The sequence below is a fragment of the Theropithecus gelada genome, chromosome 8, assembly GCF_003255815.1.
Source record: "Theropithecus gelada isolate Dixy chromosome 8, Tgel_1.0, whole genome shotgun sequence".
Taxonomy (NCBI): domain Eukaryota; kingdom Metazoa; phylum Chordata; class Mammalia; order Primates; family Cercopithecidae; genus Theropithecus; species Theropithecus gelada.
Genome location: NC_037676.1, coordinates 96106084 through 96250262, shown reverse-complemented (window position 1 = coordinate 96250262; position 144179 = coordinate 96106084). Strand labels below are relative to the sequence as shown.

Here is a 144179-nt window from a genome sequence, read left to right as displayed (position 1 = left end):
CTCTGTAGCTGCCCCTGCCAAGTGTTTTATACCATTAACTCACTTACTTCTCCCAGCACTTTGAGGAAGAGACTGTTGCACCCATCATATCATCAAACCAATCGCTATACCCATCAGACAGATAAGAAAACTGAGACTCAGGAAGTGAAGTACTGGTCCGAGTGACAGAGCTGGAATTCAGAGCAAGCCTTCGAGGCTGAGCACTGGCATCTCTGTACCCATCTTGGGGGAGAGCTGGTAGCTGGCTCCAGAGAAGCATCCAGCGGAAGACCTGGTCTTGGCTGTCCTCGTTTGACACCTACTCTGAATAACCTGGAAGAGTGCAGGCACAGTGGGTACTGCAAAGGCCGGAGGAGGAAACCAGCACAGACATCCGAAAAAGCTGGTTCAGAGCAGGAGAGAGGAAATGGGATTCAATTTGCGGAAGTACAGACCAAGCTAGCCACACAGAACTAATCCACAGCAAGGATAGAGAGGTCAGGAGAGAAAAAAAAGAGAAGAGCTGGGAGTTGGAAGCATCAAGGCGGGGTGGCGGGCTGTAACTGAGATGCTGCTCTGTGACGTGACGAGGCCGGGAGGCCACAGCTGCTCTGGGCAGCACTCACAGAGCTGTTGCAGCACAGAGACGTCTTGCTCTCCTCTTCACGTGCACAGTGGGGAGGCCGCATTCGAGGCTCAGAACATGTGCGTGCGTGCGTGCATGTGACACACACACATGCTTTCATACTGAGCCCCATGAAACCCTCCATGAATCTTTTTTTTAACTTTCCTCCTTTCTAAGTTTGACCTATATATTTCCAGATGCCTCTAAGAGAAATTGTGGGGCTGTTGCATTTATCGAATATGGAGTATAGATCAGAGCGGATGTGGAGGCAGCAAGGAAGGAACGGAAAAAAGTAGCACTCAGCCACGCTGATGAACTAGTCCCAAGTTCCAGATCTCTCTTTAGCCTGAAGCTCTGTTCCTTTCTGTCCATACAGAAGGCATGTTGCCTACAGGCAAGAGCCTGGGTTTATGTACGGCTCCTGCTTTTACTACCTATGTGAACTTAATTAATCTACCTTATCTGGTTCAACGTCCTCAACTTTGAAGTGAGAACAGTAGTAACACCTACCTCCTGGGGTTTCTGAGAAGATGAAAGACGAAAGTGCCGCTCCTGTGCAAAGTCGGTCCTTGGTAAGTGGAGATCATTATTGCCTTTAAATCTGTCCAAGGGTTTAATAGGAGTGCATTCACAATTTGTCTGTAGGCCTTTTATTCAGATGCCGTTAGATTTTGCTAAATCAGACATTGTACAGATTGACAGGTTGAAATCCATAGTGAAAAAAAGCTACTTTGAGGTCTTTCTTGTGAAACTGAAATAAAGCAATCCTAACCTTTGGGAAACTGGTTAAATGGGTTCACAGTAGAGCATTTCTATGTACTTCTGGGGCATTTCAGGCCTGGCAGCATCAGGAAGGTTCTCACACGTGGCACAGCCAGCAAAGCTATGTGGGGATTCTGTCTTTCTCAAACCTCACCGCCTGCCATGTCTCCTAAGGTTTCGTAGGATATTTAAACACGACACAGCTCTCTCTCCCAGCACACAGATTATAGTTGTAGGTCTTCCCACGACAAGGTGAGGCGGAAATCAAGTGAGGGTTTCTGGGAGTTTTATCTTTCCCTTGATTTGGGGAGCATGGTGCCTGCTGGGAGTAGAAGGACGGATTTGGACCCTCTCAGCTGGCTGATTCCTGGGAGGGGAAAAGGACATCTCTGGCGTTCTAGCCAGAAGGGCGCTCTGGATCATCCAGTTCAGCTTCCAGAAGGTTCGAGAACTAGCATTGTGTGTTTGTGGTCCCTTGTCAAAGTAAGTGATAGGAGAGCCTATTCAACACCCCCAAGACTCCTCAGTGAGTGCACTCCCACTACACCATCCTGAGTGAACAGGATGCCTCCTGGAACGTGGGGGAGAGAAGCCACAGGGGATTCTTTTTCAAACCCGAGCAAGGAAAATCAGAGAGAAGCAAGGCAAATGCCATTATCTTCTCTCTGCAGAACTGACTAAGCAAAATTATGAATAGTCCAAGAATGATTTTTGTTCCGATTGTTGAATTTGAATCTGTTGTTCTAGCATTTGATTTATTCAATTAATAAAATATTTACATGCTGTTTTTTTCTTTACAATAAACAGATATGTTTCTCCTTAAAATGTATTAAAAAACTGTGCTTTTGAATTGAGTGTTGCCCTTGATAGGTGATTTGCTAATGCATATTTGGATGTCTATAACTTAACAGCCCTTTTAAAAATGTTTATTGATAAGGATTATATGGAGCCTGTTGATACAGAATGAGGGTGACATCTCCTCTCTGCTTAGCCTTTCTGCTTATTTGACCAGTCTACTGCCCTCACAGACCCTTCTTTGAAATTTTTTCTTTGCTTAGTGTTATATGATGGAGATGCTGAGACATTTTGCCAGTTTCCAGGGAAACCAGTGGAGAAGGCTGAGTTGCTGCTATTCAGACATGGTGTTAGGAGGTGTGTAGGTGCCCCACATAGCCAGTAAGCCCAGCATCTCTGGCTTAGCATGAGCTGTGCAACCCCAGGCAAGTCACCAACCTCTCTGAAGATCCATTTCCTTATTGAAGCAATGGGGATATTCATAGCTGCCCTCTCTATCTTACACAGTTGTTGTGGGGATGGAATGACATAATGTATGACAAAGGGATTTGTAGAGGCAACAAACTATGCAGATGCAAGGGCTAATTATTATGCTGTTATGGTTGCCTGCTCTTAACTGGAGCCAGTCTGGGGAATTCTATCTCCCCAGGTGAGAACGTCGTTGTTGTCAAATTAAAATGGTTAAATTCCATCAAGGTCTATGGGACAAAACCATCGATCTTTGCTCTCACAATGGAACAGTATCTCCTGGAGACAAGTCTGAACTTTATCTGTGTACCCACTAGTACCAAAAGACACTTCTAGACATTATGTCCTTGGACTGAGAATTCATTCCCAAAAAAAGTCCTTCCTTCCGCAGTGCAGAGCTATTCTGCACCCACACAGAGCTGGCCAGTGTGCAGCTCAAGCTCTCCTCCCAGAACGCCAGAAACAAGACTTGCTTGTGGTTGAAGAATATTATTTCAGGAAAGACGCAGGGACTTGAAGGGGTGGAGCAGAGAGGACTTTACCATACTGACCACCAGTTATTCATAGAATCATTAATACTAAAGTTAGAAAGTTATCTGGGCCAAACTCCTGCTTTTAAGATGAGAAAAATTATGGCTCAAAGTAGATTCAGTAAGCAAAACGGGTTAGGCAATGGGTTAAATAATTACTTAGAGAAAACTGAACCTTTTGATTTCTAGGCCAATGTTTTTCCCATTGCATTATTAATAATACTAACTACATCAACATTCACAACAGCTACTGTTTATTAAACAATGAGTATGAGTCAGACATTGTACTAAGCTATTCACATATATTCACTTATTTAATTCCCACAACAAACAAGCCAGGCAGATATTATTCACATTTTATAAATAAGAAAATAAAACTCAGCAATAATCATTGCTTCCCAACATCAGGACACTGATCTTTACAATCAGCCAGATCTTTATAATCAGTATAGAAAGCAAGAGGGGAGTGTGTGTTGTAGTTACTGTTATTGTTTGCATACAACATTATATCTACGTTTTTGTTTGTTTGTTTTTTTTTTTTTTTGAGACAGAGTTTCGTTCTTGTCACCCAGGCTGGAGTGCATTGGCAGCAATCTTGGCTCACTGCAATCCTGCCTCCCGGGTTCAAGCGATTCTCCTGCCTCAGCCTCCTGAGTAGCTGGAACTACAGGTGTCCGCCACCACGCCCAGCTAATTTTTGTATTTTTAGTAGAGATGGGGTTTCACCACGTTGGCCAGGCTGGTCCTGAACTCCTGACCTCAGGTCATCTGCATGCCTCAGCCTCCAAAAGTGCTGGGATTACAGGCGTGAGCCACCACGCCCAGCCTATGTCTACTTTTAAAAAACATTTAGAAATGAGATATCATTCCTTACTCCAAATACCAAAGGGTCCCAGAAAATATACTCTGAGTTGAATTGTCACACAATTTCATCCTGAAGTACAGCCCGACTTTATACTGACAGGGGTTAACTGGAAATGAAGATGTGAGGCTTTCACGCCCTTCCGCATGCCAAACTTTTATAATTCAGACATGAGATGAGTCATAAAAGAAATATGTAGGCTTTTGGCCACAATAGAAACACTCATTTCCCCAATTGCTCAGCAGCAAAACATCAAAACTAACTATTTTTATGTGCTAGGAATGTTAAAAAGCTTTTTCCAGTCTTAGGGTTGCTTTTAACATAATTAAACCAACCTTTGCTGCTCCTGCTGTGGCTTCATTCTAAAGATCCTACACTCAGGCTTTTTCTCCTCTTGCTTAATGGGTTGTGATGGGAAATTCACTAAGCCTAGGATTGTCAGCTGCCAAAATAAATCTGCCTGTTCTTTAATCTTGACATCGTATTTTGCCAACTTCCGTTAAAAAGCATAACGCCTCTATAGTCTTTCCACACTCTGGTACGAGCCATAGTGCTTGAATTTTTAACATCCTGAACATGTATTTAATTATAATTCCAAAGATCCAAGAACATTATTCAGAAATTCTATCATCCCTAAAATGTTAACTTTACATTAAATGATGCTACGAACAAATGTCCTGGAAGCACCAGAATAATTTCTTGAAATTTCTCCAATACAAAATAAAAGAGAGAGGACAGCAGTCTCTGAAATCAGCCAAGGCTCTTCAAGCCCAAATAGAAATGAAACCATCCCCATGGGGTTGATAAAAATTGCATGCCTGATTCTGGATGGAAATAGTGTTATGGTTAAGCATTAGTAGGCTGCCGTCCACCCCACTTCCTTGTTGCTAAAAGTCAGGTAGCAATAGATACTGACCATTTGCCTCCCCATTCTTCCTGTAGATAGGTTTCCTGACAGCAGGGTCATAAGACTGCTTAAGAATTGGTTTGCATCCCCATTGCTCCTCTCTTTTGATACAGGACTTGCTCCAGCTTTCATTTCCCATTCTCTGCCTGCTTCAAGCTATAAGCAACCCTTTGTTTAAGGACCTTAAGATAGTTTTCAGACCCCCACATTCTAGCAACCAGTTTGAAGAGCTCCACAGAGGAATGGAATCAGCATGAGAATCCAGCTTCTTTCTCTCCCTTTCACATGACTCCACCCTGCACTCTTCAACCAGTCAACCATCTCCACACTTTGGCCCACTTCAAAACCCTTAAAAACCCTATCTCCAGACCTCTCTGGGAGATGGATTTGAGGCTCCCTCCCATATCCTCATTTGGTGGCCTTCTTTCTCTGCTGCAACCTGGTGTCTCTGCATATTGACTTGCTGTGTGCATCGGGTGATGAACCTATTTCGGTTACAGAAACTGAATGAAACTTCACAAGACTAAAAGAAAAAAAACTTTTGTAAACAATTTCATAGTTGATTATTGGCTGTTATTGGAATGCAATGTCTACCATTGCTGGGGAAGAGAATCATAATGTCCATTTAAGAGAACATTTAAAGAGGAGCATGAGCTGTGACCAGTGGGGTCTAACCACCACTCCTGCTTTCTTCATCTCTTCATCCTTCTATCCATGTTTTTGTATATCTGTTTATGCTCAGCATTTCAGTACTTAGAACTTGAGTCCCTATTATACGGTAGGCCCCTAGGATCCAAAATGGAAACAGCAAGACTCATTTTAGGCCATTCTCCTATTCTAGAAAACCTTCCCTGAAATCACTTCCTTGCCTGGTCTAGGTTAAGAAACATGCCCATGTGTTCCAAAGCATCCCCTGCACTCGCCTATTTGACTCTTATCCCCCATACATGGTGGTAACAGTGACTGCTCACCATCATTGACCATTCACAATCTGCCAGGCTCTGTGCTAAATGCATTAGAGGCCTCTCCTATAATCCTTGTAATGACCACAGGTGGTAGGTACTGTCAGGCCTCTGAGCCCAAGCCTGCATGTATACATCCAGATGGCCTGAAGCAACTGAAGAATCACAAAATAAGTGAAAATGGTCAGTTCCTGCCTTAACTGATGACATTACCTTGTGAAATTCCTTCTCCTGGCTCAGAAGCTCCCTCACTGAGCACTTTGTGACCCCTGCCCCTGCCCCCAAGAGAACAACGCCCTTTGACTGTAATTTTCCACTGCCTACCCAAATCCTATGAAACTTCCCCACCCCTAACTCCCTTTGCTGACTCTCTTTTTGGACTCAGCCCGCCTGCACCCAGGTGATTAAAAAACTTTATTGCTCACACAAAGCCTGTTTGGTGGTCTCTTCACATGGATGCCAATGACAGGTACTATGAGGAACTCCATTATACTGATGAGAAAACTGTAGCGTGAAGAGGTAATTTGCCCAAGGGCACAATTAGTAAGTAGCTGAGGGAAGATTCAAAGCCAAGCGTTTGGACTTTTAAACCTGTGCTCCTAACCACTGTCCAATACAACTTGAATTTCTTTCCCCAAGACCATGTGCATTATAAGAATAGGAAGTACCTTATCTTTTCTTTGTATCCATAGAACCTAGCAGAATGCCTGGTGCATATATATATATATACACACACACACACAAAGTTTGCTGAATGAATGCAAATAAATGAATGAGTGGTAGAGGCAAGGAGTGAATGGGAGGTGAGAAAGTAGGCACAGCCATCCCAGAAGAACCTCATGAATTTTGGCTAAGTAGAGAGGAAGAGAGAAAAGGAACCATGTTTTCCATGATCAGCCTTCTGCAAACTCCCCGCTGGGGACAGGAGCAGCCTGAGGAGTGACAACGGGAGGGCACAGTGAGCCCAGGTACTTATGAGCCAAAGTAGGAGAAACTGGGGCTTCAGTAACTTAAGAGTTTTGGGCATATGATTTTTCAGGTCCTCTGGGCCCTAATATTGCATGGTCTAAAGACTCCCTGTGTTCCCTTCTGCTCTCACAGGTAGTTGTTTGTTCATTGTCATCATTATATTCCTGCCCTGCCCTTGTCCAGGGTCATGGGGAGAATGTACAAAGCCACTGTGGCTGTATTTCCTCTCTTGTGATACAGGATTTGCTCCAGGCTTCATTTCCCATCCTCTGCTTGCTTCAAACCTCTTGTCTGGAAGTTCCCAGCCTCCCCCCTATTGACAGCACTCCCAGATTCTTCTTCCTTTTTGGCTTTCATTTAACTTCTTCTCAGTGCAGTATTTTTGAATCAACCTCTTTAGCACCAGGCTCAACAGCCAAGGGCAACTAAAGGCCTAGTCTTGGGAACAACCCAATGGCCAGACCTAGGTCAAACCTAGTGCCCATGCTTTCGGGAAGGTAGAAGGTTTTTTTCAGTAATATCTAAGTTTTGTTTCTGCAGCACCCAGTGTCAATGCCTTCAGTCCTCCCCCTCGCCACCCACCCGCATCACTGCCTATCCTTTGGACCCTAAACTTGCAGTATCTGCATCTTCTGTGCCTGAGAATTTTTGGCCCCTTTTTTGCTCAGAGGTGCCACAGTCTCCAGAGTAGCTCTTAACAAAAGCTGATGGGGAGGTGGTATATAAATACCCCAGCTCCCTCACCCCTTAGGTGGTATGATTCTGAGGAGTGTGCTTCACACCAGGGCTTCTCCATGGGTTAAGGTCTAATCACTCTCTAGGTTGACCAGTCTCATAACTCACACATTGTTGGCTGCCTTCCCTTCTCTGTCACTTTCCCACTTTCCTACCAGCAGCCCTTGCATCTCCCCAATAAACCACCTGCACTCAAGTCTCTCTCTCAGAGTCTGCCTCTACAGGATCCCAAACTAAGACTGTTTCAAAGTTTTTTCTTTGGTGGAGACTTGGAAACAGGGCCAGGACTAGGTGCTCACTCTCTGGGTGGTGCAAATGCCAACTGTGCATTCACATGACCCTGAGACTAAGTGCCTCCTTAAATGTGAAGCCTCGGCAACTCACCCACCCTTACCCCAGTCCAGAGGTATACAATTTTTGGCTTCCCTCAGCCAGACTAGAAGAAGAAGAATTGTCTTAGGCCACACATAGAATATACTAACACTAACAATAGCTGATGAACTTTTTTAAAAATTGCAGAAAAATCTCATAATGTTTTAAGAAAGTTTGCCAACTTGTGTTGGGCCACAGGTTGGACAAACTTGCCCTAGTCCTGTCAGATGACAATCATTATCTACAATAGTCTCACCAGCCTGGAGTTGTTTGATTATTTCATATCCATGTGTTTGTTGTTTACATCAGTATCTTCCCTTTATAGTGGTAATCTCTGAGAGGGCTTATGCTAATTTGGATTGTTTTTACATTATGCAGAATAGTATAGTTATGGATCAAATTGTGTCCCCCTCAATGCCCCAAATTCATATATTGAAGCACTAACCTCCAATGTGACTGTATTTGGAGACAGGATCTTTGAAGAGGTCATTACAGTTAAGTGAAGGCATAAGGGTGGGGCCCTGATCTGATGGGACTGTTGTCTTCATAAAAGGAAGGGACCTCCCCACCCCCAACACCTGCACAAAGAAGTCATGTCAGCACATAGCAAGGTGGTGGCTGTCCACCTGGCAAGAGAAGAGGCCTCAGTTTGAAACCTGCCTTGCCAGCACCACCTTGATCTTGTACTTCCCAGCCTCCAGAAATGTAAGAAGTAAGTTTTTTGTTTTTTGTTTTTTGTTTTTTTTTGAGATAGAGTTTCACTCTTGTTGCCCAGGCTGGAGTGCAATGATGTGATCTCGGCTAACTGCAACCTCTAACTCCCAGATTCCAGCAATTCTCCTGCCTCAGCCTCCCGAGTAGCTGGGATTACAGGCATGAACCACCACGCTTGGCTAGTTTTGTAGTTTTAGTAGAGACAGGGTTTCTCCATGTTGGTCAGGTTGGTCTCAAATTCCCAACCTCAGGTGATCCACCCGCCTTGGCCTCCCAAAGTGCTGGGATTATAGGCGTGAACCACCACGCCTGGCAGAAATAAGTTTTTATTGTTTAAGTCAGGGGTCCCCAACCCCCGGGCTGTAGACCAGTATCAGCCTGTGGCCTGTTATGAACCCAGGCCACACAGCAGGAGGTGAGCAGTAGGCAAGGGAGCATTACCACCTGAGCTCTGCCTCCTGGCAGATGAGCAGCAGCATTAGATTCGCATAAGAACCTGATGAGAAGCCAGCTGAAACCGCTAAAACCAAGATGGTGACAGTTAGATTCTCCCGAGAATCTAATGCTGCTGCTCATCTGACAGAAGGCAGAGCTCAGGTGGTAATGCTATTGCAAAATGCGCACGCGAGGGATCTAGATTGCACACTCCTTATGAGAATCTAATGTGTGATGATCAGAGGTGAAGCAGTTTCATTCCAAAGCCATCACCCACCACCAACCCACCTCTACCCTCCTACCACCCTACTTGGAAAAACTTGTCTTCCACGAAACTGGTCCCTGGTGCCAAAAAGGTTGGAAACCACTGGTTTGAGTCATCCAGTCTCTGTTTGTTGTTGTGGAAGCCCTAGCAAACTAAAATAGATATTGAAACCACCTTTGCAAAAATCACAACAGTGAGAAAATTATGGTAGTGAAAGAGATGGGATTTAACCAGCCCTCACCTTTCCTTTAGCTGCCCTTAATTATCCCTGGGCTTGGGCCAAGCTAACTTTGTGCAGAAACTAGCCCTTTCCCAAAACTCAACTGCCTTTGTAAACCTAATGAGAGACCGCCAGGCTAGGAGGATAGAGGAACCTGAATTCAGCTAAGGTGTAGACATAAAGGATTGCCAGACACTACTCCAGAGGTGACAAGATACGCAACTTCCTCAATTACTCCTGCAGATAACATCACTCTTGTAGATCCTAAGATTGGTTTTTTGAGATATCTTTTCAGGCTTTTTGTGTGTCTGATGACTGATGGCTCCACTTGGACCTGCCACCTGCTGCTGTGACCCCACCCAGAAGTGACTCAACGAGCAGGAGGACCATTTCCCACACCTGTATAATTGCACCCCCAACCAATCAGCAGCAAGCACCCATTGCCTAGCTACCTTGACCTCTTCTCCCAAACTACCTTCAAAAACCTCTAGCCCCCAAATTCTTGGAGAGACTGATTTGAGTAGTAATAAAACTCCAGTTTCCCATTTAGTTGGCTTTACATGTGTAAAACTCTTTCTCTATTGCAGTTCCCCTGCCTTGATAAATCAGCTCTATCTGGGCAGTGGGCAGTGGGCAAGTGCGCAAGAAGAACCCACTGGGTAGTTATGCCAGGCGTTTGAACTAGAGTGACTTCATCTTGAATAGGGGGTGGATAAAATGAGGCTGAGACCTGCTGGACTGCATTCCTAGGAGGTTAGGCATTCTTAGTCGCAGGATGAGATGGGAGTCACAAGATACACCTCACAAAGACCTTGCTGATAAAACAGCATGCAATAAAGAAGCCAGCTGAAACCGCCAAAACCAAGTGACCTCTGGCTGTCCTCACTGCTCACATACACTAATTGTAATGTATTAGCATTGCTAAAAGACACTCTCACCAGTGCCATGATAGTTTACAAATGCCATGGCAATGTACAGAAATTACCCTATATGATCTAAAAGGGGGAGGAACCCTCAGTTCTGGGAAATCCCTGACCCTTTCCCAGAAAACCCATGAATAATCCACTCCTTGTTTAGCATATGATCAAGAAATAACCATAAAAAACATACAACTAAATGACGAGTTGATGGGTGCTGACGAGTTGATGGGTGCAGCACAGCAACATGGCACAAGTATACATATGTAACAAAGCTGCACGTTATGCACATGTACCCTAGAACTTAAAGTATAATAATAATTAAAAAAAAAGCTAAAACAAAACAAAAACAAACAAACAAAAAAAAACATACAACTAGCAGCCCTCAGGGCTGCTCTGTCTATGGAGTAGCCATTCTTTTGTTTCTTCACTTCTCTAATAAACTTGTTTTCACTTTATTCTGTGGACTCACTCTGCATTTTTTTCTTGCACAAGTTCCAAGAACCCTTTCTTGGGATCTGGATCAGGACCTCTTTCTGGTAACAGTTACAATATCCGTTACAATATCCTGTGTTTAAAAATCCAATACAAAGCCAGGCTCGGTGGCTCACACCTGTAATCCCAGCACTTTGGGAGGCTGAGGTGGGTGGATCACGAGGTCAGGAGTTTGAGACCAGCCTGGCTAACATAGTGAAACCCTATCTCTACTAAAAAATACAAAAATTTAGCTGGGCTTGGTGGCAGGTGCCTGTAATCCCAGTTACTCGAGAGGCTGAGGCAGGAGAATCGCTTGAACCCAGGAGGCGGAGGTTGCAGTGAGTGTCACTGCACTCCAGCCTGGGCGACAGTGTGAGATCCTGGAAAAGAAAAAAAAAAAGATACAATACTGTGGGCTGGGTGCAGTGGCTCATGCTTGTAATCCCAGCACTTTGGGAGGTTGAGGCGGGCAGATCACCTGAGGTCAGGAGTTCGAGACCAGCCTGACTAACATGGAGAAACCCTGTCTCTACTAAAAATACAAAACTAGCCAGGCGTGGTGGTGCATGCCTGTAATCCCAGCTACTCGGGAGGCTGAGGCAGACAATCGCTTGAATCCGGGAGGCAAAGGTTGCAGTGAGCTGAGATCACATCATTGCACTCCAGCCTGGGCAACAAGAGAGAAACTCTGTCTCAAAAAAAAAAAAAGAAGAAGAAGAAGAAGAAGAAGAAGAAAAAGGCCGGGCACGGTGGCTCATGCCTGTAATCCCAGCACTTTGGGAGGCTGAGGTGGGCGGATCATGAGGTCAGGAGATCGAGACCACTCTGGCTAACATAGTGAAACCCCATCTCTACTAAGAATACAAAAAATTAGTCGGGCGTGGTGGCGGGCGCCTGTAGTCCCAGCTACTCAGGAGGCTGAGGCAGGAGACTTGCTTGAACCCGAGAGGCAGAGGTTGCAGTGAGCCAAGATCTCGCCACTGCAGTCCAGCCTGGGTGACAGAGTGAGACTCCATCTCAAAGAAAAGAAAAAATCCAATACTATTACCTTCATTCATATATTCATTCATCCATTCATTCATTTTCTTTTCTCTTTTCTTTTCTTTTCTTTTGTTGAGACAGAGTCTCACTCTGTTGTCCAGGCTGGAGTGCAATGGTGCGATCTCAGCTCACTGCAACCTCTGTCTCCTGGGTTCAAGTGATTCTCCTGCCTCAGCCTCCCGAGTAGCTGGGATTACAGGTGACCACCACCACTCCCAGCTAATTTTTTCTTTGTGTCGTTAGTAGCGACAGGGTTTCCCTATGTTGGCCAGACTGGTCTCAAACTCCTGACCTCAAGTGACCTGCCCACCTCAGCCTCCCAAAGTGCTGGGATTACAGGTGTGAGCCACCGTGCCTGGCCTCATTCATTTTCGAAAATGTTTAAGAAACCTCTACTCTGGATGAGTAAAGGTCTAATGATGCTAAAGATGCTCTCTGAGGAGCACACAAATGAATAAGATACTTTCTCAACCCTGACTCAAGGGCCATCTCATCGTCAGCATTGTTATTTTAAAATGCACATTTGCACACGTTACTCCACTGATGTAGGAAAGATGACAGGACCTGACTCCTGGCCCCCTTCCAGATTTATCTCCTGTCATTCCTCTTCAAGTGCCTTGTATTGTAACCACACAGGATTCTTTGTTGAACTCTTTATTTTGGGACTTTGCTTAGTCCCCTGTGGAAATCCTACTCATCCTTCCAGATTTAAAAGAAGTCACACTACTTCCATGAAACCTTCTGGATTCTTCCATGCAGAATTAATTACTCTCTTACTGGTACTGATAGTACTTTTATACCTCTATTGTAGTATTTACTATAGTCCACAGTTCAATTTTTAATACATCTCTTTCTAAAACTAGAGTACAGGTGCATCTAGAGCAGGGGCTTTCTTTTTGTTTGTTAGTTTTTTTCTTTTGAGATGGAGTCTCGCTCTGTCACCCAGGCTGGAGTGCAATGGCACGATCTCGGCTCACTGCAACCTCCACCTCCCAGGTTCAAGTGATTCTCCCGCCACAGCCTCCTGAGTAGCTGGGATTACAGGCACCTGCCATCATTCCTGGCTAATTTTTGTATTTTTGTAGAGATGGGGTTTCACGTTGTTGGCCAAGCTGGTCTTGAACTCCTGACCTCAGGTGATCTGCCTGCCTCAGCCTCCCAAAGTGCTGGGACTACAGGCGTGAGCCATCACACCTGGCTGCTTTCTCTTCTTTAACTTCTTTCTTACATCTAGTACAGAGGCCCTCTCAGAGCAGGTACTCAGTAAGCATGAAGAAATGAATATGATGCCTTTGGGAACTTCAAGCCTACTAGAATGAGCCACTCACAAAATTAGTTCATAAGTCAACCAACCATCATTCATTTTTTAAATAAATATTTTAAGGGGAAATAGTGCACAAAGAATTTCATTCCTCAGCAGGAGCACAATTTATGTAGATTTCTAAGACATATCAAGAATAGCCTTGGATACATAAGAAAACAAAACAAAAATTTCCAAATAACAGAGATTTCAGGAAGATAGAAGTTTGATTTTCACTCAGGTAGAGGAGTTTAGATAAGGGTGTCTACAGCTGATACAGCCAAACCATGATCACCAAGGGCCCCGGCTCTTTTTATCTTGCTTTGTCACCCTCCAACATAGCCATTGCATTGCATTTATATTCTAGCTAGCTGGCAGGAGGAAGAGCCAATGCGGGGCATGTGTGTTCACCCCACCACAACACTTTCTGGAAGTTACTCATCACACCTCCATTTCTATTCCATTGGCCGAAACTTAGTCACAGGAGCACACTTGGCTGCAAGATATAAACTGTAAAATTCCAGGAGTTCACAACCAGCCTGGGCAGCAGGGTGAAACCCCGTCTCTACTGAAATACAACAAAAATTAGCTGGGTGTGGTGGTGGGCACCTGTAGTCCCAGCTGCTCGGGAGGCTGAGGTAGGAGAATCGCTTGAACCCGGGAGGCGGAGGTTGCAGTGAGCCAAGGTTGCGCCACTGCACTCCAGCCTGGGTGACAGATTGAGACTCCGTTTCAAAAAAAAAAAAAACCTAAAATTCTGGAGTGGGTAGAATATCTAGAATATCAAGTACCAGAATAGTGGAAGTTCCATTTCTAAGGAAGAAGGGAGGAAATGAATTTGAGACAGACAATTAACTTTCCATTCTTCTCAACTTACCTATTGCCTGGACCTTGTTTCCTCAGGCAGATAGAAGCTGCTGTACAATGTAGGATACCTAGAGCCCTGTGTGTAGCTAGTTCACCAAAGTGGTAGATTTCATATGAGAAAATGTGCTCTGTGTTGCGTCCTCTGGAATGAACTTGACATTTAATAAATAATAACAATTAAGGAGAAACCTCTGAAATTGACTTGGGACACTGCATTTTCCTCATTCACCTGAAATATCTCCTCCATAAAGGTCAGCTTTGTTATTCAGAAGGTACAACTTGATACACATCTTTCACTAAATGAAATGCCTGGTGCCATGTTGCCAGTGACGTGTGGGGTTTTTGTTTTTGTCACGGGTATTAGACCCACATTTTAGTTCAAAACAATGACTGAATAAACCAGCAAACTCAGGTTGGGTAGGAGTATAAATTCCCTGTCCCAGTACTTTTTTGTAAATGGAAGTAAATGGTTTCTTTTTTGTAAATGGAAGAACAACGCCTTCCTCCCAGAGATTTTATGAGAATTAAGTGTGTGTGTGTGTGTTTGTGTGTGTGTGTGTGTGTGTGTGTGTGTGTGTTGGAAAACCTTTCCATTCTCAAAGTATATTACTGTTACAGGGCTTTGGGGGCAGTAAGCAAATATCAACCTATTTGATGTAAAAGATAAAATAGAACACAATAGCAACCATGCTGGAACTAACAGAGCGGGGGAGCTTCAAAAATAGAAGGGCCTGTTGCATACTGTTTGAATCTCAGGGCTGGACAACCTTCACAGAGCAGGCACATTTCCAGCATGCCCGGCCACTGGGCAGAACTCCTGGGAGTTCCACACCACTGCAAGTCCTCTCAGAGATGAGTTGCATCTGTTTCTCACCCTGAAGGAAAGAGGGGAGAAGGGGAGGCCAGCAGGGCTGGGCTGCCAGATGCCAGCTGAGTGTCCCAGAACTGGACTTGGATTGTGGAAGCTGAGGTTGAGAACATTCCCACCCCAGCCAAGGTGTCAAGCCACAGTACACAGGAGAAAGCCTCAAGCCCCAAATCAGGAAGCATGTGAGCCTACAGTAAGTGGAGAGCGGCCGGCAGTGGAGACAAGTGAAGGGGTCACACAGAAGAGCTGGGAGTTGAAGAGGAATGAGATCAAAGCAAAAGGAGAGGGAGAACAGGACCAGGAAAGAGAAGTAGGGGTTGAGGGGACAGGCCTGGGAATCTCCTCGAATACCTATAGGGCCTACAGAGTTCAAAGGAATGACCTGGCTTCAAAAGCCACGCGGCCGGCGTGGAACCACCTTAACATCAAAGCTGACCTGCCTTGAGACCCTCCCCTTCCCACGATTCTATTACTGTCAGCAGGATTTGCTGCTATGATGGAACAACATGGAGTTTGATTACAGACACCACTAGGTTCCAATCTGCATTCCCTGGGCAGGTGGTACAGTTTATGTGCTGCACAAAGGCATCCCAGAGACGGGGGCACACAGGGGAGGGGAAACCCAGTCCATATCTCGGCCACCATGCCCAGGTGTGGGGCTGCACCTGCCCAGAGGGAAGAGGAGGCTCACTCTTTGCTCAAAGGCACCTGCAGGGCTGCTCCCCTCACAAAGTCCCAACATGGGACCGTGGGAGTCCTGGCCTGCCCCTTCATGCTGCAAATCCCCAAAAACTGCAACTTAATTTCATTTATAAAATATTTTAAACTAAATGTAAAAGTATACTCCCCAAAATGCACTTAAGTGAAGACCATCAGACCGAATTATCTTGTTTGGGGACAGAGACACCTTAGAATAAAGCTTCTTGCAATCTCTAAGCACATATCTGAACTCAATGTCAATGTGTTATTTACTTTGATCTCATGGCTCTGCAATGAACTTAATAACATTCAGGCCTTCACGTAATTGAGTAGTGATCTGGGAGTGGTCTGCACAAAGCTAGAAAAAGGAACCCAGGCCCCATGCGGTGACTCACGCCTGTAATCCCAGCACTTTGGGAGGCCAAGGCAGGACAATTGCTCCAGTGCAGAAGTTCAAGACCAGCCTGAGCAAATGGTGAAACCTTGTCTCTACAAAAAAATACAAAATATTAGCAGGGTGTGGTGACTCATGCCTATGGTCCCAGCCACTCTGGAGGCTGAGGCGGGAGAATCATATGAGCGCAGGAGGTAAGGCTCAGTAAGCCATGATCACGCCACTGCACTCCAGCCCGGGCAACAGAGAAAGACCTATCCAAAGAAAAAAGAAAAGAGAAAGAAACTCATAGGCCAAGATGGGACACTGTGTCTCCCCGGCCCTGTGGGGATGGGAATAGAGGTGATGCGGTGGTTGCTGATGCACAACTGTCTTGTTTTCAGGTGAAGGGCATTTCTCTCGTGGAGGGGAGGGCCTTGGACAGCCAACATCATTTTGGATTTAACTCATACAGTCGTATCTCCTTGCTCTGATTCCACACTCACTGTATTAGCTTGCTAGGGTTGCCAAAACAAAATACCACCCACACACAAAAAGTCTACTGAGTGGCTTAAATAACAGAAATTTTTTCTCTGGCAATTCTGGAGGCCAGAAGTCCAAAATCAAGGTGTTAATAGGTTTGGTTCCTTCTGAGGGCAGTGAAGGAAGGATCTGTTCCAGGAGTCTCTAGATAGCTGTGGATAGCTGCCTTCTCTCTGGGTCTCTTCATATCATCTTCCCTCTATGTGAGCCTGACCCTGCATGCAAAATCCAAATAAAGACATCAGTTGAGGCCCACACTAATGACCTCACTTAACTTGATTACCTCTGTAAAGAACCTATCTCCACATAAGTTCATATTCTGAGGGTATTGGGGGGGTTAGCACTCTAACATATATTTTTAGAGGAGCACAGTTCATTCTATAACACCAAGGAATCTTCTAGAGACAATTTGGCTTCCCTGAAGATTCTCCTACGTGGAGAGAATCCAGGGACCAAGCAATGAGCCCTTCTCATTGTCAATGAATGATTTCTGTTAGTGAAATATTACTAAAAACAAAACTTCCTGCCAACCTAGAAAACCTCTCCACAAAAGTAGAGGAGAAAGGAAACCGTGTTATTATTCAGCAAACATTAAACCAGAATGTAATGCACATCACAGGCAAACTGCTAAAAAGACGGCAGAGACAGAAAGAAACCTCACCCTTTATACAGGCGAGCAGATACAACCCGGTCCCTGCGTGTTCTCAAGATGAACAGTAATTAGTCCTCAAGTAAGAGGGCTTGACAGCACCATTTGCCACACGGAGTTCATTGTAAACTCACTTGGGAATTAGGGTGACCACTTTCTTTCTCTCCCACTCTGAGATGTATGTAAACTGTTTTAAAAGCTAAATAAACCTGTTGTCAGCTTTTGGCCTAGGAATGACTTTCCCAAGGACCTGGGAGCCATCATTTTAAAATGTAATCATTGTTTTGGCTGGGCACGGTGACCCACGCCTGTAATCCCAGCACTTTGAGAGGCCAAGGTGGGTGGATCATCTGAGGTCAGGAGTTCAAGACCAGCCTGGTCAATATGGTGAAACCCCGTCTCTACTAAAAATACAAAAATTAGCTGGGCATGGTGGTGGGCACCTGTAATCCCAGTTACTTGGGAGGCTGAGGCAGGAGAATTGCTTGTACCAGGAGGCGGAGGTTGCAGTGAGTCAAGATCGTGCCACTGCACTTTAGCCTGGGCCACAGAGCAAGACTCTGTCTCAAGGAAAAAAAAAATGTAATCACTGAGAAAAATAGTGCCCCTATCTCCAAGTTTTTGTGGGAGAGTAGAAGCCTACATTTCTGTTGGTTTGTTTTCTCTCTCTCTCTAATAATAGAGACAAGATCTTGCTCTGACACCCAGGCTGGAGTGCAGTGGCATGATTATAGCTCACTGCAGCCTCAAACTGCTAGGCTCAAGTGATCCTCCTACCTCAGTCTCCCCAGCAGCTGGGGCTACAAGTGTGTGTCACTATGCCCTGATAATTTTTTCTTTCGTTTTTGATAAAGATGGAGTCTCACTATGTTGCACAGGTAGATCTCGAACCCCTGGCCTCAAGCAATCCTCCTGCCTTAGCCTCCCAAAGTGCTGGCATTTCAGGCGTGAACCACCATGCCCTGATGGCTTATTCACTTTAAATCAATTTTTAGAAGTTTTAAAACATATTACAAACACTATTCCTTTGTCATATATTTTACAAACATTATTTTCTTTGTCTTTTCTACTTCTATTTATATTGTGCTTTTTTCCTATATAAACCTTTTTGTTTTTTAACTAAGCAAGCTTGTTAATCTTTCCAGACTTTGTATTTTTTGTTTGTTTGTTTTTCTTCCTGAGACAAGTCAGTCTCTGGGTTGGGATTTTGTACTCTACGGCCACAGACAGCAGGAATGCCCAAAGCATTGGCTCCAACAACTGTGACCCGGGACATTCACTGCCATGGCCTGTGGCTGTTGGGTATCATTTTTTTTTTTTTTTTTTTTTGATACTAAATCTTGCTCTGTCCCTCAGGCTGGAGTGCAGTGGCGCAATCTCAGCTCATTGCAACCTCCACCTCCCAGGTTCAAAGGATTCTCCTGGCTTCAGTATCCCGAGTAGCTGGGACTACAGGCATGCACCATGATGCCCAGCTAATTTTTGTATTTTTAGTAGAGACGGGATTTTGCCATCTTGGCCAGGCTGCTCTCGAACTCCGACCTCAAGTGATCCACCCGCCTTGGCCTCCCCAAGTGCTGGGATTACAGGCATAAGTCACCGTGCCCCCCCCGACTGGTCGGTATTCTTGTAGGAAACATGCTGAGTCCCTATGGGTCACAGAAGGAAATTCAGAGATTGAATAAAATGGCCTCCATGTTCCTTTGAGGTTCTCAGATTTAAAGTCATTTCTTCCAGCTAAGCCCCAGCCTAGACAGGAATATTAGTCTGGGTTTATACTAAATAAATGATATGATTATCCAAGCCTCTGTTTCTTTGAATCAATTAAGGTATGCTTTTTTCCACCTTGAACTATCTGCATTTCAAAGAAATTCACTGTCAAGTTACTGAAGCTGTAATAACATTTAAAGAAAATTTCTGGACCATGCCTGATGTGATTCAGAAAAAATTCAGGGAATATCCAAAAATACAAAGGAATGAACAATAATAAAACTTGGCAGACCACTCAATGAAATGTCATTTATTATCTTGCAATTTACCTGAAACCCAATGGCACAGGCCCTTCCTAATATTTCATTCCTCTGCTTTCCACAGTAGACCCTTAAGGTTTTCCAATCTTGCTTGTAGAAAATAATCTTTTATTCCCCTTCACTGCCCATTTCTAATTCTACTTTCTCTTCTTAGCTTTCCTGGATCATCACTGTCTTCTCTAGGCCTCAGGTGTACCAATTCCTTTTGTTTTCAGTATGGACTTCCTAACTATTAGGATGTGGAGGTCAAGGGAGAATGGAACAGGTTGCCTCGGGAAGCATTGAGCCTCCTCCCAGATTGAAAGTGTAAAAAAGAGGCTGGATCGACTGGCACGGTGGCTCACGCCTGTAATCCAAGCACTTTGGGAGGCCGAGGCGGGCGGATCATCTGAGGTCTGGAGTTCGAGCCCAGCCTGGCCAACATGGTGAAACCCCGTCTCTACTGAAAAATACAAAAATTAGCCAGACGTGGTGGCAGGCGCCTTAATCCCAGCTACTTGGGAGGCAGAGGCAGGAGAATCGTTTGAACCTGGGAGGCGGAGGTTGCAGTGAGCCGAGATAAAGCCATTGCACTCAAACCTGGAGGACAAAAGCAAGACTTCTCTCAAAAAAAAAAAAAAAAAAAAAAAAAAAAAAAAAAAAAGCTGGATCCCAAGCAGGAGATGGTGGGGCAGGAATTCTAATTATTACTGGAGTTTGGATTATATGATCTGGAATATTCTTTTTGAAACAAAGACATTGTCTCCAGTATGCCTTAGCGCAGGCACACACAGACTCAAAGACTCAAAAACTACTCTGTAGAAGAGAGAATTTCTAGGTTAGAAACATTTCAGCTTAATGATATGGACCAGGACACCTTCGATCTCTAGTTTAATTCAGTGTCAGATAAATGTGCTTGCTGCATTTGAAAGGCTTAATGATTTAAAAAAAAAAAAAAAAAGAGGCTGGAAGGAAATATGTGACTTTATATGCATAGAAGAAATCTGGAAGGGCATACATCAAAATGTTTCAACGTTTCATCTCTGAGATTGGCTGCTATGACTGTGATCTGGGATGTCAGATCCAGATGGATGATTTCATTGTTTAATTTTTGTTATTCACTATGTTTCAGATTTTCTGCATGAAAACAAGAATTATGTTTACAAACTACTACCCACCCACCCCATCTCTATCTCTTATCTTTTTTTTTCTCTCTTTTGACAGGCTGGAATACCAGTGGCATCAGGACTGACTGGTGGAGGGCAGGTCAGAGAGCTGTAAGCAGTGTATATCTAGCAGAAAAAGATGCTGAGGAGCAGAGAGCACTACAGACACTATGCTGACACCCAGGGGTACACCCACAAGGAGTTGTCTGGGGACATCAGGTATGGCAGAAAGACCCGAGGGGAAGCCAGGCGTGGTGGCTTACACCTGTAATCCCAGCAGTTTGGGAGGCTGAGACTGAGGATTACTTGAGCCCAGGAGTTCAAGACCAGCCTGGGCAATATGGTGAGACCCCATCCCTACAAAAAATTTTTGAAAAATTTAGCCAGGCATGTTGGTACACATCTGTAGTCCCAACTAATCGGGAGGCTGAGATGGGAGGATTGCTTGAGTTTTGGAAAGTGAGACTGCAGTGAGCCATGTTTGCACCACTATACTCCAGCCTGGGGAACAAAGAGAGACGCTGTCTCAAGAAAAGAAAGAAGGAAAGAAAGAAAAAAGAAAGACCCAAGGCCCATGGAGTTCATGTCAGAGAGGGAGCAGACTGGCTGGCTGTCATACAACTTGGTTTTAACTCAATGAAAGGAAGAGCTCTCTCACCCTCAGAGCTTGCAGAAAACCAAATGGAGATCCCTGTAAAAAGTGATCTCCTAAGGGAGCCAGGACACGATGATCCACTGGGGTACACAGGAAGCAAATAGGTCTTTTGTCCCTTACACACTTGAGATGTCCCAAGGGAAGAGCAAGGGTTCCATAGTGTGGAGGGTTGACAAAGACAGCTGCACTCCTTGGCTGGCTTTCAGAGTTATTGTGATGTGTGGCCGGCTAAGTGGACCCAGTGAGGATATTGTCTTGATTTAACTAAAGTAGTTCCAACAAAATGGCTAAATGTCTAAAAACTGATGACTGCAAAACATCTAAGCACAAGAGAACAGCAAGGAAAAGGCAGAGCCGGCACTTCTCCAACACTGAGAATTAGCTCTTTGTCAGCCTCATTATGAGATAAATTCAAATCTGCTTAGAAGTTGGCACAGTTGAAGTGAACAGAAAGACTATTTGAACTATGAATTTACATCTGCTATCACTAACAATAAATCAAGCTGGAAGGGCATACTATGTCTTGAGATATTAGCCCATCATACTGTGAGGCCATCATGATTAAGCATTTAGAACATTATTAATAATAGTATAATTATAATGAGGGCAAAGGGGGTGGATAATGTTAACAAAATAAACTTAGAGATCATTTCATAAGTATTATATCTTTCATCTTTATCTCATCATTTCAATTCTGGGTTTTGTTTTTTGTCTTTTTTGTTGTTATTGTTGTTGTTGTTGTTATTGTTTTGAGACAAGGTCTCACTCTGTCACCCAGGCTGGAGTGTAGTGGCATGATCTTGGCTCACTACAGCCTCCGCCTCTTGGGTTCAGGTGATTCTCTCACCTCAGCCTCCTGGGTAGTTGGGACAACAGGCACACACCACCATGCCTGGCTAATTTTTGTATTTTTTGGTAGAGGCGGGATTTCACCGTGATGGCCAGGCTGAAATTCTGGTTTTTTGTTTTGTTTTGCTTTTTTTCTTTTTTGAGATAAAGTTTCGCTCTTGGTGCCTAGGCTGGAGTGCAATGGTGTGATCTTGGTTCACCACAACCTCAGCCTCCTGGGTTCACTCCCACCTCAGCCTCCTGAGTAGCTGGGATTACAGGCATGCGCCACCTCACCAAGCTAATTTTGTATTTTTAGTAGAGACGGGGTATCTCCATGTTGGTCAGGCTGGTCTCGAACTCCTGATCTCAGGTGATCCACCCACCTTGGCCTCCCAAAGTGTTGGGATTACAGGCATGAGCCACCTTGCCTGGCAAAATTCTGTTTTTGTAAATGTTTTGATATTACTTATATAGAACTCTAGACATATATAGAAGAAGTGTTCCTACATATTAGCATGTAATAGATTAGTGACAGGTGTGCCCAGTGCCACATAGGAAAGGACAGTGGATTGCACCAGTGATTAGACATGGGATCTCACATGCACCAATTGACAGGAGAAAAATACACAGTTTAGAAATAGGAGGCTTGGAGATAATGAGTTCCTGTCATGGGAGCTGTTTAAACATAAGCTATGATACATGGTCATTTGATGTCATGGTAGAGGGGATTGTAGGAATCTTTGGAGACTTGGACTGGAGGACTTTTAAAGACTTTCCACCCTGAATTCTACATTTCTATGTCTCTTCTGTATTCTCAATGTACTCTGGTCAACTTATTTTATGGAATTTATCTCACTCTGCCTTTCATTGTGTTGGATTTATATGTTTATTTGCCTCTTATGGTAGGTTAAGTTTTTTGAGAGAAAAGGTTATTTTGTGTGTCTCTTTGTAACCCCAAGTTACCTGAAACCATGCTTTGCACATTGGAGGCATTCAGTAAATGCTTGTTAATGTAAATAGTAAAACATCATTATTTTTAGTAAAGCAAATAGTATTGTCTGACTTCTTGGAGAATAAAATGATATATGAAAGACCGATGAAAGCAGTGGAGGAAGTTGTTCACAGATTACCTTTTAAGATTGTTTTCGGTATTGAATGCAGATCATTTTCAGTATTGAATGTACCATCACTTATTAAAATGCTGTTTTTGTGCAAAGACGGTGGGACTGCTCCATCTTAAGTAAGATGTGGCATCACATGAAGTTTTACTCTCCCAACAAGAATAAATCCACATGTATTTACTGAGCAGTTCTCCTGTGTCAAGAGCTGTGTTGTGCGCTTTGAGGATTACACAATAACCATCAATATGGCTTCTGTCTCAAAACGCCCAGGATTCATTTCAGAAGATAACAGAGAAGAGGCACACATGAAGCCAAGAATGCTGGGATACCACGTATTACAACATCATAAACTGGTTCCAACTGAATGCTCTAGAAACCAAGGGACAAGAGGATCCCTGCGGGTCAGAACAATCGAGGAAGAATGACTTTAGCAGGGCAGGACTGTCAGGACGGCATCCCATGTGTGGGACCAGCCCTTTCTTTGTGATCCATTCCAGACATTTGTTAGGATACTGGGTAGAATGTGAGCCACAAGTCAGAGAGCTTCTTTGTCGTCAGAATCATCGATAGCCTTTTGTTTGCTGCCACGATTAAGCCCCTAACCCAATGTTTGTATCTATAAATGTGGCAAATTGTGGTTGGGATGATGTTGAAAATTCCTTCCAGCTATTAAAAAAATCTGCAATTATATAAGAAAAGATAATTTCCTGAGAGAGGGACAGATCCAGAGAACTTGGCTTGCCAGATAGGTCTGTCGAGGTATGTCCTTCCTTGCCTGAGGAAGGAAACCAAGCCTGAGAGCTACGTGGAAGAGAACACAGCCAGGCTGTCTTCAGGACAACTTGAGCTGCTGTGTGACCCTCGTAAGCCCCCTCTGTCCTGGCTGTGCTGTCGGTGTCTCCAGGATGGGTGGCCCTGCTGAGGCTGTACTTGCTAACTTTGGTTTGGTAGCTGGCTCTGCAGTAGCGGCAGTGCGGCAGCCACAATGAAAATTGATTTTGTTCCATCCTTCAGTCAAATCCATCTCTGCTGCTAAACATAAGAGCTCAGCTCTTATGGCAGAGACTCTAAAATGACAGTTTCTGAAGGGAGGCTTTGCCATTAATGGATTCAAAGAGCAAGCTATTGTGAGCACAGCAGAACTAGAACAAGTAGAGCTCAGGCAAGCAAAATCGTTTTTCTATTTGTTATTATCAGGGATGAGAATGGCTACATAGAAAACCAACGACCAGAGCCACTTGTGTTTTGTTTCTTGTTCTTGTATTTAACAAGTACTAATTGGGCAGTACTTGTTCGTTTATGTAACTGTTCATCGGCTCATTAATTCAACAAACTTGTTGCTGCTCCAACACATCAGGCACTGTGCTATATGTTTGCAATGTAGAGACCAATAACATCCTGTCCTGCCCTCTTGGAGACACCAGTTTATGGGAAAGGCAGGAGAGAACAATGCACTGTGACAAGTGGATGTCAAGGGAATACAGGGAATGGGTGGTGGCAGCTCAAGGTTTGTAATCAGGGAAGAATTCCAGGCTGAAGCCTGTGTTAAACCTGGAAAGTTTGAAGGTGAAATAGAATAAGAGAGTTGAGGCAAAAGGACCAGCTTAGACAGACACAGAGACAAATACGGTGAGTTCTCATATGAAATTTATTCATTCAACAAACTTGTATTGAGCATCTATTATGTGCCAGACACTGTTCAAGGTACTGGGGATACATCACTGAATCCAACAAAGATTCTTGCCTTCATGGAGCTGATATTCTAGCAGGGCAGACAAATAAGAAATAATAAACATAATAAGTGAAGAATGCAGCATGCTAGAAGGTGCGAAGTGTCTGAAGAAAGGGAAGAAAGAAAAAATAGACCACGGTGTGGAGCGGGGAATGCCCAGGATAGGTTCAGGCCTCTAAAGGGCAGGATGCAAGGGTCAGGGAGACCGCTCAGCGTTGCCGCTATCCTTAACCTTCCAAGTCCTCCTCCCCGGTCCTTCCTCCAACTTGTGCTTGAGTCATTTTGCTGAAATGGATTATGTCCCTCCTCTGATTTGAATCATTCCGTGGTTGTCCTCTGGTTTCAGGCTCAGGTCTAATCCCCTGAGCGTGGCTCGCGTGGTCTAACCTCTACCCACATCAAGCTTCTCTTCTGGGGTTGTGTAGCAGGATGAGCCACAGACAAAACTCCTCAGACACCGAGTTAAAGAAGGAAGGGATTTATTTGGCCAGGGGCATTGGCAAGACTCCTGTCTCAAGAACTGAGCTCCCTGAGTGAGCAATTTCTGTCCCTTTTAAGGGCTCACAACTCTAAGGGGGTGCACGGGAGAGGGTGGTGATCGATTGAGCAAGCAGAGAGTACGTGACTGGGGGCTGCATGCACCGGTAATTAGATCAGAACAAAACAGGATAGGGATTTTCACAGTGCTTTTCTATACAATGTCTGTAATCTATAGATAACAGAACCGATTAAGTCAGGGGTTGATCTTTAACTACCAGGCCCAGGGTGTGATGCCGGGCTGTCTGCTTGTGGATTTCATTTCCGTCTTTTAGTTTTTACTTTTTCTTTCTTTGGAGGCAGAAATTGGGCATAAGACAATATGAGGGGTGGTCTCCTCCCTTAGTTGGAGACATCTGTTGACTTCCTCCCCACCATCTCTCTCTTTTTTCTTTTCTTTTCTTTCTTTCTCCTTCCTTCCTTCCTTCCTTCCTTCCTTCCTTCCTTCCTTCCTTCCTTCCTTCCTTTCTTTCTTTCTTTCTTTCTTTCTTTCTTTCTTTCTTTCTTTCTTTCTTTCTTTTTTCCTTCCTTCCTTCCTTCCTTCCTTCCTTCCTTCCTTCCTTCCTTCCTTCCTTTCTCTCTCTCTCTCTTTCTTTCTTTCTCTCTCTCTCTTTCTCTCTCTCTCTCTCTCACTGTCTCTCACTCTTGTTGCCCAGGCTGGAGTGCAGTGGTGCAATCTCAGCTCACTGCAACCTCCGCCTCCTGGGTTCAAGTGATTCTCCTGCCTCAGCCTCCCGAGTAGCTGGGATTATAGGCATTAACCACCATGCCCAGCTAATTTTTGTATTTTTAGTCGAGATGGGGTTTCATCATGTTGGTCAGGCTGGTCTCGAACTCCTGACCTCAGATGATCCGCCTGCCTTGGTCTCCTTAAGTGCTGGGATTATAGGCATGGGCCACCGCGCCCAGCCGCCACCATCTATTTCTCCCCCGATGCTTCCCCTTGGGATCCAGTAGTTCCAGGGAAGTTGGAGGCACCCCCAGCACCAAGCAGAGGCCAATCCACAGCCTCCACACCTGGCCAGGGTAACTGGTTGAAGGGGGCTTCAGATCTAAAGTGATCTAGTTTGGCTTGTTCCAGGAATGCTGGGGACGCAGGGCGTTTCTCCTGTTCTAGACGATGCGGTGTGCAGACTTGAGACCTGGAGCTGGGGCAGACACTTCAGCTCTCGTGGGGAGAATCAGCTTGCAGGTAAATTGGAAGACGGAGGAGAGAAGCAAGAGACTGGGGAAGCAGAGCCCAGACCCGTGACACATGCGCGTTCCAGGACACAGGGCTCTCAGAGCAACCTCGGCGTCCCATAGCAGTGGCTGCAAAGCCAAACCCTCGCATCCCACCCCAGCCCTCCTGAGTCAGAAGCATGGCATGGGGTCCAGCCAGCTGCATTTTCAAAAGCTTCGCCTGCTCCTTAAAGTTTGATAACCACAGGTCTAGAGCAGTTGTCTTAGCCAATAAATTCACTTTATAGTTTAAGCCCATTTGAGTCAGTTTTTCCATACTTGTGTCACTTGCCCTTTGAACCAGAAGACTCAGGCGCTGTAAAGAAAAATGGGACTTCACTTGTGTCCCTCATGTCGTTGTAAACCTGCTCAGTGCAGGCCATCCTCTTGCCACTGGGTGAAAATTTGGGCAGGCTGCATCACTTTTCCACCCTGTCTTTTTCTTTCTTTCTTTTTTTTTAAAAATTATTTATCGTGGTAAAATACATGTAACATAAAATCTATCACCTTTAAGTGTATAGTTCCTTTGCACTAAATATATTCACATTCTCATGAAACCATCACCATCATCCATAAGCAGAAAATTTTCACCCCTAATTGAAATCCTGTTCCCATTAAACACTATTTCCCTCTCTCCCCACCCCTGGAAACAACCATTCTATTTTCTGTCTCTGTGAATTTGACTATTTCAGGTACCTCATGTAAGTACCTACAATAGGTACTTATAGGAAACATACGACATTCCATACAACCTTCCAGGTACCTCATATAAGTACCTAGAATAGGTACCTCGCAGCAGCATCTGTTCAAGGTTCATCCATGGTGCAGCATGTGGTAGAATTTCCTTTCTTTTTAAGGCTGAGTAACATTCCACTGTGCGTGCATTCCACATTTTGTTTATGCATGCAGGTGTCAGTGATCACGTTTTGACTATTGTGAATAATACTGCCATGAACGTGGATATTCAAGTATCTGTTCCAGTCCCTGCTTTCCCTTCAGGGAAATTCTTATCACAGATTCACTTCCTCAATCTGCTCTCACTCTCTTTCTCTCCCCTTGGAGTGAGAGGTGTCCTGAAATTGGTTCTGGATACTTGGAATACTTTCTCTTGCATCTCGAAGCCTCAGTTTGAACAAGCAACTCAGTGTCCTGTAAAGCCCATGAACTGTAGCTAATCACCTGTTATCTCTCTGAAAGTCTGAGTCATAGCCTTACCCTCAAAGAGGAAAGAAACTCACATGTGTTTTAGAGGCTGCCAAGCACTCTGGAAAGGGCTTTACATGTTTTTATCTCATTATACTGTGTAACGACCTTGTCAAATAAGGATTCTTATCTTCTTTTACAGAACAGGAAACAGCTTCAAGAAGGCAAGTAGTGTGTCTGAGTTCCCACAGCCAGAAAATAGAATCAAAACGCAGGTCTGGGTCGGGCACGGTGGCTCATGCCTATAATCCCAGCACTTTGGGAGGCCAAGGCGGGTGGATCTCCTGAGGTCAGGAGTTCAAGACCAGCCTGGCCAATATGGTGAAAATACGTCTCTACTAAAAATACAAAAATTAGCTGGGTGTGGGGGTGCACGCCTGTAATCCCAGCTACTCAGGAGGCTGAGGCAGGAGATTCACTTGAACCCAGGAGGTGGGGGTTGCAGTGAGCCAAGATCATGCCATTGCCTCCAGCCTGGGTGACAAGAGTGAAACTCCGTCTCAAAAACAAAACAAACAACAACAAAAAAAACACAGGTACTGTTGGCCTGCTAAGCATTTCCATGATTTCTTCATTCTACTCTATATTCTTTTGTTGTTGTTTGTTTTTGAGACAGGGTCTCACTCTATTGCCCAGGCTGGAGTACAGTGGCACAATCATGGTTCACTGCAGCCTCAAACTCCTGCCCTCAAGAGATCCTCTCACCTCAGCCTTTCCAGTAGCTGGGACTACAGGCACACGCCACCATGCCTGGCTAATTTTTGTATTTTTTGTAGAGACAGGGTCTCACTATGTTGCCCAGGCTGGTCTCAAATTCCTGGGTTCAAGTGATCCTCCCGTCTCGGCCTCTCCAAGTGCTGGGATAACAGATGTGAGCCATTGCACCCTGCCTGTTATACTCTAGTTTCGTATCTAACTGGAGAGACAAAACTGTGAACAAATGAAGTGTGGAGGACTGACTACATGTTAACTCTTAGAAGAGAGAATACAGGGTGGACTACACTGTTTTGAGAGTAGCCTATGGTGAAGGTTGAACTTGATCAGGACCTTGGAGAATGAATAACATTTAGATAAACAGAAGGTAGAAGAGAGAACATTCTGGGGTGAGGGGTACACTAAGGCAAAGGTAGGGAGGAGAGCATTCAAAGGACAGACATTGGACCTTCCTAAGTAGTAGGTGCCTGTCAGAGAGAAGTAAGCAATAAGGTTAGATCAGAAGGTTCTGCTCACATTTGAACCAAACTGGAAATCCAAGCTTTTTGAAAGCAACATGGCATAACACATACAGTATGGGGTTAGACTTGGACTTGGAACTCTGCCCTGTCCATGTGGAAGTCATTTAAATGCTCTGATGCTCTGTTTCCTTCGCTGTGAGCTAGGGATGATCATAGCTACTCCGTGCGGCTTTTGTAAAACTCCGTGATGGTGTGTGTATAAAGTGTCTGTCCCAGGCCTGGCACAGAAGTGCTCAGATGTGGTAGAGGTTGTTGCTGTCATCACTGTTATTGTTATACTCAGCAGTGCATTCATTGGTAGGGAAGCACTGGGAGTTCCCAGAAACAGGAGAGGTTGACTAGGAAAATTTGTCTAGCAACAGAATGTAGTCCGGATGGTTTAAAGATAATGTGGGAGGCAAAGGAGACTAGGAAGAGGTTCTTAGGTTATTGGGACACAAAACCACAAGGGGCTGAGGCAGGGTGGAAGGAACTGAAATGAAGAGGAAGAGATGGCAGAGCTCACTGGGGCTTGGAAGTAAAGTATTAAGTAGAGGAAAAGTCCAAAACAACACCAAGCTTTCTAGTAAGAATGATGAGGAAGAGGATGGTGTCTACTGGTGTCAGACACTAAACATAAGGAGGGAGAGCTGATTGCCTGGGAAGTACAGAGGCCCCAGGGAAGCTATGAGGCTCAATTCTGGGCATGTTGAATTTAGGAGGATGATAAGACATTAAAATAAAATAAAACCCACTTTGTTTTATACATGGGGTGAGTTGGAATTGACGCCAGAGTATATGGGGAAAAATCAGAGTGCCAGAGAGAACATAGCAGGAGTGGATTGGGGGGTGAACTGACAACACTCTTCATATAAAAAGTTTTCATTGCCTGAAGTTAGTGGCAGAAAAACCATGCACTTGCTTGACTGAGAAGGAAGCCACAGACCCCCCGGCACCATGAGACCTGAGTGGCCGTCCTTTCTTACCTAGTCCGTGGATAGTACTGCACCAGGCAGAGTGGCGCATGCTCCATGCTATGGCTGAAGGAGGGAAGCCCGTGTTTATGGAAAGTTTCATGTCTTCACTCCTGGGGAACTCTGATCTTTTGTCTATATATACCTCATGTGTCAGTTAATATAATGCAAAGTTAATACAACAGCACTGATCCTCATGTGACGATGCTGGCATTCAATATATATTCTATTGGAAATTTCCTGAATATTTCTAGTTTGCTAGGATACTATTCAAGACCACTGCAGTATATATTACTTGAAAGAGTTAATATCGGTCCCCCAATACTTTAACTATGACCCATTGCTTTCGAAAATTAAAATGGAATTAATTTGGTTTAACAATCACCTGATTTTATCTTTCTTAGCTTTTTAGAAAAAAAAGCTTATTTCAGCAAAAATTACCTAATGCAAGAGCTGTTCTGTGAGTGAAGACTTTCTTTTGATTTGAAATCATGTCTATTTCTATGTAAATCACAGTGTTGATAATTTCTCCAAAGAGCCAGCACATCAGAATGTGGTCCATTTATTATTTAAATGAAATGGCATGCATCATTAGTTGAGTCCTTGAGATAGGTTCCATCTTATTGCTATTCTGAGTTCAAGCAGATTGTAAATAAAAGTCTAAATTTTATACAAGCAATGCAATGTCTTTAAAAGTGCCTTCCGGGTAGGAAGGGGGTGAAAGGAGAGAATTTCATTCTTGCTTTTGTTTCGGGGCTACACTGATGTCCAGTGTCAACTTGAGCATTTATTTGTGTGTACAAACAGACAGCAAACACAAACCTGAAATTTCAAATCTCTAACTTTTCTTTTTGGCACATGTTGCACTATCATAAGCTGCTAGATCAGGTAAATGGAAAACCAAGCATACAGAAGGATGTTTTGATTTTTATTTAGAGAATCTGAATAATAAAATTTAAGATTTACTGAGGATGTCCCTTCTATGTACTCCCATTATACCCTAACAATCTCCGGCATAGACACACTGGGGTGTGTCTATGTAACTCTTCTTCCATGAGATTGTTGGTTCTATGAGAGGAGACCACATCTGCCTTGCTCACCATCAGATCCCCAGTATAGTTCTTGTGTCAAATTGTAATATGCATGCAATACATATGTGAATATCTAAATCCATGAACGATGGCAATTAAGCTGTTTCATTTAACTAGTTGCATGGAATTCTAAGATATCTTTTTTTATTATGAAAGGCTGGGCGTGGTGGCTCATGCCTGTAATCCCAGCACTTTGGGAGGCCGAGGTGGGCAGATCACTTGAGGTCAGGAGTTCGAGACCAGCCTGGCCAACATGGTGAAACCCTGTCTCTACTAAAAATACAAAAATTAGCCAGTCCTGGTGGCATGCATCTGTAGGCCCAGCTACTCGGGAGGCTGAGACACGAGAATTGCTTGAACCTGGGAGGCAGAAGTTGCAGTGAGCCGAGATTGCACCACTGCACTCCAGCCAGGGCAACAGAACAAGACTCCATCTCAAAAAAAAAAAAGCAATGATAGAAGCTTACAGCTATACAGGCCTTATAAGTGATTTAGTGCAGTGGTTTTCAACTTCAGATGCACTTTTTTTTTTTTTTTTGAGATGACTGCAGTGTGGTAGCATGATCTCGGCTCACTGCAACCTCTGCCACCCGGGTTCAAGCAATTCTTCTGCCTCAGCCACCCAAGTAGCTGGGACTACAGGTACGTGCCACCATGTCAGGCTAATTTTGTATTTTTAGTAGAGATGGGGTTTCACCATGTTGGCCAGGCTGGTCTTGAACTCCTGACCTCAAGTGATCCACCTGCCTTGGCCTCCCAATGTGCTGGGATTACAGGCGTGAGCCAGTGTGCCTGGCCCACTTACTTATTTTTATTCATTTTTAGAGTGTATATTTGTTGCATACAATATGTTGTTTTGAAATACATATACATTGTAGAATGGCTAAATTGAGCTAATTAACATATGCATTACTTCACATACTTTTTTGTGGTGAGAACACTTAAAATCTACTCTCTTAGCAATTTTCAAGAATGCATTATTACCTATAATCACCATGTTGTACAATAGATCTTTTTAATTTATTCCTCCTGTCTAACTGAAATTTTGTGCTGTTTGACCAATATCTCAGCCCCACTCTCAACCCCCAGGACCCACCATTCTATTCTTGCTTTTATGAGCTTAACATTTTTAGATTCCACATATAAGTGAGATTGTGTGGTATTTGTTTTTCTGTGCCTAGTTTATTTCACTTAACACAATATCCCCCAATTCCATCCATCTTGTTGACAGAATTTCCTTCTTTTTTCAGGCTGACTAGTATTCCACTGTGAATATGTGCAGTGGACCCTTCATATCTGTGAGTTCTGCATCGGTGGACTCAACCAACTATGGATTGAAGTATTTGAGAAAAATATGAATAGTTGCATCTGTACAGAACACGTACAGACTTTTTGTCTTTGTTTCCTAAATAAGACAATGTAATAACCATTTACAGAACGTTCACATTGTATTAGGAGTTATAAGTAATCTAGAGATGATGTAAAGTGTGCAGGAGGATATGCACAGGTTATATGCAAATACCACACCACTTTATGTAAGGGACTTGAGCATCTGTGGATTTTAGTATCTGGGGAAGGTCCTATGGATACTAGGAGAAAACTGTACCACATTTTCTTTATCCATTCATTTATTCATGGACACTTAGGTTGATTCTACATCTTGCATATTGTGAATAATGCTGCAATGAACATGGGAGTGCAGATATCTCTTCAATATACTGATTTCATTTCCTTTGTATATACACCCAGTAGTGGGATTGCTGGATCCTATGATAGCTCTATTTTTAATTATTTGAAGGACCTCCATACTGCTTTCCGTAATAGCTACACAAAGTTACATTCCCACCAACAGTGTGCAAAGGTTCGCTTTTCTCCACTCTCTCTCCAATACTTGTTATCATTTGTCTTTTTGATAAGAGTCATTCTAACAGGTGTGAGGTGATATTTCTTTGTACTTTTAATTAGCATTTCTTTGATGACTAGTAATTTTGAGCATTTTTTCATAAACCTATTGACCATTCATTGTATGCCTTCTTTTGAGAAATGTCTATTCAGATCCTTTGCCCATTTTAAAAATCAGATTATTTGTTTTTTCCTTTGAGTTGTTTGAGTTTCCTACATTTTGGCTCTGCCAAGTCATATGTTGAAATTTGATCTCCATTGTTGGAGGTGGGGCCTGGTGGGAGGTGTTTGGGTCATGAGGGGTCTCTCATGAATGGCTGGATGCCATTCTCAAGGGTCTGAGTTCTCACTCTTAGTTCCCAAGAGAACTGGTTGTTGAATATTATAAACATCTCTATACAAATGAACTAGAAAATCTAGAAGAAATGGATAAATTCCTGGACACAGACACTCTCCAAGACTAAACCAGAAAGAATTTGAATCCCTGAATAGACCAATAACAGGCTCTGAAATGGAGGCAATAATTAATAGCCTACCAACCAAAAAAAGTCCAGGACCAGATGGATTCACAGCTGAATTCTAACAGAGGTAGAAAGAGGAGCTGGTACCGTTCCTTCTGAAACTATTCCAATGAATAGAAAAAGAGGGAATCTTCCCTAAACCATTTTATGAGGCCAGCATCATCCTGATACCAAAGCCTGGCAGAGACACAACAAAAAAAGAGAATGTTAGACCAATATTCCTGATGATCATTGATGTGAAAATCCTCAATAAAATACGGCAAACTGAATCTAGCAGCACATCAAAAAGCTTATCCACCACGATCAAGCTGGCTTTATCCCTGGGATGCTAGGCTGGTTCAACACATGCAAATCAATAAATGTAATCCATCATATAAACAGAACCAAAGACAAAAACCTCATGATTATCTCAATAGATGCAGAAAAGGCCTTTGAGAAAATTCAACAGCCCTTCATGCTAAAAACTCTCAATAAACTAGGTACTGATGGAATGTATCTCAAAATAATAAGAGCTATTTATGACAGACCCACAGCCAATATCATACTGAATGGGCAAAAACTGGAAGCATTCCCTTTGAAAACTGGCACAAGACAGGGATGCCCTCTCTCACCACTCCTATTCAACATCGTGTTGGAAGTTCTGGCCAGGGCAATCAGGCAGGAGAAAGAAATAAAGGGTATTCAATTAGGAAAAGAGGAAGTCAAATTGTCCCTGTTTGCAGATGACATGATTGTATAGTTAGAAAACCCCACTGTCTCAGCCCAAAATCTTCTTAAGCTGATAAGCAACTTCAGCAAAGTCTCAGGACACAAAATCAATGTGCAAAAATCACAAGCATTCCTCTACACCAATAACAGACAAACAGAGAGCCAAATAATGAGTGAATTTCCATTCACAATTGCTTCAAAGAGAATAAAATACCTAGGAATCCAACTTACAAGGGATGTGAAGGACCTCTTCAAGGAGAGCTACAAACCACTGCTCAACGAAATAAAAGAGGACACACACAAATGGAAGAACATTCCATGCTCATGGATAGGAAGAATCAATATCATGAAAATGACCATACTGCCCAAGGTAATTTACAGATTCAATGCCAGCCCCATCAAGCTACCAACGACTTTCTTCACAGAATTGGAAAAAAACTACTTTAAAGTTCATATGGAACCAAAAAAGAGCCCACATTGCCAAGAGGATCCTAAGCCCAAAGAACAAAACTGGAGGCATCGTGCTACCTGACTTCAAACTATACTACAAGGCTACAGTAACCAAAACAGCATGGTACTGGTACCAAAATAGAGATATAGACCAACGGAACAGAACAGAGCCCTCAGAAACAATACCACACATCTACAACCATCTGATCTTTGACAAACCTGACAAAAATAAGAAATGGGGAAAGGATTCCCTATTTAATAAATGGTGTTGGGAAAACTGGCTAGCCATATGTAGAAAGCTGAAACTGGATCCCTTCCTTACATCTTATACAAAAATTAATTCAAGATGGAGTAAAAACTTAAATGTTAGATCTAAAACCATAAAAACCCTAGAAGAAAATCTAGGCAATACCATTCAGGACATAGGCATGGGCAAGGACTTCATGTCTAAAACACCAAAAGCAATGGCAACAAAAGCCAAAATAGACTAATGGGATCTAATTAAACTAAAGAGCTTCTGCACAGCAAAAGAAACTATCATCAGCATGACCAGGCAACCTACAGAATGGGAGAAAATTTTTACAACCTACCCATCTGACAAAGGGCTAATATCCAGAATCTACAAAGAACTTAAACAAATTTACAAGAAAAAAGCAAACAACCCCATCAAAAAGTGGGTGAAAGATATGAACAGACACTTCTCAAAAGAAGACATTTATGCAGCCAACAGACACATGAAAAAATATTCATCATCACTGGCCATCAGAGAAATGCAAATCAAAACCACAACGAGATACCATCTCGTGCCAGTTAGAATGGCAATCATTAAGAAGTCAGGAAACAACAGATGCTGGAGAGGATGTGGAGAAATAGGAACACTCTTACACTGTTGGTGGGACTGTAAACTAGTTCAACCATTGTGGAAGACAGTGTGGCGATTCCTCAAGCATCTAGAACAAGAAATATCATTTGACCCAGCCATCCCATTACTGGGTATATACCCAAAGGATTATAAATCATGCAGCTACAAAGACACATGCACATGTATGTTTATTGCGGCACTATTCACATTAGCAAAGACTTGGAACCAACCCAAATGTCCATCAACGATAGACTGGATTAAGAAAATGTGGCACATATACACCATGGAATATTATGCAGCCATTAAAAAGGATGAGTTCATGTCTTTTGTAGGGACATGGATGAAGCTGGAAACCATCATTCTGAGCAAACTATCACAAGGACAGAAAACCAAGCACTGCATGTTCTCACTCATAGGTGAGAATTGAACAATGAGAACACTTGGACACAAGGTGGGGAACATCACACACCGGGGCCTGTCGTAGGGTGGGGGGAGGGGGGTAGGATAGCATTAGGAGATACACCTAATGTAAATGAAGAGTTAATGGGTGCAGCACACCAACATGGCACATGCGTACATATGTAACAAACCTGCATGTTTTGCACATGTACCCTAGAACTTAAAGTATAAAAAAAAACCCACAAGAAAAAAAAAAGAGATTTCTCTGAACAAATTGTATGCCAACAATTGGATAAGCTAGAAGAAATGGATTAATTCCTCAACACATATAACCTACCAAGACTGAATCATGAAGAAATAAAACATATGGCCGGGTACGATGGCTCATGTCTGTAATCCCAGCACTTTGGGAGGCTAAGGTGGGTAGATCATCTGAGGTCAGGAGTTCAAGACCAGCCTGACCAATATGGTGAAACCCAGTCCCATCTAAATACAAAAAATTAGCTGGGCATGATGGAGCATGCCTGCAATCCCAGCTACTCAGGAGGCTGAGGCAGGAGAATCGCTTGAACCCAGGAGGCGAAGGTTGCAGTGAGCTGAGACTGCACCATTACACTCCAGCCTGGGCAACAAGAGTGAAACTCCATGTCAAAAAAAAAAAAAAAGAAAAATAGAGAATATATGAACAGATCAGATCAATAACCAGTAAGGAGATTGAAACAGTAATAAAAAAAGTCTCTCATCAAATAAAAGTCCAGGATCTGATAGCTTAATTGTTGAGTTCTATAAACCACTTACTCTTATCATTTGATATTTTCCTTTATATTGACTCCCTTTTAGGCATTACAACTATTTTAAAAGAAAACTGTATATCATTTGATAACTGGGCAATCTGTTTCAACTGCTATACATAGATGAAAAATGAAAATAAAAGTAAGGAGAATAAAATGTAATTAAGTTCTAGGTAGATAAAATTGTCTGCTGATGACACTCAGCCTGAAACTTGTCTCATTAAAAAGGAGTACTTGGAAAAATGTCATTAAGTTGAAACTTTCTCCTTGACAAAATGATTCAAAGAGAATCGAAACGGGGTGACTTTTCTATTGTATGTGAGTCATATAATAAATTCTGAAATAATTAATTCTGTTATTAATAAATACATCCTGCATCCACATAGCACCTATAATTACCTCAGGAACCATGGTGTTCTACATAACATACTCTGTAAAATACCATGCTCCAGGCACAATTGGAGAACTGCTTGTTTTATGGATATTTTTGCAATGGCTGTCTAATCAGAATGATTAAAGATCGAAATACATTAAGGATAGAATTCTGGCATTAAAAAATCTGTAAAAAATGGGGAAGAAAATAAAAAGACAACTTTCTTTTGATATGCCCCCAAAAGGAAATGTCTACTGAGAACTTCTTTTATTGAGTTTCAAGCTCTTTACAGATTACTAAGTAATCAAGTCTGATGCCGATTACACACCAGTACACACTGTTTTAGTGCTCTCTTCAAGCAGAAGAAGCAAAAACACTGAGTGCAATTAAAAAGGTGACAAGAAAGAGATGGAAGACCCTACTGTTACTTGCAGCCAAGTCAAATGCAATTAACCTATGTTTTCTAAGGCAAAAATTTTTTTCAGGCAAAGTTTTTCTTATCAGACATCCCTCAATGGGTTGAACCAGTGGTACAGGACAAATCATGAAGGGGCATGAAACTGATGTGTGCTTCCTCAAGCATTACTCTATAATGAGAAAACATTTGCTGGAACAAGCCTTATACTCTCCATCAAATGCAGACTTGGCACTCGTTCCATTTCTTTTTTGGAGGCTGAAAATGCCTTTGTCTACTGGCGCTGTTTAAAAGTTGTCTAATCAACATCATCATAATGCTGTGTCCCTCCTGCGAAAGCCAGCTGGGATCTCTGGTTCTATCAGGGAGCAAGTTTTAATACAGCCACTTTCCTTTCAACATATTGGCTGGGAAATCTCCCCTGCTGGGAAGTAAAAAGCTTTAATTTTGTGAATCATCAAAGCTTTTTCTTATACATGGTGTAGAATAACCTTTCCTTTGCAGAAGGTCTAATCCAATAGCCTCCCAGACCTCAGGATGTCACCAAATGGCATGTGCGTGCAAGAAGAACAAAGGAGGAAGCCATTCAAAGCCCAGCTGCATATTGCATAACACCTTGAATTAGAAAATCCACGACCCATAAAACGCTTACCTACTTTGTGGAGTTTAAATAAAGCAGAGTGTTGCTCCTCTTTAAAGAACTGCTTTACAGTTATCTTCCTGTCAAAATTCCAATTATTCTATGACTCAGTGGGTAAGTGTTTAGCTTTTTGAAAACTTTTTTTGGGGTAAGAATGTGAACAAGTTTTTATGAGAAGTTTGTAAAGGAAAAGTTTATATAATAATGCTCAGCTGCAACAAATACAAATATATTTTATTTCATTATTTGAAATAAAATACTTCCTTAATGTTTTAAGAATTAGATCTTATCTATGAAATTGATGAACATTTTCTTTGGTACCTCTGAAAAACATAGTAATTCCCTCCTATCTAGGAATTAACTGGTATCTGTGACAGGGTTGGGAGTATTCAATATGCACCTCTCTCAGACCTTCAGACTAAGATTTCCGTATAAGAAGAATCCCAGGCTGAAAATTTTTATGTACCAGGGATTCATTTTTCCTCACTTTTACAAAACCTGTGCATGGGCACTTTTTGTTTCATCTGTACCAAAGACCAGCTGCTGCTCACTTTCTCCACTTCCATTTAGCTCTGGGGACAAGGCTAGATGATACTTCTCAACCCCCCTTGCAGATAAGCCTGGCTCTGTGGCTCATTCTGGCCGAGGGAACGTGGAAAGAAGTGATGCGCTCACCTTCAGCCTGGCCCATAGAAACCTCTCCCATGTAGTCTTCTCATCCACAATCCACTCGCTAAGTGGCAAAGGATCCAGGCAAAGAAGTAGAGGCTCTAAAAACGTATCCAAGTCACAAAATGAACCATCACATGCTAATCATAAATATCCACAACGTTGAACTTTGAGTGAGAGATAAATTTTTATTGTGTTAGATCACTGATATGTTAAAGTGCTATTGTTTTTGTTTTTAAAGTAGCTCTTACTATAATCACCCGGTGTCCTTGCTTCTTTCTTTTGGCCTCCCTCTGCTCTCCTCTTTTTCTTGTTCCTATTATCTTTCCTTATCATATGATTAGGTGTTTCTGATTTAATAACCAAATCAAAATACCCTTAGTGGATTTAGGATTAAACCCTTGATGGTGTTGAAATAATAAGCAGACTCAATTGATTTAATTCGGAGAAAAGGTTTCGCCAGTTCGACTTCTTAAAACATTTACAAGTTAAATATTTAAGATAACTTTTATTAAACAACTGCCTGGGTGGATGGGCATTTATCTGGTTTAGAGATCACATAAGAATCAAGGTAATTAGGACTAACATGGTGATCTCAGCGCGAATGACCCAGAGGATGTGTACAAGACAAGCCTCTGCTGATAAGAAGGAAAACTAATGTGCATGAACTTGGAAAGACAGACTTGGAAACTCAGCCAACTATCTTTATTTGAATGGCCCTGCGGCTTCTGTTGGGCACACATAGATGTTGAAACACAGGGTCAAACATCTGTATGAGCAGGCCAGAATGAGTATCAGTACTGCAAATAACTGGGTGAAGCTTCCAAAATCATTAAAGTTTCAAAAAAGCTTTTCACAAAAAATCTAAAATGAAAATTCCAGTCTGATTTTGCACAAGCTGCTTTCTTTCAGACTCCGTTTAGTGGCTATAACTCACCCTCTTCTCTTTTCCATATAGGCGGTTCTCAAACTGGGCTCAGTTAAACCTGTTCAAAGGCTGTCTCAAGCAGTGGGCTCCAGGCAATTCACTCTAGATTTAACCAGAAAAGCTTCATTTTGAGCTGTTTTGCAAACTGGGTTTTAGCATAAGCATTTATTTTTGTGTGTGAGTGGAAAGGTTCCTTGACTTTAAAGGGGCACAAACCATTGCTTTACATCTTAGCTGGACATCACATCTATTGTCAGAGTTTTAGTCTCACAAATACCCGGTGATGTCCAAATCTGAATCTATGGCACATCTCTTTTCTGAGCACCCCCCTCATAGTCCCACTCACATTTCACATGTCCGCTTACTGGATGTCTCATAGACACCTCATCACAATATTCCTGAAATAGAACATATTATGCTGCCTACTCTTCTTCCTTAATTAATGACATCACCATTCACCCGATTACTCAACATAAAACTCTGAATCATTCTGACCCCCTTTCCTCTCCCTCTCTGTATCCAATCTGTCATTAGGTTCTGTTTTGTAAAGCATCCTAAATATCCTTTAAATATGTCCTTTCTCTCCACCCTCACTACCACTGCCTTGGCGTAGGCCCTTGTCATCATCCTTCATCTGGATCATTAAAATAGTCTCCAGATGGCTCTCATATCACTCTGCTTCATGGCTGCCTTGGGGGTTTATATAAAATACAGCAGAAAGCATAACAGTTAATATTTACGTTTAGCTTTGTAGTCAACTGATGCTTTCATGTACATTGTCATATTTAAGTCTCACAACATTCCAGCAAAAAGACATTGTGATTATTCTTAATTCAGAACAGGAAAATGATGCCTAAGAAAATTACCTTGAACAAGGAGTCTCACCAGGTCATAGTGATTTGAACCCAGATCCAAAGGCTCTAAAGTTTATGCTGATGACTTTAAGCCATACCTCCAAACAGGCATCACCATGCCTAAAAGAGAAAGTGCACAGCCTTTAGTCTGAGAAAGCCTCTTTACAGTCATGCCCCACAGAGCATATTTAGTAGTTAATAATAGAGTTCTAGAGTTAGAACTCACATTATAGCGTGAAACCTTAGAGAAATCATGTAAACTCTCGAATCTGCAGTTTCTTAATTTCTTAATCTGTGAAGTACGGCTAATAATAGAGTTTATCCTACAAGGTTGTTGTGGGGCTTAAATAAGGTCGTGAGTGTGAAGCCCTTCACACTTGGCCTGTTCCAGAGAAAGTGCTCAATGAATGTTGGTTCTTGGTACCGATTTATCAGCCTCATCCTGCACCATTTCCTTTCTGTCCTCCACCCTTCAAACAGACCAGACCACATTCTCCACTACTTCTTCTTTGAAGCCTCAAAAATTCAGGTTGATGACTCCCTGACCACTTTATATACTTGGTCGGAGAGTATAGCCTTTAAGTCAGCAGTGGATTGTTCCCTGGGGTTGGTCAATAGGGCCTTGAGAAAGTCCCCACACAACAGAATGTTCTTCCCACAAACTCTCACTGGTCTCCTGCTTTAGGCTTCCCATCTCCTTGCCCTGCCTCTTCCCCATCCCCTACCATTTCTGACTTTAGATGTGTCCCCTAGGCTTGCCCTGGCTCCACTTCTGATCTCAGCTCCACACCAGTGCTGTGCTGCTGGGCAAGGCTTTGGCATCTTGGTCCTACTGTCTCTGGCGTCTGACCTCAGTCTGTCCTGTTTCTAGCTTTCCTGGAGCTGACAACTCCCAGGGACTGATCAACAATGGTTCAGATGGGATGATCATAGTTCTTATCATACTGTTTCGTGTTATTTCTTTGTCTTTCTTGTCCATTAGGATAAACTCTTCCAGGACAGAAAGACCTTGTCTTTGATCTTAGCAGATCCTTCATAGTACCAGGTTTAGAATAAGTGAGTGCCTGTTGATTGAATAGACTATTCTTTCTCCACATAGAGGCATCTGATAGCACAATCTTCTGAAACTGCTGTTGTACAACCACATTCAAATTAATGGGAGGTACATACAACTGTGGTCATATGTGAAGTTTTTTTCCCCACCAGAATAATATTTTAAAAACCTCACCCCTAAAATAGTTTTAACAAATTATTTTCCTGCTGTGTGCTGTGACTCACACCTGTAATCCTAGCACTTCGGGAGGCCGAGGCGGGTGGATCGCCTGAGGTCCTGAGTTCGAGATCAGCCTGGCTAACATGGTGAAACCCTGTCTCTACGAAATATACAAAATTAGCTGGGCATGGTGGCGCATGCCTGTAATCCCAGCTATTCGGGAGGCTGAGGCAAAAGAATCGCTTGAACCCGGTAGGCGGAGGCTGCAGTGAGCTGCAATCGCACCATGGCACTCCAACCTGGGCAACACAGTGAGACTCTGTCTCTAAAAAAAAAAATTAATTTCCATTATGTGCTTACAAGTTTCTATAAATTCGACTATGTCATCAACTGTCCTCATTAATTTAGTTTCATTCTACACATTTTCACTGTTAACCCTTTGCTTTTCATCAAGCACTTTGTTGATATTAATCCCTTACTTCTGTACATAGAGTCCTTGAAAGGAGTTTTATGTTTGTGTTTTCTTGCTGCACTTTGTTGAGTAACATTTTCCAAGTACAGTATATGCTACATAATATTGCTTAAATTGAAATACACAGACATTTTTGCAGCTACAAAATAACCTCATTTTGTGTTTGATTAAACTATCACAGCTTTCATTAGACACATTTTTCTTTAACCACTGGGCCTTATTTTTATTTATTTGTTCATTTATTTATTGATTGATTGAGACGGAGTCTCATTCTGTCACGAGGCTGGATGCAGTGGCATAATCTCGGCTGATTGCAACCTCCGCCTTCGAGGTTCAAGCAATTCTCTTGCCTCAGCCTCCTGAGTAGCTGGGATTATAGGCATGCACCACCACGCCCAGCAAATTTTTGTATTTTTAGTGGAGACAGGGTTTCACCATGTTGGTCAGGATGGTCTTTATCTCTTGACCTCATAATCTGCCCGCCTTGGCCTCCCAGATTTCTGGGATTACAGGCGTATGCCACCACGCCCGACCTAGTTTTATTTTTTTTACTTTTATGTTATTATTATTTCTCTGAGACAGAGTTTCACTCTTTTTGCCCACGCTGGAGTAAAATGGTGTGTTCTCGGCTCACCGCAACCTTTGCCTGCTAGGTTCAAGTGATTCTCCTGCCTCAGCCTCCCGAGTAGCTGGGATTACAGGTATGCACCACCACGCCTGGCTAATTTTGCATTTTTTAGTAGAGACAGAGTTTCTTCATGTTGGCCAGGCTGGTCTCGAACTCCCAACCTCAGGTGATCCACTCGCCTTGGCCTCCCAAAGTACTGGGATTACAGGCGTGAGCTACCGCGCGCCCGGCCTTATTTTTTTAAATCTGTAAAACAGTAAGGTTGCTTAGATGAGCACTTTCTTTTCAGCTCCACTGCCTGTAGTGTGTGGTTGTGAGATGTGACTAAAAACTCTGGTGTCTCCTTGTCTCAGGTGATCTCAGAATTAATAGAGGAAAATTTAAAAATTCTATTGGTTTACTAAAAAGAAAAATGTACTTTGAAATTATTACTTTTTAAAGGAAATAAACTTTAGAAAAATGCAAATTAATGCAACAACGAGATACCACTTTTTATCTATCACCTAAAAACATATGGGTTAGGGAAATGCGCATTAATGAAATGAGATACCACAAATTGCCTACCAAAAACAGGATTATCCCTGGTGTTGGGAGGCATTATTGTACACCACTGGTGGGAATGTAATTTGGTGCAATTTTCATGGAAGGCAATTTGACAGTATGTATTCACCAGACTTAAAAATGCATATAACAGCTGGGCGCGGTGGCTCATGCTGATAATCCCAGCACTTTGGGAAGCTGAGGTGGGCAGATCACTTGAGGTCAGGAGTCTGAGACAAGCCTGGCCAATATGGTGAAACCCCGTCTCTACTAAAAATACAAAAAATTGCTTGAACCCAGGAGACGGAGGTTGCAGTGAATCAAGATCGTGCCACTGCACTCCAGCCTGGGTAACAGAGTGAAAGTCTATCTCAAAAAAAAAAAAAAAAAAAAAAAAGTATATAACCACCCATCTGCAAGGGGTTAATAACCAGAATATACAAGGAACTCAAACAACCCTATAGGAAAAAAAATCTAATAATCTGATCAAAAGATGGACAAAATATTTGAATAGACATTTCTTAAAAGAAGACATACAAATGGCAGAGGCATATGAAAAACTGCTCAAGGCTGGGTACATGCCTGTAATCCCAGCACTTTGGGAGGCCTAGGTAGGTGGATTACCTGAGGTTGGGAGTTCGAGACCAGCCTGACCAACATGGAGAAACCCTGTCTCTACTAAAAATACAAAAAAAATTAGCTGGGCATGATTAGTGCATGCCTGTAATCCCAGCTACTTGGGAGGCTGAGGCAGGAGAATCATCTGAACACGGGAGGCGGAGGTTGCGGTGAGCTGAGATCATGCCATTGTACTCCAGCCTGAGCAACAAGAGCAAAATTCCATCTCACAAATAAAATCAATCAATCAATAAATAGAAAAGCTGCTCAATATCATTGATCATTAGATAAATGCAAATCAAAACTACAATGAAATATCATCATTCATAGCAATGAGATATCAGCTAAAACGGCTTTTATCCAAAAGATAGGCAGTAACAAATGCTGGTGAGGATGTGGAGAAAAGGAATCCCTGTACACTCTTAGTGGAAATGTAAATTTGTACAACTACTATGAAGAACAACTTGGAAGTTCCTCAGAAAACTAAAAGTTGAGCTACCATTATGATCCAGCAATCCTACTGCTGGGTATATACTCAAAAGAAAGAATATCAGTATATTGGTGAGATATCTGCACTACTATGTTTGTTACAGCACTGTTTACAATAGCTAAGATTTGGAAGCAAACTAAGTGTCCACCGACAGAAGAATGGATAAAGAAAATGTGGTACATATACACATGGAGTACTATTCAGCCACAAAAAAGAATGAGATGCAGTCATTTGCAATGACATAGATGGAACTGAAGATCGTTATGTTAAATGAAATAAGCCAGGCACAGAAAGACAAACACCACATGTTCTCACTTATTTGTGGGATCTAAAAATTGGAGCAATTAAATTCATGGACTAGAGAGTAGCAGGATTGTTACCAGAGGCTGGGAAGGGGAGTGGGGGCTGGAAATGAGTTGGGGATGGTTAATATGTGCAAAAAAATAATTAGAAAGAATGAATAAGACCTACTATTAGATAGCGCAGTAGGGTGACTGTAGTCAATAATAGCTTAATTGTACATTTTAAAATAACTTAAAGAGTATAATTGGACTGTTAATAACTCAAGGAATAAATGCTTGGGGGATGGATGCCCCATTCTCCACGCTGTGCTTATTTCACATTGCATGCCTGTGTTAAAACATCTCATGTACCCCATAAACATATACACCTACTGTGTACACACACAATTTTTTTAAAAAAAGTAAAATTTTTCTCATTAAAACAAAATAAAGAAATAAAAAGGCATATAACCTTTAAGCCAGAACTTACTCTTTTAAAATGTTCTCCTAAAAATATAATTGAAAATAGATGCAAAGCTTTAGCTAAATGGTGGTTCACAGCAGTTTGATTAGAAAAGAAAAGCTCTTTGAATGCTTGCAAATTGAATGAAGTACCATTTCCCAAACAAGCAAGGACAGATGTTTGGGGCTACTGCTCTGTAAAAATTGTGTGGCTGGACACACAATAGAGAAGAAATATCTAATCACTCCTCTCTGAGGCTGAACCATTGGCGGGAAGGAGGTAAAGGCCACTTTTCTTTATCCCTTCCCCAGCTCCATTTCAGGACAAACCAGAGGAAATTGCGCATCTTACAAGCTGAGCAGCAAAAAGCTAGAAGGTAGAAGAGGAAGAAAGGAGGCCAGGTCAGACCTACTTCCAGACCCCATCTGAGGGGGGCGGGTTCCGGAACACCAAGAAGACTGGGGGCAAGGAAAGCTCTCTTGTGCCACCTTGTAATCCCCACGTGGGTATGCATCAAATAGAAAGGCTCCCTTCTGCTCATAGGCTGTACTGATGTTTCTTCTACATGGTTAGAATTTATTTTAAAGTTTATGACAGAAAATAATTTAAAGGTCCAACAATGGAAGATGGATTGAAAAAAATGTTTATAGAAGACTTTACTAACATGAAATAATATTTACAATATATAGATGAGTGAAAAAAGCAGGTTACAAAAAAAGTATGCAAAGTTATCTCATTTCTATGAAAAACAGTACATACACACACATATATATATGTACAGCCACAAACAGAAAAAAATATGGAATAGTGATATGGTTTCAATCTGTGTCACCACCCAAATTTTATGTAGAACTGTAATCCCCAGTGTGGGAAGTGAGGCCTGGTGGGAGGTGATTGGATCATGGGGGTGGTTTCTCATGAATCATTTAGCACCATCCTCTTGGTGCTGTTCTAGTGACAGTGAGTGAGTTCTCACGAAATCTGGTTGTTTAAAAGAGTGCAGCACCTTCCTTCTTCCCTCTTGCTCCTACTCTGGCCTCCTGCTTCCTCTTTCCCTTCCACTGTGATTGTAAGTTTCCCGAGGCCTCCCTGGAAGCCAAGCAGATGCCAGCATCATGCTTCCTGTACAGCCTGTAGAACCATGAGCCAATTAAATCTCTTTTCTTTATAAATTACCCAGTCTCAGGTATTTCTTTATAGCAGTGTGAGAATAGACCAATACTGATAGTATACTTTAAGGTGTCAACAGAATTCTAGGTACTGGTGTTAGATTCAGTAGCTAATAAGACAGACAAGACCCCTACTCATAGTGCTTTTATTCTCATGGGGAAATACATAACATAAAAAATAAGCCAATAAATAAACATATAATATGTGCCACATACTGTTGTCCGTACTGGGGATACAATTTTGTGAACACACTAGGCAGTTATGGTCCCTGTCCTAACAAGTTTTCTTGTCTGCCTTCTGTGTCTGCTATGAATAGCGAAGTGAGGAGGCTGTGGGGACCTAGGAAAGGGACACCTGACCCGGTCAAGAGGGATCTGGGAAAGCTTCCTGAGGAGAGAAGTGCAGACTAATAGCTAAAAGATGAGTAAGGAGTAAGGCAGCTGCAATAAGAGAGAGCTTTCCAGAGAGAGACCAGGGCAGGTTTTCAGACCTCAAGGAGAGAGGGAAGGAAGGAGGGCAGACAGACACACGGACTGGCTGAATGACTGACTGCTTTATTCCAGGAATTCATTCTGGTATCTGTGGCACTTAGGGTTTGAGCATGGATGGAACAATGCGGAGTAAAGCAGCCCGGGAAGCAGGTCATGAAGCCATGTTAAAGAGGGCTTGGGCTTGACCTGGAGTGATCTCTCAAAGGTCATCATGAGTAGTTCAAGGGCTCAGTAAATCAACTTAGCCCTAGTGTGTACTTGTTTAGGAAGAAACCATTTTTTAAAATAATAGTATCTTTGAAACCTATTTCTGAAGAATATTTAATTACAGGGAGATATACTTATGCTGTGGTGCTTAAAAGAGCAGGCTACAAAACAATGTGTATAGTATACATGGTAACACCTTTATGGAAAAAAGTACAAATATGATATATGTTATTTGTAATGCAAAGAAAAATGTCTTAGGAAAATACGCTAAAACCAAAATGTAATCTGTGGTTATCTCTAATGGTGGAATTACAGGTAGTTTTTGTTTTCTTTTCTTTATGTTTTCTATAGTTTTCAAAATTTCTACAATGAAGTGAATATATACTCTTTTTATAATCAGAAAAAAATATTTGAGTGTGCTTTAGGGACAGAGAGCAGAGCCATAAGGGTTATACATCACCAAGTGACCTTGCCTATAGGCAATTATTCAGGAGAAAAAAATAGGCTCAGCATTGAAGTCTGTCCAGGCACAGCAGCACACGCCTGTAGTCCCAGCTACTTGGGAGGCTGAGGTGGGAGGATCGCTTGATCCTGGGAGGTCAAGGCTGCAGTGAGCTGTGATTGTACCACTGTACTCGATCCTGGGCATGGGCAACAGCGCAAGACCCTATTTCAAACAAAACAAAACAAATAACAAAAAACACTGAAGTCCGGGTGGGACTCCAGGACTCACATTTTTTACTTGCAGGAGATTTTACTCACATTCTTCTGTAACAATTTGAATTGCAATGTGAGCTGCACTAAAGGAAGCACTGTTTTTTGACAGCACACATAAATTTCTCTATTGGCAGATAGGTTTCACCAGTAAAACTAATATGTATGCACATATTTTTGCATGCCTAAGCATATCATTTGTATATGCTTTAAACTTTTAAGTCCTGTTTCTAAGAATTCTGTGCCACACTCGTACTTGACAAGCCAGGTAAAACAGCTAAATTAGATCATTTCTCTATTAAACTATTCTCAGCCTGGCTATGGCTGTCCTGAGGAGACTTGAGTGCTAGCTCTCCACTGAGGGGCTTGCCAGCGACCTTGGACCTACCACAAAACTGCTTTGGGCTTCAGCTTTCTGAACCACAAATGAGCGAGGTAAGCTACCATTGCAAGGTCGCCTAAATTCTATGATTTTGGGACTTCTTTCCCATTGTAAAACTTGACAACATCCTAAAAACAGAGTGAAGACTGAACACTCTTTCATTTGTTGACTAAAGAAAAAGCGTCAGGCTTTTTTTTCTGAGATGGAGTCTCCCTCTGTTGCCAGGCTGGAGTGTGGTGGCGCGATCTCGACTCACTGCAATCTCTGCCTCCAGGGTTCAAGCAATTCTCCTGCCTCAGTCTCCTGAGTAGCTGGGACTACAGGCGCATGCCAACACGCCTGGCTAATTTTTGTATTTTTAGTAGAGACAGGGTTTTACCGTGTTGCCCAAGCTGGTCTCGAACTCCTGAGCTCAAGCAATTTGCCCACCTCGGCCTCTCAAAGTGCTGGGATTACAGGCATGAGCCACCGCGACCGCCCGAGCATCAGGCTTTTAAAGAATTAAAGCTAGCTTTATTTAGAAGTCTTCCCAGGGACTGTGGACCAAGGCCTGGAGCCTGGGAGCAGTCTCTCGGCTCTGGCACAGTTTTTCATCCCACTGCTTATATATAGGTGGTGGGGGTTCAGTACACGCAAAATCACATCAAACTTCCTGAGAAGTTACATTAAAGAAGAATCACATCACGGTTTGGGTGTAAGAGTACATCTGGTTATAAATTACAGAGGCATAATCACTAACCCCATCTGACGTTATCTTATGTGGAGGACAAGGCAAGGACCAGGTCATTTATCTTTTAAGGAGTGTAGTAACTCAGGCAAGAGACATGGGGGGGCCTATGTGCCCTCTCCTGTTTTGTCTTCAAAGCATCTTTCCAGAGAGCTGCATATCCCACAGAGTCAGGGACTTTATGAAATTGTGTTGCCAGGAAGAAATGAACAAATATGGCTTCTTATGTTTGCTACTTTGTCTCATATATTTTACAAGTTTTACAGAAATGAATCAAGTGCTATTTTATTATGCTTAATTTTTTTAAAGTTACTTATTTATTTATTTATTTTTTGAGACAGAGTCTCACTCTGTCACCCAGGCTGGAGTGCAGTGGCACGATCTCGGCTTACTGCAAGCTCCGTCTCCTGGGTTCACACCATTCTCCTGCCTCAGCCTCCCAATTAGCTGGGACTACAGGTGCCTGCCACCACGCCAGGCTAATTTTTTTGTATTTTTAGTAGAGACGGGGTTTCACCGCGTTAGCCAAGATGGTCTTGATCTCCTGACCTCGTGATCCACCCGCCTCGGCCTCCCAAAGTGCTGGGAGAATTTTTAAATTTTTTATTTATGTATTTTTTGAGATGGAGTTTCACTCTGTCGCCCAGGCTGGAGTGCAGTGGCGCAATCTCGGCTCACTGCAACCTCTGCCTCCCAGGTTCAAGCGATTCTCCCGCCTCAGCCTCCAGAGTAGCTGGGATGACAGGTGCCTGCCACCACACTCAGCTAATTTTTGTATTTTTAGTAGAGACGGGGTTTCATCACGTTGGCCAGGCTGGTCTCAAACTCCTGACCTCAAGTAATCTGCTGCCTTGGCCTCCCAAAGTGCTGGGATTACAGGCGTAAGCCACCACACCCGGCCCAATTGCTGTTTTAAAAAGAAATGTCTGAAGTTGCTTTCACATTCTGGAAGGTGGAATAAACAAGTCTGCTCTTTTGCTTGAGAAATACCTAGAGGGGTCTTTTGATTATAGAAGGTGGTCTCTCCAAGGCATATTCTGGAAAAAGGGGATTCTGGCAGATAACTAAATTGTACTGTAAGTAGAGAGATGGTGGAGTTGCAGTGCTAAAATGAGGGGTGGCTGTATCAATGGAAGTGACTTTAGCTCTTTCCTGTAGCCTCCATTGGAGCCCCTACCCAATCCAAGTAACATACAATCTAAGTAAAAATAGTGTGCTTCAAAGCAAAGCAGACTTTGAGGTAAGACCTCTAGCCCCAGTTCCCAATCAGGCTGTTCTTGCTGAGCTCCTTCTTCTGTATAGAGAGTTTCTGAGTCTCTGCTGGCGAAGGAGAAAGGTACAGGAACCCTGGGGACTCCAAGAAGATGATACAGAGGAATGAGGGTAGAGAGGAAAGTCGGCCCTAGGAGCACAGCAGCAGGCAAGGCCCTAAAAGGACGGATAGTAATGTAAATTTCCTGTGCTGGAGAGTTGACTAAAGGACTTGGAGGATGGCAAGACCTGATGTACAGCTTGAAGTTGTTTTCCAAGCAGTGCCCCTCTCCATCACCCCTGACTTTCAGCAAAGGTTAAAATATGCAATTGTCTAATGTTAATGGTGCTTCAGAGAATGAAGGAAACGGAATCCGTGTAGGGGATTCACCCAATGAGGTGAAGTGGTAGAAGTAAGAACAATAGCTGCAGGGCAAGATGAGAAACGGGAATTCAGCAGAACCTTTCAGAGAGAGATTACTTGAAGAACAGAAGCCAGCCTTCTGCACACTCTGCTCCTCTGCTGTGACGTCCACCGCACACACAGGCTAACAAGCACACGTACATGCACACATGCACATGCACACAAGCACATGAATGCACTCATGCACACCCTCCCAGGAATCCTGAGAACCCTGGAAGGAGGCAGGGCTTCTCACAATATTTGGTTTGGGAACTGGATACTCACCATTTCATTTGGATATTACACGACAGAGTATTCTCAATAGATTGGAAGATTGGCGAATGGCTTTCATTTGACTGTAAATGACAGAAAAAATAGTCCCGTTATATTAGTAATATTAAACCATCAACAGCTGTTATTTTTCTTCAAAAGAGAGTCAAAATGTCCATTGTAATAGAAATCATTTGTCCAATTGTTGGCAAAATGTTCAACAAGTTCTATGTTTTAATCTCTTGCTTCATCAGCTGAGCTAAATGCACACCTTGTACTCACATGTGCTTGTTAACCTGGCCATTCTTTCATTCTCAAGGCCCCCTGTCTTCCCTGGGCCTTTTCTAAGATAACTTAAACTTAAGGGGGCTCAAAGAAAGGCCTGGTCGACTCACATGGGTTGTCTCCTCTTACTTGGCACAGTGATTTTAAAACTGGAAATGATTTTAGTGCTGGGTGCTTTCTATGCTCCCCCTGTGGTGTGTGTGAAAGTGGGGGCACTGAACATGTGAGTGTAACAGGAGTGAATATTCCAGATGTGCTGCGGGTCTCAAGGACCTGGCTTCACCTGGATTTACTCTGTTAGTGTCCATGATCATCACAAGCTGAGGAAGGTCCAGACCTCACGCTACTGTCACCTAAAATCAAAATACGAGATCATGAAATGATTGTGTGAAGGCAGAACTTTCTTGGATTATTCATGGAAATACGTGGGCAAATGCCTTTTGTGTATGACAATTATAACAAGAATTCCTGCCAGGGAGAGCTTGGCCTGTGTTAGGAAAATACCATCCTGCCTGAGGTAAAAACGGTCTACAGAAGCTGGGCTTGGCTTGTTATATTATAAGAAGCTCCTGGGTGAACCCAGAGGGAGGGTCTAAGTGTGGATAAAATGATACTCAGTGTGCTTTTTCTTATTCTCTTACAACAATCAACACACAAGATTTCTGTGATCAAATGTCTGGGAGTTTCTCCCCAACAAGCAATCAGTTCTGCAGCAGACACCAACCTGGCGCGACAGTTCAATTTTGACACTATCTGTCTGGAGATAGTGTCAGATCCCACAGGTTGAAGGCTCAGTCCCCAGGATCAGCCCAGCTCCCAGATACCAGTCACATGTCAGGGCCTCCAGAAGTCCTGACAGACTGGCTTCAATTTGGGATTGCTACAACCACTCTTTGGGTTGGGTTAATTTGCTAGAGTGGCTCACAGAACTCAGGGAAACACATTGACCAGTTTGTTATAAAGGATATTACAAAGGATACAGATATATGTAGAGTGAGGTATGGCGGGAGGGGTGCAGGGCTTCCACAGGCACTCCACCCTCCAGTTATCTCCTGTGCTCAGCCATTCGGAAATTCCCCAAATGCTGTCCTCTTGGGCTTTTTATGGAGACGTCCTTGGATAGACATGATTGACAACCATGTAGAAATGTGTTTGGACAAAAGGATATGATCTCATGCTCATAGACTGAGTGGGGAGACCCAGCAAAGCCTGTCTGTTCAGGTTCTCCTTGGCTTCTCTGTGCAGCGCTCCTTCCTCCAGGTTATGGGGCAGGACCCCTTCTGAAATGGGAGTCTTACGGCCTGCAATCACACAAGGTAGCTCAGGGAATTTATGGTCAGCTCCAAGACGGAAAAGTAGGGGAAGATTCCTGTCTTGGGGAGAGAAAGAAGGGTGGGGGAAGGTCAGAGAAAGATTCTATTTTCTAAAGCCTGATTCTGAGGCCTAAAGTGCCCCCCCAAGATTATAACAAAATACTGTAACAAGGGCTATGGGAGTTATGAGCCAGGAACTGTGGATGAAAAAATATATATATTTATACATTTATAAAAATTTTAATATATATATATTATATTTATATATATTTATGCTTTTATATAAATTTTTATATATTTATTTATATATTATTATATTTATATATAAATATATATGTATATATTTTCATCCACTATATATTAAAAATACCATAGAGAGAAGGGGAGAGAAGAAGAGAGAGAGGAAGAAAGGGAGAGAGGAGATGTTGTGCTGTTTCATAATGGGACCTCTTGAATCCTCAGAAAGTTAAAAAAAAAATCACAGAATGCTTGGTGAGACTGCATTTCTTGTGGGAACCATAGAGGAACTGAGGAGCCAACCAGCTCTAAGCCTACGTGATCACAGGGAGCAGAGGCCCCTGGCTGCATTTGAGGGATATGGCCATGCTTAGAGGGAGTTAGAGGAGTAGACCCAGTGAGCAGGAGTGGAGGTGCTGTAGCAAGTGTTAGTGCTTGGGAAGTGAACATGGCTCATTAGTGAAAAGATACACACACACACACACACACACACACAGCACCGATAAAGGAAATCTCCTGATTTTGAGGAAAGACTTGAGTGAGAGAGCTCAAGGAAGTAGTTTGTTCTGTCCATCTGGGACATACGGTGACAAATCCTTACAGGAAGAAGAAAACTATGCCTATTTCTGCCCTTGAATGGAGTGCAGGCATTCCTGGAAACTGCGACAGGTGTACTACTACAAAGAAGAGTCTATTTTCCCCCTGGGACAATGGTTATAACAGAGTGGCATCCTGACCAATAACTCAGCATCACATAAGCCATAAATAGAACCAACTGCATGTCACAAAAGCAAAGTATTAACTTATATAATTACCTCAAATTGTAAAATTATTTCTTAATTTCTATAAAATAGGCATAAATGTAATGTACACATAATGTTACAAGAGACTCCAATATGCTATAAAATGAATAACCATAAAAACAACTAGTGTTAACATGAATATAACATGAAATGTTATAATAAAAATGAACTAAACACTTGACTAACGATACTTTTGTTTGCATTCTTAGCAGTTAAATATAGTTTTATGGCCCAACATATAGGTATAATCTTAAAAGGGCTATTCAAGAAAGTGAGTTAATACTTTTTTTTTTTTTTTTGAGACAGGGTCTTGCTCTGTCACCCAAGCTGGAATGCTGTCGTGTGATCTCAGCTCACTGCAACCTCTGCCTCCCAGGTTCAAGCGATTCTCCTGCCTCAGCCTCCCAAGTAGCTGGATGTTGGTCAGCCTGGTCTTGAACTCTTGACCTCAAGCAATCCACCCACCTTGGCCTCCCAAAGTGTTGGGATTACAAGCGTGAGCCACTGCCCCTGGCCTCTTTTCTCTTGATAAGTGTTCCCGAAATAAGCAGTGCTGTTTGAAGTCAGTCAATTAATCAAAAGTTCCTTAAGACACATGGTAAATACTTACTACTTGTTTGTTGCTCTTGTTGTTGTTGAGGGTGATGATGATGATGGTGGTGATGGTGGTGGTGACTTCTCCAAAAACACTTCATGGCATATAGCTACATGTTCTTTTAAGAGGTAGGACCTTCTGGAGGGTATCAAGTGAAATAAGTTCATACTATGGTGTACCTGACATGGAACAAGTGGGGAGCAGTGGTTTGGAGGTACTTTATGAGTCAGGATTGCATTAAGCTGCATGGAATAGAGACCTGTCTGTAAATAGGGCTTTGTCCTTCCCAATAACAAGAAGTGGATGCAGCCTGGGACTGGCACAGCTGCTCAAGATAGTGGTCAAAGACCCAGCTTCTCTACCCGCCTACTGTACATCCTCACGCTCCTGCATATCCAGGCATCATGAACACATTCCAGGCAGGAAGACAGAAGAAGGACAAAAAGTGTGTACCAGCATATCTATTCCTTTTTTTTTTTTTTTTTTTTTGAGACAGAGTCTCGCTGTGTCGCCCAGGCTGGAGTGCAGTGGCGCGATCTCAGCTCACTGCAAGCTCCGCCTCCAGGGCTCACGCCATTCTCCTGCCTCAGCCTCCCGAGTAGCTGGGACCACAGGCATCCGCCGCCATGCCTGGCTAATTTTTTTGTATTTTTAGTAGAGACGGGGTTTCACCGTGTTAGCCAAGATGGTCTCGATCTCCTGACTTCGTGATCCGCCCGCCTCGGCCTCCCAAAGTGCTGGGATTACAGGCGTGAACCACCGTGCCCGGCCATTTATTCCTTTTTATGAGGAAATCAATAGCCTTCTCAGATGCCTCATCAGCAGACTTCTCCTTGCCTCTCATTGGCCACCATGAAACAGGGCTTCTTAGCCACAATGGAAACTAAGAAGATTCCATCCCAAATGAAACCAGTGTTCCATAGTTAAAAAAAAAAAAGAAGAAGAAGGGGAGCCAGGCACCGTGGCTCATGCCTGTAATCTCAACACTTTGGGAGCTGAGGCGGGAAGATTGCTTGAGCACAGGGGTTCAAGACCAGCCTGGGCCACACAGTGGGATCCTCATCTCTACAAAAAATACAAAAATTAGGCAGGCAAAAAATTAGGCAAAAAATATCAAAACAAACAAACAAACAAACAAAAACAGAAAGAAAGAACAAATACAAAAATTAGGCAGGCGTGGTGGCACATGCCTGTAGTCCCAGCTACTCAGGAGGCTGAGGCAGGAGGATCACTTGCCAACCGCCCAGGCTGAGCCTGGCAGGCTGCAGCTGCAGTGAGCTATGATTGCACCACTGCACTCCAGCCTGGATGACAGAGTGAGACTCTGTCTCTTTTTTAAAAAATAAAATAAAATAAAATGAAGAAGGGGAGAATGGATATTCCACAGGCAACTATCAATATCCTCCTACAGGTTGATTTATTTTGAGGTAATAATTCAGGGCTTTGCTGCAGCATAATTCATACTATGAGTCATGTTTAAATGGCAAGGTCATAACAATTTTTTCGCATATGTTGTCTGAGTTTAAACTGCTGTACTTTTTATAAATTCTGCCATGCTCACCTTCTCAAGATTATTATCTGCCATTTAAAAATATATAAAACTGGCCGGGCATGGTGGCTCATGTCTATAATCCCAGCACTCTGGGAGGCTGAGGTGGGCGGATACCTGAGGTCAGGAGTTTGAGACCAGCCTGGTCAATATGGTGAAACTTTGTCTGTACTAAAAATACAAAAAATTAGCTGGGTGTGGTGGCATGCACCTGTAATCTCAGCTACTTGGGAGGCTGAGGCAGGAGAATCGCTTGAGCCTGGGAGGCAGAGGTTGCAGTGAGCTGAGATTGCGCCATTGCACTCCAGCCTTGGTGACAAGAGCGATACTCCATCTCAAAAAATAATAATAAATAAAAATAAAAATATACAAAACTAAATTTTAGGATAAATGACATGTCCAAGAACAAGTGGGCTCTAATGAACATGAATCATCTTCATCCAGCATTTTACATGTAGAACATTATCAATTGCAGATCATGACATTAGAGAAAGAAGAGGACTTAGAGATCATTGGACTTATAAATGAAACAGAAGCCTAGAAAGTGTACCTGATTTAGCCAAGGTCTAGTTATCAACAGAGATAAGACTAAAACCTAAACTTTAGAACTTCCAGTTCAGTGTACTTTCCACTACCCAATTAAATATATATCTAACTTTGGAGCCCATTTCTTTTGGGAGGAAGAAGAATTGAGTCACACAGCTTTCACTTTATCCCCATCATTTCAGATTCTTTTCTAACCCACTTACTTACAGAGTCCCTCAAGACCTGAATAACAATGCTTGTTACTTAATGACTTACTGAACACATCATTATGGAATAAGTTATACTTCCCAAAATAGTACAACTATATAAATGAGTCTATTATGATCCGGTTATTCTGCCTGTAAGGCAGTTAGCTTTAAGGTTTCTTATTTCAGTTCTCAGAGCTCACCATCACAGGAGGCCAAATAGGCAGCCTCCTTCGATGTTGTAATTTTGTATGGGAAGGCTTTATGTGTACACCCAAATGGTCAATTGGGAAAAGATGGTGCAATCCATGTGGTCTATCCCTCCCTCAAGAGAGATAACTCCTTTCAGCATCCCTGTCTCATTTCCATAATGCATATGCAGAAGGATGTAAATGTCAGGAAGCCACTATTATTTGAGCAGCTCTAAATTATCTAAAAATTCTTCCCTCTTGCGCTGAAATTCACCATTTCATAGCTTTCATTCATTGAGCCTAGTTCTGCACCTGGGAGCTATATGGATATCAGCTGCTTCTTCTATGGGACAAATATTTGAAGAATACCATCATGGTTCTGGTTCATTTTTTCTCCAGTTCCTTCTATTATGCATGGGCATCTCAGCATCCTTCATCATCCTGATCACCACCCTCCCAATAAAATCCAATTATCAAAGTACTGATACCCAGACACGTTCAGAACCAGAAACAATATCATGAATAAGGTTTGAATAGCACCCAATAGGGCCATTTCCTCCTTTATTTTGGACACTCAATTAATGTGGCCTTAAATTACATTAACAATCTCATCCCAGTGTTGTTCCATATTGAGCCTGTGGTCAGTTGAAACTGTTATTGTTTTTTCTGGAGCACTGTCCTTGCACCAGCTCTCCTTCTCTGGAATGTTGTACCTATACTCCCCTCAGGCATACCACAGAAGCGGTCAAATAAGTAAATGTGTCACATGAATTTGTTTTGTGGCTGTCAAAATAATAATTCAGTCAAAATGACATACTGTATTCGTTGTATGCTGACCTATTCCAGGCACTGTGCTAACAACTGTACTTCTATTATCTCCCTCAATCCTTATGACAACCCTTTCGAAGCAGATATTATCCAGGTTGACAGACAAAGAAGAGGCTCATAGGCTGGGTGCGGTGGCTCATGCCTATGATCCCAGCACTGTGGGAGGCCAACGTGGGTGGATCATTTGTGGTCAGGAGTTTGAGACCAGCCTGGCCAACATGGTAAAACCCCGTCTCTATTAAAAACACAAAAATTAGCTGGGTATGGTGGCGCATGCCCGTTAATCCCCGCTACTCGAGAGGCCGAGGTGGGAGAATTGCTTGAACCTGGGAGGCGGAGGTTGCAGGGAGTTGAGATCGTGCCACTGCACTCCAGCCTGGGCAACAGAGTGAGACCCTATCTCAAAACAAACAAACAAACAAACAAAAACAACAACAAAAAAAGAGACTCATAGAGGTGGGAGAGTTTGCTTATGATCATATGCAAAGGAAATAGAGAAGTTGGGAAATCAAAGCCAGGCCTGTCAGAATTCAAAGTCTTTGCTCTTAGCTATAATTCTACTGTGCCTCTTTATCCTTAGCATACAGGAAAAAAAAAAGTGATTGAATGATGGCTCTTCCTGCAGTTTTATAACCAAGGAGAGCAGACAGAATAAGAGGAATGGGTTTGGAGTTCCATTTTGTTTAGATTACAGGACAGATACTCTTGGGCGTAAAACCTTATAGCCTTTTACTCTCTGGGAGTTAAAGCTAAAGTGTTCTAGTCATTTACAGAAATATTTAAAATGTCAATTTAATGAGTCTCCCTGGCAGCTGGCATGGTTGTGCTCATGTGATACAAAGTAGCTAAAAAAATATATAGAAAGGCATCTAAATTCTTATTAAAATATCAAAAATCAAAGCACCATGCAAACACTGGCCACGATTATCTCCAATCAGCTGGCTTGAGTTTCAAAGCTCAATAAGTGACATAAGAGGAAAAAGAGCTCTATGATTCATTTTAAAATCTTTTTTTTAAAGCCCTGGTCTGCTACCAGCTGTCCCTTAACTCCTCACAATGAGAGCAGCTGCAAAAGAAAACTGCCAACATGAAAACATGATCAGAATAATAGCTGACCCCAGCAAGGAGCAGACCTTTCCCAAACAGGATTAGATCACTGACTTTGGCTTTGTGTTCTGAGCTTGGTCTGTCACCCTTCTAGGTAACAATCCTTTGAAACTGTGTGTAATGACGGCTTTGAGAGAGGTTCCAAAAAATGAGAACTGTTCAGTGGATTGAACGACATTCAGCTAGCTAAAAGAAAAGGACAAAATCTTGTTCTGTTTGCTGTAATGGGGAAGACTGAAAACCCGAAATTAAACGGAATAAGGCACTTAGTTTTTTTCTTACTTTGAAACTATATTCTTAACTCTAAATAAATCCCTTTTTGAATCTGGTCAATTCTGTCAAATGGTCAATCTAGACCCTCTGTAGACAAGGATACCCCCACATCAGGGCCTTTGCACATGCTGTTCCTTCTATCTGGAAAATTTCAAACTCATTACCATCCTATAGTCCTCGCTAGCTACTGCTCTTGCTTTGTCTCAGTTAAAGTATCCCCTCCACAGGCCTTTCCAGACTACCCAAACTATCATAAGTATGCTAGTTTTATGTTCTTGTACCCTACAGATGGATAGTGCTCTATAGTAGGCAAAATAACGCCCTCACACACCCCCACCCACCCACCAAAAAAAAACAAAATCCATATCCTAATCCCCAGAGCCTATAAATATGTTACCTTACACAGCAAAGGGGACTTCACCAATGTGATTAAGCTAAGGATCTTGAGATGGGAAAATTATCCTGAATTATCCAGTGGGCCCAATGTAATCACAGAAGTCCTTGCAAGTCAAAGAGGGGGTCTTCCTTAGAGCCTCCAGAAGAAACCCAGCCAGGCTGACAAGTTGATTTCAGTGCAGTGAAACCCATTTCAGACTTCTGCCACCCAGAATTGTAAGATACTACTTTTATGTTGCTTTAAGTCACTCAATTGTGGTAATTTGTTACAGCAGCAATAGGATAAGAACACAGTACTTACTGTGCTTTTATTAATTTGTTGTTCTGTCTTTTCTGTTTAACTATAAGCTCTGTAAAAGTAAAGGCAAGGTCTTATCTACCTCCAAATCCTTAGCACCTAGTGTCCCATTGGGGACATTGTATATAGAAAAAGGGCGTTATATACTTTTGATAAGAGTTTGATTTTTAAAGAGATTTTAATGTAATATGTATTTCATTAAAATGAAGGAAGATTCTCGAATCATTAGATAATTTGTTCTTAAATTTTTTCTGAAGCATGACCTGTTTTGTGACCCTATTCCCTAGGAGATGGATGAAAGTATATCATCTCTAATTTTAGCATTCAATTCCCTAACCTGGGTTTTAAAAACTCAGCACTAGATTTAGAATGCACTGTAGTCATCTGAGCTGCCCAGCACTCTGGTGCAGTAAAGGGAGAGACGACAGAAGTTAGGAGGCGGACAAGGAGTGAAGTGGAGGACAGGGAGAATGGCGTTCCTCTTGCCTCCGCCATCCTGTGAGCACACCTACCTGTGAGCTACAGTCAGAAGGGCCCCAGCCCGGTCCTGAAAAGCTTACTGTGCGCTCCGCTGCCATCTGCTGTCAGCCATGGGTTTGGTTAAATACAAACTGCAAAGGCTTCAGGTCTTCCTGTCTTTAAGATTCAGGATAGTCCAACCAAAAGTTACAGATTAACGCGAATCCCCTCACTTTACATAGTAAACGGTATGAAAGTTCTTCTGCTCCACACATTCTTGCCCACACATGGGATTTTAAGTTTTTAACTTTCAGCCATTTTGTTGGTTTTGTAGTGGTATCACATGGTTTTATTTTGCCTTCTTATGACTAACAAAGTTGAGCACTTTTCACAGGTCTTTATTGGTCATTTGGAAACCTTCTTTGGAGGGATGGCTGCTTAAGTCTTGCTCATTTTTCTATTGTGTTGCCTGTCTTCCTTATTGATTTGATGAGTTCTTTATTCAGGACAGGAGTGCTTTGTCCAATCTGTTTGCAATTTGTTTTTCTCATATCGAGGTTTGTCTTTTCATTCTTATAATGGGGTCTTCTGATGCACAGTGTTCCTGATTTTAATGTAAATTCCAAATTTACACATATAAATTTATAAAAGTATAATTTAATGCAAATTGTAAAGTCCAATTTACAAATCTTTTATTTTATGGTTCATCTTTTTTGGGTCTTATTTTGAGACAGACAGGGTCTCACTCTGTCACCCAGGCTGGAGTTCAGTGATGCGATCTCGGTTCACTACAACCTCCACATCCCTGGGCTCAAGTGATCCTCCCTCCTGAGTAGCTGGGACTACAGGCACATGCCACCATGCCTGGCTAAGTTTTTGTATTTTTGGTACAGACAGGGTTTCACCATGTTGCCCAAGTTCTCTTGAACTCCTGAGATCAAGTGATCCACCCACCTCGGCCTCCCAAGGTGCTGGGATTACAGGCATGAGCCACCGTGCCCAGCCTTTTTGGGATCTTAAGAAATTTTGGCAGGCTAGGTGCAGTGGCTCACGCACAGGTGTGTAATCCTAGTCCTTTGGGAGACTGAGGCTGGAGGATCGCTTGAGGCCAGGAGTCTGAGTCCAGCCCGGGCAACATAATGAGACTCTGTCTCTACAAAAAAATTTAAAATTATCCAAGCAGGGAGGCATGTGCCTGTAATCCCAAGTACTCTGGAGACTGAGGTGCGAGGATTGTTTGACCCTGGGAGGTCAAGTCTACAGTGAGCCATGATTGTGCCACTGCACTCAAACCTGGGCAACAGAGTGACCCTGTCTCAAAACAAAACAAAAAACTAAAAGACCTACATGAAAGTCATGAATATATTCCCCTTTTATCTTCTAGAAACTTTACCATTTACCCTTTCACATTTAGATTTAGCATCTACCTGAAAGTGATTTTTGTGTAAGTATGACATAGGGGCATGCGTTTTTTCCACTGGGATATTCAATGGCACATCTATAAACACCTTTCCCTTGCTGCACTGCATGCTACCCTTGTCATGTGTGTATATACATATCCACACACCTGTGGACTTCTTCCTGGACCTCATTCTACTGATCATCTGTGATTATTTATTTATCCTTGGGCCACAGCCATGTATTCCTTGTAATGATAATAACTACAATGGAAGCAATAATTATTATAAAAATAACAGAAGCAGTTATTTTTTAAAACCCACAGACAACTGTGTGGTAGGCAGTTTGTCTACCGCTACTTCTAGCACACTCAGTAAGGAGACAGTGTCTTAATGTAGTCTCTAGTGGGTCTAATCTGGGTCTCTCTTTCTGCAGTAAATATTAATGGGCACTACTACTACTATTACTACTACATAGCTTATATTCACATAGCATTTACTACGTGCCAGGCACTTTTCTAAGCACTGTACACAATAACTCATTTAATCTTCCCAATACGTCTTTGAGGTAGGTGCTATTTATCTCTTTTACAGATGAGAAAATTTAATCATGACTTGCTCAAATTGCCCGGCCAGTAAGTGATGCAGCCAGGACTTGAACACAGGCCAGTCTGGCTCCAGGGTCTGTGCTCTCAACTACTACCCTTGGTGCGTCTCTTATGGGCAGTGGGGCAATGTATTTTCTTGCAAACCACAACATGCAGCCAGGCAACAGAGAGCAAGAGCACTTATCTCCAACTTGGTTAAACATTCCATGCAAGTGATGGAGATGTGGCCCAACATAAAAACCTTTAATGATGTGACTCCTGTTTTCCTTTCCAACCTCATCACCCTCCAAAGCCTCCAAACATACTGTTCTGTGTTCTTTTATGTAGTGATGAGTGAGGAATGACAAGGGGAGACAGGAAAAAGTTTCTTACACTCACAGGTCCTAGAAACAGATGGCGCGGCACACCATGCACAGCCACAGGGGAAAGCGCCAGTCAGGAGGCGGGAGCACCAGGAGCCAGGGGAGAGCCTGGGCGCTTAGTGGAGTTTCTGAGGAAATGGTAAGGCAGGGCGGGGTCAACAGTTTGGGATCGGCTCGTTGGAATAATTTCAGTGTGCTGTAAACTACAGAGGTAGTCCCTAGTTGCCTGTTACCTGGCCCTGGGATGATTTAAGGAAGAGGAACATTGCCTCCTGGGGTTGCAGGGTCACAGAGGAGGTGTGGCTCAGGGCTATAGTTCGTAAATCAAAGGTATGCTCCCACCTGAGTCCTTTGCTGTCTAGAAGAATTGGGGACCCCCAGGAGGGGCAATCACTCCCCAGAAGGGAAGTTTCTTAAAATGACAAAACATCTTATACAGTTTTTAAAATATAAGTAGTACATGTACTCTGTATTCAAACTGCCCGTAGTGCCCCAAACTGCCATGTGCTGCTTTGTCTCTGAGCGCATACTGTTCCATGCTTTGGTTGCATTTTTGTTTGTTTGTTTGTTTGTTTGCTTGTCTTAAAATCTTAGATCAAATCCGCTTCTCTGAGGTCAAAGCCCTGATGACCCAGAAGTACAGTTAAGAGCTTTCCTTACATCACACCACGGAACTGCAGCACGTTTCATATTGCTGTCATTATTGGTTATTTTACCTGTTTCTCCTACTAATTATAAGACCCTTCTGAGGTGCTGGGAGTGGGAAGAGGTAGAAACATTGTTGGAATGAATGAGCAAATGAAAAAAACTCTCCCTCCCAGAGACAATACTACACTCTTCCTGTTCTCTCCACCCTCTGTCATGAACTGTGTCTCCCACAGGGGTGTTTTCTCCTTTTATGTTTTACGTGTATCGCTGACTTCTATCTGGGCCTCTTCCTGGTGGAGCTGGGGGTGGCTGAGGAAGAAGGTGGGCTCAGAATTTTCATTGGTCAGTTATTGAGATCAGTAATCTGAGTTTTAATATCATATTATTAATTTATTAGCAATATAAAAATATACTTTGGGGCAGATATTTTAAACTAAAAATAAAAATTCCAGCATTCGTATTTACTCAACGTTAAAATCACATTTTAAGAAACTAATCCTGGCCAGGTGTAGTGGCTCACACCTGTAATCCCAGCACTTTTGGAGGCCGAGGTGGGTGAATCTCTTGATCAGGAGTTCAAGACCAGCCTGAGCAGCATGGTGAACCCTTGTCTCTACAAAAAATCCACAAATAATTAGCTGGGTGTGGTGGCGCACACCTGTTGTTCCAGCTACTTGGGAGGCTGAGGTGGAGGACTGCTTGAGCCTAGGAGGTGGAGGTTACAGTGGGCTAAAATCGTGCCACTGCATTCCAACCTGGGTGACAAGAGGGAGACCCCATCTCTCTCTCTCTCTCTCACACACACACACATGAAACTAAGCCTTACAATAAGTGGTAAGCAAAAAATATTATTTTCATTGTAGAGATGTAGAATGAAGCTCAATGATGGCAAATTACTTTGTTCAAGATACCAAAGTTTGTAAGTGACAGGCAAAATTCTAATTTGAATCCAAGTTCTGTTGCTAAATTTGGAGGATTTTCCATTAAGCCGCACTGCTCACTGCTCCTTGACATATATTTGTTTCCCCTCAGCTTTTATTTGTCACTATTTACAAAAAAGATACATGCTTCACGCTTGCAAGCGCTGAGTTAATGATCATTTTGAATGTTCCTCAATGTAGGTAATCAGCAAAGCCTTCTGAAAAGGCAGTTAGGATAGCAATGCCAGAGAAGCAAGCATTTACAAATCTCCCATAACAGAGACACTGGTCTACAGAAGTATTTTAGGGCCCTGTACATTTCTAAGGAGCACACAAAGTACACAACAGCTTATAAAGAACCTCTCTAGGTTTTGTTTCATTATGAAATGATGAAGAGACATCAAATGTTTCTAGAAAATCAGTAAAATCAGGGATATAAGATTCAAAGTACAGTGATTAGGTACTACAGAAATAGACAAAGGGTAATGAATCTAGTGAATAATTATGCACATGATCAGGAAATGTAAATTGTGACAATGTGAACAAAGGAGTCGACAGTGTATGAAAATCTGAACACATTTTTATGCATCTAACCAAAATAAAAATATCATACAAAATTAATTTAGAATGATTTTAAATGTTTTCTCTGTTTTAATTTATCAGCAAGTAAGCCAATTGATCCTTTATTGTGAAATTTAATACTTAAAAACATTTGCACTAAAATTAACTTCTTCTATGTTGAATGATGGTTGAATTTCTTTCATACGTTTCTGACTGAGTGGTTTTAAAAATCCATGCCAGTACATGTATTTATCTCTGCAGCTTTTATAAAGGCATTCCTGTACTGTGATCCTTCAGAAATTGCACTTTCAAAGACTTCCTTTTCAGTCATCCTCAAGATTCAGGGAAATGTAAAAGATTCAACTTTGGCAATGGCTGGGACCTCTGCCCCAATAATGCTATATTCCTAAATGCTATTCCGTGAGATATACATTAATGAAATAGAAAACAGAAACACCAAATGTTTTAGTATATATTTTCAACTGAGAAAATATAAACAATATTTATACAGTATTCCATTTTAAGTATTTACACAGCATTAACACAGAAAGCAGTGAGAAACATGATACATTTACAGTTTTTTGTTTTTGTTTTTTTCTGAGACAGGGTCTTGTTCTGTCGTCCAGGCTGTAGTGCAGTGGTGCTATCTGGCTCACTGCAGCCTCCACCTCCTGGTTTCAAGCAATTCTTGTTCCTCAGCCTCCCAAGTAGCTGGGATTACAGGCCACCACATCCAACTAATTTTTGTATTTTTTTGTAGATATGGGGTTTTGCCATGTTGGCCAGGCTGGTCTTGAACTCCTGACTTGAAGTGATCCACCCGCCTTGGCCTTCCACAGTGTTGGGATTACAGGCATGAGCCACAGCACCCAGCCTTACTGTTTGCTATTTACAATCTTTAAACATAATTGAAAAGCAAAACTTTGGAAGATAACTCTTAAAATATTAAGTAATTAAAATATATAAAAAATGATATTGGGAAAAATGTCACATATGATAACTTAATAAATGTAAACTATATTAGAAATGCAAATATATTGCATGGAAAGAGCATACTGACCTAATACAGGTATACAAAGGAATGAAAAGATATCATTTCATGAGATGCATATCAATCCAACAGTGAATTAATCCACTGCCAACTAAGGTAAGCAATTAGAATAAGGCAAATTGAATCAGCAATAATACAATTTAAAATTTCTAAGTAAACTTGAAAATATCTTTCAACATTTATTTAACCACAAGCACACAAAACATGAAAATATCAAACTGAAAACTAGTCTTAAACTTGGAATTGAATTACTTTGTCAATGTGAGAAAATTCAGGCAGCTGTCAGTTTATAAAATAATCCACAGAGAAAATTGATGGGGACTGTTTTAATTATCATTAAAAAGTATTATGCTGAAAGCAACATTTAGATTTTTTTTTTGGCCTCACTGTCAGTGTTAATTTATTATTTACTGCATTAAATACCACACACAATGGGAAAACAATATTTTCTGTTTTATCACATTATATATTCCAAATTATAAAAATAAATCTTTCTGCAAATAAAAAACAAAAACAGAATAGTTTGCATTAAAAGTTTTTAAAATATGGCAAACTAACCTGATATCATGACATTTTTTTGGCCATGATTATACTGAGTCTTTATTTATTCAGGAAGTTAAATCAAAAATCTTTGATCCACCAATGTTTTGGACACCAAATTCTTTTGTCCTACTGTATTACGGATATATCTAAAAATCTGGAAAATTAAAATAATTCAGAATGAAAAGAAATATAAACAAAATTAAATATGCACATCAGTTAAAACATCTAGATTAAATTAGCTAATTCTCTCAACTATTTTCATGTATCAGGCATCTGAATCCCATGGTGATACACAAAATTATTTCAAGATGATAATTTTGTTCATAGTTTCAAAGCAATGTATGTTCCCATTTAGAGTAAATTCTTATGAATTAATAACACAAATTCTCTCATGTTCACAGGGATACATTTAAAAATATTTAGAAAGGCAACTTTCTTCTAAGTCTAAAACTAAGGAAACATCAAAAGAATCTACTCGCTAGGGAGATAATTTCTGCACAATTCTAGATCACTGTCAAGGACTAATAAATTGCATCTTACTCATATATACTTCTTTGACATAGTGGAGAATATTTAGCTGATAATAACACCATTTCAAGAACAGATTTGCCATTTCTTGAAATCTCTATTTCAGGGTCCACACTCATACACAAAGTTGCTTTTCATCTACACTGGTAGACGAGGTGTCAAAGCTGCAGGCTAAAGGGGGCTTCCCTTTGGTGCTGAGCCCTGAGCTAGCTCTCCAGTGCCTGTTTTTTTGTTACTTAACATCTGGTGGAGAGGGTGGATGGGACTCTAATTACTGCTCACTTGTAGCATCTAGGAGACTAGTAGTTAAATGTCTTCCTATAGGATTCCTCTTCCATGTATAATCAAGCAACTGATGCCCTCCACTAGACCTCAGTATTTCATTGACCCTAAAGGACAGAGTACAGTTGGTTGAAATGTTATTCCTCCTTTTGGTGGGGTTAGTCATATTCTAAACCTTTACAAAATTGTAGTAAAAGTAGACATTGTTACTCTCTGCTATGAAAATATCTACTTCTAACATATTTCTCTCAAGAAAATGAAGGGAAATGTAGAAAAATTTTTAAAATTTACCTCTTGTTGTAGATATGTAAGGAAGGATGCTAAAATAAAATTTTGGCAAGCCAAATCCACAACACAGAAGAACAGCAGATCAAAAATAAGAAGGGTAGCTTCATTTCCATAATACAGGACACTGCTGAAAGAATAACCTTCATCTATTAAAAAAGTTTAGAAAATATAAATTAGAAATTTAAAAAAGGAACAAGTCTGTGATAAATTTCTGGTGACAAAATCTGGATATTTAAAAATAGCACATTAGAAACATACTATATACAATAATTCATGGCTTACACAAAAATAAACAAAATAATTAAATTAAAAATAAACAAAAATTTTAAGATTTGCTCATCTAAAAGAGGTTAGTTAAAAAACTCATAACACCTCCTATAAAGCAGTTTTAACATTAGGACCAATGGTTGGTAACTGCTAGTAGTGTAAGTTTCAAAGACCAGTTAATAAATAGCCTTTCTCTATTTCTTTATGTAACTAAAAGCTAAATTAATCTTACAAACATTCCCTAAGATAGAGTATATTAGAGAAAAAACCCAGCAAGGCACAGAATAGTACACAGTGTTCAAGAGTTCAATAATTTATTTCAAATAGTCCCCTTAAGGTTTTGCTCTAAGTTCTCTTCTCACTCCACCAGCGGGTTTCATCCTTATTGGGATGTGAACACCCTTTTAAAAAGATTATGATGAGGCCGGGCACAGTGTCTCATGCCTGTAATTCCAGCACTCTGGGAGGCTGAGGCAGGACGACTGCTTGAGGCCAGGAGTTCAAGACCAGCCTAGGCAACATAGTGAGACTCCATCTCTACCAAAAAAAAAGAAAAAGGATCTGGTGGTGCACACCTGTAGTCTTAGCTATTTGGGAGACTGAGATGGGAGGAGTGCATGAACCCAGGAGTCTGAGGTTATAGAGAGCTATTAATATGATTGCACCACTGCACTCTAGCCTGGGCAACAGAGCAAAAACCTGTCTCTAAACAAACAAACAAACAAAAAACTACAAAAGCCTGATGAAAGCTAAAGACTCTTCCACCAGGAAAAAAAAAAAACAAAAAAAACAAAAAAAACTATACATATACAAGTCTTGCCAACAATTTCAGGGAAATCCAGAAAACCACTGAAGCAGCCCAGGGATACCCAGTTAGGAACATCTGCTTTATACAAGGGGGCATCTGGAGTGCTGGTAATGTTCTCTCTTGAAAGGGTACTAGTTACAGGGGTATATTCAGTTTGTGAAAATTCACTGACCTATAAGTTATATCCTTACAAAATATGCACATTATACTTGCATATATAATCTTAAAAATAAACCTGTTTTACATACTGTCTCTTGGTGATTTTCTACTAACACTGCTCCAGCAATGACTTCATATGATAGCAACTCCTCAATTTATTGTGTGCTTCTACTTTCTCCTATGACCTGGTCCCTTATATTTAATGCCTACTGGATACTTCTTCCTAGATGTCCTAAAGTACCTCAAGATGCAACATACTGAAAACTAAATTCATCCTCTTTCCCTCAAAACCTGGTCCTCCTTCTGTATTGCCTCTGTTATTGAAAGGCACCACCACCCACTTAGTCACACAGCGAGAAGTCTGGATAATTTTTGACTAGTCTTTTCCCTTAACATTTCTGGCAATCCTTTCTTCTCTAGCCCCACTGCTACTGCCTTAGCTCATAGTCTCATCACCTCTTGATGAGGACGAAGATAGTGAGGCCAGGAGCGGTGGCTCACACCTGTAATCCCACTTTGGGAGGCTGAGGTGGGCAGGTCACTTGAGGTCAGGAGTTCGAGGCCAGCCTGGCCAATATGGTGAAACTCCATCTTTACCAAAAACACAAAAATTAGCCAGGTGTGGTGGCAGGCACCTGTAATTCCAGCTACTTGAGTAGCTGAGGCAGGAGAATTGCTTGAACCTGGGAGGCAGAGGTTGCAGTGAGCCAAGATTGCGCCACTGCACTCCAGCCTGGACAACAGAGCGAAACTCCATCTCCAAAAAAAAAAAAAAGAAGAAGAAGATAGAGAGATGGAAGAACACAGTTAGAAAGAGGAGGAAGATAGGAGTAAGAGGAAGGAAGACTGAAGGAGAAAGGAAGAAAAAAAGCAGGAAGAAAGAAGGTGACTATTGTATTATTAAAAATAATAGGGCCAGGCGTGGTGGCTCACGCCTGTAATCCCAGCACTTTGGGAGGCCGAGGCGGGCAGATCACCTGAGGTCACGAGTTCAAGACCAGCCTGGCCAACATGGTGAAAACCCGCCTCTACTAAAAATACAAAAATTAGCCAGGTGTGGTGGCACACGCCTGTAATCCCAGCTACTTGGGAGGCTGAGGCAGGAGAATCACTTGAACCTGGGAGGCGGAGGTTGCAGTGTGCCAAGATCACACCACTGCGCTCCAGCCTGGGCAACAAGAGTGAAACTCCATCTCAAAAAAAAATAATAATAATAATAATAATAACATTTCCTTTTCTGAGTGCCTGTCCATAACAGATACTTCACTGGGTTCTTTATATTAACACATAATAACTCCAAAAAACTTTTAGAGGATTGTAACCAATTTTACAAAGAAGGCATTAAAGTTCAGAAAGGCTAAGCAAGTTTCTCAAAGTTCACAAAGCCAGTAAATGGTAGAGTCAGGTTTTGAATCCAAGACCAGAAGACTTTGAAAGCTACAATATTTTTGTTTGTCTGTTTTTGTTTTACAGAGACAGGGTCTTGCTCTGCCACCCAGGCTATAGTGCTACGGCATGATCATAACTCACTGCAGCCTTGAACTGCTCAAGTGACCGCCTGCCTTGGTCTCCCAAAGGGCTGGTATTACAGGTGTGAGCCACTATGCCCTGGAGGAAAGCTATAATCCTAATGTCTAAACTATGCTATTACAATTTTGCATCTATTTAAACTCAACTTGTAACCTACTAACAGAGTAATTCTCCAATTTACAAATCAGATCTGCTTAGCACCCTTCAGTGATATATCCATGTTCATTAGCAGTGGTTTCTTTTTCTTTTCTTTTCTTTTTTTTTTTTTTACAGACAGAGTTTTGCTCTTGTTGCCCAGGCTGGAGTGCAATGGCGCGATCTCAGCTCACCACAACCTCCGCCTCCTGGGTTCAAGCAATTCTCCTGCCTCAGCCTCCCAAGTAGCTGGGATTACAGGTATGCACCGCCACTCCTGGCTAATTTTGTATTTTTAGTAGAGACAGGGTTTCACCATGTTGGCCAGGCTGGTCTTGAACTCCTGACCTCAGGTGATCCGCCTGCCTCGGCCTCCCAAAGTGCTGGGATTACAGGCATGAGCCACCGCACCCGGCCCCATTAGCAGTGGTTTCTAAATCATTTTGATCATGCATCCCTATCAGAATAAGATGTTGAGCATGCAACCCATAATAGATATAATAGAAATATTTTATTAATTACTACTCCATATAAATTTAAAAATAGATTAATGGTGATTAAATTGCAAATTTATACAAATAGACATTTTAATATTTTCTTCTCACGCCTCCATGGATCAACTTATATACATCTTGTGGGGCAAAAAATTTAAAAAAAAATTTTAGAAACAACAGGTTTACAGGATAGAGTGAAACTCCTTAGTGTATCAGGCAAGGCCTTTGTAATTTGGTCTCTGCCTTCTTTATCTTTCAAGTACTCTCTTCCACTGTGTCCCACTTCATATCAGACTTTATAAAGTTTGAAAGTGCATAATGCACTTTGTGCACTGTTTTTGAATCCCCTTTTCCCTGTCTGCATGAATGTCTTTGCCTCCCTCTCTTACCTTAATCCTCTCGGTTGACGAACAGCTACTGAGTTTTTAAAACTCAGTTCAAACTTCTCCATGTTGCCCCTTCTGGCTTTACCTCATATCTGGTTAGATTTTCTATGCTCCCTTCTGTCCCCGGCACAACCTGTGCCTGTACAGACTTCTATGCCAGTACCACCCTCTTTATTCACATGTTTGTCTTCTATAGTCTGTTAAACAAGATACCCAAGGTAGGGATCATTCGTCTGTGTATCTCAGACTGACACAATATCTGGCATGCAATAACATATGGGTAAAGGATATCTAGGTCAGGGCATTGGTTATACCACTTCCATTCTTACTCATACAATACGTCATCAGTCATACTACAAATGACATGTATACTATCTTTTTAATATGAAACCAGGTTTAATCACTATTCCTGTCACAAATATTAGCAATTTTTACAAACTTGGATAAGATAAAAAATTAAGTATTAAAGATTAATCACAAATGTTATTCTTCTTTAAGTGTTTCATATGTTTGGCATTAAACGAACGTTCCAATAAAATCTGAATTTTATTTGTTTTACTATCTTCTCCATGTGGACTGTTGATTCTGAAATTCACCTTTTCTACTTTCTTATAGAATCTTTTATGTGTTTGTTTCCTGCTATATGACATAATAAAATAGAACACAGAAAAGAATTATAATTCATGAGGTTAACTGAGTTCATTGTATTTCCTTTGTTTTTATGTAAAGTTGTTATTATTATTTGAAACAGAGTTTCACTCTTGTTACCCAGGTTGGAGTGCAATGGAGTGAACCCAGCTCACTGCAACCTCCACCTCCCAGGTTCAAGTCATTCTCCTGCCTCAGCCTCCCAAGTAGCTGGGACTATATGTGCCTGCCACCATGCCTGGCTAAATTTTGTATTTTTAGAAAAGACGGGTTTCACCATGTTGGCAGGTTGGTCTGGAACCCCTAACCTCAGGTGATCCACCTGCCTCAGCCTCCCAAAGTGCTGGGATTACAGGTATGAACCAATGCGCCTATCCATAAAATTATTAAATCAAAAGAAAAATATCAGCTGGGCTCGGTCGCTCATGCCTGTAATCCCAGCACTTTGAGAGGCCAAGGTGGGTGGATCACGAGGTCAAGACATCAAGACCATCCTGGTTAACATGGTGAAACCCCGTCTCTAGTGAAAAAAATTAACCGGGCGTGGTGGTGGGTGCCTGTAGTCCCAGCTACTCAGGAGGCTGAGGCAGGAGAACGGCGTGAACCCGGGAGATGGAGCTTGCAGTGAGCTGAGATTGTACCACTGTACTCCAGCCTGGGTGATACAGCGAGACTCCATCTCAAAAAAAAAAAAGAAAAAACGAAAAATATCTACAAGCACTTTTTTCTCAAACTTTGAAAACAGTTATCAAGTTCTACAAAGGGATTTAAAAGATACCATTGTAAAAGATGCTTTTTTCCATTGGTTCCATGAATTCCATTCCAAGAATTCTTTCAAGAAGCAACTTATCTTTTATAAAGTAATCCATTTCCTTATGAACCTAATAAAAAAAGAGACAGCATCATTTCAAAAACAGCAGTGAAATAAATGCTTTGCAATTAATGTAAAATCAGCAGGAGAGAAAATGAAAAATGAACAGTACACAAAGAAAATCTGTTCTTCAAAAAGACTGAATTTACTACACTGAAACCTGTAACAAACTTCTCTATAGGAATGTTTTAAATTTTAAATGCCCTTAGTAGTATTTAGGGCTAGATATACTGAAAATCAATTTATAAAATGCTTTTCAGAAGTACAATCATAGCATAACACAAGGATTTCAATAATGAATAATACAGTAATATTTTGGGAACTGGCTAACAAAATTCCAGTGCAGATATAGTATAAGGGAATCATCATTATGTTAACAGACAAAGAAAATTTCATTTTACTTTTGCATAACCTAACTCTATCCCTAAGCCATAGTTTGTTAATGGCTAGAAATGTCTTTTAAAAATATATTATTCCTAAGTATTGAATGTGACAGACAAAAAAAGGGAAGGTCCTAAGCGGGGGGGTTCTAAGTTTACTGACTTGGTTGACTTGAAGAAATAATTGACATTCCCACTTAACCTTTTAAAAACTGCATTTGATCCCAGCTTAAATATAAATGTTGACATACATACATGGTCAATGAAGGAGCCAAGAAATTTATTCATCATATGATATGCCTTTATACTCTGCTCAAAAGTATTTTCTGATGAACTCAATAGTCTAGCAGGACCATTTTTCTAACGTAAAAAAGAGAAATGAATAAATACAAAGTCTTATGTTCTTGGTATCTAAAAAACATTAAATATTGACAGAATATATCTGAACTGTACTTTATACAAACCCTTATTAGTGTCTCATGAATTCTGTCATAATGTTGTCTCATCTGGTTAGAAATTGCAATCTCAAAAGTCTGACCATCTGTGTTGGGTACCAAACCTCGCTGGCTACACAAATTTTCCTGAAAAGTTAAAGAATTTAAGTTAAGATCAAAATTATAAAAAATTTCCTGCCTCAAAAAGAAAATACAGACTGTTTTTTAGCTGTTATCATGTATTACAAGATTCAGGTGCTAAGTGAAATTCACTGAAATTGTATTTGAGAAACAGATTCTACCATTATCCAAGGTTCCCAGATTTTGCTAATTTCTACTTTATTCTAATTCATACTCCCTTACAGGTCTTTATATCATCTCCTTTGCTCTACTTAAAAAAAAAAGAAAAATACATGTATATTTATCTATAATATCTAAATATATCTATTTATATGTTTATCACATATACATTTATATATTTAAGTAGAGCATATATATATTTTTAGGTAGAGTATATATATTTAAGTAGAGCAAAGGAGATGATATAAAGACTATATATATGTTTATTGTATATTGATATTCTTAGCTTCCCTTATAATGAAGATTATTGCTCTTTTAATGTATGCTGAAAGGTCTTGCTTTGGAGTTAACTAGTTTTATAATTGCAAATGATCTTTTTTGTTTTCTAAACATTTTTGAGATGCTTCCTTAATTAATTCCAATAAAACATAGTGATACATGACCAAACAGTTAATGTTATGAACCAGATATCCATATTCATTTTGGGTTTCCCTGATACAACTTGGATCCTGACAACCACAAATATGTAAAAAATTTTTGATTTGATTGATGCTTCAAGGCTCGACTCAAGTTCTCTGGCCTATATAAAGCCTGTCTACCTACTCCAGAGGTTAATATTTTCCTTCTTTGTCTAAATCTAACCTGAAAACATAATATGGCACTTGGCTTTCTATACAGTTAAAGGGAGAATACATATAGTGAACTTCTTTATTGAAAATTTTTTTTCTTGATTAAAAACATGCATGCCATTGCAGAAAATTTACAAAATAAAGAGAAATACAAAAAAGAAAAGAAAAAAATTACCTAGTCTCAACACCCAGAAATATAGATATATTAAGGAATTTCATTTCCAGTCTTTCGTCTAAGGGATGTACATATAAATAGCATAAAATTGGGATCACAATGACTTCTTTTTCACTTAACGTTATAGCCTGAGCAATTCCTCATGTCATTAAATATTCTATAAAACATGATTTTACCATCTACTTAAGATTTCACCATAAAGGTAAGCCAATTTATTTAATATTCTCCAATTTTTACATACTTTTTCCCTTATAAATAACTCCTGTGATAAAGATCCTGAATGTAAGTAGCTGTTCATATTGTTAATTTTTCCTTGAGTTAACATTCATAAAATCAGTGAATTAAAGATCATGAACATTAAAAAGCTCTTGGTATATACGTTGCCCAAACACTTTCAAGAAGGTCTGCATAAATTCAACCTGCCACCAGTAGCTTTGTGGTTGCCCATTTCACTGTGTCCTTGATGCTATTAAGTATTAGCTTTTCTAAAAAAATTTTGCTAATTTGAAGAGGGGAAAATCATTATTTTTATATTCAGCTCTTTGATTATGAGTTAAAATCTTTTTAGAGGTTTATTAGTATCTATTGGTCATTTTTCCATTGAGATTTTAATTTACTGTTTTCTTAGTGATTTGCATATCTTTCAATATTGTTATCAATATCTTTGTCATATTTATTATAAGTATTTTACTCTAATTTACTACCTTTTATTTATGATTGCTTGATATGTAAATGTACTATATTAATAAAGTAACATCAATTAATATTTTTTTGATGCTTTCTATTCTTTATCCTTAGAATATCATCCTCCAGTCTGAAATATTCTTTTCTAGGTTCTTATGGCTTCATGTTTTACATTTAACTTTTTAATCACAAGGTAATTGCTAATGTTTAATCAAGTGATCCAGTTCAATGTATTAAATAAATTCTTCTCTGAAATGCCACTATCACGTATCAAATTCTTACAAGTCACAGGTATGGCCCTTAATCACTAAATCCTCTTGGTTTTTCTGCTTAAGCACATCCTATTCTCTAAAAAATTTTATTATGGAAGTTTTCCAAATGTACATAGTAGAGAGAACAGTAAACCACTCACTACCTAGCTTCAGCAATTACTAATATTTTATCAATTTTGTTTCATCTATCCTCCCAAATTTTCTTTTTCTTAGAGTATTTTAAAGTAAAACCCAGACCATGTCATTTCATCTGTAAATGCTTTGTATGCATTTCTAATAAGAACTTTAAAATAAATAACTACCATGCCATTTTCATACCTAACAAAATTAGTTATTTCTTAACATTTAGTCCACTAAAAATCTCCCAGATTTTTTAAACAGTTGGTTTGTCTGAATCAGGATCCAAATAAAGTCCACATATTGTATCAGATTGGTTTGTTTTTCAAATCTTTCTTGTAATGTAATAGTTCGTACACTGCCACCATCATCCTTCCTTCTCTTTTCATGCCATTGATTTGTCTGGAGACACTAAGTAATTTATCCTGTGAGGCAGCCTATACCCAGACCTGGCTAATTACTTTCTATGGCGCTATTTAATTTGTCCCTTTATCGCTTGTATTTCCTGTAAACTGGTGATTAGGCTAGAGGGTTGATTATATTCAGGTTCAGTTTTTTAGGCAAAAATACTTCATTGGTGTTATATACTTCCTACTGCATCATGGCAGGAAGTGTATATGTCAGTTATCCTTATTTTTATTTACAGGGCGTCTAAATTACGTCAACCTGATCCCTCATTATAAAGTTCCCTGTCAACAATCACTTAATTGTTTAGCATCCACTGATGATGGCAGATTACATTCATCAATCCATTAGTCGCTGCAAAATGGTAATTTTTCTAACTTAGAATTCCTTCTACTTTCTTCTATAAAGAGAAACTTTCCCTCATGAATTATCTGGTTACTGTGAAATACAGTTCATATAGGAACTACAAGATAAAATTAGATTCTTTGCCTTTGTGGATGTTCAGGGTGAGCTGGTCCCTAGCAATTTTTTTTTTTTTTTTGAGACAGAGTCTCGCTCCGTCGCCCAAGCTGGAGTGCGGTGGTGCGATCTCGGCTCACTGCAAGTTCCACCTCCCGGGTTCAGGCCATTCTGCCTCAGCCTCGTGAGTAGCTGGGACTACAGGCGTCGGCACAATGCCCAGCTAATTTTTTTTGTATTTTTGGTAGAGACGAGGTTTCACTGTGTTAGCCAAGATGGTCTCGATCTCCTGACCTCATGACCCACTCGCCTTGGCCTCCAAAGTGCCGGGATTACAGGCGTGAGCCACCATGCCCGGCAGCCCCTAGCAACTTTCAAAGTGATCAATAGGTCAGGTGCGGTGACTTACGCCTGTAATCCAAGCACTTTAGGAGGCCAAGGTGGGTGGATCACCTGAGGTCAGGATTCAAGACCAGCCTCGCCAACATGGTGAAACCTCGTCTCTACTAAAAATACAAAATTAGCCGGGTGTAGTGGCAGATGCCTGTAGTCCCAGCTGCTCAGGAAGCTGAGACGGGAGGATCACTTGAATCCAGGAGGCAGAGGCTGCAGTGAGCCAAGATTGGGCCACTGCACTCCAGCCTGGGTGACAGAGCAAGACTCCATCTCAAAAAAAAAAAAAAAAGTTATCAATAAAGACTTTTTTAAAAAAAACAAATCCAAGATTTATAAGAATCCATTTCTCAACTTAAAAACAAAAAGATGTAAAACATTTTCATACCGCTTCTCTTTTAAGGTTCATATTCATTTCTTCCATATTAGTATCTGCATGCCCATGTACTGATCTACCATGAATGTAATATCCAAAACATTTGTGGGATAATAGAAACACTGATATCTATAAAAAGAGAATAAAAAGAAGCAATTAGCAACTCTTATGCAAAACAACAAAAAATTAAGTTTTCCTTAAAATTGCTTTCTTTTTCCCAAAATAATGAAGATTGTATTCTTGGGAAATATATAAAGAGGATAATACAGTAATCAAGGATAATAAGGTTTTCTTTTAAAGTGTTTGAAAAAGAGATTGAAGATATTTTCCAAGAAAGGGAGAAATAAGTCTGTGCAACATAGGGAGACTCTTTCTCTACAAAAAAAAAAAAAAAAAAAAAAAAAAAAGTTGAGTCGTTGGTGGTGCACACCTGTGGTCCCAGCTACTTGGGAAGCTGAGGTGGGAGGATTGCTTGAACTCAGGAGGTCAAGGTTGCAGTGAGCTACGACTGCACCACTGTACTCCAGCCTGGGTTACAGTGCGAGCCTTTTCTCGAAAAAAAAGAAAAAAAAAAAAAAGAAAGGAAGAAACAGCGTTGATATACAAACAATTTTCAGGGGTGCTGGAATTAATGAACTACTTGGAAGCATAAGAAATTAATAATTAAGAAACTGTAAATAAAGGTGAAAAAAACAGGCTGGGCACAGTGGCTCACACCTGTAATCCCAGTACTTGGGGAGGCTGGAGGCAGGTGGAGTTCAAGACCAGCCTGGCCAACATGGTGAAACCCCATCTGTACCAAAAATACAAAAACAAAAAAAAAAAAAATTAGTCCAGCAGAGTGGTGCACACCCGTAATCCCAGCTACTCAGGAGATTGAGGTGTGAGAATTGCTTGAACCCGGGAGCCAGAGGTTGCAGTGAGCCAAGATGGTGCCACTGCACTCCAGCCTGGGTGACAGAGCAAGACCGTTTCCAAAAACAAACAAACAAACAAAACACACAAAAAAAGATGAAAAAACTAAGGCAGTAAATATTAACTTGTAGCTCATTATAATTATCTCTGGAATTAACAACCAGTGGAAAATTGGACCAAAAATTCAGTCATACCAAATGACTTTTAAAGCCTCTCTTAACAAACTCATGACCTTTAAAAAGGGAAAGTAACAGTTGCAAGATGAAGTCAGAAAGTACTTACATTACTCATAGAGCATAAATCAACGAACTGTCGAATTTTATCTTCTATAAATCTCTCATAAAAGACAGCAAAGAACACGATCTAAAACATTAAGCCAAGTTTATGTTTATTAGCTTTTAGGATTTTAATTTTCTGTTACAGCCACAGTGTAGTATCTTAAGAAAAAAAAAGTTCCAACCAAAAGCACAGTGGTCTTTAACAGTTCCTATGTGATAAAGTCCTACTTATCATTTCTGAGTCTTCTGTCGAAGGGAGGAGGATTTTGAAATTGTGTTGAGTCATTGAGGGAATCTATTTTGAGCTTTGCAAACTTTCTGTGTCATTAAAACAAGCTATGACAAACACGTGGGAAGAAAGAAAAAGTCTTTTAAAAATGTAGGACAAATCAATGCATCGATGGTCAGATTTATGTTTGGTTTTGTCATTTTGCTCATCTAAATTCCAAGACATGAGAAAATTCTCTACTTTTCAAATTAATTTTCTCTGCCAGAACAGCACATAAAAAGCATATATCTAGTATTCTGACTATAAAGTATTAAAAATTCATATGGAATGGTTTCCAGTGTTTTCTTAGATTTAATAGTAGAAACAGAAATTTTATAAATAAAAATTTTACCTGGTACATCTTTTTAGACATGTTTCACAAAAAGGTAAAATTTCCCAACTCCCCTATTTAAAGCTGCCCCCACTGTCCCCCATTCCTACCCTCCACTCTCCTCCCTTCTTTTTACTCTCTATCTCATGTCCCTGCTGCATCTCTTCACAGCACTTGGCACAATCTGTCATTTGTTCCTGTAACAGCATATCCATAAGCTCAGCACAGCATCCAGTACATAAAATGCACTTAAATATGTGAATGAATAGGTAAGTGAATCTACAGTAGCTGACTACTGAAAATGTTTTCCTACATACTCTATATACATATTTTATTTTATTATTATTATTATTTTTTTTTTTTGAGATGGAGTCTCGCTCTGTCGCCCAGGCTGGAGTGCAGTGGTCGGATCTCAGCTCACTGCAAGCTCCGCCTCCCGGGTTTACGCCATTCTCCTGCCTCAGCCTCCCGAGTAGCTGGGACTACAGGCACCCGCCACATCCCCCGGCTAGTTTTTTGTATTTTTTTAGTAGAGATGGGGTTTCACCATGTTAGCCAGGATGGTCTCGATCTCCTGACCTCGTGATCCACCCGTCTCGGCCTCCCAAAGTGCTGGGATTACAGGCTTGAGCCACCACGCCCGGCATATATATACATATTTTAAACCTCTTTAAAGGATGTCAAAAACAGCAATATTCAAGGTTTAAAAATCAAAAGACACCACTTAAAAGCTGAAGAGGCTGGGTTTAAGGAAATAGAAGGAGTGAACAATAAAGCCTGACATCATTAGAATCAAGAAGAGTTTAGACAAATTTACAAAACTGTAACAGGTTGTTAAAGGAACTCTCAAAGATTCTTGACAAATATATAAACACTGATCATTTTAGAATATTACCATGGAGAGAAAAGGTTTACTATCCAGTTGACAGCAAAGTGAGATGCAAAGAATGAAGTTAGATGGTGGTGTCTGAGATTGCTAGGTGCTGTCCCAACAACCCTTTCTCCTTAGTAACAGATCCCTTCCTTGAGCAGGATATACTGCTGCCCAGCTGAAAGATTCTAGTGCAGTTAGATGTGGCCATGCTATTAAGTTCTAGCCAAGAAGATATTGAAAGGCACTTCTGAAAAGGCTGTTAAAGAAAAGGCGACCTTACCTACTTCAATTCCCTCCTGTAACTTCATTGACCATTATGGACCATGAAGGGACTGTGGAGATGGAAGTCCCTTGTGGCTGGGCAAAAGGACAGGCTTCTGGGTCCTGACAGTAGCACTAAGCCACCATTCCACTCCAGCCCTGTACTTTGGACCTCTGCTCATCTTTTTCACGGGAAAGACAAGGTTCTCTTTGATTTCAGCCACTCTTATTTTGTTTTTGATTGTGTTATATTCAACCAAATATGAAAAGTTTCAGATGATACTGCTTTAGACTATCTACATCCACAGGAATCTGATATACTCACAAAATACATTGGTATATTGTACAAAATATTTCCTTACTATTACATTGATGGTAAACATCAAAACCCATAGTCTTTTGATTCTATCTTGTTTCCAATTCTAATATGTTTGTTTTCTTTTTCTGGTTGTCAGCTGTCCTTTACTAACTCTATCCCTGTAGTTTCATGTTTGAGTAAGTCTCATCAATTTAAAATAAATATATATTTAAAAAGTTAATACACAGATTACTGAATACCACCACCTGGACCTAATTCTCTAAGAATATGCTCTCTTTAAAATATTTCAATCTGGCTCAGACCTGTAATCCTGGCACTTTGGGAGACCAAGATGGGAGGATAGCTTGAGCTCAGGAGTTTATGACCAGCCTGGCCAACATGGTGAAACCCCGTCTCTACTAAAAACACAAAAATTAGCTGGGCATGGTGGCAGTCCCCTGTAATCCCAGCTTCTTGGGAGGCTGAGGCAGGAGAATCGCTTGAACCTGGGAGGCAAAGGTTACAGTGAGCTGAGATCACGCCATTGCACTCCAGCCTGGGCAACAAGAGTGAAACTCTGTCTCAAAAAAAAAAAAAAAAAAAAAATTCGCTGGGTGTGGTGGCATGTGCCTATAGTCCCAGCTACTCAGGAGACTGAGGCAGGAGGATTGCTTGAGCCCGGGAGGTTGAGGCTGCAGTGAACTATGATTGCATCATTGCTCTCCAGACGGGGAGACAGGGGAAGACTGTCTCTAAAAACAAAAACCAAACAAACAAAAATCTCAAAAGATCCTTAAAAGTAGGCTGTTCTAGGTAGATAGCTATTAGCCAGCTATAGGAAGTTAAAATTGGTCTCTCTAGAGGTCCTATCTTCATGTGCTGATTATAAAAGTTAAGGAAATTTTAAACAGAAGGACTCTTTCTGTTTATGAGTACCTGAAAGTTAGATGCTTGCTGCTGCTTCTTTCTTTTTCTTTTTTTTCTTTCCTTTTTTTTTTTTTTTTTTTTTTCTTTATAGCCTCTACTAGATCCATGGGACCTGAGGCTAAAAATACTTATTTTTACTTTTGGTCATTTTAATAAATATTTCAAGAAAAACTCCACAAGGGGTATGAGCAATTTGAGTAAGGTTTCATGATATATAAATAAATGTAAACAATAAGTTATGTTTCAAAAGAAAACAACATATTTAGGGTAGTTTATCTGTCCCTGTATTTACATATAAACTAAACAAGGAGTCTGTCCTATGACTATAAAGCTGCAGACTCTCAAAGGCCCTTCAGAGCCCCACTATCGACAAGAATGTGAACTCTGAAATCAGGCTGTCTGAGTTCAAATTCCAGTTCTGTCAGTTACTAGTCACATGACTTCAGGCAATTTTTTTAGCCTTCCTGTGTCTCAGTTTCCTCATTTATAAAATGAGGATAATAACAGAGCTTATCTCTGAGGGCTATTATAAAGATTGAGGCATTATTAGGTATAAAGCAATTACAATTGTCCTTTAGTATGTTGGTATTGAGTCCAGAACCCCCAAGTATACCAAAATCCACCCATATTCAAGTCCCGCATTCAGTCCTGCTGGAACCCATCTATACAGAAAGTTGGCCCTCTACAGATGCAGAATTTGCATTCTGTGAACACTGTATTTTCTACTCTCAATGAGTTCAAATAGTTTAACCCCATGTTGTTCAAGGATCAACAGTAATTACACTTGATCTTAGCCTAAAGGCCAAGAAGTGATGGATCAACAGTAGTTAATTAGTACAGTGACTAACACAATGTAAGAATTGACTACTGGCTGGGTGCGATGGCTCACACCTGTAATCCCAGCACTTTGGGAGGGGAGGAGGGTCACCTGAAGTCAGGAGTTCAAGACCAGCCTGGCCAACATGGTGAAACCCCATCTCTACTAAAAATACAAAAAAATTAGCTGGATGTAGTGGTGGGCGCCTACAGTCCCAGCTACTCAGGAGGTTGCGGTGGGAGAATTGCTTGAACCTGGGAGGCAGGGGCTGCAGTGAACCAAGATCATGCCACTGCACTCCAGCCTGGGCGACAGAGCGAAGACTGTTTCAAAAAAAAAAAAAAAAAAGAACTGACTATTAGCTTATTGCTCTTGTCACCTTCTTTCTGCTACAGAAAGAAGGATGTGGTCAATGTTTGATGATAATCAGTAAGTAAGCAGAGTTATAAATAAGTAATGTTACTTAGAAGTAATATTACCTGTATAATTCCAATGGCTAGCCAAAGAGCAGCAGACACTGCATATCTCAAAATGCGGCTATAAGGAGCTACATAGCTAGATGGACTTCTAGAAAGACTAGAAGATGAGTCCATTAATGCCAAGTTCTTGAATCCCACAACCTGGAGTAAAAGGAAAAGTAATAATTTAAACAGACATGGATAAAGAAAACTACTCTAGACTGAAAATAGAAAACCTCTCCCTACTCACCTTGAAAAACTAAAATATCCAAGTTTGTATAAACAGTAGAAAATCTAGATAAAAATAATTATTATCCAGTATCTTAACTACAAAGTATTTATTACACAATATTTAGTTAGTTCATTTGGCATTCTTCTCAATATGACTAAGGGTCAAATATAACCTTATTGTCATACACACTGACAGGAATACAAATTTAATTCAAAGGATAAAACTTTCATTAGTAAACTACCAATGAGTGAAACCAACAACTAGTATTTCATGAGTATTTGACATGTTCCAGGCACTGTACTAAACATTTTTATACTTTAAAACAGTATATTACAAAATGTCTTCTAAAGGGCATAAGTTCTTTGAAAAAATAATCTATGTTTAAATACATTTGGTCCATCCATTACACTCACCTCCATGCTTCCCACCCTTGTAGAATAAAGGTCCTGAGAAGTTTTACAGTAAAAGGTACTACATGATTATACTGAATCCAATATTTTCCAAACTTACTTGACTATAAAACTTTTTCATGTAATATCTTTTAAAGCTGAGGAAACTCCTAAACACACACACACACACCCCTTCAAAAAGAAAAGAAGTATGTGAGGTAACAGATAAACTAGCTTGATTTAGCCATTCCACAATGAATACATATATCAAAACACTGTATTGTAAACTATAAACATATATAAATTTTATCTGTTCATTTAAGAAAAACCAAAATACTACTTCAAGTGAATTTTGGAAGTATTGCTCATATTATTTAAAAGCTCTAAGGATACAAACAGTCTTCTACCAGTTTTACAAAAATAAAGGAAGGGAAAGGGGAAAGAGAATGGAAAGAAAGAAGAAAAAAGAGAGAAGACAGACAGACCTAAGAGTTAATGATTTATATTCAATCTTAATTAAGCAGATAATTCCTTAGAAAACCTATTCCCATATAAACGGTTTCCATGTTCAGTCTTATACTTAGTACTGAATACTTTAATAATTTCAACTAAATCCATGAAATAACTGCAAATGTATAATAAATATGTTGCATCTTGTTCATTTTAGCCCCAGCTCTTAGCACAGAACATAGTCTATAGTAAGTTTTCAATAAAAATTAGTTGAAAAATATCAAACTTATAATAGTGATTCTAATGCAGGGGAGAATACGGATCAGGGAGTAGGGAGCTTTTTCAAAATATAGATACCTGGGTTTACCTCAAAGCTACTAAATCAAACATAGTCTCTAAGGGTGAGCCCGAGCATAGGTATTTTACAAAAGATCCCCGAGGGCTTCTGATACAAACTATTGGTTTTAAAGCCACTCCTTATACCTAGAGCAGTCAAACACACAGAGACAGGAAGTATTATAGAATGGTGGTTGCCAGGGGTTAGGTCTAGCAGGGAATGGGTACAGGGTTGTTTAAGGGGTATGGAGTTTCAGTTTTGCAAGATGAAGAGTTCTAGAGATGAATGGTGATGATGATTTTGCATGACAATGCGAATGTACTTAACACTATTTTTTTTTTTTTGAGATGGAGTTTCGCTCTTTTTGCCCAGGCTGGAATGCAATGGCGCGATCTTGGCTCACTGCAACCTCCGCCTCCTGGGTTCAAGCGCTTCTCCTGCCTCAGCCTCCCGAGCAGTTGGGATTATAGGCATGTGCCACCATGCCCAGCTAATTTTGTATTTTTTGGTAGAGACAGGGTTTCTCCATGTTGGCCAGGGTGGTCTCAAACTCCCGACCTCAGGTGATCCGCCTGCCTTGGCCTCCCAAAGTGAGGCGTGAGCCACTGCGCCTGGCTGACTTAACACTATTAAACTCTACACTCAAAAATGCTTAAGATGGTAAACTTAAAAAAAAAATTGTGGTAAAGTATATAACATAAAGTCACTCCTTTTTAATGGCTTCACAACAATATTTCAACCTTTAGAGAAATCTTCCACTGTCATGAAAACTTAGTTGGAATTATATTAGTTTAATATTTATAAGGTACATGTAAGTTGCATATAATCACATTAAAACAGTTTATACCTCCAAAAAGAAGAGGACAGTAAGTACTTGAAATAGTGAATTAATTTTTCTCACAGTCTGAATTTCATTCCATTCATTTGCTACAAAATATGTTCTCCATATGCTTACAGGAACAGTGGCACTTCGTACACCACCCTCACCTGGTCAGAAAAATAAAATGAGTAAAAGAATTCTACCTCCTCTGCTCTGCAAGGATAGCAAAAGAATTTTGGTACAAATGTATATTTCACTTACCTTCAACAGCTTTAAGAACCTTTCCTTTAGGTCGCTCCCAATCAATAAAGAATACATCTATTGTAATCTGCGATATGAGCTTATGCAAAAATTGTAGTGCCTGAGAATGACATATAATAAAACACCTGAAAGAGTACCAGCATTAAGCCTGCTTATAAAACCAATATTGACTCTTTAAGAAACATACTGTTATCACAAGAACATATACGTTCATAAGTGAATTCACATGAAGTTATAATACCACTAGGGGATCATTAGAAGCTCATCAGATAACCTGGAATCACCAAATTCACAGAATTTTCATATACATTTTACTTTACCTTCCCTTTTTATTTATTTCTTTAAAATAGGAATACGAAAAGAGACATTTTTCCTCCTCACATAGGGACTTATATAATTGACTCCCAAAGATTCTAGAAGCACACCTCATTTTGTAGATCAGTTGACTTCTTTATAAGTAAAGATATTTTCAACTATAGCTTGTTTTTCCTAATTAAAGTTTTTGAATGCTCTGTCTGTTTTTTCTATTTCTGCTATTAAGATTTCTGATTTTTACAGAATGCGTTGTTGAAACACATCTTTCTCATTTATAGAAGCAATATGTTTAAACTGAGGCATTCTTTCTAGTTGCTGCATTATTGATCAAATAAAGGATAAAAATCTAAGTATGGGATACTTCACTTCGAGAAGCTCCCAGCCTGTGGAAAAAGGAGACACTTAATATTCACAGTACAATGGGATAAGGACTATCAAGAGGCATATAAAGAGCTTCACCTATATTGATAGAGAACACTGAGTTGAGGATGGGGGTCATAGGAAGAAAGGAGCAAAGGAATCTGGAGACAGACAAAACAGCTTTAAGATCTCAACACTTTATCCTTGATTAATGGAGACAAAATTCATGCCTGAAGACATTTTGTCCCATTGTGAATGTATCATCAGACTTTAAGGAAAGTTATATACTGAAATATCATTTTATCAAATAAGCCATACAAATTTATGGCTTCTTTGAAAAAAATATTTAAGGCAGATTTTCAGACTGAGCATCTACTACAAATAAAAGTAAATTTACTGCATAAAATAATTAATGCTTTCTTTCAAAACCAAAGTGAATTTCACACCAAAGATTTTTGAAAGCATTTTAATTTTAAAGACTTATTAGTTCATTAGCAGGCCTTTTAAATTTGGTAATCTGTCCTTTAAAACTTACCTTCAGAGCAAAGGCACATCCAACATAAGTGACAAAACGTTCTTCCTGAACTGGCATTGGTAGCAAAACAGAGACAGACTTCTGTGCCTATAATAAAAATTACTTGATTAAATATAATCACACAAAGTGTTGTGTTTTTTTGGGGGGGAAAGGAGGGTCTTAGTATGCTGCCCGGGCAGGACTCGATTCTGGACTCACAGGATCCTCCCACGTAAGTCTTCCAATTGAACAAGGTTTTTCTTAAGCACAATTTAAAAACCAAAGAAAGCATAAAAGAGGAAGATAGCGATGTGATCGATAAGCTCAGCACACTCAAGGAATGGAGAGTTGGGCACTTTTCTTAATACTGTTGATCAAAAATTCTCCCAAACAAAAATAGTTCCTTTATAAAGAAAATTTTTCAATTATTCTGATATTGGCAGTTGGGGTAAATTCAGAAACTCACTCACTTTGAAGAAAATAAGCCAGTAAAGACCTGTTCCCACTGTGATGATAAAGAAAACATTGGCCAGATCACCAGCATAGTACACCAAGAATTTCATAACTGTCTGCAATTAAAAAAAACAAATTAACAGCTGTTTAAGACTCAATGTATAAACCACTTTTAGTAATATTACCACTTTTATACATCATCCACTACGTTTCTTAAGCCTGAAACCTCGTTTCACATATCCACATATGATCTTGCTATAAAGACCACCTGCTTCCTCTTCCTTGCTACCTTTTGGTTCCTTACCTTTCTGGCCATTCCTGGTAGCCTCTTTCTTCAACTCTTCTCATCTTTCACTATCTAAGAAAATTGAACTGCTTCCTAATTTTCTCTTAGTCCCCTTTAATCTCTCCTCCACACTAACACCAGAGTTAGTTTTCTAAAATGTGAATTGGATTGTGTCACTTCCCTTGTTAAAAATGAACAACTCCTCACTGCAATATAAATTCCTGATCCACAAGGTCTTTCACAATATGGGCCAAAATTAACTTTTTAGCCTCATCTGCCAGTTCTAGTCATGTAGTTAGTCAATGACTAACCACTTCATACTTTCATCTCGAAAACTTTGTGGAATAAAATGGGCATTGTTTTACCAAATATTCTTCTCTTCCTCTCTCTGGTAAGCTCTCATGATTTCTGAGAGCACAGACTATGTCTGTCTTTGCTCACTATCACATCCTCTAGTTCCTGGCAGAGTGCCAGACACTTAGACAGTAGAGCCTCAGTGACTACTGTAGAATGAAGAGATAATCCCACTTAAAGTTCACTTCTCTGGGAAGCCTTTCTGGACTATCCCAAGTAGTAAATCAAGTCCCCCTGCTGATTCCTTAGCTCACTGGCTTTGGAATCAGAAAGATACTTTGGTTAAAGTTACGCTGTAACCTTTCTCATGTTCTTCATCGGCAAAATGGAAATATCTATTACTGAGTTGCTGTAAAAATCAAGCGAGTAGAAAATTTAACCTTTGCCTCAATTTCATCATGTGTAAAATGCGAATAATAATAATAACCTAACTTCAAAGAGCTACTGTGAGGATTAAGAAAATTACATACATAAAGCTTTAAAAAGTGCCTGGTACATGGTAAATATTTTTTAAATGTTTGATAAAAATAAAAGGTTAAATATGAAGTGAAAGTATAAAGTTAATAGAATAAAATGTGGACTATCTTTGTGATCTTGATATAGGGAAGGTTTTCCTAAACAAGATCCTAAAAGCACTGAAAAAATATTCAGATATGATGATATCAAAACTAAAAGTTTCTGGCCAGGCGTGGTGGCTCATGCCTGTAATCCCAGCACTTTGGGAGGCTGAGGTGGGTGGATCATGAGGCCAGGAGTTCAAGACCAGTCTGACCAACATGGTGAAACCCCGTCTCTATTAAAAATACAAAAATTAGCCAGGCAAGGTAGTGCATGCCTGTAATCCCAGCTACTCAGCAGACTGAGGCAGGAGAATCACTTGAACCCGGGAGGTGGAGGTTGCAGTGAACCAAGATCGTGCCTCTGCACTCCAGCCTGGGTGACAGAGTGAGACTCTGTCTCAAAAAAACAAACAAAAACAAAAACAAAAACAAACCTGAAAGTTTCTGTTAAACAAAGGACCACATGGATAAAAATGACAGATGGGTCACATATTTATTTATTCATATATTTCAACATCAGAAACCAAAAAGGGGTTACTATTTAGAAAATAAAAAAAATCCTTCACATAAACAAGAAAAACTGGAAACATAATAGAGAAGTAGGCAAGGGATGTAAACAGGCAGTTAACAGAAGGAAAAACCTGAATGATTAAAATGTATATGAAGAGTACAGAGAAATGAAAATGAAATCAACAGTGACATACTACTATATGCCATGAGATTGGCAAAAATTGGAAAGGCTGGAAAAATATCAAGTGTTGCCAAGTTTGTGCAGAAATAAGAAGAGCATTGCTGGTAGGACTATAGACTGGCATACAATATGGTGGGAAGAAAATGAGGTACGCATACACCATATGACCCAGCAATACTTATCCTAATTACATACCCCAGAAAAATTCAGTGCAACTTCTTTACTTATCCTCTAGCTGTGTCTTATGAAAAGGATCCAGAAGAGTCAAAAGATTAAAATATTACTTAAAAACCGCTGAGATTATACCTGTAAGTCAATCATGGGACTCCCAATGCGCCTCTTCCATCCTGCTGTCTTCAAAAGAGATGCTAAAACAGCTAGCCCACCCAATACACCCAAAGCAATCTAAAAAACAAAAGAACAATTGAGAATTTATGTAATTTCTCTCATTGGTGTTCAAAAACACTGTGAACAGAAAGTAAGGAAGTGCTCAAAAAAATGGTGGGGTGGGACATGTTGAAAGGACAGAGGAGTCAAGTTGGAGGAACTTGTAATGGCCAAATGTGGGACAATTTGAACAAGAAAACAAATAATAACATATTATAATTACTAGAATAAAATAAATACGAGTTCACACTGATTTAAAAATAAATAATTGAATAAATAATGTGAGCAAAGGGAGAGTTTCTCCTTATAGTAAAGTTCCAAATAAATAAAAAAGTAATTAGGGAAACAGAAAATCACCATCAGGCAAATATCACAGTGAAACTTTCTGCAGGTAAGAATCATCAATGGATGCTATTCAATAAAATTAGAGGGCCGGGCGTGGTGGCTCACGCCTGTAATCCCAGCATTTTGGGAGGCTGAGGTAGGTGGATTGCCTAAAGTCAGGAGTTCAAGACCAGTCTGGCCAACATGGTGAAACCCCGTCACTACTAAAAATACAAAAAAATTAGCCTGGTGTGGTGGCATGCACCTGTAATCCCAGCTACTAGGGAGGCTGAGGCAGGGGAATTGCTTAAACCAACAAGGTGAAGGTTGCAGTGGGCCGAGATCACACCACTGCACTCCAGCCTGGGCAATAGAGTGAGACTCCATCTAAAATAAAATAAAATAAAATTAAGAGGGCCGGCTGGGTGCGGTGGCTCACCTGAGGTTGGGAATTTGAGACCAGAATGACCAACGTGGAGAAACCCCATCTCTACTAAAAATACAAAAATTAGCTGGGCGTGGTGACACATGCCTGTAATCCCAGATACTCAGAAGGCTGAGACAAGAGAATCACTGAGATCACGCCATTGCACTCCAGTCTGTGCAACAAGAGCAAAACTCCATCTCCAAAAAAACACAAAAAAACAAAAAACGAGAGGGGGAGAATAAGAAGAATAAGAAGCAGGATGTTTGCATAATTTCAAAGAATCTTCCCCATGAGATACTTATTTTTATTTATTATTATAGCATCACTTTGATGGCATCTTTGCCAAAACTATATGAACTCAATTTGATCATGGGAAAATACCAGACAAACCAAATTGAGGGCCAAAATAATGGACCAGTACTCTTCAAAAGTATTACGGTCAAGAAAGACTAAGAATCTGTCACATATTTTAAAACACTAAGGAGCTATGACAGCTAAAAGCAATATGTGACGCTAGATTGGGTCCTAAAACAGAAAAAAATTCAATAGTGAAATTCAAATAGCATGTAGATGAGTTAATAGGACTACATCAATATTAATTTCCAGATTATGATCATTGTGCTAAGGTTATATAGGCTAACATTAGGGGAGGCTGGGGAAAAGAGTATCTGGGAAATTTGTTTTAGCAACTTTCTTGCACATCTGAAATTATTTAATTATAAAATACACTGTATATATTTTAATAGGTTAAAATAAACTTACATCTGTCTGGACATGTGCTTCTCCATGATCCATTTCGTATGTGACTGAGAAAGAAACCTGGTATTTAAAACAAAACAAATTAGCTATACTGAAATTATGTAATACAAACTTACTTTTCTTATAAAAACACATTTGTAGCTGGGTTTTACCATAAACACTATAGTTTCTAACTATCAAAATTATTAGAGTTGACCTTTACTTACATGTAAATAGATATGCTTTTGAGAATTATTTGTGCTACTTTAAATATCTCTTTCACGCACATTAAAAACGGGGCTTGTTAGGAGATAAGTTAAATTCATGCACAGACTAATCATATTTCATTTTCTGATAGACTTCTGTAACTGAGGAATTTGACTAAACTTGTACATTAGGAATTTAGCAACTGGGTAAACCACCAGTTGCTAAACCGTAGATTAATCAAAGATCTGAACAAAATCTTAAAGATACCACTACGTTAAGAGACAAGAGAAAGAAGAACCTAGTAAAAGGTCAGAGAAGAGGACTGTGAGGGGTAGGAGAGGAAGATACTTAAGTCTTACCATGGTCACAGAATAGGGAGTTTCAAGAAGGAGGAGGACATTGAGTACAGTTTCAAATGTTGTATAAATGTCAAGGTAAAGAAAGCCACTATACGTGGAAACCATCGCTGACTTTCATGAAAGAGGTTTTCAAAGAAGTAAATGGCAAGAGCCAGACTGCAAATGATGAAAGAGTAAATGGTTGGGAAATGAAGAGATACATTAGCAAGCTGGGCAGCTGGCAGAACTGAGTACAATGTTTGTTTGGTTGGTTGGTTGTTTTAGTTTGTTTTTAAGATAAGGCAATCTGAGAGTTTTTATAAACAAAGGAAAGGGACTCGCAGAGAGGTTGTCTGAATAAGACATTAGGGATGGAACAGGATATTGGAAAATGTACTATAAATGAGTTTAGATAGATTAGTTTAGGAAGAGAGGAGGGGACCTTCTTTCTTGGAAACAGGAACAAGAAATGGGAAGGACAATGAAACAGAGATTCTGAAATATTAAAGAGGAAATCTTAAGGAATTCATGATAGATGGTCCTGATCTGCTCAAGACTAGATAAAGAGCAGAGACATAGCTGGATGTTTACAACTGATGTAAAATTTTGCAACAGCTGCCATGAGAAATTAAGAAATGATGAAAGAATTGTATATTTTATAATTAGAATAATTTGAGGTAGACTTCATCAATGTAGTTTCATGACTTAACTTTTTTTTTTTTTTCTTTTTTGAGACAGTCTCACTCTGGAGTGCAGTGGTGCAATCTTGGTTTACTACAATCTCTACATCCCAGGTTCAAGCAACAAGAATTCTCCTGCCTCAGCCTCCCAAGTAGCTGGGATTACAGGTAACCACCACCATGCCCAGATAATTTTTTTTTTTGTTATATTTTTAGCAGAAACAGGGTTTCACCATGTTGGCCAGGCTGGTCTCTAACTCCTGACCTCAACTGATCTGCCCACCTCGGCCTCCCATAGTGTTGGGACTACAGGTGTGAGCCACCACAACCAGCAGACTTAACTTTTTTCTATTTGTTATTTTTCAATTTATCAAGGCTTAGTTTAGAATTATTTTGGACAAGAATAATATTTAAAGAAAAGACTCAGAAGTGTTTTACATTAAAATAAATATATATATATACATACACACACACACACACAATTATTTTATTTTATTTTTTTTGAGACAGAGTTTTGCTCTTGTTGCCCAGGCTGGAATGCAATGGCACGCTCTCGGCTCACTGCAACCTCCCCCTCCCGGGTTCAAGTGATTCTCCTGCCTCAGCCTCCCAAGCAGCTGGGATTACAGGCATGCACCACCATGCCTCGCTAATTTTGTATTTTTAGTAGAGACAGGGTTTCACTATGTTGGTCAAGCTGAAAATAAATATATTCTTGATTACTCATAACACCACTCCAGGAAGTTTTAAACCAGGCAGTCTTTTGTTGTTACCAAGTATGTTTTGGATTTTCTTCTCCTCTCATTACAGTGTATGCAAGCTCAGTCAATGGAAACTAATTTTAGCACTGGATTAGGTAATACAAATGAGGATGGAAAATCTTTAAAAGTTACACTACATATGTATTTTTACTTAATTAAAGTTTGAATCCAATAGCAGTCAAGTACAAGTACAAGCACAAAAGAGAGGCCAAAAGCACCGGCTGAAGGAACTAGAATATTAAAATACAGAAGTAAAATAGGAGAAATTCAAAGCTCTTACAGAGTTTGGAGGTAAGAAATGCTATGCTCCACTTCTCATGTTTTTACAGAAAGAAGGGAATAGCCACTTAATCTCTAGGAGGAAAAATATAGAAGAATTACCTCTGTTTTTTTACCTCTATCCGTCTCTCATTTATCCCTCCTCAAAGCAAGATGCTTTATCTGACTGGAGAAGTTGAGAAGAGGAACTGAGCATGTGTAGCTCAACCTTCTCTAAGCTCATTCTCTGCAGTGCAGCCTAAGAGGTCTCGCTTCCATATACAGGCCCACCCAGGCAGAAGAGGCCTTCTGTCCTGTAGTTAAGTTTAATTTAGTTGACGAAGTAGTGGGAAACCTACTTGGCTGCAGGTCCAAACTACATCCTCTAGTTCATGTTAGCTGTACTAGTTATAACGCTGATAATTATCATCTCCTTCTGCCTGTTGAAGTATGTCTCTATTAAGTAGGTCACAGATTGGTGAGCACACATATGCCCACTGTAAAGTCTGAGTTCCTGGCTTAATTGGGCAAAGACATAAGATTTTTTTTTTTTTTTTTTGAGATGGAGTCTCACTCTTTTGCCCAGGCTGCAGTGCAGTGAAGTGATCTCGGTCTCGGCTCACTGCAACTTCGCCTCCTGGGCTCAAGCGATTCTCCTGCCTCAGCCTCCAGAGTAGCTGGGATTACAGATGCGTGCCACCACGCCCGGCTAATTTTTGTATTTTCAGTAGAGACAGGGTTTCACCATGTTGGTCAGGCTGTCTCAAACTCCCGACCTCAGGTGATCCGCCCGCCTTGGCCTCCCAAAGTACTGGGATTATAGGCGTGAGCCACCGCACCCGGCCCACAAAATCTTAACAAAAGCAAGGTGGCCAAAAAGAACAGGAGCAGACATTGCACATCTCAGCATACCCCAGTATCCCGAACAAGGATACTAGGCTGCTGGTGAGACTTCTACTGAAAAACATAATCCATTCTTACTTTTTTATACTCAGGATCCATACGAACTCACCTCTCACCATTATTAGTAAAAAATAATTAAGACTTGACTATATGTAGAGAAAGGTTTATTTAGAACTTAAAAAAAAAAAAAAGACTGTCTTTTGACCAAAATGTAAACTGAATCAGTATTATACTCTATTTATACATACAAGGGCACTGATTAGTCAGGAACTCACCTTCACAGACTGGCTATTGGCGTCTTTGGTATCAATGTCACTGTAGGCAATGGTGATTAAGGGAGGGTAGATGTTTCCATTTATTGTGTTGGGTACAAGGTGGACGCTATTTAAAAGAAAATACATTTATAGTAATCAGTATATCTAGGCCCTTAAACATACATTTAATTTACCATTTGTTTTGAATTTAATATGAATTGTCTGATGATCTCAGAACCAATCAGTTAAAAAGGACTAAGAAAGGTTACACATAAACTAATGATGACAACATAAGCCATCTTCAGTGATCAAGACTTGAACATTAAAATATAACATCTGATGGTGTAAGATTAAAGAAAAAACAAACTAAAAATGTACCATCTGAGATAAATTAGAAGCTCAATCCAAGTCCTATGAAGTTTACAGATGAAATCACTGAAGAACTATAAACTATCTTTGAGGAATAATCAAAAGTACAGTGCTACATGAAGCCTACAGAAAGGCAGATAAGATCTTGATTTCAAAAGAGAAAAATGAATTCTTAACAAAATAATATATGTCAAGCCAGGTGCAGTGGCTCATGCCTGTAATCCCAGCACTTTGGGAGGCCAAGGTGGGAAGATTGCTTGAGCCCAGGAGTTCAAGACCGGTCTGGACAACATAGCAAGACCCTGTCTCAAGATAAACAAATAAATTTTTTAATTAAAAAAAAAGTGTCAGCTGTAATATGGTTATGGCACAAAGTGAGGTTCATTTTGCCAAATTCAATGCATTAGTACTGTATAGTTTGTGAATTCAAAAGGAAAGTGCCAATCACTAGGGGCCACCATGGTTTCATCAAGAACACATCAAGTCTGACTAGGTGCATTTTCATTTTTACTAGAATACCATATTAGCAGGTTGAAGAAATGCTGAAAACACAGTACATTTGGATTTCAGCATGATACATAACAAAGTTTCTGCACTGTTTACCTCATAAGATTATGAGAATCAAAATGAAACAATTGAAAAAAAAAGTATATTGAAGTATTTCAAAGTACCAAACTACTGTGAGATGATGGTGTTGATTTTTATCAGTGTATTCAAGGTACACATCATAAAACATTACAGTGGGAAAGTCACTAAGATTTTAGAGATCTCACACTGGAAAAGAAAGAGAAATTTAAGTGGTGCAGTACTAACCTAAGGTACGATCACAGTTAGGTTATCCTAGGAAGAGGGGGGTGTTGATAATTAATCTGGGTAAACCCAGAACAAAAGTCACTGAAAGAAATGAGGATAGGGGAGTCCTAAATATCACCAACCATCTGGCAAGCTCTTTCTAAAACACCAATTTCAGCTCACTGGTATTTACTTAGCTATTCACAGCCCATTCTAATTCAGCAAGTCTAGAGGGGGACCTGGCATGTGAATTTTGACCTAACTCCTCACACTCTTCTGTTATAGTTTCCCCCTTGGCTATTCACTTTTACTGGTCTATGCCAATCTACACATATACCTAAAATAACCTGACCAACTGTTCCAATTCAGTTGTCCTTATTGTTTTCATCTACTAATGACTGGCAAACACTTCCATTATATTTTCCCATAAATAATATCATTAGACATTTGTTTACCTCAGTGATATTTGGGTAGCAACTCGAATTACTCTTGGCTGACTTCCTAAGTCATTTTCTCGTCCACTTACTGCATCCACTAAGAAAATGCGCCGAGTTAGAAGCCACTTGCCAGAGTTGCTGTCTTTTATTATAAAAAGAAAACAGTTTACTGTACAAATTTAAAAGATAAAATTATTGTTTTAGATAAGATGGCTGCAAAAAGCTACTAGTATAAGAAACACCTGACAATGGCCTTCTCTAACTCATGTGAATGTCTTCTGATTTTTTTTTTTTTTTTTTTTGAGACAGTCTCACTCTGTCGCCCAGGCTGGAATGCAGTGGCGCAATCTTGGCTCACTGCAAGCTCTGCCTCCTGGGTTCACGCCATTCTCCTGCCTCAGTCTCCCGAGTAGCTGGGATTACAGGTGCCTGCCACCACACCCAGCTAATTTTTTTGTATTCTTTAGTAGAGATAGGATTTCACCATGTTAGCCAGAATGGTCTTGATCTCCTGACCTCGTGATCTGCCTGCCTCAGCCTCCCAAAGTGCTGGGATTACAGGCGTGAGCCACCGTGCCCGGCCTCTTTTGTTTTTTTTTAGACAGGGTCTTACTCTGTTGACCAGGCTATAGTGCACTAGCATAATCATGGCTCACTGCATTCTCAACCTGGGCTCAAGTGATCCTCCCACCTCTGCCTCCAGAGTAGCTGGGACTACAAGCTTGCACCACCACACCAAGTTAATTTTTTTTTTTTTGTAGCAACAGGTTCTCATCATGTTGCCTAGGTTGGTCTTGAATTTCTTGGCTCAAGCAATTCTCCCCTCTTGGTCTCCCAAAGTGCTGTGATTATAGGTGTGAGCCACTGCGCCTTGGACTTGAATGTCTTCTGATTGTTTGAACTTTGCATAAATTTGGAAGGCTTTTCCCTGCAAATTACCTAAAAAAGCGGAATTTTATAATATGAGTAATAACAAAAGAAACTAATTTGTCCAAAAAAGCATATTCAGGACAGCTTGAAGAAAAAGCCCCAATTTACAGTTATACTAATGTTTCTCAGGATATACCCTCAGCAACAGTATAATTTCTTAACGATATGTCTGGTAATAAAATTAGTAAAAGTTTCTAAATCCACCATCAATATATTGTTTTATTTTTTGGTACATTGTATAGAACCATATAAGAGAGAATTCATGACCTTTCTTATGTGGTTTATTAAATTATCATGTAGGTTAACTTATTTATTGATTTCTGCTCAGGGAAAAAAGTGGTATGTATGGATGTCTTACCTTGGTTCACAAATATCTTATTGTGTTGAAGATTTAGGTTTAACACAGGCACAGCCAAAATATATTGATGTTGATTTTCATCAGCATATTCAAGGTACACATCATAAAATATAGGAGTGGGAAAGTCAATTAAGATCTTAGAGATAGGAATCTCACACTGAAAAGTAAAATTAAAAATAAAAGCACATAAAACAGCAACTTAAAGTACTAAAAAGCAAAAAAAAATCACAATTGAAAATTAGCAAGCATATTTATTATCTTCAGAATGTTTTTCTAGTTGTGCAAAATATCTTTATACTACCTTGTTTATATGCATTTCCATTTGCCTTCCAAAACCTGAATACTGCAAATATGATTATTTTATAAGGACCAAAAACACTAATAGTAAATAACTGCTTTGAGAACTTTGAAAACTTCTTAAGCCTCAACTCAGATGAAGGAGGTATGTTTTCATTCTCAATATTAAGTGTACATCAGTGAAAAGGTTTAAAACTACTGTCCTATGGGATAAATTCCCAATTTTTTCTCCTGCTGTACAATGATGTCTATGATCTGCCTTCCATTAACCAAGCCAGGTTTCTCTCTCATTACTCCCTATCTGTCTATGGTGGTCCATTCATACTAATCTACTTGTAGTTTCTAAATATGCCATGCTACTGTATGCCTCTCTGTCATTGCAAATGTGGCTTCTGTCTGACATTTCATTCCCCACTGTATTCTCCTGGAAAACTCATATTCATTATACAAGCCCAAGTATCACTTACTTTGTGAAGCCTTTCTATACTTCCCCAGGAATCAGTACCTTATACAAACCTATAGAATGACACTTATATTCTTTGCAATTCTTTGTCTATATAACTGTTTTGCCTACTACACTATGAAGAACTTGAGAGTTGGCCAGGTTCAATGAAATAAAAATGCTTTTTAAACCTGATGGAACATTGGCTCCACAGTTTATGTGACACAAGTCTTTGAGTAAATTACCTAATTACTTGGCATAATTTCCTCGTCTGTGAAGCACAGATATTATGTATCTCACATGGTTATTTTATGAATCAAATGGAATAATAATGATAAAATGCTGAGCACACAGAGACAGGCATTACATAAATGTTGATCTTTCTGGCCTACGTTAGAAGCACAATAACATTTATTTTAAAAACAACAACAACAACAACATGTAAATCATTTCTGACAAAAGAAGTAAATTCATGTTCATGGTAGAAAATTTGGAAATTATAAACAAGAAAACAAAAACAATTTCTGACCCCACTATCCAGAGGTAATCACTGTTAGTAGATTCTTCCAATCTACTTTCCATAATGGTATTTTTTGTTGTGGTTTTGTTCTATGGTTGTGTGTGGAACTTTATCAAGATGTATTTTTACAGACTAATGAATTTATATGGTTTGGCTGTGTTCCCACCTAAATCTCATCTTGAACTGTAGTTCCTATAATCCCCATGTGTCATGGGAAGGACTGGAGGGAGGTAATTGAATCATGGGGGCGGTTACCCTCATGCTGTTCTCATAATAGTGAAAGAGTTCTCATGAGATCTGATGGTTTTATGAGGGGCTTTTCCCTTTTTTGCTCAGTATTTCTCTTCCTGTCACCATAAATTTCCTAAGGCCTCCTCAGTCATGCTGAACTGTAAGCCAATTAAACCTATTTCCTTTGTAAATTACCCAGTCTCGGGTGTGTTTTTATTAGCAGTGTGAGAATGGACTAATACATGCATGTCTTTCAAGTATTTAATGGCTCATAATATTCCTTAATAAGATAATGTAATTTCAAAATAGGTACCAAAGTAAGGAATGTCAGAGAAGGAAGGAGAAAGAAAAAAATGGAGGAAGATGAAGGAATTATTTTTGTTTGTTATTAGGGGGTAGAAGAAGGGAGTAACCTTTATTAGTCATTTAAAAAAAAGTAGCATTTTTACGTTATTTCAAAATGCTCAGAAGTAAGCATTACTTTTTAAGACCTATAAGCCTAGAAGCAGATAAACAATTTATTACGAAGATGTATTATATGATGTTTAAGACTCTAGGCTGGGCGAGGTGGCTCGCACCTGTAATCCTAGCACTTTGGGAGTCCGAGGCTGGTGGATCACTTGAGGCCAGGAGTTTGAGACCAGCCTGGTCAACATGGCAAAACCCCATCTCTATGAAAAACACAAGAATTAGCTGGGTGTGGTGGTACATGCCTGTTGTCCCAGCTACTCAGGTGGCTGAGGCACATGAATTGCTTGAACCCAGGAGGCAGAGACTGCAGTGAGCCCAGATTGCAGTGAGCCAATATCGCACCACTACACTCCGGCCTGGGCAACAGAGTGAGATTCTGTCTCAAAAAACAAAACAAAACAAAACAAAACAAAAACCTCTACAGATAACAAGGTGCTCTGTTTACGCCACTGAAATTAAGCTTTTCTGTACCCAGGTAATAAAAAATTATATTAATTAGTGAAATTATTCATCACTATTAAAAACATTTCCGGCCAGGCACAGTGGCTCATGCCTGTAATCTCAGCACTTTGGGAGGCTGAGGAGGGCAGATCACCTGAGGTGGGGAGTTCGAGACCAGACTGACCAACATGGAGAAACCCCGTCTTCAGCCGGGCATGGTGGCACGTCTGTAATCCCAGCTACTCGGGAGGCTGAGGCAGGAGAATCGCTTGAACCTGGGAGGCGGAGGTTGCAGTGAGCTGAGATCGCGCCACTGCACTCCAGCCTGGGCAACAAGAGCAAAACTCTATCTCAAAAACAAAAAACAAAAAACAAAAAACAAAAACAAGAAAAAAAAATTCCAATCTCAAAATTTAAGTATTATTCCAATTACTGCTGATATGATATTTTGAAAAATAAAGCTAAAATATAGTCTAATATAGTTCAAACTTACATTTTGTTGGTAGGTTGTTCCAAATGAATAAGCAGCATTTAGCCTTGTTTCTGTGTCTGGACAAAGCTACAGTAAAATAATACAACACATAAATCTCTCTCACAACTGTTTTCTATTCTTATACTCACCCAAACATGGATATATGCTTTACATCATACTTATGTAATGTATCAAGGATATGAAAAGTTAAGGGAACATCTGTTATAAATTAAAGTCATAACTTTAAAGAAATAAAGCTTTGCCAGGCACGGTGGCTCACGCCTGTAATCCCAGCACTTTGAGAGGCCAAGATGGGTGGATCACGAGGTCAGGAGATCAAGACCATCCTGGCTAACACGGTGAAACCCTGTCTCTACTAAAAATACAAAAAATTAGCCGGGTGCGGTGGCGGGCGCCTGTAGTCCCAGCTACTCAGGAGGCTAAGGCAGGAGAATGGTGTGAACCCGGGAGGCGGAGTTTGCAGTGAGCCAAGATCGCGCCACTGCACTCCAGCCTGGGTGAGAGAGTGAGACTCCGTCTCAAGAAAAAAAAAAAAAAAATTAGCCAGGCGTGGTGCCTGGCGCCTGTAGTTCCAGCTCCCAGTTATTCGGGAGGCTGAGTGAGCCAAGATCGCGCCATTGCACTACAGCCTGGGCGAAAGAGTGACACTCCCTCTCAAAAAAAAAAAAAAAAAAAAAAAAGAAACTTAAGAAATTCTAATTTAAAGCATCAGAAAAAAAATCAACTTTAGTATGTAACTGATGCTTTATTCATACAATAATCTAATCTTTTCCTCTTTGCCTCAGGCAAAAATAATGCACATTATTAATTCTTTAACTAGAATTGTGCTTACCTGTAAAACACCTCCTTCTAAAGTTTGCCACTTGAGAAAATTTCCTCTTATATCATAGGAAGCAGCAACAAACTTCAGTTTTGTATTCTGATTAAAGAAAACAAGAGCAAAATCAGGTCAAATACTCTGAAAGTCATACAACATCCTGTAAAGAAATGTTCATCGTTGACAAATTACATTCAATTACCTTTATTTTGAGGCTCAATTAATCTATTTCTTTTTTTTTTTGAGACGGAGTCTCGCTCTGTAGCCCAGGCTAGAGTGCAGTGGCCGGATCTCAGCTCACTGCAAGCTCCGCCTCCCAGGTTCACGCCATTCTCCGGCCTCAGCCTCCGGAGTAGCTGGGACTACAGACGCCTGCCACCTCGCCCGGCTAGTTTTTTGTATTTCTTAGTAGAGACAGGGTTTCACCGTGTTCACCAGGATGGTCTCAATCTCCTGACCTCGTGATCCACCCGTCTCGGCCTCCCAAAGTGCTGGGATTACAGGCTTGAGCCACCGCGCCCGGCCTCAATTAATCTATTTCTATGACTAAATACACCTAAAATAATTGGACTGTTTTTTTGCATGAAAATTATTATTCTAGAATTGAGAGGCAGCACTAGTGACAGATAGACTCCTTTCGAACCTGCTAAATAGGAGGCAGTGTGGGAGAACAGTATCTCCTCATTCTGGAAAGTCAAAAAGTTAGAGGTGGGAATTTGGCCCTGTGAAGTGCTAAGCAATGTCACAGAGCCCCAGTCAATCTTTGGAAGCACTTCTTTAAGGTATGGAAAAACAGGACAGAGATTTTTTGCATTTGGTGTTGAAAACTACTCTTCCCAACCCTACAAGTATTAGTTCTTGTCATAACCACATAATCCAGAAGTATCCACATATTCAATACGACAGCTAAACTCTATACTGTTTAGTTCTTGTAAGTTGTTGACATTTATATTTAGTTTGGTAACTGAGTTTGTAGCAATAACCTAAAAAGGTAAGAATTATAACTTTCTTATTACCTTTTAAAATTATAAATCAAAAGGTAGTTATCCTCGAATGATATTAGACATTTTTACCTGGTTTTCTCCTTTAAAACTGAAATTTGTAGGAAGAGAGGTAGAACTGAGCACTTGAGGTGCTAATCCTAACTGGTCTCCATAAAACAGCCAAGGAAGATTCTGTCTCCTATAAACAGTTACAACTGTTTTAATAATGGAGAATAAATATTTCTTATTAATATTTGTGAATATATTAATAACTGCACTGAATTCAGTCAAAATAACATTTCATCAGTCAAAATATCCTTACCAAAATGAAATAGAATGAACAGTGCTCAGTCCAGCAGTATTTTCAAAGATAAACTGAAATAGTCGACATGCATCAAATGTGGCAAAGTCGTAAGAATTCATGTTCATCACACATATATTTCCAAGAGCTTGACAAGATGTTAGATTGGCATATACCTACAACAGAACAATGGCAAAGAAAAGTAACATGAACCTGAACAGTCTATGCAAAAGTTGATATAAAAATTTTACTTTGTGCAGGTCCATTCCAAGACGGCCAAGTAGGAACAGCTCCGGTCTGCAGCTCCCAGCGTAATCAACGCAGAAGATGGGTGATTTCTGCACTTCCAACTGAGATACCTGGTTCATCTCATTGGGACTGGTTGGACAGTGGGTGCACCCTACGGAGGGTGAGCTGAAGCACGGTGGGGCATTGCCTCACCTGGGAAGCGCAAGGGGTCGGGGGATTTCCCTTTCGTAGCCAAGGGAAGCCATGACAGACTGTACCTGGAAAAACAGGACAACTCCACCTAAATACTGTGCTTTTCCAATGGTCTTAGCAAACGGCACACCAGGAGATTATATCCCGCGCCTGCCTCAGTGGGTCCCATGCCCACGGAGCCTTGCTCACTGCCTGCACAGCAGTCTGAGATCCACAGCGAGGCAGCAGCCTGGGGGAGGGGCATCTGCCATTGCTGAGGCTTGAGTAGGAAAACAAAGCAGCCAGGGGAAGCGCGAGCTGGGTGGAGCCCACCGCAGCTCAGCAAGGCCTGCTGCCCCTGCAGACTCCACCTCTGGGGGCAGGGCATAACTAAACAAAAGACAGCAGAAACTTCCACAGACTTAAACGTCCCTGTCTGACAGCTTTGAAGACAGCAGTGATTCTCCTAGCATGGCGTTTGAGCTCTGAGAATGGACAGACTGCCTCCTCAACTGGGTTCCTGACCCCGTGTAGCCTAACTGGGAGACACCTCCCAGGAGGGACCAACTGACACCTCATACAGATGGGCGCCCCTCTGGGACGAAGCTTCCAGAGGAAGGATCAGGCAGCAGTATTTGTTGTTCTGCAATATTTGCTGTTCTACAGCCTCCACTGGTGATACCCAGGCAAACAGGGTCTGGAGTGGACCTCCAGCAAACTCCAACAGACCTGCAGCTTAGGGACCTGACTGTTAGAAGGAAAACTAACAAACAGAAAGGAACAGCATCAACATCAACAAAAAGGACATCTACACCAAAACCCCATCTGTAGGTCACCAACATCAAAGACCAAAGGTAGGTAAAACCACAAAGATGGGGAGAAACCAGAACAGAAAAGCTGAAAATTCTAAAAACCAGAGTGTCTCTTCCCCTCTGAAGGATCGCAGCTCCTTGCCAGCAACAGAACAAAGTTGGATGGAGAACGACTTTGATAAATTGACAGAAGTAGGCTTAAGAAGGTCAGTAATAACAAACTTCTCCAAGCTAAGGGAGGATGCTTGAACCCATCGCAAGGAAGCTAAAAACCTTGAAAAAAGATTAGATGAATGGCTAACTAGAATAAACAGTATAGAGCAGACCTTAAATGACCTGATGGAGCTGAAAACAATGGCACAAGAACTACATAATGCATGCACAAGCTTCAGTAGCTGATTCGATCAAGCGGACAAAAGGGTATCAGTGATTGAAGATCAAATTAATGAAATAAAGCGAGAAGACAAGGTTAGAGAAAAAAAGAGTAAAAAGAAACGAACAAAGCCTCCAAGAAATATGGGACTATGTGAAAAGACCAAATCTACGTTTGATTGGGGTACCTGAAAATGACAGGGAAAATGGAACCAAGTTGGAAAACACTCTTCAGGATATTATCCAGGAGAACTTCCCTAACCCAGCAAGGCAGGCCAACATTCCAATTCAGAAATACAGAGAACACCACAAAGATACTCCTTGAGAAGAGCAACCCTAAGACACATAATTGTCACATTCACCAAGGTTGAAATGAAGGAAAAAATGTTAAGGGCAGCCAGAGAGAAAGGTTGGGTTACCCACAAAGGGAAGCCCATAATACTAACAGCGGATCTCTTGGGAGAAACTAAGCCAGAAGACAGTGGGGGCCAATATAAAACATTCTCAAAGAAAAAAATTTTCAACCCAGAATCTCATATCTAGTCAAACTAAGCTTCATTAAGTGAAGGAAAAATAAAACCCTTTACGGACAAGCAAATGCTGAGAGATTTTGTGACCACCAGGCCTGCCTTCCAAGAGCTCCTGAAGGAAGCACTAAACATGGAACAGAACAACTGGTACCAGCCACTGCAAAAACATGCCGAATTGTAAAGACCATCGATGCTAGGAAGAAACTGCATCAACTAATGGGCAAAATAACCAGCTAACATCATAATGACAGGTTCAAATTCACATATAACAATATTAACCTTAACTGTAAATGGGCTAAATGCCCCAAGTAAAAGACACAGACTGGCAAATTGGATAAAGAGTCAAAACAAATCAGTGTGCTGTATTCAGGAGACCCATCTCACCTGCAGAGACACACATAGGCTCAAAATAAAGGGATGGAGGAAGATCTACCAAGCAAATGGAAAAAAAAAAAAAAAAAACAAGCAGGGGTTGCAATTCTAGTCTCTGATAAAACAGACTTTAAACCAACAAAGATCAAAAGAGATAAAGAAGGCCATTACATAATGGTAAAGGGATCAATTCAACAAGAAAAGCTAACTATCCTAAATATATATGCACCCAATATAGGAGCACCCAGATTCATAAAGTGAGTCCTTAGAGACCTACAAAGAGACTTAGACTCCCACACAATAATAATGGGAGACTTTAACACCCCACTGTCAACATTAGACAGAACAACAAGACAGAAGGATAACAAGGATATCCAGGACTTGAACTCAGCTCTGCACCAAGCGGACCTAATAGACATCTACAGAACTCTCCTCCCCAAATCAACAGAATATACATTCTTCTCAGCACCACATCGCACTTATTCCAAAACTGACCACATAGTTGAAAGTAAAGCACTCCTCAGCAAATGTAAAAGAATAGAAATCACAAGAAACTATCTTTGAGACCACAGTGCAATCAAGTTAGAACTCAGGATTAAGAAACTCACTCAAAACTGCTCAACTACATGGAAACTGAACAACTTGTTCCTGAATGACTACTGGGTAAATAATGAAATGAAGGCAGAAATAAAGATGTTCTTTGAAACCAATGAGAACAAAGATACAACGTACCAGAATCTCTGGGACACATTTAAAGCAATGTGTAGAGGGAAATTTATAGGACTAAATGCCCACAAGAGAAAGCAGGAAAGATCTAAAATGGATACCCTAACATCGCAATTAAAAGAAGTAAAGAAGCAAGAGCAAACAAATTCAAAAGCTAGCAGAAGGCAAGAAATAACTAAGATCAGAGCAGAACTGAAGGAGATAGAGACACGAAAAAACCCTTCAAAACATTTATGAATCCAGGAGCTGGTTTTTTCAAAACATCAACAAAATTGATAGACCGCTAGCAAGACTAATAAAGAAGAAAAGAGAGAAGAATCAAATAGATGCAATAAAAAATGATAAAGGGGATATCACCACCGATCCCACAGAAATATAAACTACCATCAGAGAATACTATAAACACCTCTATGCAAATAAACTAGAAAATCTAGAAGAAATGGATAAATTCCTGGACACAGACACCGTCCCAAGACTAAACCCGGAAGAAGTTGAATCTCTGAATAGACCAATAACAGGCTCTGAAATTTAGGCAATAATCAATACCCTATCAACCAAAAGAAGTCCAGGACCAGATGGATTCACAGCCGAATTCTACCAGAGGTATAAAGAAGAGCTGGTACCATTCCTTCTGAAACTATTCCAATGAATAGAAAAAGAGGGAATCCTCTCTAACTCATTTTGTGAGGCCAGCATCATCCTGATACCAAAGCCTGGCAGAGACACAACAACAAAAAAAGAGAATTTTAGACCAATATCCCTGATGAACATCGATGCAAAAATCCTCAATAAAACACTGGCAAACTGAATCTAGCAACACATCAAAAAGCATATCCAACACGATCAAGTTGGCTTCATCCCTGAGATGCTAGGCTGGTTCAACACACACAAATCAATAAACATAATCTACCACATAAACAGAACCAACGACAAACACCACATGATTACCTCAACAGAGGCAGAATAGGTCTTCAACAAAATTCAACAGTCCTTCATGCTAAAAACTCTCAATAAACTAGGTATCGATGGAACGTATCTCAAAATAATAATAGCTATTTATGGCAAACCCACAGCCAATATCATACTGAATGGGCAAAAACTGGAAGCATTCCCTTTGAAAACTGGCACAAGACAGGAATGCCCTTTCTCACCACTCCTATTCAACACAGTGTTGGAAGTTCTGGTCAGGGCAATCAGGCAAGAGAAAGAAATAAAGGATATTGAATTATGAAAAAAGGAAGTCAAATTGTCCCTGTTTGCAAATGACATGATTGTATGTTTAGAAAACCCCATTGTCGCCAGGCGCGGTGGCTCAAGCCTGTAATCCCAGCACTTTGGGAGGCCGAGATGGGCAGATCACGAGGTCAGGAGATAGAGACCATCCTGGCTAACACGCTGAAACCCCGTCTCTACTAAAAAAATACAAAAAAATTAGCCGGGCGAGGTGGCGGGCCCCTGTAGTCCCAGCTACTCGAGAGGCTGAGACAGGAGAATGGCGTAAACCCGGGAGGCGGAGCTTGCAGTGAGCTGAGATCCAGCCACTGCACTCCAGCCCGGGTGACAGAGCAAGACTCCGTCTCAAAAAAAAAAAAAATTAAAAAAAAAAAAAGAAAACCCCATTGTCTCAGCCCAAAATCTCCTTAAGCTGATAAGCAACTTCAGCAAAGTCTCAGGACACAAAATCAATGTGCAAAAATCATAAGCATTCCTATACACCAATAACAGATAAAAAGAGAGCCAAATCATGAGTGAACTCCCATTCACAATTGCTACAAAGAGAAAAAATACCTAGGAATCCAACTTACAAGGGGTGTGAAGGACCTCTTCAAGGAGAATTACAAACCACTGCTCAATGAAATAAAGGAGGACACAAATAAATGGAAGAACATTCCATGCTCATGGATAGGAAGAATCAATATCGTGAAAATGTCCCGACTGCCCAACGTAACTTAATAGATTCAATGCCATCGCCATCAAGCTACCAATGACTTTCTTCATGGAATTGGAAAAAACTACCGTAAAATCCATATGGAACCAAAAAAGAGCCCACATTGCCAAGACAATCCTAAGCAAAAAGAACAAAGCTGGAGGCATCACACTACCTGACTTCAAACTGTACTACAAAGCTACAGTAACCAAAACAGCATGGTACTGGTACCAAAACAGATACATAGACCAATGGTACAGAACAGAGCCCTCAGAAATAACACATCTATAACCATCTGATCTGTGATAAACCTGACAAAAACAAGAAATGGGGAAAGGATTCCCTATTTAATAAATGGTGCTGGGAAAACTGGCTAGCCATATGTAGAAAGCTGAAACTGGATCCCTTCCTTACACCTTATATAAAAATTAATTCAAGATGGAGTAAAGACTTAAATGTTAGACCTAAAACCATAAAAACCCTAGAAGAAAACCTAGGCAATATCATTCAGGCCGTAGGCATGGGCAAGGACTTCATGACTAAAACACCAAAAGCAAAGGCAACAAAAGCCAAAATTGAAAAATAGAATCTAATTAAACTAAAGAGCTTCTGCACAGCAAAAGAAATTACCATCAGAGTGGACAGGCAGCCTACAGAATGGGAGAACATTTTTGCAATCTACCCATCTGACAAAGAACTAATATCCAGAAGCTACAAAGAACTTAAACAAATTTACAAGAAAAAATCAAACAACCCCATGAAAAAGTGGGTGAAGGATATGAACAGATACTTCTCAAAAGAAGACATCTATGCAGCCAACAGACACATGAAAAAATATTAATCATCACTGGCCATCAGAGAAATGCAAATCAAAACCACAACGAGATACCATCTCGTGCCAGTTAGAATGGCAATCATTAAGAAGTCAGGAAACAACAGATGCTGGAGAGGATGTGGAGAAATAGGAACACTTTTACACTGTTGGTGGGATTGTAAACTAGTTCAACCATTTTGGAACACAGTATGGCGAATCCTCAAGGATCTAGAACTAGAAATACAATTTGACCCAGCCATCCCATTACTGGGTATATACCCAAAGGACTATAAATCATGCTACTATAAAGACACATGCACCCGTATGTTTATTGCGGCACTATTCACAATAGCAAAGACTTGGAACCAACCCAAATGTCCATCAGTGATAGACTGGATTAAGAAAATGTGGCACATATATACCATGGAATACTATGCAGCCAGAAAAAAGGATGAGTTCATATCCTTTGCAGGGACATGGATGAAGCTGGAAACCATCATTCTCAGCAAACTGGCACAAGGACAGAAAACTAAACACTGCATGTTCTCACTCATAGGTAGGAACTGAACAACGAGAACACTTGAACGCAGGGCGGGGAACATCACACACCAGGGCCTGTCTTTGGGTGGGGGACTGGGCAAGGGATAGCATTAGGAGAAATAAGTAATTTCTTATTTCTTATAAATGATGAGTTAATGGATGCAGCAAACCAACATGGCACATGTATACCTATGTAACAAACCTGCACGTTGTGCACATGTACCCTAGAACTTGAAGTATAATTTAAAAAATAAATAAATAAAAATAAAAAAATTACTTTGTTGTCATTTTGCCTATTCTAGGGCAGGCATGGTGGCCCAGAGCTGTAATCTCAGAACTTTGGGAGGTAGAGGCAGGCAGATCACTTGAGGTCAGGAGTTTGAGAGCAGCCTGCTCAATGTGGTGAAACCCTGTCTCTACTACAAATAGAAAAATTAGCCGAGTATGGTGGTGGCATGCACCTGTAGTCCCAGCTGCCTAGAGGCTAAGGCAGGAGGATCTCTTGAGCCCAGGAGACAGAGGTTAGAGTGAGTCAAGATTGTGCATTCCAGTCTGGGCAACAGGGTGAGACTCTGTCTCAAAAAAAAAAAGAAAAATTTTTTTTTAACCTATTTTAATGATAATTTATTTTTGTTTGTATTCTCTTGGTTGTTAAAACCTTTCCTCTAGCTTAAGTAGAAAATAAACTTTCTGCTTGGGAACAGAAACAACACAAACATTTTCATTGTAAATTTTAGGCTAAAATATAAAGACAAGAAACTGAAAGAAGAACTAAGGAAAAACTCATAGTATGACATTAAAACAAACTCAGACTATATTTGAAAGAACAATAATTTATATATTAGATCTTACACATAAAATCTAATCCATTTTGTTTAAGTAATCTGCTTTATAAATAACAAAATGAGATCATTTGTTGAGTTTGCCTCTCAACTTTCTTCTCAGTTTTCCCTATCAGGAAAAGGCAATTCCATTTTTACAGTTATTCATGTGAAAAACTTGAAACTTTTTTTCTCTCTTGCCCCTTATCCAGCTCATGAGTAAATTCGGCCAGCTAAATCTTCAAAGCAAAGCTGAAGGTAAACGCTTCTCTCATTTCTGTAATACCACCCTTGTGCAATGAATGGTCCACTGCCTCTCACTCAGATTACTCTAATATTCTCCTAAATGGTCCTTTACCCCAACAAATTCTATTCTCCATGCTACAATGATCCTTTCAAGAACTGAAGTTCTATCATGTCGTCCTTTGCATGAAATCCTTCTATTTCCCTTAAAGTAAGCTCCAGGGCTTTGCCGTAGCCACTCCCTACATCCTTGACCTCATTTCCACTCGTTTCCCTGCTCACTCTGCTCCAGCCACTCCAGCCTCCTCCTCCTCTCTTAGGCATGAATAAGCCAGTAAACTCTGCTTTCAGGTCTTTGCTCCTGCTATGGTTTCTGCTTAGAACATTCTTCTCCTTGATGTTTACATGGCTCACTCTCACTTTTTTCAGTTCTTTGCTCAACTATAACCTTGTCAGAGATGTCCGTCCTGATCACTATATAAAATATCATCCCCCACCCCCTCTATGTACTTTACTCTTAACTATTTGCCTTCATAGCAGTTAGCACAACCTGACATTTACTTAGGCTGTGACTCCATGAAGGCTTGTTTTTTTCTTTTTCTGAAATATCTAACCTGATTTAAGAATTGGGCCTGGCACACAGTAGGTCATCAATAAACATTTACTAAATGACAGTCAGTTTCCCCTAACACTCCATTTCAGCTAAAAAAGCTTGGAGACATTCAATATATGTACACTAAATAACATCTTCTTTATATATTCCCTTTCAGCCCATAAGAAAGGGTTTATTCTTCTTATAAGATTATGACCAAGAAGCTATAGCTACTTAGAAATAAAACTTTTATTATCTGGGTAAATAAATGGTATAATTCTTCAAAATAAAATGAAATTTATTTTTAAAAATTCAAACTTACCCAACATGCAGCTGCTGATGATTGCAAATACTTTGCAAACCATTCTGAAGTTAAAGACACGCCCTGTAAACCAAAAGATAAATTTTAAGTTCAAATGATCTCAATATGCATATTGTTGAATGGGAAATGTCTCACATTACTTTCACAATGTTAGTAGAAAAAAGATACCAACAGGAATACAAGAATTGATTTTAACCAATGTCAGTTATTATAAATAGGACCGCATTACAAAATAATCACACTTAGGCAAAAGATATAACAAGACAAAATGTGTCTATAATCCAAAAATACTACATGCCTATTTCACTAACATAAAAAATAAAGTGGCAAAAGAAAAAATAACAGATCCTGACTTAGTATTGAGTGGTTAACATTTACTGGTTTAGAATTATTGTAAATACTGTACTGAACTGGCAAGCTATAAAACAAAATGGGGGGAAATAATTTCACGTCTCCAAAGTGGTGGTGCTCAAACAATGCTGGGCATCACAATCACCTGCAGAACTTTCTAAAAACAAAACATGCCTGGCTTCATCCCAAACAAAAAGGAATCAGTATCTCCAGATGAGACCAAAGCAATTACATGGGTTTTGAAGGCTACAGATAAAAACCTCTAGTCAAAAAACATTGCTTTAAAGCTTATCTGCACATCTTGCTAAAATATGAGAAACTAAGAAGCACCATTCAGAGAAAATTGTCTGGGCACACACGTAAGTGATACAACTAAATTATATGAATATGACACCACAGTGATCAGAGAAATCTATAATAAAATTATGAGGTACTATTTTTGTATATTTAATAAGCAAAAGTTATTTTGTAAGAAAAAATATGCACAGAAGGCTGGGGAACACATGCACACAAACTGGTAAAAATGAAATGCAACAAAACAGTACTGACAAATGTATGTAAAATGGAGCCACATACAATGCCACTGATAGTGTTAAAGTTGCATGATACTTTTATAAAGCAATATCCATATACTCTAACCCAGAAATTTAGGAACACTTAGGAAATTTATCTTAAAGCAATAATCCCTCTAAATGGGAAAACATTTATGTGCATAAAATGGTTGATGGCAATATAGTTAATAACTGAAAACCTAAATATTCTCTGGAGATACCATTATACAAATTTTAATGCATAAGCCAGAATATTGTGGAACTATTAAAAAATATAATTATACAAGGTGAATCTGGAACATGGTATAGAGAAACCAAAGAAATCCCTAAAGTCTAAAGTCACGTCAAAACAACACAGGAGCTATGCTGAAAGGAAGTTCAAATTTGGTACAACTTGAACTTCGAAAAGAATAACAGTAACAGATTATAACACAATGAATAAACAAAGATTCTATGAGTTTATAATAAAGCTTTTTTTAAAAAAGAAAAAAAGCACAGAGAAAAAGTAAAGTGCTTCTACAGACAATTGCTAGCTAATAAATGTAGAGGGAATAATAGGATTGTTATTAGAAATGACCAGTTTAATAACTGATACAGGCAAGATTCATTAATGAATACTAAAATGGATATGGATAATTTACATTGTCTCAGACTAACATATTAATCACAATACCTTTACAATGGAGAGAAGTGACAGACACAACTATGAACAAGAAATCAATTATTTTTTGAGACGGAGTTTCGCTATTGTTGCCTCGGCTGGAGTGCAATGGCGCGATCTTGGCTCACTGCAACCTCCGCCTCCTCTGTTCAAGCAATTCTCCTGCCTCAGTCTCCCGAGTAGCTGGGGTTACAGGAGCCTGCTGCCATGCCTGGCTAATCTTTGTATTTTCAGTAGAGCTGGGGTTTCACCATGTTGGCCAGGCTGGTCTCGAACTCCTGGCCTCAGGTGATCTACCTGCCTCGGCCTCCCAAAGTGCTGGGATTACAGGAGTGAGCCACAACGCCCAGCCTAGCAATCAAATTTAGTATCACCAATAACTGGACAACCTGACAGACATTACATACCCCTTGTTGTGATGCAATGGGAGGTATACAACATCTATATATCTTGCAAAAATATGTTTCACTGAGTCTAATCACGAGAAAACGATCAGAAAAATAGAGGAGAAAACCACAAAAGCAAAGTGAAGCAGGGATATGTTCTAAATTAAAGGACACTAGAAAGACTAACTGCAGCGGCCAGGCGCGGTGGCTCAAGCCTGTAATCCCAGCACTTTGGGAGGCCGAGATGGGCGGATCACGAGGTCAGGAGATCGAGGTGGCGGGCGCCTGTAGTCCCAGCTACTCGGGAGGCTGAGGCAGGAGAATGGCATGAACCCGGGTGGCGGAGCTTGCAGTGAGCTGAGATCCGGCCACTGCACTCCAGCCTGGGCGACAGAGCAAGACTCCGTCTCAAAAAAAAAAAGAAAGACTAACTGCAGTTAGTCCTTGATTGGATCCTAGGTATCCCTTCCCCCAAAAAAGGCAGGCAGAATAAAGAACACTTTTGAACAACTGGGAAAATTTGGGTATGAATGAATATCAGTTAATAAGATTATGTTAATTTTAAATTCCTTGGGTGTGATTCTAGGAAAATGCCTTATTCTTTGGAGATTCACACTAAAGTATTTGGAGTGCAATGTCATTATGTCTACAACTTATTTTCAAATGGCTCAGGGGAAAAAAACATTGTGTGTGTGTATATATTTATATATAGAGAGAGATAAAGCAAATGTGGAAAAACATTAATAATTCGTTAACCTAGGTGAAAGACATATGCATAGTCATTGTTTAATTCTTTCAGTTTTTCTGCAATTTTGAAATTTTTCAAAATAAAAGTTGGGAAAACCAAAAACCACAAAGATAGTTCACTATTAATGTCTTTGAGGGAAAGGGAATGGGGAGACACTAACTCATGTATGTGAAAATTTTTTCTGATTGGCAAGTATATTCCAAGAGTAGGATGAGTAGGATTGGATGCCTTGTTATAAAATTATACAAACAGAATTATGTTCCAATTTTGTTCTCTAAGAAAACTTCCAACCTTAATGTTCAAAGTAGACTTTTCCAATTAGGAAGAATGTATGTTATGGAGTCAATACAAATATTTCAGTCTAATTGGCAATTACAGTCTTAACATAAAACTAATAAACATGTATTCTGGTTTATCAATTAATCTAATCTCGTCTGAGTTTCATTACTTTAAACAAGCCCTTAGAATCTGACTGACTTACAAGTACATGGATAAAATTGAGTTCTTATTCTTGCAAACTGAGACTACGCTAGGGTAGTCAAAACATCTTAACTAGATTTTGCTTACACGTTTTATACTCTGGCTACACGACACCAATCTGAAAAGCAGCTGCAATATGACTTAAAATCAGGAATCTCAAATCTGTCCTTAGGAAAGAATCAGTGTTCAGAACTGGTATGTTCAGTGCACAATTGCTGTGGTGATGTCATGCTCTCCCTGGCCAGGTCTGAGCCTCAACAGATGAGAGACAGACATTCATGGCAAATGGAACCACTCTTCTCATTCCTCCTATGGGCCCCTCGCCTCTCCTCCCTGCCCTTGGGCAGTATGTTGGATGCAGGGATGTGGAATCCGGCTGACCTCGTTTCCTCCACCCTCTGCCTCACGGCATCTTGGCAGGACTGGGGGGTCCTCTAAGACAGCAGGCACCCCTTGCTGGCCTCTTATGGCCATTGCCTTCCAGGCAGCCTTTCTTCACGGTGGCGAGAGCTACCCCACAAGCCCATCAGGCTGCTCTTCCCTGCTTGCACCAGTGTTGGCTCTGCTAGACCTTTGCTGTGCTCCTGGAGTGCTCCAGGTTGTCCCTCAGGTGCCCAGGCCAAGCAGTGGTGTCCTTCCTGTTTCCAGTGCCCAATCCTCCAGTCGCCACTGCAGTGTCTGCATGTGGGACCTGGAAAGTTTTGGGGAGGGTCGAGATGGTTTGTTTTTTTTTTAAATTTAGTTTTAAATTATTTTTAACTTTAAAAAAATCTGGTATGTTTAAATGAAATACATTAACTGAATCAGAACAACATTAAGGATGGAACAGTTCCTCCCTACCCACCTATCAAAGAAGTCTATAATGGGTCAACTGCACGGTGCTAGCAGAGGAGGGAGAATGTGGGGGTGGAACAGAAAGTGAGGGGGTTGGAAGATTGGTCACATTGAGCATATAAATAAATTGAGGATAATGAACCCCAGATTTCTCACTCCTGGAGAAGATACTTCAAACCTATCAAACGGAAAGGTGAGAAAGAACCCTGAAGTATTGCTTCAGAATTAAAGGGATCAGTTTATCTTATCTTATCTTATCTTATCTTATCTTATCTTATCTTATTTTAGACGGAGTCTTGCTCTGTCACCCAGGCTGGAAGGCAGTGGTGCGATCTTATCTTATCTTATTTTATTTTAGACGGAGTCTTGCTCTGTCACCCAGGCTGGAAGGCAGTGGCGCGATCTTGGCTCACTGCAATCTCCACCTCCCAGGTTCAAGTGATTCTCCCGTCTCAGCCTCTTGAGTAGCTGGGATTACAGGAGCACACCACCACATCCAGCCAATTTTTGTATTTTTAGTAGAGACGAGGTTTTACCATGTTGGCCAGGCTGGTCTCAAACTCCTGACCTCAAGTGATCCACCTGCCTCGGCCTCCCAAAGTGCTGGGATTACAGGCCACCACGCCCGGCCCTTTTAGTATATATATACACAGACACAGAAATAGTCATAGATGTGTGTATGTATATATGTGTATATTTCCTAGCTATGTTTGGTGAGAGGACATACTAAGTGTGTTAATCTCGGTTTCTAAATATTTATCCTACGAAACTGATTAAGGAAATGGCTGATTCCGGCCAGGTGCGGTGGCTCATGCCTGTAATTCCAGCACTTTGGGAGGCCGAGGTGGGCATCACCTGAGGTCGGGAGTTCGAGACCAGCCTGACAAACATGAAGAAACTCTGTCTCTAGTAAAAATACAAAAATTAGCTGGGTGTGGTGACGCATGCCTATAATCCCAGCTACTCGGGAGGCGGAGGCAGGAGAACCACTTGAACCCGGGAGGTGGAGGTTGCGGCGAGCTGAGATTGTGCCATTACACTCCAGCCTGGGCAACAAGAGTGAAACTCCGTCTCAAAAAAAAAAAAAAGAAAAGAAAGAAAGAAAGAAATGGTTGATTCCAGGTCTGAGGCAGGAAAAGTACAAGCTTAGCCTAGAAATCTTGTATCATAAAGTAAGCAAATGTTCAAAGAATGATGGGAACACGTCAAAGAAAAAAAAAAAAACACGCAGGAGCCAACTTGAAGGGACTTTTATTCCAGATATAGGACAATTTGAACACCTAAACAAATAATGAGTATGCTGGATTATAAGTAACTGAATAAATTAGGAACCCACATATCCACGTGGACATTAATTTTAAAAAATAAGTGTATAAATTGGGAAGAAGAGATAGTTCTTCCTTATAATAGAATGTCAATTAACAAATGTGGAAGTAATCAAATGTGGATAGAAATAAAAAATTAACCTTTGGCAACCATCACAGTAGTGGTCAACAATGGAGACTAATGCTAGTGAGTTAAAGGTTAGTGAGGAAGTGTAATCTCAGAAATACGCCTCACAAAATACTAATCAACTACAAATGGTAAATGGTAACTTTATGGTAGTCATGGTGACTTTAGGGCAGGTGATCAAGGTTAACAGCATCAGTGGTGGCATAGGTAGATACTGTGTGCCCCTGGATGTGATGCAGTCCACTGAGAAGAACATGACATCTTTTTTGTGGCTTTCATCTAAGCAGGTACTCAGTATGAGGAAAGTATCTACAGGATGGTAAGGTCTGTAATCTTCAAAACTGTTGCATTCATGAAAGACAGGAAAACACTGAGGACCTAGTTTCAGACTGGACGAAGCTAAAGGGACATGACCACTAAATGATTGGGGATCTCAGACCAGAAAGAACAAAGAGTCATCGCTGGGACTTCCAGCAAAATTATTTCAACTTAAATTTTTTGAAAAAGGAAAAAAGGAAAATTAAAGGCCTGCAAATTTAATAATCATATACAGATATGCACTCCAATCTGGAGAAGAATGCCCCAGAAGACACATATCTTGTTACAGATCAGCCAATTTTTGGATAATCTCAGAGCTCCCTATGTATTTTAGCTTTTATTTTGCTGTCTTGTAACTACTTGGTACTTGCCTGTCTTCCTCACAAAACTATACTGGAGGAGAGGAATTTTTGCCGGATTCATCAAGATCCTAGATCCCACCCTCATTATTGCTATCCTCGCAGTCCTCTTAATCACTCCTATATTCAATAATAATATTAACAATAATGATATTAACAACCAGATCACACCTTGTCCACCCTTAACTCTGGCGTACTAAGCATCTTCAATGTTCATTCATTAATTCCTATTCTAACTCTCAGTCATCTAACTCCTGTTCTCTCTGATTTGCAACTTCTGTAGTTCCAATTCCTCTGCTTACTTTCCATTTTATACCCTAGAAGTGGTTATCACCAGCACCTGCTGCCAAAGCTCTAACTCTAGGCCTCAATGCTCTCATCCATAAAATAAGAAACAATTGGCTGGGTGTGGTGGCTCATGCATGTAATCCCAGTACTTTGTGAGGCTGAGGTGGGTGGATCACGAGGTCAGGAGTTCGAGACCAGCCTGGCCAACATGGTGAAATCCTGTCTCTACTGAAAATACAAAAAATTAGCCAGGCGTGGTGGCAGGTGCCTATAATCCCAGCTACCTGGGAGGCTGAGGCAGGAGAATCGCTTGAACCCGGGAGGCGGAGGTTGCAGTGAGCCGAGACTATGCCACAGCACTCCAGCCTGGGCAACAGAGCAAGACTCCATCCCAAACAAAAATAAAATAAAATAATAAGGAACAATCTGGCCAAATGAGAATAATCCTGATTTCTCTAATGATTACTATGTACAGACACTGTGATAAAGGTATTTTTATTATGTCTAATTTACAGACAATCAACTGAAGCTTTGAAATCTTCTCAAGGTCCAAGGATACAAAACTAATGACTTGCAAATCCAGGGTTCAAATCTAGAGTTTCTGGTGCCCGTAAATGCATTATACTGCATCCTACACAGAACATATACCAGATATTTCTGGTGTAAACATTCTGTAGCACACTGAAAAACAAACAGGCTATGGTACAGACTCAGTACTGTACTTAGAAATTATAATGCTGAATTATTAGACTAATGTTTCTTAGATTGATTTTTTTTTCTGTTTTAAAACGATTTATACAAAAGTGTTTCTCATTCTAGCCTGAAATTAATTACTAATGGATGAAATGTAGAAAATTTCTTAACAACAGAACAAAAAAATTGAAGCATACTCACAACTTCTCCATAACGTGCAGTTGAAATTCTACGTAGAGGAAAATTCCCTGTGTTGCTGAAACATAATCCCCCTGTCTTCATAAATAAATGAGGGAAAAAATAGAAGCTTATGAAAAGGCATAAGCAATTGAATTAAAAATATATATACTTTATCAATTTGGTTAGCCTTACTAAAATATTAGGTTCTGAACATGCACAGGACTTGCTGGTATTAACAAATGTTGGCTCACATCGGACGCACCTGTTCAATATAACAAAAATAATTTTTAAAATGTTAATAAATTATACTAAACCTAATTTAATAGAAAAGCTGTCTTTCTAAACAATGGATTAGAGTAGATTCATTCAGTAAGCAATTATGTAAATATGTTAAACAAATTTAAAATAACACGGATTTGAATAGTTTTAGGCCATTCTGTGTTACAAAGTATAAAGTAAGTAAAACTAATCAATAGAAGAGTATTTTTTAACTACATGGAATGTACAGAATGAATAATTCTGAATATCAAAGATAATTAAGTCACTCAACTAACAAAAGAGACCAACAAACTCATATAAATGAAACCCAATTTTTACAATTAGTTATATCAAATATACTTTCCTTATTTTATGTGCCACAAAGTAAAAAGGTAGTATAAGCTGAAGAGAAATGTATCTCTAGCTCCTATCAAAGCTACAGCCAACACTTTTAAATAAATTCTATTTATCATCTTTGTTTATTTTAGAAAAATACTTCATATTTTTCATTAATGAATGAGATAGATGGGGGAGGGTACTGGACCAGTGATGAGTGAATATATAGGTATTCTTCACTTGCAAAATAGAGCAGGTAGGAGTGGGGCTGGGGCATGACGTAAAACAGACGAGGCTTGGGGAAATATTAGAGGGGCAAAAAAAATCGGTATTTGGATGCCGTAACTCAGGTCAGCCTCAGAGAAAAGATGATCCAACACTAAGTAGCCCTCAGAAAAGCTGCTCAGCTATTTTCTATATTAAACTTGGAAACTAAAGAAAAAACTGTGCCTGGAGGGAAGTCATGATGTAGGCCTCTAAAAAAATTAAAGAAGCTGAAATTGGTATATATGCTTAAATTAGAGGGAAGTATATAGGCAGGCAGGGGTGTGTGTGTGTGTGTGTGTGTGTGTTTCACAAACACATGCACAAAGGGGGAACAGGAAGCAACAGAAAATGGGACTAAAAATCAGGGTACCTGAGCTATTATTAGTATACATTAATGTTTTATGTATTATAAGGGCTTTAGTACAGTACTTAGCACATAATTATATTACAGATTATATACCAATTACATAACAACAAACAAAAATAGCTACCCTTTACAGAGTGGTTACTATGTAGCACTATACTAAGAACTGTACTTACTTATTTCTGAGCCATTACAGCCTATGAAGTGGGTGGCAATAGTACCATTCCAAAGACAAGGGATTGTGAAGTAGTGAGCTATCCAAGGTCAGACAACTAATAGACTGGACCAAAATTTGAACCCTAGTGTGTCTCATGCTCTAGGCAACAGCTTCTGTATCTGTTAATGTCTACTTCTATCCTTCCTTGGGTTATTGTGAAAACTAAGTGAACTAAGTGATATGATAGGAAAACACTCTTAAAAGTACAAATTATACATTAGTATAAGATGATATTAAAGAAGTCAGCCCCATCACACTGCTTACCTGTCTCCTAAAGCATTTGCTACCATAAAAGAGTTTTCATTTCCATCACAGAGCTCACAAGTTGCTTGAGACAACAATGTTCCATTAATATCTTTTTCCACTAAACAGTTTAGAAACAAAAAAAAGATGTAACTCATAGTAAACATATAAGCTTCTACATATTCAGAAAATATTTAAGAAAACCCAAGTGTAACTATTATTCTATTAATTTTCAAAACACTTTATTTGCATTAAAGGCATAACAAGTATCTCCATAATAAAGTATAGAGAAGTGATCCCTTCATACCCGTGCATGCCTCCAAAAAAAAAAAAAGAGAAGTGATGCCTTCCCTATTTTCACGTAGTAAAATACAGAAAATCATTTTCCAAGTCATCATAACAATTAAGTCAGTACTTTTTTCCTCAAAATTGTCTTACCTCTTATCTATACATTTCTGTCACACTGGGATAGTGAAGCAAGTATTTTCATAGATTACTGATAAGTTTCTGCAACTTAGAAGGCTTTTAGTAGTATCTATTAAAGTTTCAAATTCACATCCTTACAACACTACAATTTTGTTTTTAGATACCTAACCTGCAGAAACACTTGAACATGTACATAAGTATATTCATTGAAGCATTATTTGTTAGAAACATGAATATTTAAAATAGCAGAATGGTGGTATATCCATGCTACAAAATACTATGGAACAGATGAAAAAGAATCAGGTAAGGCCAGGTGAGGAGGATCATGCCTGCAATCCCAGCCCTTTGGGAGGCTAAGATGGGTGGATCACATGAGGCCAGGAGTTCAAGACCAGCCTGGCCAACATGGCAAAACCTTCTCTCTACTAAAAAAATACAAAAATTAGCTGGGCGTGGTGGCTTGTGCCTGTAATCCCAGCTACTCAGGTGGCTGAGGCATGAGAATTGCTTGAACCTGGTAGGTGGAGGTTGCAGTGAGCTGAGATCACACCACTACACTCCAGCCTGGGCAAGAGTGAGACCCTGTTTCCAAAAAAAAAAAAAAAAGAATCAGCTAAATCTAACAGAGTATCAGAGTATACCATTAACTGAAAAAAGTATGCTAGAACAATATTTGTGTATGAAACATTTATGCAAACATACTACTTATGTTTCCTGTGGCTATATAATGTAGATCCTTGTAACAGGGAAAAAATTCTGAATGTGCACACACACATGTGCACACACACATGTACACACACACACACACAAAAATAACCAGTTACTTTGGGGTTGAAGGAGCAATAGAAAAACAGTATTGGGAAAAATGGTCAAAAAGGACTTTAGTCTTATCCATAATGTTTTAAGTTTTTGCATGGCAGTAAAAAGTAATTTTAACAAAAGTAAAGATGAGCAACTTGTTCCTCCTACAGTCACCCCTGTCTCAATAAATGACAGCTCCATTTGACCATTTACTGTGGTCGCAGTCCTTAAGAGTCTCCTCATGTTCCATATTAAAAAAATAAAAATAAAAAAATTAATGTGCAAATTCTGTCAGCTCTCTCTTCAAAATATATTCAGACACAGAATTATTTTCTCTACCTCTACAACTAATATCGTGGCCTGCCGGGTACAGTGGCTCATCGTGGCCTGCCGGGTACAGTGGCTCATCCCGTGATGCCAGTATTTTAGGAGGCCAAGGCAGGATGATTGCTTGAGGCCAGGCATTCAAGACCAGCCTGGACAACATAGCAAAACCTCATCTCTACACACACACACACACACACACACACACACACACACACACACACACAGCCGGGTGTGGTGGCACATGCCTGTAGTCCCAGCTACTCAGGAGGCTGGGGCAGGAGGATCACTTGAGCCCAGGAGGTCGAGGCTGCAGTGAGCTATGATCATGCCACGGCCCTCCAGCTTGGGTGACAGAGCAAGAGCCTGTCCAAAAATAAAAAATAAAAATAAAAAAAAAAGAAAGAAAAAAGAAAAAACTCTGGCCCAAGCACCATCATCTATCACCTGGGCTTTTGTAACAGCATCTTAACTGGAGTGCTGGTTTTGTGCTCCATGCAGAAGCTAAAGTGAAGCTTTTAAAACTTCAGTGTGATCATGTCACTCTTTTGCTTAAAACCTTCCAAATGGCCTCCCATCTCACATAGGACAATTTCAAAGGTCACTAACACAGCATAAAGGTCTTACATGATCTGCACACTATCACCCCAATTTTTCAGACCCAGATGCTTCCACTTTACTTTATTTCTTTGCTTTAGCCACATTAGTGTACTTTCTGTTCTCTGGAAAATGCCAAATATACTCCCATCTTAGAATCTTAGTACTTGCTATTCCTTCTGCTTAGAATGATGTTCCCCAGTCATCCTCATGGCTCTCTGTCCCTCCCTTCCTTCAAGTCTTTCTTAGATTTCACCTTTCCAGAGAGGACTACCATGATAATGTATGTAAAATAATACCCTATTCTCTCTCCCTTCTCTTGCACCATAGAGAATTTTAATCACGAAATAGTACCCTCTAAAATAGCAAAATACTGTTTCCACAGCTGTAACCTAACCCGAAGGGGCCAGAAGATGTCAGAGCCACTGTTTAGAGAAAGCAGCAAAGAACGTTCCTTTCCCCTACTTCTCATCCACAGGTATCTCAAGAGCATCTAATTTAGGGAATGAAGAATTATAAGAATTACAATAACATAGCTACAGTAATAGAAACATAACTTGAGTGGTTAACTATATAAGATTTCAAACTAGTTTTTATTCTTCCAGTAATTAACTGGCTTACACACATGGCTGATACCAAGTGTACCAGTACGTATTTTCTCTTGATATTAACTTGTGCTGTCCAATACAGTTACTGTTGACTGTGGTTACTAGCCACTTGTGATTACTGACCACTTGAAATGTGCCTAGCCAGAATTGAAATCTCAAAAATTTATTAAGAACAAAAGAACGGGCTGAGCATGGTGGCTCATGCCTGTAATTCCAGCCATTTGGGAGGCCAAGGCGGGCAGATCACCTGAGGTCAGAAGTTTGAGACCAGCCTGGTCAACATGGTACAACCCCATCTCTACTAAAAAATACAAAAATTAGCTGGGGGCAGTGGCAGTTGCCTGTAGTCACAGCTACTCAGGAGGCTGAGGCAGAAGAATCACTTGAACCTGGGAGGCAGAGGTTGCAGTGAGCCGAGATTGTGCCATTGCACTCCAGCCTGAGCGACAAGAGTGAAACTCTGTCTCAAAAAAAAAAAAAAAAAAGAACAAAAGAATGAAGATATCTCAAAAATTGTTCAGCTTGATTACCTGTTCAAAGGATAATATTTTAAATAATATTAGGCTAAATAAAGTATATTATTAAAATTCATTTCATGTTTCTTTTTACTTTTTTTAATGTGTAGACAAGAAAATTAAAAATTACATATTTGGTTTGCATTGTATTTCTACTGAACTGCACTACTTTAAACAAACGCCAGCATATTTGGCCTTAACAGTTTTTATTCCAAATTTATGATTAAATCTGACTTACCTTCATCTTCCCATAATCCTAAAATTTACAGTAGAAATAGTACATCATGAAGTGTAACAAATTTCATATTGCCATCCAACTCATAAAACTTTCATTAGCCCCATCCCTAAGAATACACCCCCCAAATACCGTGAGAATCAAGTTAATATTTTCAATGGAGGCAAGAGTGCCAACGAAACTACTAAGAAGCCGGGTGCGGTAGATTGCTTAAGCCCAGGAGTTTGAATCCAGCCTGGGTAACATAACAAGATCTCGTCTCTAAAAAAAATAAGACCAGGCAACTCTAATCCCAACATATGGGGAGGTCAAGGCAGGAGGACTGCTTGAGGTCAGGAGTTCGAGACCAGCCTGAGATATATAGTAAGACCCCCATCACTACAAAAAAATTTGTTGAAACAAAAAAAAAAAATTGAGATAATTTAAAAATTAATCTTTGAATGGGTAATATATAAAATATAAAAATAAAAGGCACAAAAGGATTTATTTTATTTTATTTTTTGAGACAGTTTTGCTCTTGTCACCCAGGCTGGAGCGCAGTGGCATGATCTCACTCACTGTAACCTCCGCCTCCCAGATTCAAGTGATTCTCCTGCCTCAGCCTCCCAAGTAGCTGGGACTACAGGCACCTGCCACCATGCCCGGCTAATTTTTGCATTTTTAATAGAGATGGGGTTTCACCATGTTGGCCAGGATGGTCTCGAACTTCTAACCTCAGGTGATCCACCTGCCTTGGCCTCCCAAAGTGCTGTAATTACAGGCGTGAGCCACCACACCAAGCACAAAAGGATTTAAAATGAAAATTAAGTCTCTTTCCCGCCATTCCCAGGCACTCAGTTCTTCACTCAGGAGGCAGCATTGTTACCAGTTTCTTATGAATCCTTTCAGAAATAGCCTGTGTATATACAAGCACATATGCATATATAATGGTCTTTAAAAAGCGAAATAGTGGAATACCAAATACATAAAATAGTGCTGATAAATAACAGGTACTCAATAAATACTTGTAGATGAATGAATAAATTATTCTATATCTTGCTTTTTTACTCAATATATCTTAGATTTCTTTCCATAGTAATATGTGTAGAACTGCCTCTTTATTTTTCCACAATTGCATTCTATACCATTGTATGACTATATCATAATTTATTTGGCTGATCTCATCTTGATAGACTCTTATATTGTTTACAATCTTTTGTCTCAGGAATAATGTTGCAAGAAAAAAACATTCAACACTTCTTCAGGCATATAGTTAAGTGTATCCGAATGAGAAATTTCTAGATGAGAGCTTTCTAGGCAAAGATAATCTGTATTTTTAATTTTGATAAACACTGTAAATTTGCTCTCCACAGAGGTTGCACCAACTTATAATTTTCCCTATTAATACATGAATAACTATTTCCCTGTATCCTTATAAATACATTGTCAAAGTTGAAAAAGTTTCTTTTTGTTGTTTTCATATGGAGTTTCACTCTTGTTGCCCAGGCTGGAGTGCAATGGCATGATCTTGGCTCACTGCAACCTCCACCTCCTGCGTTCAAGCAATTCTCCTGCCTCAGCCTCCAAGAAACTGGGATTACAGGCATGTGCTACCATGCCCGGCTAATTCTGAATTTTTAGTAGTGACTACGTTAGTCAGGCTGGCCTTGAACTCCTGAACTCAGGTGATCTGCCCACCTCGGCCTCCCAAAGTGCTGGATTACAGGTGTGAGCCACTGTGCCTGTTCGAAAAAGTTTTATAATAAAATCTGGTAGGTTAAAAATAAAATCTCATTTTAGCTTTAATGTACATTTTCTTACTCTGAGTACGGTTCAACATTTTTTCTCATGTTTTTTTCTATGTGAACTTTATTTATGATTTTTGGCTATTTTAAAAATTGGGCTATTCATCTTACTTTTATTTATCTGTAGGACCTTTACATTTATTGAAGAACTTTGACCTCTGTCTATTGTATGCATTAATATTTTTCTTTAGTTTGTAGTTTGGTTTTTGGTATTATAATTTTTATGGCATTTTATAAATTCACCAATTTTTCCTTCTGTGGTTTTTCTTTTTTCTTTTTGTCTTTTTTTTTTTTTTTTGTAGAGACAGAGTCTCTCTATGTTGCCCAGGCTGGTCAGGACCTCCTTGGCTCAAGTAATCCTCCCATCTAGGCCTCCAAAGTGATTATTTTTGGTCATACTTAGGCCTATTACAACAAAACTATACAAGTTTTTCCTACATTTTCTTTAAGAACTTTCATATATTCATATTTAGTATTTGACTCATTTGGAGTTTAATTTTCTCAGAAATAAGGTAGAAACCCAACTTGATGTTTTCTCAGTTTTCCCAGCACCATTTATCGGTTTTATCCCCACTTGGATGAAATGCCACTTTTTGCACATACCAAATTCCCATATGAATTGAATCTATTCTGATTGCCTAAGTTCCATCAATCAGTCTGTGTACCCATAAGCCTGTCATACATGTGATTATAGTAGCTATATAACATGCATATTATCTGATGGGGTAGTTCCTTCTTTCCCTTCCCAGAATTTTCTTAGATCTCATATATCTTTCCTGATAAATTTCAGAATCTATTTGTATATTACCCCAAAACAAACAAATAATAACCTGATAGAATTTCCGAGGGTCCTTTAAAATATACAGTCTGGTAGGAGAGTTGGCATCTTTCTAATATTTAATCTTCCCATGCAAAAATAGAGAATGCATTTTCACTTATAAAAGCCTGCCTTCATATCCCTCAGTAATACTCACAAATTTCTTCAATTAGTTATGTTGTACATTCCTTCTAAAGTATATGCCATAGGTCGGGCACAGTGGCTCAAGCCTGTAATCCCAGCACTTTGGGAGGCTGAGGCGGGCAGATCACCTGAGGTCGGGAGATCAAGACCAGCCTGACCAACATGGAGAAACCCCGTTATCTACTAAAAATACAGAATTAGCCAGGTGTGGTGGCACATGCCTGTAATCCCAGCTACTCGGGAGGCTGAGGCAGGAGAATCGCTTGAACCCGGAGGGAGGCTGCAGTGAGCTGAGATTGCACCATTGCACTCTAGCTTGGGCAACAACAGTGAAAACTCTTGTCTCAAAAAAAAATCCAAAAATTAAAATTTAAAAAAAAGGATATACCTACTTATTTTTTCTTTTTTGTTGCTATTGTATATGAGGTATTTTCTATCATCACTGTTTATAGTAATTTTTAGTCATTCTCTTGGGTGTTTTAAACATACAATCAAATCATCTGTAAACAATGATATTTTACTTTTTTTGCTTGTTTGTTTGAGACAGGGTCTTACCCTGTCGCTCAGGCTGGAGTGCAGTGGCACCATCTCAGCTCACTGCTGCCTTAACCTTCCAGGCTCAAGCGATCTTCCCACCTTTGCCTCTCGAGTAGCTGGGACTACAGGTGCATGCCACCATACCTGAATAATTTCTTTTTTATTTGTAGAGATGGGGTTTCACTGTGTTGCCCAGACTGGTCTCAAACTCTTAAGCTCAAACAATACATCTGCCTTGGCCTTCCAAAATGTTGGGATTAACGGCCTACCTTTTCTTTTCCAGTGATAAATTTTTTTTTCTCTTACTTAAGTGCTTAGTTTGCATCCTTTTCCAGGTCCTGACATTAATAGGAACGCTTACACTTTTTCCCTATTAAGCATCAACTTGGTTTTTGAGTTGAGACATACATATTTTATCATGTTATGTTAAAGAAGTAACCATCTAATCCTACACAATTAAGAGTTTCAAAAAACTCAGACAAAACTCTGTATTTTCTTCTCAATGCCTGCTGATGTCTTAAGTATCACTAAATTTGTACAAAAATAATTTTTATAAACACTATTAAGGGCTGGACACAGTGACTGATGCCTATAATCCCAGCACTTTAGGAGGCTGAGGCAGGAAGATCTCTCGAGGCCAGGAGTTCAAGACCAGGCTGGGCAACATAACAAGACCCAGTCTCTACAAAAAATTTAAAAATTAGCCAGCTGCAGTGGTGTATGTGTGCAGTCCTAGCTACTCAGGAAGCTGAGGCAGGAGGATTGCTTGAACCACTACAAAAATATTAAGTAATCGTTTAACTATTTAAATTAATGCCCTTTTCAAAAAACAAAAAACAAAAACAAAAATACAAATGAAGATTTGTCACTACTTCTTTGTAAGGAATCTAATTCTTACCTAAAATATGGCCAGCGGGACAGTGACATTTTCCTTCGGCAGTTAAGTCACTAGGGCAAGAAATGCAGTTCCAGCCATCTTCTGTAACACCTTTCTAAATTAAAAGAAAAAAAAAAGCTTTTTTTTTTTTAACTTTCTTCTTCATAATCATGTAAGTTCAAAATGCCATAAGAGTATGTAACTGCAGCGAAAATTCAAATAAATCATACATATATGAGCCACATAAAAATTCCCTGGAGAGATAATTCATGCTTATATTCCAAAATTAAGCTCTATATTATTACTATGTCCTGACAACTATTAAAGGATTAACTGTGGATAATAGTTCTCTCTTCTTCAGGATCTTTAATTCAAATGGATGCCTACTTTCATAATTATTTGTCATTTAGTTTTTCTGTTTACAAATATAAAACACAACACAACACAAAAAGATTGAATCAATAGTCAGTTAATAGGTTAATCTCACGTGTTCTAAAACATTATTCTAATTTTTAAAAATTCAAATACGTAAAAAATTTAGTCCAGGCACGGTGGCTCACATCTGTAATTTCAGCACTTTGGGAGGTCAAGGTGGGTGGATCACTTGAGGCCAAAAGTTTGAGGCTAGCCTGGCCAACGTGGTGAAACCTCGTCTCTACTAAAAATACAAAAATTAGCTGGGTGTGGTGGTGTATGCCTATAATCCTACTTGGGAGGCTGAGGCACCAGAATGGCTTGAACCAGAAAGGTGGAGGTTGCAGTGAGCTGAGATCACGCCACTGCTCTCCAGCCTGGGCAACAGTAATACTCTGTCTCAAAAAAAAAAAAAAAAAAAAAAAAATTCATTTATGATTCAAAATGGGTAAATTTTATGAAATATAAATTATACACAGTCGTTGAAATTGATTTATGAGAATATTTTCTTCTATCCATTTATGGCTTGTACTAGTACACTTTTTTTTTTTTTTTTTTTTGAGACAGTCTTCGCTCTGTCACCAGGCTGGAGTGCAGTGGCACGATCTCGGCTCACTGCAAGCTCCACCTCCCGGGTTCAAGGGATTCTCCTGCCTCAGTCTCCCGAGTAGCTGGGACTACAGGCACATGCCACCATGTCCAGCTAATTTTTGTATTTTTAGTAGAGATGGGATTTCACCACGTTTGCCAGGATGGTCTTGATCTCCTGACCTCGTGATTCGCCTGCCTCAGCCTCTTAAAGTGCTGGGATTACAGGCGTGAGCCACTGCGCTCAGCCTAGTAAAGGTTTTTGATAAAGTATGACAGCATTCAATTTGGGCTTATTATATTATATGGTTTAGGAAAAGCCTGGGGCAAAAAACACAATAATTACAAACACAGTTGTACCCAAAGTTCATAAAGAACAAAAATAATGCCACAAATTATTTTAAATTTTGGTTGAAAAGACTGAATTTATCAAGAAATACTCCTATTTTGCAATACATTTATATAGGACTATTTATTTATTTATTTATTTATTTTTTGAGACAGAGTCTCACTTTGTCACCCAGGCTGGAGTGCAATGGCGCAATCTTGGCTCACTGTAACCTCCGTCTCCTGGTTTCAAGTGATTCTCCTGCCTCAGCCTCCCAAGCAGCTGGGACTATAGGCACATGCCACAATGCCCAGCTTATTTTTGTATTTTTAGTAGAGATAGGGTTTCACCATATTGGCCAGGCTGGTCTCCCGAGCTCATGATCCACCGGCCTTAGCCTCCCAAATTGCGGGGATTACAGGCATGAGCCACCATGCCCGGCCTATATAGGACAATTTAAAGATTACAATAACTTAAAAAATGTCACTGAAAAACAAATCTGCTGTGAGACCACTTTTTATTAGCAGCATTTTATCATGGGTAATTCAGGTAGGATCAACATCTGCAAAGTTATAAAATAAATGGTAATCTATTATAATCTATTATAAAGATGTAAAATAAATGGTAATATAAAAAATGGTAATCAGACCTACAAGTAATACAGATAGCTGTAAATCAGGACAATTGATAACTTCATATTAAATTCCCAGAATTAATATTTTTTATATGACAATGAGAAGAAACATTACTGTAAATGTCAGACTGTTACACAGACTTTTAATTATCCAACATGATTGAAAATATATTTGTTAATTGAGAATTATCATATATAGTAACTACTAATTTTTCAAAAATTACGATATAATGAAATTACTAACAAAACAGAAACAGACATTATTTAACCTTTTTATTAATGCAATTGGTATTTCATGAAATAATTATACCTCAGATATCATTATGAACATCAATCATCATATAAACTGTTGACATGGTAGGTCTAAGACAACTCCATTTGCATCAGTCAAAGAATATACACATCCCAAATTGCACACATCCCAAACTGCTCTATATATTCCTTATTCATCTAATTTTCTTCATAATCGAGTTATTCTATGAGTAAACACAAAAACTTAAATTTTTACAGCTTTGTGGTTTTTGGGATTTCAGATTTTAAAAGAAATACATTTCTGTTTTCTCCAAGTTTGCATAAAATTTCGCTGATTTCCCAAAACTTACTCTAGTAAAAATAAAGTTAGCATAGTAATTTTAAAGTTTGTGGGGAAACATTAAACATTAAATTATAGTTTGAAAAATAAAGATATTTAACTTATTACTTTTACAGTTAAGTTATTTTAAAATAAATTATGCATACCATGTTTTCTGGGCACTTTTTACAAATAACAGCAGGTCCTCCATTATTAGAGATCATCTGAAATCCTGGTAGACATACACATGAAGTTCCTAAAAAAAAAAAAAAAGCCAACTTTATCCTTGATAAATAAAAATAAAGTTCCAAGATAGTGAAACTTTTAATAAGTCTGAAGATCTTGAGAAGCAGTATAGTGATTAACAGCAGGATTCTGGAGCCAGTACTGCCTGGGTTCAAATCTAGAAACATACTTCTTGAGTTCCAATCTTAGTACTCCTACTCGGTTGCATGACCTTGAACAAGTTACTAAACTCTCTACCCTGGCTTCCTCTACAATAAAAAGGAGAAAAAAAATCGGTACCTACCTCATAGTATTAGTATGAGTATAAAATTAGTTATTATACGTAAAGGTCTTAGACTGTCACACACAGCTGGTATTGTGTTGCTACCATTTTAAACGCAAGTATAACTAAACTATTAAACTACTTAACTGCTGCTGGAAATTTTACATTTCTACGTCACTAAACAATATATATGTATTCGAGCCAGGCGCGGTGGCTCACGCCTGTAATCCCAGCACTTTGGGAGGCGGAGGCGGGTGGATCACCTGAGGTCAGAAGTTCGAGACTAGCCTGATCAACATGATGAAACTCCATCTCCAGGGACTAGGGATCGGCTAAGGCGGGAGTGTTACTTTTGCCAGGGCCCACCTCAAACCGTCTTACCTCGGGCATCCTGCCTCTGGTTAGCTCCACACGGAACACAGGAGAGCGCGGAGATATCAAAGTACTGGTTGTTGTCGCACTTCTCCGGCTGCTGGAAAGGGAAAGAGAAGGTCTGGGCCTGTAAGAAGCGAGGGAGGGACAACAGGAGGGACACGGTCACGGCCCGGGCAGATAAGAGGGACCAAGCCGCCATTGGCACCTCAGCCCCACCGCGCGTCGCCATGGTACCGACGCTGGAAGCCTCACAGGCGTCAGTCCCCCATCAGCCTCTGCGGCAGCTCCGCTGAACTGATTGGACAACCCAAGTCTGGGTACCGGAAGTCACTGCTGGTGTTGCTTGGTTGCTAGGTTACCAACCCTGCGCGAAGTTGGCAGGTCCAGTAAAGAGTAGGTTAGAGGCCGGCTAACCCTGAAGCCCAGCGGTATTTTCAAAAGTGTATAGAGTTCCTCTACTTACGATAGGGCTGCCTCCTCCCCTCAATAAACCCATCGTAAGTTGAAAATATCATAATTTGTCGAGTTATATTTACATCAGAATTTATTCAGACTAGGTAATTTTCACGTTAAAGGAAACATGACTTGTAGTTTAACAATTTGATGTCAAAAAAACCCACTGACTTAAAACCTAGTGAAGGATTACTATAGCTTAAGCACTGAAAAAATAAAAAATTTTTCCTGCCAGGTTTGAGCATAGGAAATCATGTATGTGAGACAAAGTAGGAAACGGAAGAAACCATGTTTGCTCATTCTGTTGCCAGCAGAATTTCACAAAGCCCCTGATTCAGTGACTGAACACAGTCCTCCAGAAGAATGCCCTGAAGACAGTAAGAGGATAGAGCACAGGTTTCCACAACTGTTGCTTGAATCACTTCATTTTCTAAAAAGACACGTTCAGTGGTCCTAGCTCTTGCCTCTTTCTGTACGTAAGATAACGTCTGACAGGATTAAAGATTATGCCTCTGTAATCTATAATCAGATGTACTCTCCAACCAAAACTTTGATGAGATTTTGCTCCAGTGTAACTTCTGAGCATGTTTAATGTAACTTTTGAGCACATGTAGAACTCCATCCCTTGATAATAGAAACTGTGGGCAGAACTGCTGCTTTGGAGCAGTATAACATAAACTCTTTGAACGACTCCCCAGTGTTGCATTCCTCAGTAAGACTCCAAATAAAACTAACTTTGAGTCTTTAAAAGCCTTATTTTTTTCTTTAGTTGACATGTATATAAAATGAGATCACCTTTATACCTCTTGTGAATAAAAGAATCTAAGTCTGGTGCTGTGGCTCACGCCTCTAACCCTAACATTTTGGGAGGCCACCGCAGAAGGATTGTCTGAGCCCAGGAATTCAAGACCAGCCTGGGCAACATAGTGGGACTCCACTTCTACGAATAAAATTTATTTTAATTATCTGGGTGGGTGGCACATGCCTATGGTCCCGGCTACTTGGAAGGCTGAGGTGGGAGAACCATTTCAGCCCAGGAGGTCAATGAGCCCAAAGGCTGCAATGAGCTGTGATCGTGCCACTGCACTCCAGCCTGGATGTCAGAGACCCTGTATCAGAAAAAAAAAAAAAAATCCTGGACAAATATATGGAAACTTTTAGAGTTAGAGACCACTTGCGAGGTTAAGGTAGAAATCTAGAGTCTAAATTGGAGCCATGGAGGAAAGGAGAGGCAGGAGAGGATGAATAAAGGAGCTATTCAGGAAGAAGAATTATGAGAATTTAATGATTTGGACATAGGAAGTAAAGAAACAGAATCAAGGATAACTTACAGGTTTCTGATTTGGGTGGCTGGGTAGATGGTTGTGATATTAAAGGAAGATACCTGTGGCAGATAGCTTCTAAGCAAAAACTTATTGGATAAATAAAATTTTAAAGTAGAAATGAAAGTTATAGGAATATTTAACATGGTGGGGCGCTGGGGGGTGAATAATAATAGAAATAATAGGTATTAATAGCTTGTTTTTGTTATCAAGCAAATGAGCTCTGTATCCAATGTGCGCACAGAAGCTAATACTATGTGGCACAAGCTTTCGAGGAAAAAAAGGCTTTATTTGCACAACTGTTCAGCAAAGATATAGGAGTGCATTCAAATCTGTCTCCCTGATTTGGCGTCTGGGGTAAACTCATGGGCTTGGAAAGCCAAGGGAAAGGATTTACGAATGTGTCCTGGCAGGCTGATTGGAGGATTTAAATTTGACCATTTAGAAAAAGGTACGTAGAGGCCGATTTTAGGCCCGATCTTCCAGTCAAATGGACCCATCACTTTTGAAAGAGTTCCAAGTTCAGGTTCCAGTCATGTCCTGGTCTTCTTGGTTCCAAGGAAAGGATTCATTGGTTTTGGGTGTTGTTAGAGGTCCAAGCTTTTTCTATTGTATACGCCTGGGCTACATGACTTGCAGTTTTTGGCTCTGTTATATCTAAAAGGTAACACGATATTTTGTTATCAACAGAGTAGGCCCAGTTTGGGCTAGTCCCATGGAGACACTTTTAATGTGTCCGGTATTGCAATATCTCATTTGATCCTAAATTGGGACTGTTATCATCACATTTAATTTACATGAAATAACCAAGGCTTCGAAAGTATAAGTGACTCTCTAAAGTCACACTTAATTCATGGTTCTAACCCTGTTAATTTGACACCAGAGCCCATACTTTTCTTCAGTTTGTTGTTGTTGTTTTAAACTTTAATTTAGGTTCAGAAGTACATGTGCAGGTTTGTTATATTAGGTAAATTGAGTGTCTCGGGGGCTTGGGGTACAGATTATTTCCTTACCCATGTGATAAGCATAGTACCCAATAGGTAGTTTTTTGAACTTTCTCTCCTTTCACCCTGCATCCTCGAGTAGCACCCAGTATCTATTGTTCCCTTCTTTGTGTCCATCTGTACCCAATGTTTAGCTCCAACTTATAAGTGAGAACACACAGTATTTTATTTTCTTTCCTGTGTTAGTTTGAGATAGGAGGTTGACAGGACCGATTTCACAGGATAAGGTCATAAAGACCTGGCTGATAAAACAGGATAGGTAAAGAAGAGGACTGAAACCTGCTAAAACCAAGATGGTGACCAAAGCGACCTCTGGTCATCCTCACTGTTCATTATATGTTAATTATAATGTATTAGCATGCTAAAAGACACTCCCACCAGCACCATGACAGTTTGCCCATGCCATGCCCACTTAGAGAAGTTACCCTATATGGTCTAACAAGGGAGGACACTCTGTTCCAGGAACTCTCCACCTTTTTCCTGGAAAACTCATGAATAATCCATCCCTTGTTTAGCATATGATCAAGGAATAACCATAAATATACTCAGTCTAGCAGCCCATACCATTGCTCTGCCTATGAAATAGCCACTCTTTATTCCTTTACTTTCTTAACAAACTTGCTTTCACTTTATTCTGTCAGATTGCTCTTGAATTCCTTCCTGCATGAAGCTGAGAACCTACATGGCCACTCAGGCTGAACCCTAATTTTGAGGTTTGTTCTGTGACAAGTTCGCTTTGGATAATGCAGAGCCCACACTCTTAAGTCCTGTTTTTTATTGTTGCCTTTGAATCTCTGGATGTGCTTTTCTGGGCAAGAATAAAGAAAAGCTAAAGGCAAGTAAGTTCAAGACGAGATTAATGAATTAAAATATTACAAAGAAGGTGAAAAACAGAAGTGGAGGTTGTGCAGAAAGGGGAATTAGTGAGGTTCAGATCTTACAGCTGGGGTACTTTGTGTGGTGAACCCTGTGCTTATTCCCAATCTCCAGACACTTAGTGCCCTTTTGATTTGTTAACCTTTTGTGTGTAACTTGTTTTTTACTCACTTGAAGTCTTCAGGATGTTCCTCTCTGTGCCCCACCTTCTCATTTTTCTTAATTTTACAGTGATATATCTGGGCATGTTTCATTGTCATCTTTTGTGTGGAACACGTGTTGTAACGTTGCAATCCAGCAAAGAAACTCATGACCTTTAAGACTGGGAAATGATTTCTTCTATTAACTATTCCTTTGAAGACTTTCTCTCCATTTTTTTTTTGCCTTTCGGACACCCTATTTTTCAGACACTAGACCTCATGGACTGTTCCTCTAATTTTCTCAGATTATTTTTCCATTTTTCTTTTTTCTTTTCTTTTTTTTGAGACGGAGTCTCGCTCTGTTGCCCAGGCTGGAGTGCAGTGGCGTGATCTCGGCTCATTGCAAGCTCCGCCTCCTGGGTTCATACCATTCTTCTGCCTCAGCCTCCCGAGTAGCTGGGACTACAGGCACCTGTCACCACGCCCAGCTAATTTTTTTTTTTTTGTATTTTTAGTAGAGATGAGGTTTCACTGTATTAGCCAGATGGTCTCGATCTCCTGACCTCGTGATCCACCCACCTCGGCCTTCCAAAGTGCTAGGATTACAGGCGTGAGCCACTGCGCCCAGCCTGTGTGTGTGTGTGTGTGTGTGTGTGTGTGTGTGTGTGTGTGTGAGAGAGAGAGAGAGAGAGAGAGAGAGACAGACGGAGTTTTTTTGCTCTTGTTGCCCAGGCTGGAGTGCAATGGCACTATCTCGGCTCACCACAACCTCTGCCTCCTGGGTTCAAGTGATTCTCCTGCCTCAGCCTCCCGAGTAGCTGGGATTACAAGCATGTGCCACCATGCCCGGCTAATTTTGTTATATTTAGTAGACACAGAGCTTCTCCATGTTTGTCAGGCTGGTCTCGAACTCCTGACCTCTGGTGATCCGCCCACCTCGGCCTCCCAAAGTGCAGGGATTACAGGCGTGAGCCACAAGCTCAGGCTTCATTTTTCATTTTATTTTGTTTGATTCTACTTTCTGGAAGATTTTCATGAGCTTATATGTCAAACATTGCATTGAACTTTTCATTTCTTCTATTATAAATTTAATTTCTAAGAGCTCTCATTTGTTTTCTGGCTATTTCTTAATTATGGTATTTTTGAATTCTTCCATGCTGCAATATTTTATTTCCCGGAGTACATTACAAGTAGTGTTTTAAAGTTTTCCTCTGTTGCATAATCTGTTTCTTCGAAGTTCTGTTTTGTATAAAAGGCTCTCCTCCTAAATCTGGTGATATTTTGCCATTTACACACGTACAAAAGTGGGTGGCCAGGCATGGTGGCTCATGCCTGTAATCCAGCCCTTTGGGAGGCCGAAGCAGGTGGATCATCTGAGGCCAGGAGTTCGAGACCAGCCTGGCCAAAATGGTGAAACTCCATCTCTACTAAAAATACGAAAATTAGCTGGGCGTGGTGGTGCATGCCTGTAATTCCAGCTACTCAGAAGGCTGAGGAAGGAGAATTGCTTGAACCCAGGAGGTGAGGGTCGCAGTGAGCTGAGACTGAGCCATTGCACTCCAGAACCGGCAACAAGAGCGAAACTTTGTCTCAAAAAAAAAAAAAAAAAAAAAAAAAGTAAGTACACTGACAAGCTAATTAGAAGCTCTACAAAGATAGGAAGGGCTTGTTGACCAGGCTACAATGTGTAGAGTGACTTGCCTGGGTTATTTCTTAGGGCACTCCCTCATTCTTCCTGTCCCCTTTCCCTATTCTATTGAGATGATCAAATTTCTCAGAAAGATTCTTCTCCTTGGAGATTTTAATCCTGGGTGTAATATTTAGAGGGTGTGAGTTTCATCGTTCACATGATGCCCTTCTTTTACATATATTAAATAGAATCCCCGTTTGCAAATGCACTGAGAATAAACTTTCAATCTTTTGTTGGAGTGGGAGAGAGACAGGTTTCTAGGTATTGGAAGGAAAGTGCTTTGAAAGTTGATGTTCAATCACTTCTGTTTTCACTCCCCTCCACAAACAGAAGATATTATTGTCTCCTAAGCCTTTGAGGACTTCTCTGGTGCATGTAAGATTGCTTCTTAGCTCTTCCCACTGTTAATTTAGGATTCAGCTCTCTTGGATCCACAGAAATGATCACCTATCCACTTGCTTCCTGCTTGCAAAGTTTTATTGCTGTTCCTCTTACCCTATTCTCTTTATTCTTGTTAGTTTTTGTCTTTTTAAAAGTTTCTTCTCTTAGAATTTCCGGAAGGAGTGGAGATAAATACCTGTGTTTAAACTGTCACATTAAACTGGAAGCCAAAATAACCTGTTAACCCCTCTTCATGAACATACTCTTACCACTCTCTAATCTATTCTCCATACCTCAGCTGGAGTACTCTTTTGAAATGCAAGTCCTAATATATCATCTGCCTGCTGTTTTTCCAATGGAAAGATCAAAGTCCTTAACATGAACCCTAACCCTCAGCATGGTCTGACTTCTTCTTGCAGCCCTGCATTGTCCTGTGTGCCCCTGTGCTCTGTACCTGCACTGACCTTCTTTTCCTTCCCTGGATGCTGCCAAGCCTTTTCACTTCTCTGCCTGGACCACTCCCTCCCCTTCCCAGCAATTTCCTTTTATCTTTTTAACTCCTCCTTTCCAAGCAGCTCATTCATTACTTCTTCAGGGAACATCTCCCACCCTTCCTGACCAGGCCAGGCTCTCCTGTAAAATTCTTTCAGAGTACCATGGACTTCTCATCCATAGCACTTATCCCTGTAGTAAATTCACATTTAGTTGGGTAATTCTTTCATTAGTTTTACTTTTCGGAACTGTAGGCTTTGTGAAAGCAAGGATCGTGTGTGTGTGTGTATATATGTGTGTGTTTTGGTCACCACTGCCTCCTCAGCATAGCACTGTGCTTGGCATATTGTAAGCATTTATTTCTGTCATTATTTTATTTTTATTTATTTTTGTATTTATTTTGAGAAAGGGTCTCTGTCACTCAGGCTGGAGTGCAGTGGCATGGACATAGCTCACTGTAGCCTCGGCCCCCTGGGCTCAAGCAATCCTCCCACTTCAGTCTCCTGGGTAGCTGAAACCACAGACAGGCACTAGCATGCCCACCTAATTTGTGTATTGTTTCTAGAGATGAGGTTTTGGCACATTGCCTAGGCCTCAAACTCCTGGACTCAAGTGATCCTCCTACCTCAGCCTCCCAAAGTGCTGGGATTACAAATGTGAGCCACCACCCCTGGCCAATTTTATTTTATTTTGCTATTTTTTCTTAGAGATTGGGTCTCAGACTGTCACCCCGGATGGAGTACAGTGGTGCCGTCATAGCCTACTGAAGCCTTGAACATCTGGGCTCAAGCAATCTTCCTGCCCCAGCCTCCCAAGTAGTTGAGACTACATGTGTGCACCACCACACCTGGCTATTTTATTTTAAAAATTTTTTGAGAAGCAGGGTTGGGGGTGTCTCACTATGTTGCCCAGGGCTCACCTAAAACTCTTGGACTCAAACGAACCTCCTGCCTTAGCCTCCTAAGTAGTTGGGATTATTGGTGCAAGCCATCACACCTGTTTTACATTGTAAGCATTTAATACACATTTTTTGTAGTGGAAAAAATAAAACGTGTCTCATTCCTTTCCTTTAGTTTATTGTTGACTTCCAAACCATGAGGGGAACTTGATGTTTTCTCCTCTCATTTCATCACAAGGAAGAGGATAGAGGGCCAATGTGGGTTTGGGTCCAGGACAACAGAGCCTCTGAAATTGCCTTTGCAAAGATTATGACAGTGAGAGAAATCTAACGTGGCTTCACCTCATCTTGCTTCTAGCCTCACAGGCTGGGGGTGCTCATTCCTGGGTGAAGGCCAAGCTAACTATGGGAGGAATTAGTTTCTAGTTTAACTTGAAAGCAAGGATGATAATAGCCCTTTCCTAAAACTAACCCCTCTTGCTCAGGGCCCAAAAATTGCCCTTGTGAAACTAATGAAAGGGCACAAGATTAAGATTATGGGAGGGGCCTGAATTTTGCTAAACTGTAGATGTAGTTTCTATAATCCCTTATTGCTCAGGAGTCATGTGGCCAGAGGTCACAAGATTTGTGACTTCCTCAATTGCTCCCATAGAAAACATCACTATTGTAAAACCTAAGATTGGTCTTTTGAGATATTTTTCAGACTGACCCCACCTGGATTCATGACTTATGACTCAATTGGTCCTATGCCTGCCCCCGCAACCCCTCCCCCACATAGAGGTGTACTCAGTGCAAGAGGATTGTTTTCCAGCCCTCTATGATTTCATCCCCAACCAATCAGCTGCACCCATTCCCTAATCCCCTGTCCACCAAACTATCCTTGAAAAACCCTAACCTCCAAACCTTTGGGGTGACTGATTTGAATAATAACTCCATCTCCCATATGGCCAGTCTTGCATAATAAACTCTTTCTTTACTGCAATCCCATGGTGTCAGTGAATTGGTTTCATCTGTGCAGTGGGCAGTAGAAACTTCTCAGGCGACCACATCTCTGACCACTGTCCTAAAGGACAGAAGATTTTTTGTGTCCATATGACATGGTCTTTGTGAGACAGAGTAGGAACAGGGCACAGTTTCAGCTCACCGTCACTTAGAGTACTCTTTCATGCATTCCCACTGATCACAAAATCCATACCACTATCACACTGCTAAGAGTCCTTTTACTTAAAGAATTCAAGGAACTGGCCTTAGGAGATAAGCAAGGTTGTGGAGTGCCCTACCTTGGGAAGGAATATTAAACAAATTATTTATAGCCTTGTTGCCTCAGGCCAATCCACCAGGTGGCCCATTACTCAAGAAAAGCATTACAACCAGTAATGCTGACCTGCATACCCTAATCCTGAAGACAATTCCCATGCTTTGCCTAATAAAAAAGCCCAACTGACTCTTTTCTTTGGAGAGTCAGTCAGGGAATTCTCTCCCTCTTATGCCTTGGCATAAGCTCCAGTGAAACCTTGCCTGGGAAAACGTTTTTGGCCTCATATCAATCTCTATTGGATTGAGAGCCCAAGAACCTATTGCTGTTAACATTTGAGTTTACACTTTTTGGTTTTCTCCTTAAATTCTCTCTCTCCATAGAGTTTGTTTTTAGAGCTTTAGGTCTTCCTCTTACTGCTTTCTTCTGTTTTATACACCTGGGATTGGATGGTACCCAGGCGGAAAGGAAGGCTAAGCAGAAGGACATCCTGTTTTACATGGGGTCTTGCCCTATTCACTAAATGGATTCACCTGAGATTTGTGATCCAAAGCTCCAGCAGTAAATCAAGAGATTTTATCCAGTATCCTTTCTACATACCTCCTTTCTGAACCTATAACATTGATAGAGTGTCAGTCAAGACCCCAGAGACAAGACTCCCATTTAACTCAGGCAAAAAATTACCCAAGTTGGAATTTGGAGGTCCTGTTCAGTTCTATCTACCACAAATCATTTGTTAATTCTGTTGAGTCTCTTGAATCTAACTTCTGTCACACACAACTGACCAGACCAAGCTCCTTTATTTGATCAGCAGTGTCCAAATCATGCTCCAATAATCCCTAGGAGTTTTGTAGTTGCATCTCTGAGGACCACTGCAGGGGACAAGTTGGCAAAGAGCATGAGAGACATCAGAGAAACATGCTATGTGACTTTCTTGGTGCTTTACTACGTGTCTTGCTTAATGTTTATATGTGTATGTGTGAGTGTGTGTATATGTGTTATGTATGTGTGTACTAATTTTATCTACACAACAACCCTACTGTTTTCATCTTCCTTTGATAACATGAAGAAATCAAGGCACAGAGAGATTCAGCAACTAAAGTGATATAGCTGGCAAGTAGCAGAGTTAGGCTTGGAACTATGATATTCTGATTTCTGAGCCAGCTTTCTTGATTTCTACTTTATACTGGAGTTTACTGTGTGCTGGGGATTGTGCTGAATGTTAATGATTTCATTCATTTTTCATGACTGCCCTGTACAATGGGTACTATTATCTTTACTCTTTCTCTTTTTGCTTTTTTTGTTTTTGTTTTTGAGACAGTCTTGCTCTGTCACCCAGGCTGGAGTGCAGTGGCATGATCTCAGCTCACTGCATCCTCTGCCTCCCGGGTTCAAGCAATTCTCCTGCCTCAGCCTCCTGAGTAGCTGGGACTGCAGACACGTGCCACCATGCCTGGCTAATTTTTTGTAGTTTTAGTAGAGACTGGGTTTCACCATATTAGCCAGGATGGTCTTCATCTCCTGACCTCATGATTCGCCCGCCTTGGCCTCCCAAAGTGCTGGGATTACAGGCATGAACCACTAAGCCTGGCCTTATCTTTACTCTTTCAATGAAGAAATATAAGGATTTGTTCACAGTCATGGAGTGGCAGAGCTCTATTCACACTTGGGTCTGCCTGCCCTGAGAGCCCACTGTCTTAATCCCATTACACACACATCTTCCTGTGTGTAATGACTAGTGGATTGTGTGTGCTTTCTCCTCTGCTAGAATGTGAGCTCTTTGAGGAAAGAGGACAATACCTTTTTTATCTTTGTCTTTCAGGAGCCTTAGCAAGGTTCTTCTTCTTCTATCTTTGTCTTTCAGGAGCCTTAGCAAGGTGGCGGTTGTTTTTGTTGTTCTTTCTTCTTCTCCTTCTCCTTCTCCCTCTCCCCCTCCCCCTCCTTCTTCTTTCTCTTCTCCTCCTCCTCCTTCTTCCTCTCCTCCTCCTCCCCCTCCTCCTCTCCTCCTCCTCCTCTCCTCCTCCTTCTCCTACTCCTCTTCCTCTTCCTCCTCCTCCTCCTCCTTCTTCTTCTTCTGGAACTGTGGTACAGAGGACTTAGCAAGGTTCTTGACTCATAGTCAATGATGCTTAATAAATGCTAGATTTGTTACCTACACAGTGGGTGGATTTGTTAGCTTGGAAGGTGACAGTCCAATGACCACAACCAAGGAGGATTTCATGAGGGGATTTCATTACTTGCAACAAGTAAGGAGGACACTGGGGATAGTTCCTAAAGCAGTGCTTCTCCAAGCAACACTGAAAACAGTGCTTCTATTGGGCTGGTTAGCTCAGTCATTGTATGTACAGGTGGAGTAAAGGCAGCAAAGACAATTGTCAATCATGCTTCTACATAAGTTGCATGTATAGAAAATGGTGAATAAGCTCTTCCCTGGGCGGGGATTTTAGCAGGGTAGTAAAGGGAGTTCACCAAAGTTCATCTTCAACTCAGGCATTTCTGGATCCGAACGGTTTTGGTTTTTGTTTTTCTGGGGCTGAGCTTCTTCCTAGAACTTTTTTGAAACAAAGAATGCAAGGTGAAACAGTTATAAGTGGGTACTTTTTCACAGTGCATACTCAAAACCCAGGACCTTGGGTTACAAATTGACTGGAAGTCAAGGTATGGAGGCTCTCAGAGTAGAAATCAAGGAATGAGTTGAGAAGATAAAGGTCCCAGAAGTTGAGAAGATTAGGGAACTCTGAGACCAAGTGATAAAAGGCTCTTCGTGTGGATGCTAAAGACCGAGGAAAGGCAACTGAAAACTCTCTGACACCAAAATTGTCCATGAAGGGTGGGTGGTGGTGCAGTGTGGCGAAACACCCGGAAGGCTAATTATCCAAGCAGAGTCACAGAATGGCCACAGCTCAGGGTGGTCACCATGTTTAGGGTCTAGTCTTCTGTTTTTCCATTTGAGAAACTTCATTTTCTCTCGATTCCCCAAAATGATTAGGTTTTCATGCTGACACACCAAAGGCATAAGAAACTGTTCAATAACCAGAATATCATGTGATTATGCTCAAATTACCTTGACCAGAATTTTCTTGTTCTGATTATAATGGTATGATCATGTAAGAAAGGCAAGGGGCAGACTAGAAAAGGCATTCAGGTTGAGTATGGTGGCTCACGCCTATAATCCCAGCATTTTGGGAGACAGAGGCAGGCAGATCACTTGAGGTCAGGAGTTCAAGACCAGCCTGGGCTACATGGCGAAACCTCGTCTCTACTGAAAATAGAGAAAAACTTAGCCAGGCATGGTGGCACATGCCTGTAATCTCAGATACTAATGAAGCTGAGGCACAAGAATCCTTTGAACCCAGTGTGCCAGGATTGTACCATTGTTCTCCAGCCTGGGTGACAGAGTGAGACTCTGTCTCAAAAACACCCAGAATGGACAGACATTCAATATAGTGTCCTCACTGGAGAAAGTCTGTGTGAATAGAAGGAGGGTGGTCAGCCCAGAACAATGAAGGAGGTCATGGGAGGCTGGCAACGCCTGTCAGAGCTTGCTCAGGGGACAGAGTCTGATCTGAGCACACTTGCTCAGGTGAGTCCTGTAGTAAGTGGTCATTAAATGACAGCTGTTATTTTTGATAAGATGAGTGAGGATGTCTCCAGGGAGTCTTAACTGAGAATCACCTTTTGAGATTAGGTAACTCATGTTCTATTTCTTAGAGTATTGCTTCTGTATTCTTGTTTGAAGGAGTCTGCCTCTGAGGACAGAGTCCTCTTTCTGTGCAATACAGAGTAATGGCTTCTGCAGGCAAACAAGTAGGGTTCAATTTTGCCTGGCTTTTTGTGCAAGCTATGTAATCCTCCATGCCTCAGTTTCCCTTATCTGTAAAACAGGAATAATAATAGTACCTACCTCCAAAAGTAGTTGTAAGAATAAATTGAGATCATGCATATGTCCTGCAACATAATAAACTCTCAATAAATGTTAACTTTTTTTTTTTTCTTTTTGAGACAGAGCTTTGCTCTTGTCACCCAGGCTGAAGTGCAGTGGCATGGTCTCAGCTCACTGCAACCTCCTCCTCCTGGGTTCAAGAGATTCTCCTTCCTCAGCCTCCTGAGTAGCTGGGATTACAGGTGCCCACCACCACACCCAGCTAATTTTTGTAATGTTAGTAGAGACAGGGTTTCACCATGTTGGCCAGGCTGGTCTCGAACTCCTGAACTCAGGTGATTCGCCTACCTCTGCCTCCCAAAATGCTGGGATTACAGGCGTGAGTCACCATGCCTGGCCAATAAATGTTAACTTTTAAGGTCATGTTCCTGAGACTGCAAGGCCAGGACCAAACTATGGATTACCAAAGTAAATGATATCTAGTCAATGAGCCTAGCTCTTCAGAGTGACATCCTTTGCTTCTCTATAGATCACCTTGACATTTCAAACAAGTCACAAATACTTATAATAGTCTCACTTATTTACATATATCTGAGACATACATATTTACTGAACGTTTCCCACAACCCTACTAGTAGTATCCCCATTTTACAGATGAGGAAACTGAGGCACAGAGAGGATAATTTGTCCAGTGAGTAAAAGATGGCTCTCATTTGTGTTAACCATCTTTTTATTTTCTTATTAAACTACCTCTTCTTTCTTATAATCTTATCATTCAAGAATGGGTATTTTGCAGTGAGAAAGGGATCCACAACTCACTTTTTCTGTCATCTGTAAGAATGTTTTTAAAATGTACTTTCTGCTTAACGAGCTTTGAATCCATCCACAAACGCACCAAGTAGCTATATAACGTGGTGGACAACTTTGTTATTTGCAATTGATAAAACCAAACACAAGGTTGTTCACCAGCTATTATGTAGCAGGCATCACAGAGTATACCTGTAATAGTGATTTTTCATTACTGAAATTTCAGTACTGGCTCATCTGTTCTCTTGTTTCAAAAATCCAGAAGATGGGAACAAATTTATAAAAACACTTTACAAGGTTATTAATATCTATAAAACCGACTAAGCATGCATTTATTAAGCCCCCAGGTGTTGGGATTGTACTTGGCGAACATCTAAGGCAGTAAAATTACCTTTTCTGTGGCATTCTACGGTCTATAGGAGCTTTTTTATTTTTATGTTTTGAGATGGAGTCTCACTCTTTTGACCAGGCTGGAGTGCAGCGGTGCGATCTCGGCTCACTGCAGCCTCCATCTCTCGGGTTCAAGGGATTCTCCTGCCTCAGCCTCCCGGGCAGCTGGGATTACAGGCGCCCGCCACCATGCCGGGTTAATTTTTTTTTTTTTTTAAATTTTTAGTAGAGACGGGGGTTTCGCCCTGTTGGCCAGGCTGGTCTCGAACTACCGACCGCAAGTGATCCGCCCGCTTCGGCCTCCCAAAGTGCTGGGATTACGGAC

General features: G+C 40.4%; 1 protein-coding gene across 4 annotated transcripts; it reads right to left on the bottom strand.

The window, feature by feature from the left end:
• Positions 1–63369: 63369 nt before the first annotated feature.
• On the bottom strand, positions 63370–130563 carry TMEM67 (transmembrane protein 67). 4 transcript variants are annotated; one of them, XR_003120914.1, is made up of 29 exons: positions 130270–130563; positions 129548–129636; positions 126867–126960; positions 119202–119301; positions 117688–117757; positions 117517–117591; positions 110195–110257; positions 101725–101879; positions 101493–101601; positions 100435–100521; positions 99603–99668; positions 96708–96864; positions 95438–95561; positions 93843–93948; positions 90445–90501; positions 88851–88949; positions 86671–86769; positions 86222–86308; positions 85012–85111; positions 84778–84917; positions 82544–82684; positions 78293–78373; positions 77108–77224; positions 73316–73432; positions 73107–73211; positions 72379–72481; positions 67177–67319; positions 66091–66229; positions 63370–63613 (listed from the first exon to the last, which is right to left on the bottom strand). XR_003120914.1 is itself a non-coding variant. In XM_025395183.1 (29 exons), the coding sequence occupies exons 5-29, from the start codon at positions 119225–119227 to the stop codon at positions 66149–66151; spliced, it is 2508 nt and encodes an 835-aa protein (XP_025250968.1). In that variant the 5' UTR covers positions 119228–119301; positions 125445–125584; positions 126867–126956; positions 130270–130387; positions 130498–130563; the 3' UTR covers positions 64483–66148. The 4 variants fall into 4 exon arrangements, 3 of the variants coding, with proteins under 3 accessions (XP_025250968.1, XP_025250967.1, XP_025250966.1); XM_025395183.1 differs by lacking the exons at positions 63370–63613; positions 129548–129636 and adding an exon at positions 125445–125584 and having other exon boundaries at positions 64483–66229; positions 126867–126956; positions 130270–130387; positions 130498–130563; XM_025395182.1 differs by lacking the exon at positions 63370–63613 and having other exon boundaries at positions 64483–66229; positions 130270–130387; positions 130498–130557.
• Positions 130564–144179: the final 13616 nt, after the last annotated feature.

Excerpts from the sequence above, each read along its gene's own strand:
- TMEM67 (XM_025395181.1), bottom strand. The coding sequence starts at position 130,492 with ATGGCGACGCGCGGTGGGGCTGAGGTGCCAATGGCGGCTTGGTCCCTC. Across the intron at positions 88,950-90,444 it reads AAGCACATGTCCAGACAGAT|ATTGCTTTGGGTGTATTGGG; the intron begins GTAAGTTTATTT and ends TTTGTTTTTTAG. Across the intron at positions 86,770-88,850 it reads GTCCCATGATTGACTTACAG|ACAGTTATGAAATTCTTGGT; the intron begins GTATAATCTCAG and ends TTTTAATTGCAG.